The sequence below is a fragment of the Xyrauchen texanus genome, chromosome 47, assembly GCF_025860055.1.
Source record: "Xyrauchen texanus isolate HMW12.3.18 chromosome 47, RBS_HiC_50CHRs, whole genome shotgun sequence".
NCBI classification, from domain to species: domain Eukaryota; kingdom Metazoa; phylum Chordata; class Actinopteri; order Cypriniformes; family Catostomidae; genus Xyrauchen; species Xyrauchen texanus.
In genome coordinates, this window is record NC_068322.1 from 11,000,111 (window position 1) to 11,122,006 (window position 121,896).

At 38.9% G+C, this 121,896-nt stretch overlaps 8 protein-coding genes and 1 pseudogene across 9 annotated transcripts in view; 3 read left to right on the forward strand and 6 right to left on the reverse strand.

The window, feature by feature from the left end:
• The window catches only part of LOC127638737 (interferon gamma 1-like), a 1,924-nt gene extending 1,328 nt beyond the window's left edge, over positions 1-596 (reverse strand). Inside the window, exons 1-2 of the mRNA XM_052120434.1 lie at positions 468-596; positions 1-17 (exon numbers count right to left, since the gene is read on the reverse strand). The exon at positions 1-17 is cut by the window's left edge and continues 61 nt beyond it. Of these exons, the coding sequence (XP_051976394.1) occupies positions 1-17; positions 468-596 (146 nt within the window). The remainder of the gene's footprint in view (positions 18-467) is intronic.
• A 2,917-nt stretch (positions 597-3,513) lies between these two features.
• LOC127638740 (interferon gamma-related-like) lies at positions 3,514-4,885 on the reverse strand. Its single transcript, XM_052120436.1, has 4 exons — positions 4,745-4,885; positions 4,056-4,118; positions 3,758-3,967; positions 3,514-3,606 (listed from the first exon to the last, which is right to left on the reverse strand). The coding sequence occupies exons 1-4, from the start codon at positions 4,883-4,885 to the stop codon at positions 3,514-3,516; spliced, it is 507 nt and encodes a 168-aa protein (XP_051976396.1).
• Positions 4,886-7,488: 2,603 nt separating this feature from the next.
• Positions 7,489-8,706, reverse strand: LOC127638738 (interferon gamma-related-like). Its single transcript, XM_052120435.1, has 4 exons — positions 8,554-8,706; positions 8,026-8,088; positions 7,731-7,940; positions 7,489-7,557 (listed from the first exon to the last, which is right to left on the reverse strand). The coding sequence occupies exons 1-4, from the start codon at positions 8,704-8,706 to the stop codon at positions 7,489-7,491; spliced, it is 495 nt and encodes a 164-aa protein (XP_051976395.1).
• A 16,417-nt stretch (positions 8,707-25,123) lies between these two features.
• LOC127638852 (nuclear protein MDM1-like) lies at positions 25,124-47,794 on the reverse strand (annotated as a pseudogene).
• A 1,611-nt stretch (positions 47,795-49,405) lies between these two features.
• LOC127638935 (calumenin-A-like) lies at positions 49,406-55,497 on the forward strand. Its single transcript, XM_052120705.1, has 7 exons — positions 49,406-49,535; positions 51,124-51,359; positions 51,564-51,757; positions 53,410-53,576; positions 53,804-53,864; positions 53,968-54,167; positions 54,272-55,497. The coding sequence occupies exons 2-7, from the start codon at positions 51,133-51,135 to the stop codon at positions 54,374-54,376; spliced, it is 954 nt and encodes a 317-aa protein (XP_051976665.1). The 5' UTR covers positions 49,406-49,535; positions 51,124-51,132; the 3' UTR covers positions 54,377-55,497.
• Positions 55,498-56,476: 979 nt separating this feature from the next.
• Positions 56,477-59,278, reverse strand: opn1sw1 (opsin 1 (cone pigments), short-wave-sensitive 1). Its single transcript, XM_052121220.1, has 5 exons — positions 58,895-59,278; positions 58,615-58,783; positions 58,362-58,527; positions 57,792-58,031; positions 56,477-57,413 (listed from the first exon to the last, which is right to left on the reverse strand). Exons 1-5 carry the CDS (start codon positions 59,232-59,234, stop codon positions 57,318-57,320), a joined length of 1,011 nt encoding a protein of 336 aa, XP_051977180.1. The 5' UTR covers positions 59,235-59,278; the 3' UTR covers positions 56,477-57,317.
• A 21,381-nt stretch (positions 59,279-80,659) lies between these two features.
• Positions 80,660-99,029, forward strand: tnpo3 (transportin 3). The gene is made up of 23 exons (XM_052120637.1): positions 80,660-80,938; positions 83,777-83,977; positions 85,303-85,376; positions 85,494-85,650; positions 86,054-86,197; positions 86,280-86,455; positions 87,029-87,167; positions 88,552-88,698; positions 88,886-88,993; positions 89,162-89,253; positions 89,591-89,730; positions 89,832-90,023; positions 90,385-90,476; positions 90,565-90,641; positions 93,133-93,193; positions 93,301-93,441; positions 93,568-93,684; positions 95,500-95,594; positions 95,679-95,835; positions 95,978-96,145; positions 96,741-96,853; positions 97,525-97,617; positions 98,214-99,029. The coding sequence occupies exons 1-22, from the start codon at positions 80,819-80,821 to the stop codon at positions 97,583-97,585; spliced, it is 2,772 nt and encodes a 923-aa protein (XP_051976597.1). The 5' UTR covers positions 80,660-80,818; the 3' UTR covers positions 97,586-97,617; positions 98,214-99,029.
• A 1,422-nt stretch (positions 99,030-100,451) lies between these two features.
• On the reverse strand, positions 100,452-110,298 carry LOC127638902 (interferon regulatory factor 6-like). Of its 2 annotated transcripts, XM_052120638.1 has the most exons (10): positions 110,030-110,298; positions 107,501-107,635; positions 106,918-107,040; positions 105,678-105,864; positions 105,331-105,356; positions 105,199-105,226; positions 102,669-103,112; positions 102,001-102,390; positions 101,151-101,269; positions 100,452-100,978 (listed from the first exon to the last, which is right to left on the reverse strand). In XM_052120638.1, exons 2-10 carry the CDS (start codon positions 107,549-107,551, stop codon positions 100,790-100,792), a joined length of 1,557 nt encoding a protein of 518 aa, XP_051976598.1. In that variant the 5' UTR covers positions 107,552-107,635; positions 110,030-110,298; the 3' UTR covers positions 100,452-100,789. The 2 variants fall into 2 exon arrangements, with proteins under 2 accessions (XP_051976598.1, XP_051976599.1); XM_052120639.1 differs by lacking the exon at positions 110,030-110,298 and having other exon boundaries at positions 107,501-107,689.
• A 1,830-nt stretch (positions 110,299-112,128) lies between these two features.
• Positions 112,129-120,501, forward strand: ccdc87 (coiled-coil domain containing 87). Its single transcript, XM_052120591.1, has 18 exons — positions 112,129-112,718; positions 112,791-112,942; positions 113,086-113,336; positions 113,421-113,640; positions 113,715-113,897; positions 114,128-114,282; positions 114,714-114,837; positions 115,026-115,244; positions 115,397-115,510; positions 116,205-116,293; positions 116,451-116,580; positions 116,691-116,791; positions 117,506-117,629; positions 117,679-117,795; positions 119,398-119,547; positions 119,649-119,763; positions 120,016-120,158; positions 120,248-120,501. Exons 1-18 carry the CDS (start codon positions 112,544-112,546, stop codon positions 120,476-120,478), a joined length of 2,793 nt encoding a protein of 930 aa, XP_051976551.1. The 5' UTR covers positions 112,129-112,543; the 3' UTR covers positions 120,479-120,501.
• Positions 120,502-121,896: the final 1,395 nt, after the last annotated feature.

Here is a 121,896-nt window from a genome sequence, read left to right on the forward strand (position 1 = left end):
TCGCGGTCATCTTTAATCTGAAAGAAAATAATGTCAATGTTTACATGGGTTACTGGTTTAGATTTTAGGGACTGCCATTTTTAACACTTCCAGTTTGTAACTGTGTTTTGAACATTATTAGCCCATCTGAAACCTACAGAGGAGACTAGTCTGGAAACTCTTGTACCACTGTGCAAGAAGACCCACACACAGGGGTTTCAGTTTATATGAATGGTAGACAATTCTCTTTCCTGTAATATTTATAGGATTACATTAACTCTCAAATATACCCTATTTACAAATTGAACTAAAGGCAGACAAATCTGTAAATCTTGCTCTTTCCAAAAGATCTGGAGTGATTTGTGGCCTGGCATTAGGTATCTTGCAGGCCGTTCTCTTGTAGCAGTACACCTATACTGCCCCATTTGCTGTTGATTAACCTGTTGATTAGTCTGGTTCCTGATGGAAATTCAAGTTGGTATACTTACATAGTATGTTTTAAGCTCATCAATGCTCTTGTTTAAGTTTTCAGGGACGCTGGCCTCAATGTATGTCATCCATCCAGAAGTCAGCAAGCATACTCCCCAAAAAAAAGCCATCACTTTTTGCTCAATCATAGTCCTTCTTAGTTTATAATTTCTCGCCAAAGTTTGAAAGTATTCCTAACTTTCAAAGTCGAAGATTCTTTTTTTTTTGTACACTGTCTCGTAGATTCTCACTGTGCTCTTGTCTTGACGATGGACTGAATGCTTCGAACTGTTTGAGTGAATGGAGTTTTTATAGGTTTTTTTTTTTTTTTTTCATGAGAGTAAGCAAGCGAGCTATGATATAGGTGTGAACTTGTGTGGCTGAATTTCCTTTAAATCACAATGCACCATGATACAGCTCAGCACCTTCAGGAACCCAACGCATCTTCTGCCTGGAATCCCGTGATGCAGTTATGGGTTCAGGCCACATCGGCCTTGTCAGAATGAATGTAGACTTTTACTGATGCTTCTATGGCCACCTTCTTTGAAGCTCCAATGATGCTCAAGTGTCAATGGCTGCAAATAGAGAAGGAAATAGTGGTTTTTGTCTTGTCCTGGGGTTTTGAATAATGCCTTTTCATCAAAGGTAGCAGCTGTTGAACGTATACCCACTTGTGTTAGTGTTTATGATTATGTCTTTTAAGAATTCTGAATAACTTTAATGGGTTTTCAATTGGAGAAAGTAGTTGGAAAAAAATGACGCAAAGAGATTCAGAAGAATTACTTGAGAATCATACATATGATCCGGCACCCACTGGGCTAACAGATGGTAAAAAGAGATGATGAGGTTAAGTAGATAAAAACAGATGCAACCAGCCTTTGAGGTTTTAACACTTCATCAGCTCATCCTTTCACACACATAGAGAGAGAGAGAGAGAGAGAGAGAGAGAGAGACTCAGAAGTAATGCATATAGTGTGAGACAAATACTGTAGGTTTTAAAGATGGAAGCTATTTTTCCTCCCAGACCAGCAGAAGTGATGCTACATCCAGCGACTACATAAGAAAATACAGTGGCATGTGGTCCCAAAAATATTTGCACCCTTTTCAATCCTTAAATCACACTTAAAATGTATGAATGTCATTGCATTTGATACAAAATATCAAACCAAGTGGCATCTGCAAACAAATTATTATACAGCTTTTCTTAGAACTACTGTAACTTAACTTTTCTGAACCATTTTTGCATGTCTTTTAACTAACTGGTGTCAAGATCATTTTTAGTGGATTATAAAATAATTTCCCCTCAAGTTTACACAGGTATCCTTGCAGAGTATCCACAGATTTAGTGCACCACATTAAGTATTTTAAATGTTCTACTAACATTTGACAACCCTTAGATTGCTCACATTACTTTTTGTCTATATCAATGTTTTTTTGTTTGATTGTTTTTTTCAAACCTAACAAACTTTTACTTGATTAGATATCTTGTAATCTAATGAGATTTAGTGAGACTTAATGGCTTCATCTGACATCTCAAGGAAATGTAAGTGCAGCGTAGTTCTAGCGGGAAGACTAGCAGCTGTATATCATCGCACCATTAGCTGGGTAATTCCTAGCCAATCACATGTAAGCCATTGCTTTATAAGTCTGCTCACAATCTATCACATTGCTGTTTCAGTGTGTTAACACAGCAACCGCCACCACCCCACCACCACCAGTTGAATCCCGTCCTGCAGGGGGTAGGCTCCTCGCCCCTGCCTCCTATCTCCGGCAGGATATGACGGTTCCGAGTACAAGTTCTTTGGACCGCCAGACAGGGCCTATGCCAAAGAGAGACATTACTTTTTTGTTTTATAGTCATCAAATAAATGTCATCTTAAATTTCACTCAAGTCATCTTGATAGAACTGTTTTCACTTGGCTTTATTTTAGCCTAAGATGGATCAAAACATACAGGTTTATTTTCATTATAATCCTCCTATAGATTGTAAGTGAAAGCTCCCTTCTTTCGTAATTTAATATCCCACAAACCATTACATTACACTTACTAAGACATACATTTAAGGGTGAATGTTAGGAAATCCCATTTTTACATGTATGAATAATATGATGGAAAGATGTGACTTTGTTCTTCTTAGCTGTTAGCTGACACTTAGACTCTGGACCTAAATGTTGAAGGTATGTGTCATTTTCCAAAGTGTCGTAGAGTTAGTTGATTTTATTTTTTATGCACCTGTGGTTGCCCTTGTGTAGAAAGGCGTTTCCAAATTCTCCCTGAATACCTCATACAGACCACATGGAAACCCAAAAGCATATTCCTTCTACGCACTGCTTACTTGTCACTTTCACATGGTTTCATCATTAGCTGAAAATTAGTCAATCAGCTTGTTTGTGTGTCCATTTTGAAGACACATTTTGTCTATTATGTTTGCAGCCTAACAATTTTTACTCTAGTGTGCATATTTCAGTTATCTATTGAACAAGACAAGGCATACATTTTTGCTGAATTAATTTTATTGTACTTGACGTTACAGCCAGAGCTCACAAAATCTTTAAAGCAAATGTACAGTTAATTTTGATTAGCATGCACCAGTTCTGTTCACTGTAATAAATGCAAATACTGTAGTTGTGGTTGTGTAAAAATAAGTTTGATTTTTAGTTAAGTTCCATTGTCTTATGGTGTAGTAGATGAATGGTTTGCAACTGGTTTTGTTTCAAGTCCCCGAGTTTACATTGGAAATCAAATGGCGACCCAGCACAGTCCTAAAATCATGAATCATACGAAATTGTATTTTGATGGTTTCATACACTTGGGAGCCAATAATTTACTTGCTGTCCTAAATATGCATGATTATATAGCTGCAACTAATGGAACAGACCTGCAAACCATTTTTGGATCATGATTGACCAGCAGAGAACCATTGTAGTAGAGTACACAAAATGACAATAAATAATTTTTTGTTTCATATAATTTAAAAATAAATATTACAATAGCAAGGCACTAGAATACTACATGTATTGAGAAGACATGACTTATGTCAGGATTAAGTCTGATTTCTGGATCTTCTCATTGGCTCTTGTGATGTTTTTCTTTGTGGGCCTGTTTAATCACCATGAGAAAGTCATTGAGTGCTCCTCCGTGGATTGTACTATTCTTCACCTGAGTGAGAACAAATACACATATTGTAACAAACCTTTAGCTTTAGTTAAACAGTAATTCCTACAAAACAGCAGTACAACTACAGGAATTTTTGTCTAAAATGCCTTTTACAGCACAACCTTTGGACAACTTTTATTGTGTTTATTCTTACCTTGATTGAGTGAATGTCCTGAAGTTCCCTCCATACTTTCTGTTCTTCACTGTACTTATCCCTCAAGTCTTGTACCATCTTTCTTACAGATGCTAGAAGAGTTTTAACTTCTTTGTTCTCAGACTTGTTCCACATGTCTGTAAAGATTTCTTCGTTGATTTTCAGCATTCCATCGAGTAACACCGTCTGACAAGTGCAAGAGCCCCTGGACTAAGGGAAACAAATATCTTTAACATCCAATGCATTCATTTATGTGCATTTTCATATTTTAGCCTCTTACACAGATTGTAAGACTTACTTTCAGCTGGTCCAAATGGGAAGCAAAAACGGACTTTCCAACCCATTCTGTTCCGAGTGTGTTCTGAAGAAAATGGAAATGTTTCAAACCGAAATTACTTTCTTCCATTGAATACAAACAGAGAAGTTTGACTAACTTCTTGTCATAAAAGTCAATGGTGAATGAGACTGTCAATCCCTAATATCTTCTTTTGTTTTCCATAAAATATATAAAGTCATACAGGTTTGGAATGACATGAGGGTGAGTAAATGATAAGATATTTTTTTATTTTATTTTTTTGTGTGAATTATCCCTTTAATAATTTAAGGTCAGGCAGTGTCACCAAGTTGTCTGGCATGGGTAACAGGATGCATTTTGCCTATAAAACCTTCACCAGCCCTGTTATACCATAATACATTAATATCCGCTATAGTACAAGGCTGCGCATTTGTTTTTATATAGTTTGGTACATCAGTGTTTGACGAGTATTTATTGTTGAGTATATTCAGTGGATGTGACTAGCTGTTATTAAAACATTACATTTTAGAACAGTCTCTTGCTGTTATTAGGTGCAAGACCAAATTTAATCATTTCATTATCATAGCGATCTAAAATTATTCATACTGCTTTCACAGAGAGAGTTGCTTTTAAACCCACTGCAGAAGTACTTTGAAAGTACTTAAAAGTTCAGGTGTGTAGACATCACTTACATAGTGCTCTTGCAGATGGTGGATATTTGTCATCAGCTGTTGGTGCTCATTTTTGGACTGACGAAGTCTTGATCCATTGGTTCCCTGAAGAGTTACTATTAAGAGTCCACACATCAGTACTATGTTGAGCCAAGAATCCATTTTCTTTTTACTTTTCGGAATTTCGTGCTCTTGCACTATGAACCAAGCAGCTGATAACACAAGGTCCTGACCTGATACTACTCAGCAGGTGAGTGATGTTGATGGGAAAGGGGATGGGGGTTTATATAGATGTGCAAACTAAAAACTTTGAAGGCGTCAGTGGATGCGCTTGGGGTTTTGAGGCTTCTGTGGGTTACTTTTCTATGAAATCTTCTTTTAAATCAGAGATTTACTGCTATAAAGTGAGTGACATCACAATAAACCTATACAAGGGCTTACTTGAGAATTCATAAGGATTTATATGGCTGGAAGAATTGGCAATGAGAGCAGATTGCAATCCATTCTCTGACCTTCATGAAACTGGGTTGAGGGCCTGTTGAGATGAATGCATGATGAGTCAAACTGAAAATGGGGTCACAATCAGATATTGTATCATAAGTGAAAATGAAACCTTTTATCTGAGGTTATAAATTGGTTTTATACCCAACAACAAGATCGAATGATCATCTATTTCATGTGCTGCTGCAAATCAAAATCCCAGTAGTGTGTGTGTGTGTGTATGTGTGTGTGCACTCTTTAATGTCTGCATATGTGTAAATGTGTGACTGTGTAGATATAGATGCAGACATATAACATGCATGCACATTGTGATTGTTTGTATGCATGCCTGTACTTGCATGTGTTTGCATAGGTGTGCATATGCATTTTTGGCCGCAAGTTTGTTTCTATGTGTGAAAGGGCAAATGTATGCATACCACATACAATTTGTGTTTAAAGTGCTCAGTGACTGCAGCTGAAGACCTTGTTATTACTAAATTGCTAAAAATTAGAAATGAAAATATTCTGCATTGCTTGTACTTTACATACTGTACATTTCATTGCATTGGTGAGTGATATGTGGTGATGTTAATTTGCTTAAGTAAACTTTTTACAGCCTGTGGCCACATAGATTTTCAGTTGAATTCCCCTTTAGACCTACTGTGGTGTAGCAACAACCAACAGTTCTCTGAATCTGAACGTCAGAAATATTAATAAATTATAAATTAGTTTTTGTGAGAATTCACAAAACATATTTCCATTTAGGAGGGTTTTGAGCCATCGAAAAAGAGAGCATTAACATCTAAGGCCTAAATAAAAAATAAATTGTGCAGATCATTTTAATACAGGTCAACTCCGACATTATTGAAGACTTGGACACAACTGAGAAATTCACTGTTTACCTCAATTTATCCATGTATCTGTCCATGTTGTCAGTATTGCAGAGGTTGAGGAAAAATTAACTGGCACATGCACCAGCAAACTAAAATTGACTGTATTTTGGAAATAAGCCTCCTGACCATAAATTAAATAAAATCAGCCCTCGAGTGCCCATGTTTTGTGACTTAATGAAAAATCTATGCCTTTAGATTAATCAATGTGCACACGCTGCACTAGCCAAATACTTAAATGGACAGTGTTGTAATCAATCACTCTATAGGCCGCGGTCAAGGACCGCTGTTATATGCATTTAGTTACAGTTGAGGCAGTTCAAGATCTTACGTAGCATCAAATTATATAATATATAATAATATACTTATATTAATATTTTTTACTTTGGTATATCAAATGATGGGGTAGCAATGCTTTTTCTTTGCGTATCAGTTGCCACACAATGCCACCATTTCCCCTGTGTATCCAAGATACGTTTGAACGTAGCTTAATATTGTACAAGCTGTTAATTAGCTATTAGCACACATGCTCTTGACACATTGGAGCCTTGGTGCCAATGCATTTGATGAAGGTTTTAGTCCAATCTTTGATGTCCCGGTCCGATTCTGCCTCTTTTTCTTTAACTACTGTATATCCTGCCCCCCTGTTCGCTGCATTTCTCTAATAAAGAGTCCCCCTCCAAAGAAAAGCTAAAAATAAAACAATCTTGCAAGATGCCTTTGTTTATGCTTTGAATTTGACTAGGAATCCAGCAGGGGACTAAACTGCTGATCAATTGATAATGTCTTAAATTAAGCATCTTTTGCTGATTTTATCAGCTGAATAGTTAAGAGACCTTAATTATAGCCAACCAATTTTAAATTGATAAATGTGTTTGGCCCATTAAAATAAAGGCTTTTTACAGTTGGACACTGAGTGCCTTGAACATTTTTCATGGGTATCTTAACCTTATATCTTTGCAGCTTTTTTATTTGGCTGTTTTTGTTTGTTTGTTTGTTTGTTTGTTTGTTTGTCTCTACTTTCAGTGTCTGTGATTTACTTGTTTGAACACATTGTTGTATTTTAAAAATGAACATTCAATTCTATTAAAACAGACAAAATTTAAGCAGAATTTGTCATTTTAATAAAATCACAATTTGTCATTTTAATAAAATCACAATCACTTTGTTAGCCACTAGAAAGACAAACTACCCAAACATTACAGTAAAGATTACTGTATTAGAAAAATACAGTGCAACAACACGCAGGTAGAAGCATTAGTCTCTAAAATAATAGTATATACAGTAGTCAGGCTGGAGGTAGCGGAAACATTATAAATAATACAAATAAATAATTGACTATGCACAGCCAGAGAAGGTCATACGATGAGTCCCGTCTCATTAGTAGGTAAGTCATCAGTAGGCCAGATTGAACACCATGAGAAATTCATTTAGTGCTCCTTTCTGGATTGTAGCATTCTTCACCTGAAGGAAAAACAAACATATATAATACATTGTAATCAACTTCTTTAGTTAAAGAGTAATTCCTTTTATAGTAACAATCCAACAACTGAATATTATAATCTTTGCAAGCATCAGCAATTCTGCTATAAAGACAACACAGTCTTAAAGACAACATTTATTGTCTTTATCCTTACCTTTATTGAGTGAATTTCCTGAAGTTCTCTCCATACTTTCTGTTCTTCACTGTAATTTTTTCTAACATTTGTCACATTAGTCATTATGTTTGTTAGATTGGTTTTCACTTCTTTTTTCTCAGACTTGTTGCTCATGTCTCTAAATATTTCTTCGTAAATGTTCAACATTCCTTCGAGCAACACTGCCTGACAAGTGCAAGAGCCCCTAGACTAAGGGAAAAATTTATCATTACCATTCTGTGAAATCATTCTTGTGCTATTCTTCTCTTTCAAATTAAGAATGGTTGCAACTTACATTCAGCCGATCCAGCTGAGAAGCAAAAACTGACTTTCCAACCCATTCTGTTCCGAGTGTGTTCTGAAGAAATGAACAGTGTTAAGAATTAATTGTGCATTTCTCCCTTGCTGTGATGTCTATATTATACCAGAATAACCATAATTCTTCTTTAATAAAGACCGAACAATGTCACCAATTTTTCATGGATGAGTAACAGATGCTCTCTCAGTCTGTCTACACAACCTCCATGTGCTGTGGTACAATGTTTTTGCACAAGATGCCTTTGTTTACTTTTTTTTTTTTTTGTCATTTAAATATATAAGGTTAGAATGCCATACTGAGGCATAAACCTGTTGAAAGTAATTCATGCTGATTACATAGTCTGAGTTGCTTTGAAACCTGCTTCAGAAGTTCAGAAACCAAATTTAACAAGCCCATTAGGTTAAGAAGACCCTTATTGATGATAAAACCCTTACAATAATGCAAAGGGTTTTCTTAGTTTAACAGATTTTTGCAACTGGGAACAGGTCCATATATGTTACTTACATAATGCTTTTGCAGAGAAGGAATTATGTCTGTCAGTTTCTTCAGCGTTTCTTCCTTGTCACTTGTGGATTGAGGAAGACGGAATCCTTGGGTTCTCTGAAGAGACACTAAGAGAAGTCCAAACATGAGCACTATGTTAAGCCAAGAACCCATTTTTACTTCTTTTGGAGTCCCGTGGTCTTGTGCTTTGAACCAAGCAACTTTAAACGCAGCGACCTGACCTAATACCAGTCAGCAGTTGCGTGATGTTGTTGAGAAAGGTGCCGGGGCTCCTTATAAATGTGCACAACCCAAAAAGAGCAACGTATGAAGGCAGCAGGGGATGCCCATCTGGGTTTGGGGTTTCTGTGGGCAACCTTTCTATGAAATTTCCTTTATGTTGGAGATGTCCTGATTTTACCCAACCCTATACCCCAGGGGCAACTTGAGAATCATATTTATTGACATAAATCACAGTGGCTTCTAAGAATAGCCATGTTTTAAGGACATATCTGAAACCACCATCAAACTAAGTTAAGGGCCTATTGAGAGGAACTTCTCAGAATCAGAAGGAGCTTTATTGTCAACTGTGCTCATGTACACATGGAATTTGTTTTGGTGATAGGAGAAGCAAGTGTGCACAGAACATTACAGTGAGACACAGAGTATAAAACAATGTAAGAGTATAAACAGACATATAGTGGTGGATTTCTCCTGACGTCCACTAACATCTCCACTGTTTTGTGTGTTCAGTTCAAGGTTGTTGTGACCGCACTTTTCAACCTCCCATCTGTATGCAGACTTGTCACTGTCGTGGATGAGGCCAATGACTGTGATGTCTTCTGCAAACTTCAGGAGCTTTACAGATGGGTCATTTGCAGTGCAGTCATTCGTGTACAGGGAGAAGAGCAGTGGAGAGAGAACGCATCCCTGAGGAGCTCTAGAGCTAATAGTGAGGGTCCGGGATGTTATCTTCCCCAGTCTCACTAGCTGCTGCCTATCTTTTAGAAAGCTGTTGATCCACTGACAGATTGTGGTTGGCATGGAGAGCTGGGTCAGTAAGAGAAGATCAGGCATGATGGTATTTAAGGCTGAACTGAAGACCACAAATAGGATTCTTGCAAAAGTCCCAAGTCTGTCGGGATGTTGCAGGATATAATGCAGTCCATGTTGACAGCATCATCCACAGACCTGTTTGTTTTGTAAACAAACTGAAGGGGGTCTAGCAGGGGTCCAGTGATGTCCTTCAGGTAGGCCAAAACCAGTTTCTCAAATGACTACATGGCCACAGATGTGAGAGGCGTTTGAAGCAGCAGGGAACTTCACACTGCTCCAGTGATCTCTTGAAGATCTGTGTGAAGATGGAGGCCAGTTGGTCAGTGCAGAATTTCAGACAGGCAGGTGAGACATCGTCTGGGCCTGAAGTTTCCTAGTCTTTTTTTCTCTGGAAGACCCGGCACACATCCTCCTCACAGACCATAAGTACAGGTGAGAAGCAGGAGGGGGGAGGAGGGAGGTGTTGGTGTGTGTGTGAAGTGAAGTGAAGATCAGAGCAAGGGATGGGTGTGAGACTAGGCTTTTCAAATCTGCAGTAAAATACATTCAGTTCATCAGCCATTTGTTGATTCTCTACAGAGCGAGGGTTAGGTGTCTTATACTTGGTAAATTTGGTTAACTTGAAGCTGTCAGATATAATTTTTATCAAAGAATTTAGTATCTAAAAACTATAACTGTTGTAATTGGAGAGTGTGTTACGCACACATGCAACATGCAGGTATTTTGCAAGTGCTTAATTGTATGCATGCATTTATAAGTGTATGCCTGCACTTGTACAGTATGGCTGCAGATTCTTAATACTAATATGCAAATTGATTAATTTAAACTTAATGCATGTTTGTACTTTTGATCCCAAATGCATTTCCTTGCATCGGTGGTGGTGGATTCGTGGTGAGCTTAATTTGCTTCACTAACATTTTTACTGCCTGTGCAGTGGCCACATATTTTTTCAGTTGAATTCCCCTTCAGAGATACTGTGGTGTAGCAACAAACAACAGTTCTCTGAAGCTGAACCTCAGAAATCTTCTTAAATGAGAATTTCTCAGCAATTAAAGCCAAGCTTTATATGTCGATGTAGTTTTATATAGGTGTGCATTAGATTTCCTGTACTTTTAGCATAGTGTATGTACTAAATTTGCAGGTGTGTATAAATGCATTACCAGACATGCATCCGAGAATGTGGGCATTGTTCTTTCACCAGTATGTTCTTAGTCCAATGTTGCACTAACTAGTCATGAAAACAATTCACTCAGTTGTTGTTAAACAAGTACAATTGAACTACTTAAACACTTGAACTTACACTTAAAAAGAGCAGTTATCCTTTTTCTTCTTCTTCTTTAGGAAGGCTTCTCAGCTTGAGGTCAGCTTCTCAGTCCCACTGATGTTTAATTGAAACATGAGCACTCTTGGAAGGCTTCTTTTTGAACAAATTGCCCAAACCAGATTTCCATTGATGAACATGGTAGCATTAAACTAAAACATTACTGCTTTTATGACATAGTGACACTTAGTGAAGTTGTTACTTTTAAACAATGATCACTAAAGCCACCAGCCATATAGGCCACAATAGTTTTCACAGTGAATTACAAGGGGACATTTTGGTGACAATGACGCAGAATAGACGTCCAACCCCAACCTTTACCATCTGTATGTCAAGATAAAATGAAATTGTGTCACAGAGAGAATTTACCATGGCTAGTTTTAATGAATGGACATGGATCCTTTTTCATGTCTCTGTTCGTTTACAGTGAGGTGCAGAAGCAGTGTTTTAGTTTGCTTTTTTACTTATTTAATTACTGCAAATTGCAAATTACTCTATATTATCAGCATAACATATTGAGAGAAAAGTTTAATTGAGAAAATTGACATGTATTTGGTACTGTATGTACCCCTTTTGCTTTAATGACAGCATGCACGTGAGCTGATGGATTACAATTTTGGGCCAAACCTGTTGATACATGTTATCCCAGCATGCTTTAAAAATTTTGAGAAAGAGCACCTTGTGTGCTTCAATGAAAGCATGGAAATCTGATCTTTTGTACAACAGAGTAACATGATTATTGTCAAAAATGTGCTTATTTATTAGTGACTTAGAAATAGTGCAGAATCTTAAATATTTCCTATTAAAAAATAAATTACATTCTTTTTTAAATGTTTCAAAATGTATTTCCATATGCCTTTAAATCCCTGATTTTCAATGTGGTCTCAGACATTTGAAACCTACTATCTATTGCTAGAGGTAGAGTTAAATGCGATATATGACTCAAAAGTGTTCAGTCAAGGACTCTCCCATCTCCAGCCCTTATTGGAAAAAAAAAAGGGTGATTAAGCTGAATTGCAGGCTGAGTCACTGTCAATGACCTAACAGCTTCCTCCGCTGCCTCTCCTTCTGCATAGCAGCTTATCTGTGAGTTTCCAGTGTGCATGCTGTGGTCAGACATTCGCTCAGTGATGTTACTTCTCAGTATGGCAGTCAAAATTCACCTGACTTCTCATTTCATGCCTTTTCCTCTTCTGTCAGGAGGATTTGGGGTGGTAATTGACTCTAATTTCCAATAGTTTGTGAAAGTGGTTGACACAAATGTTGAAATAAGTTGATGAATGGTGAAAATGGTGGCGCTGAAATTACGGGGGAATTTCTAAATATATAAATATGTTTTATTTTAAAGGGATAGTTCACCCAAATATGAAAATGATGTCATAGTTTACTCACAAACATGTTGTTCCAAACCCAACTGACTTTCTGCTGTGGAACACAAAAGGAGATGGTAGACAGAATGACAGCCTCAATCGCCATTCACACTCATTGTATGAATGTATATATATATATAAATGCAGAGAAAGTGAATGGTGACTGAGAAAAATATTCTGCCTTAATATTCCTTTTGTGTTCCATGGAAGAAGAAAAACATTATATGGGTTTGGATAACCATGACGGTGAGTAAATTATGACAGAATTTTCACTTTTGGATGAACCATCCCGTATTACTTCTCATTGGCAAATGTAGCCTATTTAAAGGGTTAGTTCACCCAAAAATTTTAATTCTATCATCATTTACTCACCCTCATGCCATCCCAGATGTGTAAGACTTTCTTTCTTCTGCAGAACACAAACAAAGATTTTTAGAAGAATATCTCAGCTCTGCAGGTCCATACAATGTAAGTGAATGGTGATCAGCCCTTTAAAGCTCCAAAAATCACATAAAGGAAACATAGAAGTAATCCATAAGACTCCTCTTAGGTCTGATCACAATTCCCTTGCATTGTATGGAGATAGTTTTCTAAAAATCTTTGTTTGTGTTCTGCTGAAGAAAGAAAGTCATACACATCTGGGATGACATGAGGGAGAGTAAATGATGAAAGAATTTTCATTTTTGGGTGAACTATCCTTTTAACAATAGAAAAACTTGACTATTTATTGTTGTGGGTAGTTGAGTATCAATTTCAGAACCTGTGAAAGTGTGTGTGTGTGTGTGTGTGTGTGTGTGTGTGTGTGTGTGTGTGTGTGTGTGTGTGTGTGTGCCAGCGCCCTTTCGTTGCACCAGAACTGAGCACTGGTTGGGTTGTTTGGTGGTGACGCAAGAGAGACGTTTGTGGTCATGTTTCATGTTGCTTCGACTTCCAGGAACTGCAGCTGTATACAGTGACAGTTTTAATAGAGTTTGATGAAGGTTATTTGATTATTTGGCTGAGTTTGATGGGTTACATGTGTTCTAAAACTGAAAATGCATGTAATATCTGCCATCTTCTTTCTTCCAAAAACATTTTAAGCATGTAGTGTTGGTTTATAAGCTAAATTATTCACAAAACATATTGTTGACACTAAATGTGACACTTTCTTACATTTCTAATATTATGAAAGGAGTATGGATATGATAACATTTTGGATTTGATTATTAGGTAGCTAAAATGTGCATGCTTTTTGACTAGCTCACCATGGCTGCCAAGTGGTCCACGAAGTAGCAGAGACTGCAGTGTAAAAAATGAGCCACTAGAGGGAGTCAACGCGAAGAAATGGCACAGCACTGAAGCTACATCAGACCAGTTGCTCAGTTAGGGAATCATTTGTACCACTTCTGCATTAAATAATTAAGGATGCATTTTTAAACAGAAGTAGACTTTAATTTAGATTCCTCTGTGTTGTATTTCTCTCTCTTTATTAAACATTTTAAACCAACCTACATTATAGCTGCTCATAGCTATTTTAAGCTGGTCTCCCGGCCTCATCTGCTAAAAAGTTCCCAAAACACCTCTAAAATCATCGTGCAGACCAACCGGACTAGGTTAGGACACCAGCTAAGACCAGAAAACATCTTTGGCTGATTTTAGCTGTTTTTGAATCTTAATTTCAATCAGATTCATTATGTTATTCAGCTCCAAGACAATCGATTCATGTGAACATAATACGATATGATGAATCCATTTGAAGCATTTGTATTATTTAAATTACATATTAAATGAGCGAAGCAGCAACGCCCTAGTAAAATGCCTTGGCGTTGTCCTACCACACATGTGCTGGCCAGAATTTCAACACATTTGACCATCACCAGTCTTATGTGTAGAGTTAGCCATTTTGTTTGACAGTTTCCCAAGTAAAGTCAGAACTATCGCATTCCACTGCACACTGAACGGTAATGTAATGCAGCCTAACATGGTCAGTGGGGCTATATCAATGTTGCATCAAGATTAGGTATAATTTTATAGTCCAAGCCAGTGCTCTATTGAAACATGAGCATTTCAGAGTCGCTGAAGAGACGGGCACACTGGTAAACTCTCAGTCTGATATAAACTTTATTTAATCCAAAGGTTTACAGATAATCTTAAATTGGGTATCCGTAACATAACTAAATAAATATTACATTGTTTTTACAAAACATAATTCTTTAACATTTCTCTCAAAAATACTTGTAACGGCTTAATTGACCAAAACAAATGATGCAACATAAAAATAAATTATTGCTTAGAAAATTAAATTAAACAATTAATATGTATGTAATATGTATAAAAAAGTACTTCTACATTACATAACAGTGGTTTTCAACTGCTGTTCACAGGTTTGTTCTGACAGGATCACTGACAGCAGGAAGAAAAATCAATGCTAAATGCAAATAATAAAGTGCAACTAACTAAATTACCTTGCAAAGTTAGAACCGCAAAAAAAAATAGGCCTATTAACTTTTAAAAAGGTATAATGGTGCAAATCTGGTAGAAGTTAGTTGGGAGAAGCCAACATGGACAAGTTGGTGGACATCCAGTCATCCTCAAGAGCTATAAACAAAAATATGCAAGGTAATAAATAAGATCTAGACTACATTAAATACTGGTTACCTTTGGTACTATGTTGGGTCACCACTTGATCTACAATGTAAACCTGGGTCCTTAAGCCAAACCAGTTGACAACCACTGCTGTAACACATTTCCTTTAATAAGCATACCGGTTTTTGTTCATAAAGTCAAGTTAGCCAAATGTTGATGCTATAGGCAGTAACCAAGAAATGGCTTGTCTTACCAATGCATGTAAGCATTGGGGTTTCTTTGCTATTTGAAAAATGACGACCATAGCTTGCCAGAGGTCAACCAGATTCAACAAGAGTTCGGTTTGTTGTTCAGTGGAAGGTCACTCTCAGGATGTTGATGGCTGGTGTAATCTAGAAAGCAAATGACTTCTCTTTTGATGTGGTCTGTCAACCATCGATTTAGGAAGTGATGGTGTTTTCTGCCACTGCATTGCTATTCCACAAATTTAACCTGATTCCCCAACAGTAGCGTGTAAACAGATGGTTCGCATGTATGTGTGTGTCCTACTGCATCCTCAGCTAATTCTTCTCGGGTATCCTTTCTCTGTCCATGGCGAAACTGATCCAGGCCAGAACTTTGTGAAACTCACTCACTGCTTTGAAGAGATCTTGTCGCTGCAGCTGCCAAAGGAACACCAAAAGGGTTCTGGATCAGTCACAATGCTTTATAATGTACACCTAATTTTGTGAGACAGATCCATCTGTATATGCTGTGCAAATGTATGTGTGAATGAGAGATTGTTGTGTTCTTTTCCACGCTTTCCATGCACTCTCAGAAAAAAAAGGTACAGTTTAAGGTACAAAGCCAACACTGCAGTTGTTCCCCTTGTTTTGGGTACATATTAGTGCCCTTAATGAGAAAAATAAGGTAGTTTTTTGTTGTTGTTGTTGTTGTTGTTCCCAGAGGAACAAAACATATCAATGTAAAGGTACACAATAAGACCGTAGGGAACGGTTACATACCCATAATGTGTTATCATTTTTAACTAGGGGTACAAAAAAAGATCTCTTTGAGGGTATCACCCGAGTTACAGCACTTGTAGCTTTTTTCGGAGAGTGTTTAGAACATAAGTTAAGTAAGCGATAGATGCAGTAGATGCAGACATTATGGCTGAATGTATCTTACCATCTTAAATTTGCACTCCAGATTTTTAAGATACCTATTTGCACAAGAGGGATTTTTTGTTTGGCTTCTATTCACCTGTGCCAAGGAACAATAAAGATGAGAAAACACTTTATAAGAACAGATGTGCATGTGTGTACAATTTGGTGTACCATTTGCTTTTAGTTTTAATGAATGTAAAGTGTCATTGAGCTTGGAAAAACACAATATAAAGAAGTATTATTATTACTAGTCAACATTTAGATGAATATACTAAGGTGTAAGATGTTTATGGGGTCTTACACAGTGTTCCAAGTCATTCTTGAGCCTTGAGAAGTTGTCCATGAAGCTCTTTGGTATTTGTTGTATGGTGTTCTTCCACAGCTTTTGAAATACATGGTCCTCATAAATCTCCAGGAGCTTGTAGAGGTTATCAGTTGCTTTGATATGTTTCTGTTAGAATGAGTGTAGACCAATTCATTTTAGTTTGTCGAACAATTAGGCAATTAGGCAGATCAACTCCATCACCTCTAGCTCAATCTAAAAACTTGTCATGGCAAAAGTTGCATACAATATCAACCATTTATTACGTTTTTTGGCATCTTGTAGGGGTAAAAAAACATTTTAAACATTATTATAAAAGAAGTCATTTTTAACATTTACACCAAATTTGATAACTGATCAGATCTCTTTACATAATGTGATTAATTATTATCTTACCTTTGTGCATTTAGCAACTCTTCCCAAAATTTTCTTGGATTTTTCATTGTCCCTCTGGAGGAATAAAAGTGCATTAGTCATATTCTCAAAGACTTACTGTAATTTCGAATCAAAGTAAGTCTTTCCATACTTACAGGTAGAGATTTTAGAATGTGCAGTGAATTGTTTAGCAATCCTTTGATCACAGGTAAATGGATGTGCTGATTTAAGCACTCTTCCTGTTGGTTGCCTTGAGAGCAGTACAGGAGAGCAGCACAAAGGGCAAGCAAGGTTATAATCCGCATCCTACAGTACTTCGGTTTCAGAGGGTTGAATCATACTGTTTGTACAGTAGCTCAGTAAACTTTAAACAACCAGTAACATACCTTTTATAGCTTCATCCTTTCAGTCTTAAAAAGAAATTCCCACAGGGGTGATAGTATGGGCTGACATGTATCTCTAACCACAAATGCTTCTGGCTTACGTTTTTCCTTGTGGGTTAATTCACCTGTCATCTCATGTGGTTTTTAAGAGACCAAAGCACTGCTTATAGATTACTGGACGAATTAAATCTAGGTTGCGAGTGCGCAAAATTTGCTACCCGATGCATTCAAACCTACAGTGCATTTCCTTTGAAGTGAATAGAATGGTTTCTTGAAACTGTATAGCTGTTGGAAAAAAATATTGTCAAGTAAGAGTTTTGAGATGGGCTATAACATCAAAAATGATGAGATTGGTGTTGCAAAACCTTACCATCAATATTTATATCATTATAAAAATGTGTGTTTTCTCCACTACATTTTATTGCATATCAGTGTTATTATTAATATTCATAATTATTTATATTGTTATTGTTTTAATGATCATCATAATAATAAATAAGAAGATGACGACAAATTGGCATTAAAAATGCATAAATAAAAGAACAAGTATACAACACAATCTATAACTATTTACAATATACTTATCATGACATTATACATTTATGGTTTGGATGCTCCTAGACTACATGCATACAGTATCAGTATTATGCCCACAGTATCAGCCTTTACTTTTACAAGTAAAACAATTAAAAGAGATGCACATGCTAGGATTTATCTCATTCTGTTCAGTAATAGTGAATTCCAAAAATACGGTGAAGTTGGATGTATCCATGTATCGCTGTAAAAGCCTCAAGTCCCCGATGATGGGACGTAGGTTTCAAACTATTTATCTAACTGTTGCCATTTACCTAAATACATTTTTACTTTTAAAAAGTATTTCCTCTCTTGCAAATGGCTTAGCCATCTTCTCAAACCAGGTCAGCACCTTCAAGACTCAACAAAGAACTTAACCTGACCCAGAAAGTGTTCTCAAAAGCTGATTTGGGTTTGTGACATTATGAAAACGTAGAGCTTCCAAAGATGAAGTGTTGCAATGCTTATATGAGTCAGAGAGTGTGAGAGAATTGTACCTTGATAATAACTTGCATAATGTCCATGGTGGTAGCAGTTATTTTTTAGCCCAAAGAGATAACCACTTGTTTGATTGAGAAAGGCCAATTGAAATGCTCTATTTTAAGGAAGCATTCTGAAGATTAGAGTCATGATTCATTATGAATCAAGGGGAAGCAAAGCTTTCCAATATCATATATGGCACTAGTGGAACAGCGATTTCATAACCACAATATCTGATAACATCAGAGGTGAAAGCAAAAAAGAACAAAAACTCATGCTGTGAGAGATATTCTGTTGCTGTTTGGGGAAACTTTCCCTGTGTTTTGTGTGTGTTTAAATCCGTCAAACAAAAATTACAAGGAAATATGACTCTGTAAATTCCCATCCATTTCATCATCTTGTGCATTCCATCAAATCTCACGAGACATGCTTACACTCAGGACTGTTTACACTGCACAGGTGTCAAGGCAATGGTGTATTAAGACTTCATTGTGCCTCTGTAAAATAGCCACACAGCCACACAAGATTATTATTCTAACAAACTGTAGACTGCTGTCAAACTCACCTCCTCACATGCCCATAAAATAATGTCACATCTGAAGTAAAAACATTCTGTCAATAAACCGTATAATTCATACATTGGAAACAGGGTTGCAAGTATCTGAAAAATCACTGTGATACGATGTGTAGATCTGAGGTATCTTAATGTGATCTTCATGGGGCGTGATTGACATCTGAACAGCTGAATGTAAGTCACAATGCTTCTCTAGTCATTTTCGACATTTTTACAGTATGTTTCAAACTTTCGCATTACTTTTTTTATTAGACTTCATTTTACACAGTTTATTTTTACATTAAAGTTATTCCATGAAAGCAAATTTAAAACAACAATTTTTACATACACTGAAAGATATTTTTAATTTGTATGAAATAAATCAGTACAAAAACCTGGATTTTTAAATAAAACTAAATTGTATTATTTGGACATGTTATTCAGTGTACAAAAGGTAGTGGACAATTACATACAAATGTAAACTTCTTAATAAGAAGAACAACTAATAAGTGGTAACAGGCAATTTTAATGTTGGTTAAATTGTGTTTTTACCATTATTTGCAGTAGTTCTTAGAAATGTGCATCTGCTCAAACTTCCATGGGATTGTAGCGTCACATTTGGTTTGTGCATCTATGCCTATTTTTGTTTTTAGAATAGGCCTATTAATAACAAATCTCATTCATGCAGGGCTGGTAAACCCATTAGGCAACATAGGCGAACGCCTAGGGTAACATCGTTTGCGTAACCGGTCCTACTCGACCCGCTCTGAGCGGGATTCAAACCGGCATCTCTGGCATGGGAGGTAGGCGTGCTAACAAGGAGGCTAAAGGCTACAGTCCTTAACATCAATCGCTAGTGTATGCCAGGGAAGTGAGGTTTACACATACCACACAGCTATCACATACAAGCTGGCTCCCGTTACACTCACCCCCTAAACCTCACTCCATTCCGGGTCACGGCACCACTGTAACCGGTCCTGTTCGACCCACTCCGAACAGGACACGAACTACCAGTTAGCTACCGTTACACTAACCCTCCTAAACCTCACTCCTCTGGCTTCAAGAGGCGCACTAGCTACTGATGCCCATGCAGTGACGCCGGTTCGAGTCCCATTCTGAGCCGGTTGAGCAGGACTGGTTACAGTGGTGTCGTGACCCGGATGGGATTGAGGTTTATGGGGGTGAGTGTAATGTTAGCCAGCTGGTAGGTAGCTGTGCAGTGTATAAAATATATCTCCCCTGGCCTCAAGATGCACACTAGCAACTGATGCTAGATGCTGTAGCCTTAAGCCTCCTCGTTATTGCGCCCACCTCCCATGACGGAGATGCCGGTTTGTGTCCCGTTCGGAGTGGGTCGAACAGGTCTATTTACAGTTGGGGGGTGCTGATCTACCAAACCAATGTGTCAAATTTACATTTTACAGTTACATTTATGCATTTGGCAGACGCTTTTATCCAAAGCAACTTGCAGTTCACTTATTACAGGGACCCCATAGCAACCTGGAGTTAAGTGCCTTGCTCAAGGACACAATGGTGGTGGCTGTGGGGATCGAACCAGCGACCTTCTGATTAACAGTTATGTGCTTTAGACCACTACGCCACCACCACTCATATACACACAAATAAAATGCGCCCTGCGGCCCTGTGCGTTCAGATAACGTGTTGTGGCGCCCTCCATTGAACAAATAAACCATATACTAATGCCTTAGTACCATACTACTCTTACTGTTTCTGTTATATCTGTATTTGGCAAAAACAGTGAGGGAAGTATGGTGTAACTTGGATCTTGCAGGCCCCAGTGTACATAATCTGTTGGGCCCCCTCCTTGGTCATTTTTCATCATCCTGCGGTCATTTTTATGGTTTCTTTTGGTCAACATTGCGGGCCCCTTCTCACCCTGGGCCCTAAGGCGGCTGCCCACCCTGCCCTCCCTGTAGTTATGCCCCTATTAGTATGGCATTGTGAACACGGCCATAGACTCATGACTCACGACTTATACACAGATGGGACTTATCTGTGTTTTCCGTTTTTTCTCTCTCAAGGACACTATTTTGACCTGGTGTGACTTATAATCAGGTGTGACTTTATTTCCAGAAGCTCTTACCATTTTTGCTGCATTTGCATCATGCTTGCTGCCATGCGCTCTGTGGTTATTGAATGGGTATATTGTCTGAGACTAAGACTAACCATAGGCATCACTAATATTATAAATGTAACCATTTTAATATAAATAAAAAAAACATTAATTGCACTGAATTAATTGTGTTAATAATAGACCACTGAAAAACTAGCCTATTAGGAACACATGGCATGGTGTTTCTCTAAGAAACATGGTGTATTCAGTGTTTCTGAGTAAAAGCTCACAATTTTAAGCTCGTTCTATAAGTCAAGCATTGAATTATCACACACTTGTGGGCAAACTGAATAATACCCCTTTATATTTGTTTGCCTTTCAGTTTCTACCACTCTTGTTTTTGCAAGTGGCGCATAAAATTGTGTTTTGTGGCTCTTGAGCGTGGCCGCATGTGCAGAGGAATCATTTCCTCGACCCTGAAAACGCATCTATGACCAAGTTTGAGCAAAGTAGATATCAGACACATTTTACATTTTCTTTGTTGCAACGCTGTTAATTGCCGTCAGTCTAGGAGTTCCCACTGTTGCAAGTTCTTCCTGGTAATTTCACACACCTTTGTGTGAAATTGCCCTAGAGAATGGGGGATGTGCAATAAAGTCACGTGAGGTAAACTATTTTATGGGGTTGGGTTTGATAGTTCTGAGTAGTTCTAACTAACAGTATCTAATTAAACTGTGCAAGGTACTTTAATAAAAATATTCTTTGAAGTTATTTGCTGTAGTTCTTGTTGTGAAATAAGCAGAAACAAGTTTAAAATAAATAAAATTGTTTATTTATTTTTTAAATAGAACTTACATAGAACAAAAGAAATATTTATGCAGAAAAGTGTACATTTGTGTATATGTGTTTAATATGTTTAATCTAATAAAAAAGAAATTTCTTAAAAATGCTTTTACAATGCATTTACTTTGCAGTGGTCTAGCTTAGGATGTATAGCCCAAGTCAGTCACATTTAACAGCAGTCACAAGTGTGACCTTACAGCATATGGCATGAAAACACAGTTTTCAAGTCATTCACAAATGTTCTATAATTTAGTCACTATACTGTGTAGTATATACTGTAGTCACAACACAATAAATATGTTAAATAAATATGTCCATAATAAATAATAATAAAAAAAAAAAATGCTAAAGATTTAAACATTTCAAAAGGTTGGAAGTCTATTCCAACTGAAAATGAAACAAGAGTGTTTCAGTGCTTTCTTGGAATGCAGGATTTGTAGAGGTAGTTTAAGAGAATATCCGTCTCCCCTACTGCCTTGTTCCAAACTTTTGTTACGTTCTGCGGAATAAAACACAACAGGTATTAAAGACATGCAGATGCAAACAATAATGAAAATTATTAACCATTACAAAAAAAATTCACCATCAGAGACCCATGCATTAATAATGTATTTTCTTTTTTTCCCCACATTTAAAGTGTTTTTAGAATTACCCTGGCTATTAAAATCTAGATATTTTGTTTTGAGTGGTGTATATTGTGTGACTTTAGGCAATGGCCGTTTTTTTTTTCTTTTTCTTTTGTTTTGCCATTTAATGTGCAATTTTTATTTCCACCAAAACTGTTGTTGTGACAGACTGCAGTTCAGAGTGTCAGCTACTGTTATGTGTATTTTTATTTGAAGTTTTAATAAAAATAGGTAATATTGAATAGCTTTAATCCAGGTCTCTGACATTATCTCTTTTGTAAAAATCATATTTTGCACTTACCCCATATAGCGCTCTGGCCTTTTCATAGTTCCCCGTGAAATGCTTAAAGTGTTCGTGTTTTGCAAAGATAGTGTGTGGCTGTAAAAATCAAACGTTGTAATTACAAATCAGATAATGATCAGTGAGATATTTTGAATTATTTTCAAACAAATAAAAGTAGCACTTACACAGTGTGGTTTCAAATCACGTGCGACTCTTTGCAGATCAGATCTGACTGGAGAAATATGCTTGTTGCCATTGTTGTCAGTGTGCAGAATGTGGTTTAGATAGTAATTAAGGATCATAGCAAGGATGCAACAAGTATCTTCTTCCTGGAGAAAAAATTTAAAATAGTCAGAATAATATAAATCCAATAACATTATAAGATAATGTTGTTGAAAATATGAAACACATTTTTTGATAGATCCAATGAAACATACTTTAATCATATCGTCTGAGATGACTGGAATCAGACGCGTCTCGTGGTCTCTGTCTTCCCTTTGAGCCTGTGTGGGTAAATATGCATTAATATTATTACAAACCCTTGAGAATAAATGTTAGCCCTTTATAATAACTTTCGTACAGCTTTGTAATGCGTAGGCAAACACATACACACGATATTTGAAACGGCATAACATAATTCTAGAATACTGAAAATTATATTCAAACCTACAATTTTAACCATATCTTGCATGTTGGACCAGGTCTCCGCGCTGTCTAATGGCCCGGGGCGCGGACGCGCAAGGTGCGCCGCCTGGCCGCTCAAAAAGGACCAGCACATCACCGCTGCTATAGTTATGCACATCATCCTGGAAGCAGACGTATGAATTCTGTGATAAGTACTCTTGTAGAATCACTAAGGTAGACTTGTCTTGCTCGTAGATCAGATTTGGATATCATATCGAGAATCAAGAGAAGAAAGTTTTTATATTCTCCTGCGTTGTCCCATATTACGTCACTAATTGTAAAGCGTAATCCCCCAAACTCTGCACCTGAGATTATCAGGTCAAGCGGATCTCTTCATTTTCGCTGACTGTTCTGATTGCATCGGAAATTCGTAGTACTCTTTGTCAGAGAGAAATAGATAATGACTGCAATATTGGTGATGAATTCCGTAGTGTGAATTCCCCGCGCCTATTCAAATATTAATTAGTGCTCTGTCTTTATTGTTTGCAGTTCCTTCCTCAATTAGTCTATTGTTGCTAGGAAACTTTAAAAAAAAAAACCTTTCCCGATTAGCAGGTTCATTCAATTTTGTCGCTCTGGAAATTGTAAAGTCTACGACGTAAACAGAACAAATATTTTTGTATAAATGATAGGCGTGGTGTTGCTCAAAATTCTTTTCTCATGAGAGGTTTGAGGAAGTTTTCAGCGCGTCCCCTGTGACATAAGGACCATTGTAATAACAGACCAATTGTTTGTGTTCAGTTTTATCATGGACTTTTTCACAAGCGACCAAAGAAAGAGGAGATAGTCCCGTTATGTTGCAGTGACATGTTCAGATAAAAAATTATGGATTTACGAAATTGGAATGTGGAATTCTTTGACGTCAAATGCAAATCCCAAGAGCCTTATTATTCCCCCGCTCACATGTGCTGCATTCATGAATATAGTTTTTATATTATATATATATATATATATATATATATATATATATATATATATATATAAGGGACATTTTTACTTCCATTTTTTTTTGGGCATTCTTAGAAAAAAATAAATGTCTCCAAAAAATTATTATGTTAGTCTAATACTTACATTTTTACTGTAATTGATCATTTTTATTTATAAATATTTTTATGACTTATTATAATCAAATTTCTTTTTTTTTTTACTCCCATAGGCCGACATGAGCGTTTGATCAGAAATAAATTTGATCAGAGAAAATGGTTACAGATTACATTAGACAAACATATTTTATTAGGCTACCACTTTGCATTCTGAGTTACATTGTCTTATTAGAAAAACAATTGTTCTGACCACACAATATTGGTCTCATGCTATTAAAAGATTGTCAAATAGATCAAATAAATTACAAATTGAGTTGCTCAGCGAGTATTGACACTGACTACCACCCCTGGAGTCGTGAGTTCGAATGCAGGGTGTGCTGAGTGATTCAAGCCAGGTCTTCTAAGCTACCAAATTGGCCCGGTTGCTAGGGAGGGTAGAGTCACATTGGGCAACCTCCTCGTGGTCACTATAATGTGGTTCTCGCTCTCGCTGGGGCGCATGTTGAGTTGTGCATGGATGCCGCGGAGATTAGCGTGAAACCTCCACACGCACTATGTCTCCTTAGTAACGAAGTCAACAAGCCACGTGATAAGATGTGCAGATTGACGTCTCAGACGCGGGGGCAACTGAGGTTCGTCCTCTGCCACCCGGATTGAGTCACATTGAGCCACCGTGAGGATTTAGAGCACATTGGGAATTGGGCATTCCAAATTGGGGAGAAAAGGGGAGAAAATAAATAAATTACTAATTGATTTTCTCAATTTTAAATACAAATCAATATCAAATAATAAAATCTGCCACACAAAAACAACTGTGTGAAAGAGTAAATATGCATCCCGTGAAGTTAATGGCCAGAGTTCATGTTCAATTTCTGCACTGCGCTGCTTTGACAAATTAACTCTTTCCCCAGAATTCCACCTTCCTTCTCTGTGCACGGCCCAAGAGCTCAGATGCCATGGAGCAAGAGGCTGCTGATCTAGACGTGATCTGAGACATCGTATCATCTGCGTTTAACATGAGAGAGATAAAGTAGGTTCAATGAGAGTATTCTTTAGATGGAAAGAAAGATGCTTGTGCTTCATACATAATATTTCATTTCTTGACCAAGAAAAGAAAGGAGCGTGAACCCAAATTAGCAACAATGTAAATTGTCCCTTTTAAAAGAAGAAATGGCTAGTTCTAATCATAAAATGAATCAGTGGAGGAAAAACAATCCATAAATTAGTCACCAGTCAAAAAAGAAATGGTGACCAGTCACAGAACCTACAATATACATATTCCCTTATACATCCATACACATTTTAACCTTAATCGTAATGTTAATAATAAAAAATTAACTGCAACTACACAACTAAGTGCACCAACTACATTTACCTAACTGCACAACATCTCACATTAAAACTGGCTCACTCACTGAAAAAGATTTTGCTTTCACTTTACAAAAAACGTGTCCAAACTTAAATATCTTATATTACTACTTCCCTAAATGACTAGTAAAGGAAAACCTGCAGGTACAAAGCAGTACAGAAATCCAATCAGTGAAACCAGTAATTTGAAATGGATTAGATGTTTTTGATATATGAACCACATCAAAGAACACAAAGAACACAATTCCTGTTCATGCTAAATTCTGCCAGACAAACAGAACAGAATAAAGTAACTGTCAGTAACTGCCTTGGACTATTTGAAAGCAATACGTTTTGCACAATCTGCTTATATTAAGAAGACAACTTTACCATTGTCTAACATACTAGAGTCAGATTCAGGGAATGCAAACAAATCAGGCTGTAAAATTCCCAGGTTACCTACAGTACAGTACCAAAAGGATATTGTCATCACATAAGGGAGGATTACATAAATGAATTTACACCATAGCCATTGTAATTTAATCACGTAATTTCCACTTTCTATGTACTGCTGGTGTCTCTATAATACTACTGTATACAGTATGTAACACTGTAATAATGTTAATTACAAAAATCACAGACAGTCAGCATAAACGTCATCCATACTCTAACGGAGGTTGGAAGTTATGGGTGTCTCAAAGAGGAAAAATAGATATAACTCACTCAAGAAGGAGACACACGATTTCATCCTATATTTAATGAAATGTCCAAAAAAGATTGCTACCTCCTCCACATACATGAAGGCGAGTGAGGAAGCTCAGTCACACAAAATAAAAGGAAAACAAAAAGAAATACAAGTGGAGAGCAGTTATCTCCTCACATCCTTCATCTTACACATCCTTCTCTCTCCACTCTCTCTGTGCTCTCTCCCTGTGTTCTCACAGGTGTAGCTGTATCACTCCCCATAATTATCATAATCCCTGTAAGCGACCATACGACACCATACGACACCAGCTGTTAAATTAATGTCTTCTAAAGCGACACGATCATTTTTGTCCCAAAAAAATTATATTTAAGTACTTTTTTAACTATAAAACATGCTTCCGGTTGGCAGAAGTACGCGCGTGTGACATAATCACATTGGCATTTGAAATAGGCAAGAACTGAGGCAGGTGCGCTGTTTACATGTGAGAAGGAGGAACGCTGTTGAACATTGTAAGTTGATTTTGGTTTAGATCTGTTATTATCTGTTTCTTTACTCACAATAATGCATTTGTGTGCTAATCCTGGATGTCTCAACCGAGTGGAGAATGTGAGATTATATCTGTATCCATGGCAATGCGTTTATGACGTTTATGCTGGCTGGCTGTGATTTTGGAGCTCCAAAAGAGAAATCACCATTCACTTGCATTTTAAGGACTTACTGAGCTGTTTTCTTTTTTTCTTTGTGTTCTAGTGAAGAAAGGCAAACACACCTGGGATATCATGATGGTGAGTAAATAATGAGAGAATTTTCATTTTTGGGTGAAATATCCCTTTAACAATTTTAGTATTTGAATGCCTGAACAGGTTTCAAAAATATGTATTTTATTATGTTGTAACTTGTTTAAAAAATTTGGAAGAATTTATTACAATCGCTTTTTGAAGCATAAATGCAATTAGTGATTTATGATTAATGATGTTATTTAGAATCATCTGGACAAAATAGCTTTTGTGCCATAGTGAAATAAACTATTCCAAGGGGGAAAGGGAAACTTCGGCCTGGTGTCATGCGGACTCTAAGCCAATATGAATAAGTAGTACCAAGATAATTCATTGACGTTAGTGGAAAAAGAAAAAAAACTAAAAAAAGTAAGGCAGGTGACTGACCTAGATTATTCTCCCCCTATTACTGGCTTACCTTCCTCTACTCACTCTGCTGGTAAATGACTCAATGTCACATTTCAGTTGCGTGCTTTATTGTCTGCCTGTTGTTCATCCGTTGTATGGATCAATGATAACACCGATTGTGGTAGCACACACTAAAACTGTTCACTTCTGACAAGTCCTTACATGCCATTTCAGCTCGCTAATGCTTCTCGGAGCAATTCATAATAGCTGCAACTGGTAGGTCATTAATGTAATAATATAGCTACAAGAAATAAGTCCCATCATCTACATCAGTGGATGTTGATAAGTGCCGTATCATTATGCTGAAATTCCAGGTTTCTCATTCTGTTGGCAGGTGGAGGGAAACCAGGTTTGGTACGGTAGCTGTTCTCTTGTTTTTGTGGTGGCTTGACCTGTCTTGAATTGGTGAAGTATTCTGCCTCCTCCTCAAACCAAGCATCCTCACACAAGGGAAGTGGACCTACAGTAGTTAGTTGGTGAGGAGTGCGGCAAGCTTTCGTTATCAGCCTATGCGATACAACAGAGTTTGGAATTTGAGGAGCACTGAGCTACAATCTGGCATAATATTACATGCTTGACCCGTAATCATGTCTTGAGTACCTTGCTGCATGCCCACTTCAGAGAGCTATTTGTGATAAGCTTGTAAGGAGAGTGAGATTTGCCTAAAGGATGCTCACTCTTCCTAACAATCCTGGAGGAATTTTTGATCTTTGGAGGAGAGTCCAATAAAGCACCTCCAAACAAAATAATTAACAAACATTTCTAATATTATTAGAAAATATGTTTGATGAACATTCTTCATATTAGGGCTGTCAATCCCTTAAATATTTAAATCAAATTTTTTGTTGACGGTATATTACTTGCTGAGAAAATCCCTCAAATGAAGATGACATTATTGTGGCAGACAGGATAAGCACTGAATAGACATAAGTTTGGCAAGACACCTGTAGTTGCAGCTAAGGCTGCAGAATGTGCGAAAATATACTTTGCATTTAGGTAGTACTTCACGCTTGAATTGCTCCGATGGTAGGAAAATTCCTTATTACAGATTTACATATGGTTAGGGGGCATTAATTGTTAACATGCATTAAATTTGCATTGATTTTAATTTTTTTTTATTTTTAAATTGGCAGCCCTACTTTATATGGTATAAATGTGAAGGCTCTGGAGATAAGTGTTCTGACTACAAACCTTTCAATCATAGTGAAACTGTTGGGAGATGCTTGTCTCTAGGCCTAAGGTGTCAGACAGTTGTACCAGACAAACTTGTGACCCCAACTGTCTGTAAATACAAACAGTTAAATTTGAACTAAAAAATTTAACCGACAATTCTGCCTGTGTTTCTATAGAAGCAACTAAATGTTTTGTTTGTTTTGGTCAGTGACCATAAGTTTGGCCTGAACATTTGAGAAAGGAAAACTCTGGCATTAGTTACCAGATGCAGGAGTGGTCCGGTCATGATGAGTTCTTTGAACAGCCTGTATGGTCTTTAGTTTGGGTGTTGCTAATCTGCCCCATTAATAGATAGTCCAGAACCTTCCACCACTGATGATGACTCAGTTTCCAAAACCTGCAACCTAGATAAGATGTTCAACGTCAGAAAGGAAAACCACATTTGCAGTCTTGTTTTTGCACATATCTCATCTTTGGTTTATATTATAATAATCTGTATGACTTCTTGTTTGGCATACCCAAAGAATATCAATTTCTTTTTTGTTACCGTAGACAATGCCTCAGACAATAACACCTGCTGCTATTTTCATTTAATTGCAAACGTATGTACAATCAATAATCATGAAATCGCTTGATATCCTGGCTCAATTAATGTAGTTAATTATTTCTCACATGCATTATAAATAATTTTTTTATACCAAGCATTGTTAAAATTCTTGATAGTGATTGGTTGACAAACATTTCAAAATGTAGATTACTTTGTAGATGTAAAATTGTAGATTAACTGCAAATATATATACAGTGTGTGTATATATTTATAAACAATATCACATGAGCAAGAGTGCCATATGGCCCTACATCAGCACTGCTGTGATGAGGCCACAGGCCGAGTGCCGTAGGTAATTACAGCAGTGCTGATTTAGGGTTATATAGCATGATTACGAGTGTGATATTGCTTATATACAACAGTTCAATGAACAAGTCCATTTAAAAAAATTAGGAAAAACTGAGTACGGTCATAAAAACGCATTTGTGCATTGAACTACTTTATTACGCGGAATCAGAGTTATTGGATAAACAAGGATGTCCTTTCACGGTAGCCGGTGTGCAAGAGGTGATCACTATAGAAACTGCAATGTCCTCTGCCATTTTAAACAGCACCCATTGTGTAATTAATCTGTCTGTTGTGTCTCTCAGCTGTGATGAGCCGTAATGTTGAAGTTGTTTGTTTAAAGCTGTTTAAAGATATTTCCTAGCTTTAGTAGTAGTAATACAATCGATCACGAAGAGCTGTTGTATGTAAACACTAGCTGACACGGATTTACTTCACGTCACCTAACTGGCTCATATTACACACAAAAATTATGTTTTGCCACCACCTGCTGGCTAACATATGTAATGTAAAAAAAAAGACAAACAGTATCTCTTAACACATATGCACTGTTCATACCCTTTAGTTTAGAACGGCATGAACACAAGCGGAGTGATACACCCAGTGAAGAGTTGGAATGCTGATAGTTTCAGACCATCAGTGCCCATATAACGTCTCTCGTCCAATCAGATTCAAGGACTGGAACTAAATGTTGTGTATATATATATATATATGTATGTATATATCAGGGCTGTCAATCAATTACATTTTTTAATCGAATTATTTACACGGTGTCCCGATTAATGAATCGCGATTAATCGCATATACAAATATTTGCTGAGAAAGCCCCTCATATAACAATAATTCAATATATAATGATGAAATAATGATATATAGTTAAAAAATATATAAAATAAAAAATATCCAGATAATTAAAATGCATTACATTCTTGTAGCAGAAGAGTTAATCATTGACAAGACAATACAAAAAGTGGCTTTAGAATACAATGTATTGTTTATTACCATATTATTGATCATAAGTCAATCATTGGCATACAGTTCACAGCAATCCATTTCACAAGTGAATTTGTCAATCAGTTTGAGATTTATTATGAGGGCTTGTTTAAGGACCCGTCAATTTACATCTGCATCAGACATGCTTGTGTAGTGTCTCGGCTGCGTCACATCATACACATACATTTTTAGGTCACTGTGTCAAGTTAAATATAGTTTAATACTTGGAAAGCATCTTGAGATCCCTTAGTTCGGATTTGCACTCCATCAAGTGTTTTGAACGCAAGAACGTTATGCATGTTTGTGTTGTTCTGCTGCTCAATGGTGTTTTTCTTCACTGTATAAACTGCGCATTGCCATGCAGCTGAAGTTTCACTTACTGCCCTCTGGAGTAAACAGGTGGTACTACACGCTTGCATTTCTCAGGAATCTTCCATATTATGGTCCGGGGGAATTGCGATTAATGGCGTTAATTTTTTGAACGTGTTATTTTTTGTCAAATTAAACGCGTTAAATCGACAGCCCTAGTATATTTATATATATATATATATATTATAACTGTATATACTATATAAGTTATATATTGTATACATTGTTTTAATGTTACATAATAAAATGATTGTTTATAAATGTATTGCCATGTTTTTATAATTTCATGCAATTGTTATGAAAAAACGAAATTAAAAGAAATTAAGGATTAAATTCGGTGTTATAATTACAACCACATACCTCTCATTTCTTTACTTCGAGTTCCCATTCTCATTTGGTTTTTCATGCCCATCCTTTGAATCCCACATATTTTTTTAAATATACAGCTCCTCCCTCCTTTACATCTCAGCTTCATCCCTCTCTCCAGATCCCGTTTCTCCATCCCAGGGCAACTTTTTCCACACAGGGAGGGTTTGGCTTTCTGGAAGACCCACCTCTCCAGAAGAGCTTCTCCTGCTGGCAGCTACAAAAGCAGAATGCCCATGGTTAACACTTCTTCTGACACTGCCTGCCCTGGAGTTCGAACAAAGATTCAAGGCAAATAAAAAAAAACAAACAGGCTCATGCACTATTAAAAGCAAATTCTTTCTGAACAGTTTCAAAATTAGTTTCTAGAGACTTTAAAACAACTATACTGCCCTACAAAGCCAAAGTAACTACTTCAACAATGCAGCTGATGCCATGTCCACACTAATACTTTTAAGAATAAAAACTCATTTTCAGTTTGAGTAACGTCATTGTTTACCGAAAGCTTTTTCGAAAGTCTCATTGTCAGTGAGTAAAATGCCACTTATTTGCATTAAGAGGCGTAAACTTAGCAAACTCAATGTATTTTCAACTGAAAACTTACATAGTTGAGTCAAACCTGTCTGTCACAGGACAGATCATAGTCTAGGAGACCCGATTTCAATCATAACTCAGTTTTAACCGAATATGTAGTTACTGCCTTTGCATCTTCGTAGGATGAATAGGAGGTGCCACAGGAAGGCTCCCAAATCCAGTTATGCTCTGACAAGATCTGGTTCAGATATTCCCGTGAAAAATGTGTCCCCCAGGCCCTTTTCCTGTAGGCCTCTGCTTTCTCATGTAGCTCCTGCACTTGTGGAAGAACAGCCAAACTTTAGAACTGTTAACAATAATAAACCAATAGCAGTAAATAATAGGACCAGAATGCCTTTTTGACTCCAAGGCCACTCATTGTCTGATCAAATATTCAAAGCCAGATTTGCGGAATCATAAATATATTTCTTATAAAACTGTTTTTTTACATATATTTAATGAACATTAAAAAAAAATCATTTTATGACAGCTCTTATTTGTTTTCATTTTTTCAAAATCCTAAAACTTGTATTTCTGTTATGAGTCCCATATATTCATTGTGGTCTCAAATTTTTCGACCCAACTGTATAAGAAAGCATATACTTCTTAATGATTACAAAACACTCGGTAATGTAAGTGTAATTTTTAAATTACTCATTCGATTAATTAAATTAATAAATATAATATCTGGTTATGCCTGTATCTCATAAGACAGTGAGTCACAAGTCAATACAGGATTACCAGACAACTGAAAGCAAAAAAATAACCAACAAAACCACAGACACCTTTTAAGTTCCATGCACAGGGCTGATAAAATCTTGCTGACTAATCCATCACATGCACACACACACATTCATGTCTAGGTCCATATGAAATAATACCATAAATCAAATTTTGTGTGATGTCATATTCTTGAAGAGGTGGAACAGAACATGCACATTAAAGCAAATTAAGGTCTTTCATAATTCAGTAGCAACAGAGAGAGTATGGATGTATCAGACAGAATGGTTACCTCATTGAGCCACTAGTGATAACTTTCACCTGCTAGGTTAATCATACTGATTACATAGATTAGGTTTCTGTTTTCATCCACCACAGCTCATCAGCAGGTTCAATATTTTTTAATATTTAGGTGGTGGCGTAGTGGCTAAAGCACAGGGCTGTTAATCAGAAGGTCACAGGTTGTAACCCCACGGCCACCACCATTGTGTCCTTGAGCTTGGCACTTAACTCCAGGTTGTTCCGGGGGGATTGTCCCTGTAATAATTGCACTGTAAGTCGCTTTGGATAAAGCGTCTGCCAAATGCATAAATGTAAATGTAGTGTTAGCCAGAGGGGAACTGGCCCCCACAGTGAGTCTGGTTTCTCCCAAGGTTATTTTTCTCCATCAATCTACATCTTATGGAGTTTTGTGTTCCTTGCCACAATCGCCTACAGCTTGCTCACTGGGGTTATTAATACAATTATCATTTAATTATTTTTAAACACTATTAAAAATCGTATTTTATAAAAATTACACAATGATGATTAATCGACTTTATAGACATTACAGTTTTATCGTCTGTTAATGACTGATCTTCTGTAAAGCTGCTTTGAAACGATGTGTGTTGTGAAAGGCGCTATACAAATAAAATTGTCTTGACTTGAATGTCTCAAAAACCTTCATAAAAACTTCATGGCTAAAATACAATTGTTAGTAAACGATCAACTAGCTTTACAATTGTTATGACCAATTTATGCAGCAGACATCCATGATAAATCCAAGGGTTCACACACTGAAGTGTATATAGATAAATTCATCAATATCTATATATTTTATTTCAGTTTTATTATCATGTAATAAAACATGAATAAAAAATAGATGTAGGATGAGTGAAATAGTCCTTACGAGATTCTTCGATTTGTTTCAATCCTGTGTAAAAAAAAAAAGACAATTGTCACCTCATTGCACTCTTGATATTGTCGTCCCACTTCGATTAAAGAAAATGAAAGAAAAAGTCCTGCACCATGGTACAATGATTACACTCATGCACTCAAGAGAGCAGTTCGGAAAATGGAGCACATTTGGAAAAATACAAAATTAGAAGTATTTCGTGGTGCATGGAAGGATAGTGTCTGTAGCTACAGACAGACACTAAAAGCTGCCAGGTCAGCATATTTTAGCAAACTCATAGAAAATAACCACAACAATCCTAGGTGTTTATTCAGTACTTTGGCTAAATTGTTTAGGAATAAAGCTTCAACAGAACCAGATATTATGTTGCAGCACAAGAATAATGACTTAACAGATAAAATTGAAATAATCTGTTAATGACTGATCTGTTAATGACTGATCTTCTGTAAAGCTGCTTTGAAACGATGTGCGTTGTGAAAGGCGCTATACAAATAAAATTTACTTGACTTATAATTTTGGGTGAAAGGTCTCTCTAGGCACAGAGTGACCTCACTTCCTGCTGCTGGAACAGGGCTGTGGATGGTTCCCATTCACTTTGAGGCTTGACTTCCGACTGAATTGCCACTCTTTCTTTTTCTTCTTCTTACTCTGGTATGGTGGACATTTAGGCGAAAGCGCAAGCAGATGAGAAAATTATTTAAAAGGTGCAAATATTTTTGTAAATGTAATGGAAAACTTTTAATTTATATTATTAGCATAACAATATGAATGAAATGTGTCATTGAAAAATTAGCATGAATTTCTTAGCATTTGTGTGTAGCATGAGTGTTTTAGCATTTGGTATTTCCTACTTTTTATGAATGTTAATTTATGTCTGTAAATTATTTATTTATGTCTGTTTTTATGCCCTGACCTCTGTTCGGTCAGGAAAGGAGGAAGCTGGAAAAGCTGAGCAGTCAATATAAAGTTAATGATACAAATGAACTTACATCATAACGTAAAAGACACACACAATCATCACTCCGTGTGTCTCTGTCTCTCTCCCTTGCATCTCTGTCTCCCCTTTATCTCTTTCTTCCACTGATTAGGTGACTCAGCGCTAGCAGCGCACCCTCACGGCCCGGCCACGCCATCCTCCTTGTCACACAACTCCACCACCCGATTTAGGCCGGTGAAACCTCCAGTTTGACGTACTCACCTCCCTTCCCTTTCTAGAAGGGAGGTGTTGCCCTTCCAGCCATCCTCCTGCTAGCAGGTGTTTCCCGCATTTTTAGACCCTGGAAGAGATGAGGGGAGGGAGAGGGAAAGAGTGAGTGGGAGAGACAGAGAGAGAGGAGAGAGAGAGAGAAAATGTTGCTCACCGTTCCCCGGACACACTGTCACATGGTCCTCAGCCACTCCTCTGCCATATGGTGGACTCTTCCATCCCGTGGTGGACAGCAGCGGCTTGTCCACATCCTGGCAGATGGCAATACCTCCCCTCTAGGAGGGGAGGGGAGGGGAGTATGTCAAGTTGGAGGTTTCCCTGGCATGAATTGTGTAGTTGAGGAGTGTGACGAGGAGGAGGGTGTTGCTAAGCTGTGAGGATGCATGAATCGTCCTAATCATCCAGGAGGGGGATAAGGACGAGCCGGAGACGCCAGTTCGAGAGAGGGAGAGACGCACAAATCTGTGTGTCTGTTTTGTGTTCTGATGGAAAGCAGTTTTATGCTTTATTTATTTGTTTATTAAAAGTTTACTTTGACTCTGGCCAGGAGCCGGAGGAACCGTTGCCATGGCAGTGACTCCTCCGTCCCCTGGTGGATGGCAGCGACTCCTCCATCCCCTGGCATGCGGCGAGGACTCCATGACAGCGCATCCCTCCTCCTTCCTGAGTTTCGACACCAGGGTTATTAGTATCTTCAGATGGGCAAGGAGGAGGCGGGAACCGGCTGAGCAGTCAACATAAACTTTTAATAAACAAATGAACAAAACACAATATAAAACTGCGTTCCAGCAGAACACAAAACACACACACAGCTGTGTGTCTCTCTCTCTCTCTCTCTCTCTTATCCCCCTCCCAGCAGATTAGGATGATTCAGCGCTGGGCATGCCTCACGGCCCAACCACGCCCTCCTCCTCATCACAATGTCCTTTACTTTTTGTATTAATGAACCTGTTTGCATGCACACTGATAACTCCCAAAATTGGCTTTTTATAAAAATTAAAAAACAAAGCAATTTTTTTTTTATGTCAAATGAAGAGGCACGTGCAAAATGCCAGTAAAGGTGTTCATATTCAAAGGGAAATCAGGGTACTCATCAAAATTCTACCTGTTTCGATCAGTTTATTCTAAAGTTGTTTATGACTTCACCAATAAAGGAAAGTAATTTAATGCTTTTACATGTCCATATACATTGTCTGCTTATTAAAGGGGATCTATTATGCAAAATTCACTTTAATATAGTGTTTAAACATAAATGTGTAACCATCCTGTTATGATTAAAACCCACCCAGTACTTTTTTTTTATTATTCCCATGAATCGGAACGACTCGGTTACTAACGTAACCTCGGTTCCCTGAGAGGAGGGAACAAGTATTGCGTAAGTAGCTTACGCTATGGGAAAACTCAGTTTCTCGAGAAATATTGAAGTCTTTATGTAAACGCATTGCAGCTGCACAGCAGACAGCAATGAGCCGAGGCAGCTCGGTCATTGGCTGTGCTGCGGCAACTTGCTCGAACCAATGGCGGGCGACTCTGAACGCAGCGACCAATGGCGCGCGCACTTCAGCCAGCGCTCAGAGCCCGCCAAGATGGCCGTGGCTAGGGCTATATATTAGGCACCCCGTCATGAGAGTTCTTTAGGTTCAATCGACTGAAGCGAACTGACCAAGCACAAGCACGGCAGCTTACGCAATACTCGTTCCCTCCTCTCAGGGAACCGAGGTTACGTTAGTAACCGAGTCGTTCCCTCTCGAGAGGTCTCTCCTATTGCGTAAGTAGCTTACGCTATGGGAACACCCTGCAAAACGCAGTGCGTGCTGACTTCGCTCTATAAAGCCAGAGGCAGATGCCTGAGCCTTAAAGCAAAGTGATTATTCAACGAGCCGGCCAACGGCGAGCTATATAATGGGATAATACAGAGCGCCTTTGCCCCAAGGTGGCTCATGGTGGGGCGCTCATTGTAAAAACATAAGCACATATCTTATGTACTGATTTTTTTACTTACTGATATGCATAAAAAAACCCTCTAAGTCAGTCAGAGACGGACCTTATAAGGGAGGAGATAATGCTCAGCAAATACATACTCCAGTTCATACTACAGTCAGGCTGATAGAATGTTGGAATGCCATGAGGGGACCTGTAGGTTATAAAACCTGATAAATGTCGAAGGCGAGGCCCAGCCTGCCGCCGCACAAATATCTTCAATGGGTATCCCACTCGACCACTATGGGCTGAAATATGTGCCACCAGAAACTGAATTTGAACCATTTATATTTGAATTTGAATGGCTAAACTTGAATAATTGCATTGAAAAACTGAATTTGAATCACATAATTTGAAATTGTATTGTTTAATTAAAATTCAATTTATTCAAATACTGAATCTGAATTGTATCATTTGAAATTGAATTTATTCGTTTGGAACTGAAGTCCAATAAAATTTGATCCTCACTGAAAATTAAACTCTCTATATATCTTCACATTCACTTCTCACAATTCAGATTCAGTTCTCAAATTCAATTTCAAGTTACTGAGACAGACATCCGGGTAGTTGGAGGATGAAGGAAGAGCAATCGAGCGCAGATCGATAGATACCGTTCATTGGCGCACAGGACTCCTCTTGGGCCAATCAGCACCAATGTTTTGGAGCACAGTACGTTACCCGCCATGAAACTATGGAATTACGATTGTGTCAATAATAATGAATGTAACTTTATAAAACTGAACGTAACTTTTTCAGAAACTATCAAAAATATTCCATTACAAAAGAAGAAAAACACAATTAAAATGAAAAAATGAACTCAGTCGCATCGAATTTAACAGGCTCTTCAAATATGCTTCATTTTTTGTTAATGTTTTTCAAAGATTCGTTTTCGCAAATCGTGGATTCTGAATACATTGCCACAGATTTCGCTTACGCTTCGCAGTTTTTCGTTTGCTGTTTTGAGACAAACCTCTCGTGGGGGTGGGCTTAACAGTGATCTACTCTGATTGGATAGTGAGCTTTTGATGGACAGGTGCTCTCTGACCCGGATGTACAGACGTCACTCAGTGGCGCGCATATTGGAAAGCTCTCGCGGTGATTTGTAGTTATGCAATACGTCGTGCTTTGTTGTATTACTTACTAACAATATGTAAATAATATTTGACCTATAATTATATAATTTAATATTATATGAGACCTTTGATCGTCTAATAATCGTCTTCGATCAGTCTGTAAAGATGAGCTCTCAGGAGAGACACGGAGCGGCATCATCTTCCTCCTCCTCTTGTTTTTTATTTATTTTATTTTATTTTTTTTAAATGTATTATTTTGTATTATTTTTTTTTAATGCAAAGAACAGGAACATACAAAAGAGAAAGCATACGTACATCACATAATATCAACCAAAACAATAAAGAAGACAAAAATAAATAGAAAAAAAATAAAAATAATAATGTATATAACAATAAAAGAAGAGGTAGGGCCATTACATCACACAAAAATGTTCACATGAAGAGATCAAATGCAATGCAGATTCTAACAGTCCTTATGGCTTTCTTATTAGTAGATACTGAAATCAAATTTAGATAATTTTCTATTTCTTTTAAGAAGACAGAGAAGATAGGTTTACAGTTTAAAAATGTTCATTTGTGAATATAGAATTTGCTTAGAAAAATAATTAAATTAATAACAAAACAGACATTTTCGTTTGTGGGGTCTGAATCAAAATACCCAAATATAATGTTTCTCATATGTATTGAGAAGCCTGGCAAAATCTTACACTTGATAAAAACATCAATTTCATTCCAGAGCTTCTGAGTGTAATGACACGACCAAAATAAATGAACCACTGTTTCATCAGAATTCACACAAAAAGAGCATGTTAGCTCAATGTCAGTTTTAAATCTTTGTATAAATTTCTTAACAGGATAGAACCTGTGTATCAACTTAAAGGAAATTTCTTTCACTTTATTTGTGAGAATGAATTTCTGCTGTAAAGACCAGATTTTTTTCCAAACAAATTATTCCAAAAGGAAATAACAGGTGGAACAGAAATCAAATCCTTAAGAAATAAAGATCTTACTCAGAAAAACAGATTTGACCAACAGAAGTATCACAAGGTTTAGGAAAGGATGCAGTAGATACTGGGGTGAAGTAATTACGTTTTTTAAAAAGCATACATAAACCAGAGGGAATAGCACCCATTACTGTAGCAAATTCTTTTGGGGTTACTGGTATTTGGTATTCAGAAAGAAATTCTGAATATCTGAATAAAAGACCTTGCTTATTAAACAAATGCTCCACTCCTCCTCCTGTTGTCCTTCAAGGCAGCTTGAAGTAAGTTTGTGTTACTGAAGTAACCAATAACATCGATAAAAGTTTTATTCATGTAACGTTACAGTGTGCAACAGTTCTGGCTTTATTTTGCAAATTTATTGTTTAACCACTTCAGCTCTGCAGGATATTTTGAATTTTTTAGAGAATTAGGCATATCTGAATTTAAAAGAGCGTCCTGCCCACATACATTGGAGTAAATGGATAGAAATTGTCTAATTTTACAGAAAACACTCAAAATGTCAACACAGTGGTGGAATATTGCATATATTTTATTATATTTATTCACAATGTTTTGATAAACACATATAAAATATCATATTTTTATATATTTTTTAATAATTTTTTATTGTCATTCACAAGTTTGCAATGCACTGATGTCATGTCATGATGTTATGTAGTTTGATTGTTTGCTCTTTTGCACAGTTATTATATTCAAGGACGTGTCAATGTAGACAGTGCAGATATCAAACTGGTCTTTATTCTACAGCAAGGCAGAAATCTTGGTGCAGATGCTGCATCTGCAGCTGTACATAACAACCTTGAAATTCTTAACCAGTCGCTCGGGAATACCAGCACAAGGCAGGGTCAGCAGCAGTCCGTTCAGCAGTCGGGGCAGAGTCAAACAGTGGACCAAGATATGGCCAGGTTTCAGTTTTGCAGTCATGACAATGACAAAACAGCAACATTTTATTTAGCATGCATTTACAATACAACAATAAATTTGCAAAATAAAGCCAGAACTGTTGCACACTGTAACGTTACATGAATAAAACTTTTATCGATGTTATTGGTTACTTCAGTAAAACTAACTTACTTCAAGCTGCCTTGAAGGACAAGAGGAGGAGGAAGATGATCTTTACAGACTGATCGAAGACGATTATTAGACGATCAAAGGTCTCATATAATATTAAATTATATAATTATAGGTCAAATATTATTTACATATTGTTAGTAAGTAATACAACAAAGCACGACGTATTGCATAACTACAAATCACCGCGAGAGCTTTCCAATATGCGCGCCACTGAGTGACGTCTGTACATCCGGGTCAGAGAGCACCTGTCCATCAAAAGCTCACTATCCAATCAGAGTAGATCACTGTTAAGCCCACCCCACGAGAGGTTTGTCTCAAAACAGCAAACGAAAAACTGCGAAGCGTAAGCGAAATCTGTGGCAATGTATTCAGAATCCACGATTTGCGAAAACGAATCTTTGAAAAACATTAACAAAAAATGAAGCATATTTGAAGAGCCTGTTAAATTCGATGCGACTGAGTTCATTTTTTTCATTTTAATTGTGTTTTTCTTCTTTTGTAATGGAATATTTTTGATAGTTTCTGAAAAAGTTACGTTCAGTTTTATAAAGTTACATTCATTATTATTGACACAATCGTAATTCCATAGTTTCATGGCGGGTAACGTACTGTGCTCCAAAACATTGGTGCTGATTGGCCCAAGAGGAGTCCTGTGCGCCAATGAACGCTATCTATCGATCTGCGCTCGATTGCTCGTCCTTCATCCTCCAACTACCCGGATGTCTGTCTCAGTAACTTGAAATTGAATTTGAGAACTGAATCTGAATTGTGAGAAGTGAATGTGAAGATATATAGAGAGTTTAATTTTCAGTGAGGATCAAATTTTATTGGACTTCAGTTCCAAACGAATAAATTCAATTTCAAATGATACAATTCAGATTCAGTATTTGAATAAATTGAATTTTAATTAAACAATACAATTTCAAATTATGTGATTCAAATTCAGTTTTTCAATGCAATTATTCAAGTTTAGCCATTCAAATTCAAATATAAATGGTTCAAATTCAGTTTCTGGTGGCACATATTTCAGCCCATAGACCACGCCCACGAGGAGGCCATGCTCCTCGTAGAGTGAGCTCTGACGCCTAAGGGGCATCGAAGGCCCTTGGCTTCATAAGCCAGCGCTATAGCATCCACTATCCAGCGCGATATTCTTTGCTTTAAAACTGCGAGACCTTTAGTGCGTCCGCCAAAGCATACGAATAATTGTTCCGTCTGTCTGAACGGGGCAGAACGCTCCAAATATACTCTGAGCCCTGACCGGGCAGAGTAAATTAGCGTCGCTTTAGCCTGCTGGAGACGATAAGCTGCCAGAGATATAACCTGTACTCTGAAGGGTGTGGAGAGCACTTTAGGAATATACCCGTGCTTTGGCCTAAGGACAACTCTGCAGTCGTTAGGTCCAAATTCCAGGCAAGCAGCGCTTGATGACAGCGCATGCAGGTCGCCCACTCTCTTGACTGACGCGAGCGCCAGCAAGAGCGCAGTTTTGTGCGAGAGCTGTTTAAGGTGCACGGTTCGGAGAGGTTCGAACGGGGCACTCTTGAGTGCTACCAGGACCGTGGCCAGGTCACAGATCGGCACCGAGGGGGGGCGAGGAGGGTTCATCCTCCTAGCGCCTCTTAGGTAACGAATGATTAGGTCGTTTTTCCCTAATGAGCGTCCCTTGTCAGGATTGTGTGACGCTGCTATGGCAGCCACATAGACTTTGAGCGTGGAGGGTGTGCGGCCCGCCTCCAGCAGCTCTTGCAAGAATGCGAGTACACTTGGTATCTCGCATGATTTGGGGTTCAAGCTCTTGGTATCACACCAGTCACTGAACACTTTCCACTTTTGGGCATATAAGCGCCGCTTAGGGCGCCAGCCTCAGTGATGGTTCTCAACACTCCACTGGGGATGTTCTCGGAACCCGCTGAGGGGCCATGCATGAAGGGCCCACAGATCGGGGCCGGGATGAAGAATCATCCCGTTGGCCTGCCTGAGGAGGTCCAGCCTCAACGGAATCGGCCATGGGGCAGATTGCATCATCTGCATCAGTTCTGGAAACCACATCTGATTCTTCCAGAGTGGGGCTACCAGGAGCACTGCACATTTCACTTCCCTGATCCAACTGATGACCTGAGGTAGCATCGCGATTGGGGGAAAAGCATACAAGGGGCGGTTCGGCCAGACTTGGGCGAGCGCGTCCGTGCTTTTTGAGAAGAAAAGAGGGCAGTGCACATTTTCCCTGGAGGCAAAGAGGTCGACCTCTGCCTCGCCAAAGGTTTGCCATAACCACTGGGCCGTCAGGGGGTGGAGAGACCATTCCCCTGGGAGAACTTTGTCTCTGGACAGCATGTCCGCTCCCTGGTTCAGGACGCCTGGCACATGCGCTGCTCTCAGCGAGCGCAGGTTGTGCTGTGACCATAAGATGAGCTCCCTGGCCATAGAGTGCAGGGAGCTCGACCTGAGTCCACCCTGGCGATTTATATACGATGCTACCGTCATGTTGTCCGTTCAGACCAGGACGTGTTCGTTTTTCAGGTACGGAAGCAGGCACTTTTCCGGGTTTGACCAAAAGCCGGAGACAGGCCTGCCCTCGTAAAGGGCCCCCCATCCTATTTTGGAGGCATCTGTCATGATAATTTTTTTCCGTGTGTTCACGCCCAGACTCACGCCGGTTTGATACCAGTCGACGGCTTTCCAGGGCGTCAGGGCTTTTATACAGCCGTGATTCGCTCTGATTAAAAAGTGGCCCGAGCGCCACGCGTGAGTGGGGACACGGCTCTTGAGCCAGCGTTGGAGAGGACGCATGTGCAACAATCCTAGCTGGAGTACAGCTGATGCCGAGGCAATGAGACCGAGCATCCTTTGAAATCGCTTGACGGGCGCGCGCTACCGCTCTGAATGATGTTGCAATGCGCCGAATAGCGAGCGCGCGCTCTGATGAGAGGCGCGCCGTCATCTGCACTGAGTCTAGCACTATTCCCAGAAAAGAGATATTTTGGCTGGGGGATAGCACGCTCTTTGCAAAATTGATTCTCAGACCCAGGCATTCTAGATGGCTGATAATCCAAGATCTGTGCGTTGTTAATTGACTCTCTGATTGTGCTATGATTAGCCAATCATCGAGGTAATTCAGTATTCGCACTCCCCGCTGTCTCAGGGGGGAAAGTGCTGCGTCCATACATTTCGTGAATGTACGGGGGCCAATGATAGGCCGAATGGTAGTACTGTGTACTGGTATGACTGTCCCTCGAAAGCAAATCTCAGAAAAGGCCTGTGATGAGGCGCTATCGGGATGTGAAAGTAAGCATCTTTCAAATCCACTGATAGGAACCAATCCCGGGCTGAACTTGCGCGAGGATATGTTTGGTCGTTAACATTCTGAACGAGCTGAATCATTAAAGCTTTGTTCAGATGTCTGAGATCTAGAATGGGGCGGAGGCCACCGCCCTTTTCGGACGAGAAAATAGCGGCTGTAAAAACCCGCCTCGCTCATAGAGGGAGGGACAGTTTCTATAGCGCCCTTCTCTATCAGTTTGAGCACCTTGGTGCGTAGAACATGTGAAACATCTTTCCTCACGTTCATCTCGACCACCGCTGAAAAGCGGGGTGGTCTGCGAGCGAATTGAAGCGAGTAACCGTGTTTTATTATGTTCAAAACCCATTTTGGTATGTCGGGGATTTTTTCCCAGGCTTTTGCTCACACAGATATGGGCTGAATGCTGGCTGGGGGCGTGTCGCAGTGACGTATGGGCCCCACCGGCGAATCGCCTTGTGGTAACACTGAGCTTACAGCTCTCAGAAGCGCGGGCGCGCGCTGAGCAGCTTTGTTGAGTGCCGAGTGCAGGGGTGCGTGTGAGATTACAGGCACGTGTGCTATCTCCATAATGCTCGCAGCATGAGCTGGAGAAATGTTTGAAACTGTATCGACAGTGTTTATGGGTGGGGGTGCATACATTGTAATAGGCACGCGCGCCACTTTCATAAAGCTCCCCGCCTTAGCGGGAGTTTTGCTCGCTGCGTCGCATCTGTGATGCTCGCGGCATGAGCCAGAGAACTGTTTGAAACTGTATGGGCAGCTTATGGGTGGGGGTGCATATACTGTAGTAGGCACGCCGCCACTTTCATAAAGCCTCCGGCCATGGCGGGGGTTTCTGGCAATGCATACAGTGTTTGTGTATAGGGGTGCATGTATGACAGCAGGCACGCGTGCTACCTTTATAGTATTTCCCTCTTTTACTGGGGAAGTGTTTATAACTGTGGGAACAGTGCTTGTGTGTAGTGGTGCATACATGACAATAGGCACACGATCTACATTTATGGGGCGTCCAGCTGGAGCTGGGGAAGTATTCGGCACTGTTTGGACAGTATTGATATGTGGGAATGTGCACTTTAGTGTGGACACGTGACCCCTTAGTGACACAAGCAGAAAATGACTCTTTTTGTGTTTTTTGTGTGTCGCCGTTAAAACGGCGTTTGATTGCAGGTGAGCGAGTTCTGTGACTGGCCCATTGACTGCTGTACAGACATTTCCAGCCGCCTGTAAGGGGACTGGGTAATGTTTTACACGTTTTGGAGAGAGTGGTCCGGCTTTTGCGAGACACGCACTCTCTCTTTTTCTTCCTATGGCTAGGAAGACTTACGAGGCTCCGGGTTCAGCACGATCTTGGGCCGAGTTCCCCGTCGCTCAGGCGGCTGCTTTCGGTTAGCGGAATGCGAGCGGCGTCGAGCGTCTGTTTCAGGTCTGTTTTTTGGCTGGGAGATGGGAGGCGCCGCTCTGGATCGCTGCTGCTGCTGAGGCGGTCTCTTGCGGCTCTGTAACGAGCTGGAGCGCTTGGGCAGGAAGTGACGCATAGCCTGCGAATCCTTCCGAGCTTCAGTGAAGCGTTCCGCAAACTCTCTTACCGCCGGTCCGAACAGGCCGCTTGGAGTGATAGGCGCGTCGAGGAATGGCGCCATATCTGCGTCCTTCATCTCCGTTAGCGTCAGCCACAGATGGCGCTCAAGGACAGTCAGGTTAGCCATGGCCTGGCCGATGGATTGGGCGGTGGCCTTTGTGGCTCGCAGGGCTACATCAGTGGCGCTGCGCAGGTCCTTGAAAGCCTCAGGTTCAGGTCCAGACTCGTCCATGGTGCGGAGAAGTTTGGCCTGATAAACTTGCAGAACAGCCATGGAATGAAGCGCTGACACAACCGGCGAGAGCTGAGGTAGATTGGCAGGGCTTCGAGGGATGAGAAGCTTTGGCTTTCCATCCAGCGGTGGAGGGTGGGCACAGATGGTTGGCCACAGCCTCCTCGAGGGGCGGGGTTCCCTCATAGCCTTTTTCTCTCGCGCCGTCTACCGAGGAGAGCGAGGAAGAGAAAGAAGGCTTCAGGCAAGCAGAGTGCAGGGTTTTCCACGACTTTGTGAGTTCGTCGTGAACTTCGGGGAAGAAAGGGGAGGGTCTCTGTCGAGGGGCCTGCCGGCGCCCCTGTAGGAACCACTCGTCCAGCCGGCTGCGGGCGGGTTCTTCCGGAGAAGACCAGTCGAGCCCGAGGTCTTCCACAGCTTTAGATAGGATGCGGACGATCTCCGAGTCCATGCTGGTGCCCGTGCTCGCATCCGCTAATGTCGACGGCGTGGGTTCGAAGGCCGAGCCTGGCCAGTCGTCGGATGCAGCGTCAATGGAAAGGCTGTCATCCTTTTCACCGTCGTCCCCTGACGCGCCGAACGAGACGAGACCCACCGCTCTGTTTGAGGGGTGCTGGTCCGCCTGCGTGAAATGGACTGGCAGCGGGGAGTTCTCGGGTAGTGGTGAAGCACGCGGGGACCTGCCCGGCGTGACGTCACTGAAGTCCGCGTGCTCTGGCGGCCTCTGTGAGCGGTGCTTTTTGTTGCGCGGCTCGAACAGAGGGGACGGCAGCATGGTGGTAGCAGGCTCGTTCGCGGCGAAGGCGGTGAAGCGAGCGCGCAGCTCGGTGAGGCCCAGGGAGTCACATTCGGGGCATCCGCCTCGAGTGAGAGCAGCTTCTGCGTGGTCGGGTCCCAGGCAGCGAGTGCAGATAATGTGACGTCCCCGTCAGGAAGAAGGCGTCTGCACGAGGCGCAGGTGGAAGGCATTTGGAACAACGCCTCGAAATTGCTCTTTTACTAAAATACAAAAGCGTCGCAGAGGCGAACACTTGCAAAGTAGCTTAGCAAAGGATATCAGGGTGATGCGCACCGGATGGCACAGCAGAAGGCTTTGAAGGCGGCTGAAGGCGCCGGCGTCCTCGTAGCAGTCCTGCTGTAGGCTTGTTGACGGCGGGCGAAAAGACTCCAATAATCCGGAGGATCCAGCGAAGAGAAGGTCTTCGCTGAAGGAGATTAAATCTAAAGAACTCTCATGACGGGGCGCCTAATATATAGCCCTAGCCACGCCCATCTTGGCGGGCTCTGAGCGCTGAAGCGGCCGCGCTCCATTGGTCGCGCGTTTAGAGTCGCCCGCCATTGGTTCGAAAGCAAGTTGCCGCAGCACAGCCAATGACCGAAGCTGCCTCGGCTCATTGCTGTCTGCTGTGCAGCTGCAATGCGTTTTACATAAAGACTTCAATATTTCTCGAGAAACTGAGTTTTCCCATAGCGTAAGCTACTTACGCAATAGGAGAGACCTCTCGAGAGGGAACAAGCCGTTCGCAGATTCTGTAGTGACATCGCTTTGAACAGGCCCTGCCCACGACTGTTGACAGACATGTTTGTTTGTGTGTGTTGTTTCGTTATAGCACATAGCGAAAGTTGTAACAGTATTTGTGTGTGTGAGTTGCTCATCCATCATTGCAAAACTGCTGAAAAAACTCAAATGAATAAATGTATCAAATAACCATTCAGAAACTTCCTGGTTCATTCTAAACGTTGTTACATCTGACGGAGTCTCTCCCTCATCAGTGTCATATTGCTTATGATGTCTAGTTATCGGAAGCAGAGATGTCAAAACTCCGCCCTATTCTGGATACCAACAGGGGAGCACTAGCTCATTTGAATTTAAAGACACAAACACAAAAACAGCTCGCTTTTATTCCTGCCCAAAAATTGGCATTTTCAACATGGTATAATAAATTATCTGTAGGCTATTTTGAGCTGAAACTTCACAGACACATTCTGGGGACACCAAAGATTTAAATGACATCTTATGAAAAAGGGGCATAATAGGCACACTTTAAGCAAAATCGGTGCAAGAACGGGCATGTAAATGTGCTCAATAACAACATGCACTTGAGACAATTTTGCACAAAACTTGATGATCCATGTTATCCAGCATGATTTGAGAATATTCCAAAGAGCATCTTGTGTGCATCAATGGAAGCATGGAAATCTGACCTTTTGTACAAACGAGTTATCAAGGTCAGTGTCACAAATTTTCTTCCATTTGATTAGAGACATTAAAATAGTGCCGAATTTGAAATATCTATTTCTTCATTTACATTATGCATTTTAATTTTTTAACATTTGTCAAAACTTGTTTTTTTTCCAAGTTTAAATAACAACAACCCCTGATTTTCAATGTGGCCTCAGACATTTGGACCTCACAGGAATGTATGAATTTGTATCTACCTTCTCCAGAGTTCCTTTCCCAGTGTGAAGCTATGGGACCTCATATTGTTCAACGTCTTTCCTCAAGCGAGGTGGTCTGGGAGGAGGTGACCCTTTAAAACATCTCTTGTACTCACTCTCCATAATTACTGGGTTTGATTTGAAGGGCGGGATGGCTCTGTTGTCACTGTAAAACATCTAACAGGAGACAGACATGAATATGGCATGAAATACCTCAAATCACAACAAAGCTGACATTGTCAGTAGTGTATTGTGATGTTCTGATGGCTGATGATTATTGCTATCTAAAGGTAAATATCTTCATTTAAGAAATCATTTTCATAACTCTATACTGCCATCTCCTGACGTTTTTTGCAGGAAAGAAAATTCAAAGAAGTATTAATAATTTATTTATTAAAGGTACAGTGAGTCATTTTTTTTAGATGTTACTATACTTTAGGGCTGCAACTAACGATTATTTTGATAATCAATTAATCTAACAATTATTAGAACAATTTGTTGTGGTTAATCTAATGATTAACCACAACAAATGGTTATACTTCTGCGAGTGCAGTAAAGACAAAATATACTTATATTCAAGATCTATTCTCTAAAAGCAAGTCGAAATATCTTATATGCTACTTCTCAGGTGAATGCATCTTTTTTTAAAAGATTTTTAGATATTTTAAAATATTTGTATTATATTGTGTGTGTGTGTGTGTGTGTGCGTGTGTGTGTTTGTATATAGCCTATATATGTATATGTATAATCTAAATGCAGAACTTGACCAAATCTAGAAATCATCTTCTCTTCTACCAGGAATTAATAAGAAGCTCTCTGCAGCCACCTAGTGTTTATACATGGAATTGCATCTGGTTTTCATATATTTTTAAAAATGGACGCCACATTTTTATTCTTGAGACTTTAAGCTTTCAAACGGTATTTGATTTATGACGACTGGTTCAATATTTGAGAAAATAAATTATATAAATTAAATAAATGTTAAATATTTTTTGAGAAAATGTATTCATAAATAAATAAAAAAATTATGTCTAAATACCCAAAAACCCAATCAAAATGCACAACTCTTGTCAAAATACATGATTGAAATTAGAGTTGTTAAATTTCTTTCATAGCCATTTTTAAAATTATACTCTTAATGTTTCCGCTCACGTTTGACCGGCAATAACTGTAATGTGATCCAATAATGGCGTAAGGCATACGGGTTAATTACATTGGCATTGACTTTGTAGGCAATGAATTTGAAGATGCATTTCATCATATTGACCACCAGAGAGCAGTAAAGTAAATAGTGTAGAGCAGCATCAAGTAAAGAAACAAACTTCAATACATGTTGCTTTAAAAGCACAATTCATTACGATTCATAACTACTAGCTTGTTATCAGAACAGTTCTATTCTGTTGTATAGTGTTAACCGTAACTAATTAATGAAAGTTATGAGAAGGCTGATATCATCATGTTTCATACAAAATGCCATTATTTCTGCTCGCATTGTACAGTACATACTACAACATGCGTTTATGTAATGCAGCGGGATAGCACGACGAGGATTTGAGGCTCTCTCAAATTTTGGGGACGTGGCAAGATGTAGCCAATAAAACAATCCACTAGCTGCACGACGACTTCAAGAGGCGCATTAACCGCTTTTTGCTGGCGTTCGCGCTGATTGGTTTCTATATTTATCCTGGCCAATCAAAGAAGAGAGCGCTGATTCAGCGCTATATTAAACAACAGATTTCATGACATCCGGGGCTTGTAGTGCTGAAGTGGCCCAATCAATAGGCTGCAGTCCGCTGTTCGCACTGTGATTGGATTACGGCTCTGCTCCCGTCCGAAAAACGGTGTGGCACAGGGGTGTGTGGAATAAACCAAAGACGCTGTATTGTGTCTGGGATTCTCGGCCTCGTTGGAAATCTAGGTATGTCTGTATAAGCATATTGATAAACACTTTGTAAGATAGGAAAATGAATAGTGCATTGCATGCCCGTGTAATGTTTCTGTATGTGTACATTGTAATGTAAACAATGGTAACTTGTTGTGGTGCTTGAATTATCTGAAAATTTTAAACATATATATATATATATATATATATATATATATATATATATATATATATATATATTTACATATTGGTTGACTTGTAGTAAAACGGTTTAGGGTGTTGAAGTTGTAGAGTAGGCTAAATTGCATCTCCTATTGAAGCTGTATGTAAAGTTACCCTCTAATCTGGATATGTATTTTATTTTTGATGTGACTTATCTTTAGTTGAGTCTCGCATTATTTAAAAGAATGTAGGTTATTGTGAGGAAAAAAAAGAAAGAACATGGCATGCCACTGTTAAATTATAGAGTTGGTGACCCTAGTTTACTCAAGGTTATTGCAACAGCACATACTTAAAAGAGAGCTCTTTCAAGGTACCTCAAAAGCGCTCTGGGGCCCATAGTTTCTTTATAAAAACTGGATGTATGCTTAAACACTTGATTGCAATTAATCACAGTGTCTGTTGTGCGTATTTATTGTAATTGTGAAATATGTAGTCTAAATAATTATTTTGGCTTCAAATAGTATTGTACAGATAATATGCTACCTTGTCTTTGAAGACTTGCAGAGTTATTTTACACACTGTTGCCTTTATTATGTTGGCTTGGTAAAGCCGTTTTTATAAATTTGTTTAGGGGTTTTTTCTAAATCCCTGAACAAAGACCAAAGCTTCTGGCTGTAACTCCTCCTAGAGCTTTTAAATGAAAATTATCTCATAATTTTAAGTGATATAATAAGCATGGGTGAGAAACAGATCAATAGTAAAGTCCTTTTTTACAATAATTTCTCCTCTCTGCCCAGTAGAGAGGATGTGAAAAAAGAATGTGAAAGTGGAAATTTATAGTAAAAAATACGTAATTATTGATCTGTTTCTCACCCACACCAATCATATAGCTTCACCTATCTTATATATATATATATATATATATATGATGCTTTATCTGACTGTCTACGTAACAGTCTATCTATCCAGTCCGCTAGTTGTTTGTCATACTGTAATGTTTGTATAACCATTTAATTTTGTCCTAATGTGTGCTAATTCTTTTGGTGTGTCTTACACACTTGGCTGTACTATTAGGCTTTTCACCCTATTTTATCTCCCTTATTTATGGGTTTGTTCAATCTGGAAACACGTAAGCTTTTTTTCCCTCATGCACGCAGTGTTTCCTGTCACAAGTTAAGCCTGATGTTTTCCAGGCAGGATTCTTCTCTTTCCCCTCTTTTGGACTAAGAACAATAGTTCTGAATGCCATTTAGACATGCTTTCTTTCTCAAACATGGCCAGTGTTTACATTCACTGATTTAAGCAAACATTATTAAAATCCTGAGATTATTTGAGCATACTGCACAGTGCACTGTTTAAACATGGCCACACTAGTAGCTTGATTTCCTGTGGTCAGTAAATGTTTTGTCTGGGTTTAGAAGTATAGTATTTATGCTGATATATACACCCTCTCTTTCCACAGAATTGTTTGATGAAGATGGAAATTAGGCCTCTGTTGATGTGCTTTGCTCTGTGCGTGGTTTATGCCACCAGTAAACCTACAGAGAAGAAGGACCGTGTCCACCACGACACGCAACTGAGCAGCAAGGAGCACGATGATGGCGCAAACTTTGACTACGACCACGATGCCTTCCTTGGCGAGGAGGAAGCCAAGAGTTTTGATGACCTGACCCCAGAGGAAAGCAAGATGAGGCTTGGGTAATGATTGTACTTAGTGGTGGGCTATGTGTGGAATGGAATATAGTTTACTATTTACTACATACTGATCAACATAATCTGTATACCGCCTATTAATCATTAAAGCTGAAGTGTGTAATCCACACCTCTCTGCTTTCCACACCAACAACCATCATTATTTATTCTCTCTCTTTCTCTCTCTCGCGCTTTCTCACTCTCTTTCAGTAAAATAGTGGATAAAATTGATGCAGACAATGATGGCTTTGTCACAGAGGCTGAGCTGAAAGCATGGATAAAAAAGGCTCAAAAGAAATACATCTATGACAATGTGGAAAGGCAGTGGAAGGATTTCGACATGAATAACGATGGTATGATCTCCTGGGATGAATACAAGAATGTCACATATGGCACCTACCTCGGTAAGAAAACCCAAAATCTCTTTTTAATCCAAATTGTTTTTAAATGGAAAAACTAGTTTGTTGTTTTCTTCCTCAATTTACACGAAGCTTGTATCTTGCGTTCAGTGAGCAATATTATCTAACTATCAAATCTCAGTGTTGAGCATGAAGGGTCAAAAATTTGTCTCTTGACACTAGAGGTAGACTGATATATTGGTTTTACAGATTCATTTTATTATATTGGCTTTTTGGAACTATCGATTATCGGCAATATTCTAAACCGATAGTTGCCGATGTTTTTTGTTATTTTTAATTCCTCCGTGTTCCTCTGTGGTAGTGCTGGAGGATTCCACAGTTCGAATGTCTTGGTTATACAGTATAACAGCTGCCTCTAGAAGTTAAATAAAAACAATCACTGACACCCATATCTAAATCTGTCATCATTGACAATATTCATCCATATTTTTATCTTCACTTTAATGAATATTTGTGTTTTTGTTTTGAAAATCAAGTTTATAAGTAGAAGCAAGGGCATGCAAAGAAATGTGACTTCATAGAAATGTGCTCCATCAGCACATACATCATGCTTCCAATTCATATATTGTGAATAGTAAACCTTATTCCTCCAGTTGAGTCCAGTAAAATAAATAAACAAAACCCTTAAGTGTGTGTGTGCGTGTGATATAAAAAGCTTAATTTGGTAAAAAAATACTAAATTATAGAGCAGGGGTGCCCACATTTTTTTGTGTGATGATCTACTTTTAAATGACCAACTCAATAAGATCTACCAACTAAAAAAAACTGTTTAATTTAAAATAAGAAAATGCTTGTTGGGACTACTGCATGTATCCCATAATATATATCAATGTTGATATCATTCAGTTTTAACACTAAACCCAAAACACCTACAGCACAATAGATTACAATAGCCAGGGCATTTAACTTATTCTGATATCGAAATTGCGATGGTACTGCCCAGATTAGGCAAAACTGTTGCAATTTCGCGCTCCGTTCTCAGAAGTCCTTGGAATCCGCAAACCTAGTTGTCATGGCAACTGAATAAACAAAACCTCGCCTGGTCAATATTTACTCGTCAAGTGCAAGTCAGACAGAAACTAAAAGAAGGAAAGACATTAGATTTATTTTTATTAAAATTTAACGAAAGTACATTTAAATTTTGTGCGATCTACCAGCATTGCCTTTGCGATCGACTAGTAGATCGTGATCGACATATTGGGCAACCCTGCTATAGAGCATTGTAATGGAGCCAAGTATCTGTCATCTCAAAATACTGTAACAGTCACCTGTGTTTTGTGCTTTATTACAGTCCCAGACTAATAGTCCATGGGCTATGCACAAAATCATAATTTTTGTATGGTTGTTATTGTAATTTTGGATTTATTATAAACTGCTTCTGTGATTTTATTCATTTTAGACACTTATAGCCTCTATTTCTTTGCCAAAGTAAGGAAAGACAAATAATTGTTTTAACATTCTGTAAATCGATTTTAAAAACTGTCAGATGATTAATCGGTTATTGACCTTTTCCACCACCTAAGTTATCAGTATTGGCAAAATCCACTATCGTTCGACCTCTACTAGACACAAAAAATACAATATTTAAGCTTAGTAAGTGTTAATAAAGTGGATTTATATGGTCCATGATCATCTAGATGACCCTGAGCCTGATGATGGCTACAACTATAAGCAGATGATGGCCAGAGATGAGCGACGCTTCAAAATGGCTGATGAGAATAGAGACCACATTGCTGACAAAGAGGAGTTCACTGCCTTCCTCCACCCTGAGGAGTATGAACATATGAAGGGCATTGTTGTGTTGGTGAGTTTTGGAATGCTGGTTCAATCCTAGGTTAAAGTCAACATCATGTGTTTTCAACCCATTTTCCTTCCTAAATTACACAATAATACCAGGAATATGTAATAAAGTAAACATGGTCAGTGTTGATGTGATCTTAATAATGTTATTTTAGAAAAGGTTTTGTCAAGATTTTCTATAACCCATTTCACCTTTAACCCATTGTCTTGCTCCCTCAATTTAATCATCAGGAAACTATGGAGGATATTGATAAGAATGGTGATGGTTTTATCGATCTGGAGGAGTATATTGGTGAGTAATCTATTGTATTAGTTGTACAGTATTAGTTTTATAGTGTTTTTACATTTCTCAGTATAGTTAAACATGGCTGGGTGATATCTGTTTTGAATATCAGGTGACATGTATAACCATGAGGATGAAATGGATGAGCCAGAATGGGTGGCGACAGAGCGTGAGCAGTTTTCCGAGTTCAGAGACAAGAACAAGGATGGGAAGATGGACAAAGAGGAGACCATGGACTGGATTCTACCAGCTGACTACGACCATGCAGAGGCTGAAGCAAAGCATCTGGTATACGAGTCTGACTCAAACAAGGTGAGGCAACATCATATAGTACTAATAAACATATTATAAATAAATATTTGCACACCTACAATGGAATGAAATTATAATTGAAACTGTCACACACTGTCTTTCAGGATGGGAAACTAACCAAAGAAGAAATTGTCAACAAGTACGACTTGTTTGTGGGTAGCCAAGCAACTGACTTTGGGGAGGCATTAGTTCGACACGATGAGTTTTGATTCACTTTTCTAGTATTATAGATAATTACTTTTTAACTTGATTTGTTAAGGAATATAATTTATTTTGTATTGCTTCATCGTAATGCAACACTAAACCCTCAGATTTTGTTTACTTGGTGATGGATTGTTTTCCTTTTATTTGCACATGAAGATGCATTCATAATTGTTTTGTGTTATTCTGTAAAGTATATTCTTATCAGTGGTTGTTTTGCTCAGTCTTTGGAATCACTGTCAATGTACAGCATTGTCATTTCCTGATTATGCTCATTGTAATGAGGAGCGATTATAGGACCAGTCTTGGGGTTTTATACCAGAAGTATATCTATGTGGCTTTGCTAAGCCCTGACATCCGCTGCATTTCAGAGTAATGATCAGGTCCCCCTACTGTTCACAATCCTCTTGGGAAGTATAAAGAATGGCCTCTGAGGCTTTATTCAAACTAAAATATGTATTCAAGTATGTATATATGATTTCATACATATAGATAATGTCCAAATTTGTATCCTGTGTGTACTTGTTTTGGCACAAACACTAGAGGGTTTTTAGGCCCTAGATCATGAGGATCAGATATTTTTTTTTCTCTGTTTACAAGACAATATCCATGAGTTTTCCACTGATATTTTTACAGATTTCTTTCATGGCAATTTACTGGCATTCCGATATGGCTCTTCAGTAGGGACTAAGTTTAGAACCTCAATTTGTTTTTGGTTCCCATTGTCATAGTGTCCAATCAAAGATGTTTCTCAAGGTTACTGTTTTTAGCTTGATATTGATTGGGTTCTGTTGGCCCACTTAGAATTTGGCCAAGTTTTTTAATTTTCTTAAACACAAGTCAAAACTCATCTCTGGGGTTCAAGCAGTGCTGTTACAGTACCTACAGATTATTTTTCAAACACCAAATCGTCAATAAAATGTAATTATGAAAACTAAAAAATAGTTTATTAGTCGTTTATTGGGACAATTGCCTTGATTTCATCATTCACATTATTACATCTCATTGTCAGTTTTTAATAAGATCACAAAATAGCAGACAATAATTTTTTTAAATTCCTGTGGTATGTATTCATTCTGTATATTTTGTAATTATGTTGTAATGTACAGTATATTTCATATACATTATTAAAGTGATGGCCATGGTTACATTTACCGATTGGATAAGTTAAAATTTTGCATTTGGTTACTTACGAAAAACACTGTCACTTCTTTAAGACTTGAATTACCAAAATTGTGTTCCTTTTTTTTTTTTTATATCACCCTGTAAAGGGATCATGACATGTCTTTTTTATTAGTTCAATATGTTCCTTGAGATTCACTTATAACAGCAAGTTTTTGCATAAAAAAAAAAAATATATATATATATATATATATATATATATATATATATATATATATATATATATATATATAATAAACCTCATTCTGACCCCCCCCCCTGTCAGAAACGCTTTGTTTTGGTGCTGTTTCTCCTTTAAAATTGACAGAAAACGGTCACTGTTATGATTGGCTCTCTGCTCTTGACTGACCTGCTCACTCCTTGCCATCTCACAGCTCACCACTGCTGGGCTTCAGTAGTAATAAGTTACAATAGTCATTGTTGTGGAGGTGGTCAGATGCAAATATCTACCACAGTGTGACATCACAATGTGGAGTAAGTAGAGAACGAATCGTTTTAGTTGCTTGGTTTCAACAAATTCTCTTTCTGCAGTGATGAGGACGTTTTGAGTTCTAAAACTTAAAATTAAGTTTTTAATAGTATAAATGACATGTATGTAAAAAGATCAAGGGAAAATTTATTCCTCGTGTCATGACCCCTTTATAAACACTGAAACAATCTGTCTTGTATAAAACGTTGTCCCACTGTGACGGCTCACAGGAAGTCTCATTTCGTCTGTCATTGTACTCTCAACTTTTTGGCTCAAACTTTCACTTACTGAAGTTGACTAATGCCATTTATTAATACATAAAAAGCAACAGGGTAAAATGTTTATCATTTCTTGTGGAGATACTGAAAGAATTAGTCTTCACAGAGAGTAAGATAGAGGCCATTTCAGTTAATTTACAAAGAGAGACTCACAGGCAGAAGAAGAATGCATCAAACAATATAAATCTTTAATAATTCTAAAAACAGGGCACATGTACAAATTCATGTTCACTGTATCTCTAATTATAATAGAACATGTACAATGGTAGTATAGATACAGATATTAGAGGTCCGATGTGATGGTGCCAGTAATAGGACAAAAGCTGTCACTCATGATTTGTCATCGTTTTTAGCAAACTTCCAGTGAACGTTTCCTCGCGGATGGACATGGATAATTCCTTGTGATCTTATATATCTTGGATAAGCCAACCAGAAAGCTGGACTTTATTAAGTACTTTAAAGATTCCGTTGTGAGTAAAGCACTTAGAATCTACTCTACATCTGTGAATTCCAATGTGCATTGTTTAATATTCCTCAAAACAAGCACTTATTTTAGAATTGAATAGAATACAAATTGCCACTATTGAAAATGGATTGTGGCTAATGGGACAGCAGTAGGGTATTTTTAAAAACAAAATCAGGAATATCCTTTTCCAGAGTTGTTAGATTAAAAGCTTTGCAGGAGTCCATTAACATGAGAGGATGTCTCATTATTATAATTTTTTTTTTTTTTGATTTTCTTTTGCAGGTTGAAAATTAAATATTCTACTTCATCATCAATGCATAATGCATTGTTTTAACATGAAATAGCAGTGTTTAACATAAAAAAATAGCCGGTTATGCACAGAAAGGATGGTGGGATGTTGCACGCCAGTTGGCCATCCAGCGGACTGTGTCTTTGGGACAAGGGGCTTGTTGGCATCCCTTGGCCCTTGACAGAGTGTAAAGGTAGAGGATTTGAACAATCGGGGTGAATGGGAAAACAGGTCCAGATAATTTCTAAATGTGGTTTGGAAATATTTATGCAGCCACAGATGAGGTTTCGGTCTTGCTGGAAACCTCAGAGGACTCATCAATCTTTTTGCCAAATACAGTCTCCATGATGCAGGCATTGAACTGGAATGAAAAAACAAAGATGGTAGTGTTAATGTCTCTCAGTGTGCACAGCTTTTTTCATATTTTAAGGCTGTCAAGTTTAATGTGCTATTGGATATAATTTAAATATGTTTAAAGGGATTGCATTTCTCAGGGTGTTATCAAGTTTGAAGAAGGCACGTTGTAAAGGTTTCAAATGTCATATTCTGTGTATCTAAAACTAATTTGAGGTCATTTATATTTTATTTTACTTAGTGTCATTTCTGAGTCATAAAAATTTAATTTGATTTTAGTTTTTCAATTATTATAGTTTATATTTTTGTTTGAGTTAACAAAAATCTCATATTTTTATCAGTTTCAGTTAATGATAACACTGGTGTTTGCTGTGCATGCACCAACCTGTTTGTTCATGAAGGCGTAGATTAGAGGATTGTACACACAGGAGCTTTTTGAGAAGAAAGCAGGGATAGCGACCATACGGTAATCCTTGTTTGAATCATCAGCATTGGCGAACCACATGGCAGTGACGGCATATGGGGCATAGCAAAGCACAAAAGATCCCACCATCACAATGACCATCCTGGACACTTCCTTCTCTGCCTTCTGGGTGGAGGCTGACTCTGCCTGCTGAGCTGCAACCTACAAGAAAATTGATACAGTATTTGATCAGTTGCGAAATATCCATGTACAAAATCCAAAAATGTTTGTGCTGTATTGCATGGCCTTGAAGAGCATAAAAACATTTGTATGTAACTGATGTCAGATATAACAAATTTGTATTTGTGCATTTAAGAATGGACAGATATTTGGGACCAAATTAGAGGATTATTCATATGATACTCATAGAATTCTCCTAAATATACCAATAACATTAATATTGTCTGAATAGTCCAGACAACTATTTGCAACAAAAAAAAATGACTGCTAAGGTAAGTCGAGAATAAAGCCATAAAAGGTTTGGACACTTACGGCACGCAGGGCTCCCAGGAGCTGAGAGTAGGAGAAGATAATGATAGTCATTGGCATGAAGAAGCAGGTGACAATAAGGAAGTAGGTGTAGCTCTCTGAGTTGTACTCCACACTCTTTGTGTACCAGTCAGGTCCACAAGCAGTGCCAAGACCCTCTGGAATGTATCTGCGACATCAATGAAAACTGATTGTAAAAAAAAAAATCTTTGACGTAGTAATATAAATATGAAATTTAGCCTGGAAAACATTTCACCTGCTCCATCCAAAGAAGGGAGGAGTGGCGCAGCCAATGCCCATGAACCAGGTGAAGGCTACTGCTCCGAGAGCCTGTCCTTGTCCAAACTTGAAGCTGCCAAAAGGTTTGCAGATGACAACGTATCTCTCGAAAGCCAGAACAGCCAGGGACCATCCTGTCACAAGACCTGAAAGAGAAACCAAAGCCATCAGCACAGCGCATTCTGATCTGAATATTAAATCAATGCCATGTTTAGATGTTGAATTAATGCAGTAATGTAAGAAATTCTGTCTCTTACCTGCAATTGCTCCCATTGCTGCTTCCATCGCACACAACGTGTGCCCGAGAAAGTAATAACCTCGTAGAGCGCTCACAAATACTTGGCTGACCGAGAATGTGTCGAAAATAAAGCCTGCTACAGAGATATTCACCAGGATGTAGTTGAGAGGCTGCCTGAGCTTCTTGTACTTCATTGTTACGAAGAGGACGACTGCATTGAGAGGGGTGCCCACAAAAAATACAAAGCCCATGAATGCTGCCTGCAGGTAGAAAGCCCACTTGGGGGCCAAGTGGTACTGTGGGCCCTCAAAGGGGCTTACTTTGGAGAGATTCGCGAACTGAACGGCCCATGCATCCATGGTTGCGCAGCTAGAGGTCTTCTTCTAGCACTATGTACTTTTGGAGTCAATGAACAGCCTGACTGCCAGAACTCAGAATGAATGACCTTTTATAAAATCCTTAAAGTCTTCAACGGTGTTAAAAGTGGGGGATAGATGGGGATTAAAGGGAAGATCATCCTCTTGGTGATCTTCCGGACATGTTGCCGGGATAATCCGCCCTGTCCATGCTTATTCTACACCACACCCCCAGGATTCTTTAAGCACATGATTAGGCAACACATGCTGTTCTATAAATGAACCATAGTGTAATAACAATTGTTCTACTCTGCATTTTTAACCAAATTTTCACTGACAGATTCCTTCGTGCCACAGTAACTGATCTAGACAGTTTGGCATGGACAGTTAGTTGGTGTCACTGAGAGATTTTTATCTTAGCAATTAACTTGCATCCTCAACACAGTGAACTCACAGACTGGCTAAAGTGTAATTGTATTTTGGTTTTCAATGTCCTTACATCAAGTTGGTAGTTGGGGTGTAATGAATCAATGGAATCAAGATATTGTCATCATTGAGATAAGGTTGAGCAGGCTACTCAATGATGCCCATATATTATGGGTTTTTGATCGATATAATTGATAATAATTAATGTTATGTCAGCAGACTGTTGATCTGCAACCATTGTTTTTGGGTCATCTTGTTTGGCTGTTGTGATATAACCAGTGATATAACTAGTAAAACCAATGGAGGTAATTAAAATGGATTGGAATGCAGGACTGATCTGGAGGGAATTTAGCTGTTTGCTTTATAGCTGATTGATCCTCTATTGAATCTCATGTAGTATTATTGTATACTGTAAATATTAAAACGTTTTTGGGGTTCTTTAGAACCCTCTGCAGAACTTCTTGACACCTTTTAAACAAGTCTCAAATGTCCTATTTATGTACTCAAGGAACTTCAACAAATATTTCAAGTGCCTTGAAATGGGGTTACTGGAGGAACTACTGAGAGTCTTCAAAAATTGTGTAGGAACTATAGCCTAAGTTTCAGATAACTGAACTGAAAAGCTGGCAAACAGCAATGCCACTTCTACAAAATCATTCTACTCAGCCTATTAATGTGAGACCCAAGTTATTTCTCTACTTTCCCAATATTTACTGAACTCATAAGAAGTGTTGGGACAATAACCTGGAAATTAGCACAGATTGATGGACAAAGTCATTTTTGGTGATCATAGGTTGCATTAGCAACATCTAAATCTTGATTTCTGAAAATGGGATGTTGAAAATATTTTTTTTTAGTCAAAGTCTCTTTGACTATTAATGGCAAAGCGATAAAATAGCTTTGAGGATTCTTTAGTTTAATGATCTGATGGGAACATTTTGTGAATTATATTCTGAAGTGGTTCCTTTGAAAACATTGGGTTTTGCTTCAGAAGTTTTAAGCTTTTTAAATCTAGTACTAATTTCTTGCTACTACATTTTCTCTATTGACTGAGAACAGGTAACCCAGTCTGAACTAAGGCTAAATGACATTGAAGGTGATATAATAGGTAACTGAAAGTACTAGTAAAAGCTGGCCTAGTTTTTTTTTTGGCCAAACCAGCAATTGTCACATCTGAATTCATCCGGCTTGTTAAGTCTTGGCTTCCATTTCTTGAGCAGCAGGTGAAAGGCAAACCAAACTCTTAAGGTCTCCAAGCACTAGGATGATCCATAATCTGGAAACAAGATTTACCTAAACCAATCCCTAAAAATCCCCACAAACCATATTGATGTCACAGAGGGATTATGTCCAAACTGGCAGTTTATCTTGTTAGCTAAGACTTAGATTGTCGGTCAATTGTAACAATCTAGGGAGAGATAAAGAGGGTTAAACTGCAAATCCTATACATTCGGCCTCTTTTTATACAACGTACTTCAGTTCCTTCATTTCTCCTTGGAGGCTCTTCCCTTCCTCTCTCTCTCTCTCTATACTTGACTGTCTTTTCTCGGCTTTCAGCAGGTAAGTATAGTCTTCTAGGCTGGAAGTTTGTAAATGTTGTCATTTCTGTTTTTACCAATTAATTAGAATTCATGAAAGTTAGCAAATCATCATAACCTAAGAATTTATTTGTCTCAAAGCTTTGTTGCTAAGTCTTTAGTTTTGTTTTTTAGTTTGAGTTATTTTTCTACAAAGGATGTGATTATAATTGGTAATGTATAAATTGCAGATTTGTCAGCAGTTACATTTTACTTGTTATTGTTTATCAGCAGGTCTTTAATTTTTACTCTCTAAAAGAAATATGATTTTCTTTGTGTAAAAGTGAGTTTCTTAATGTTTCTATATAATGCATGTTTGGCCATTTGTTCCTATCCTATTTATATTGAAAAAATTATTTTTCCTTGATACCATGAGAAGTGCTATATTTTATAATGTAAAATGTATATATAAATTCTCTCATCATTTGCTCACCCTCATGCTATCCAAGAAAATACTTTTTTCTTTTCTTTTTTTTAAACTTTTTTTCTTATGCAGAACAGAAATTATGAATTCTAGAAGAATATTGCCGCTCTGTAGGTCCATCAACGCAAGTGAATGTGTGCCAAAAATGTGAATCGCATAAAGGCATCATGAAAATAATCCATATGACTCCCGTGTTTTAATCTATATTTTCAGAAGTGATATGATAGGTGTGGGTGAGAAACAAATCAATATTTAAGTCCTTTTTTGCTTGAAATACTTCTCCCTGCCCAGTAGGGGGTGATTTGCATGAAGTATGTGAATAACCAAAAACAATAAGAAGAATGTAAAAGTGACCTGTTTCTCACCCACACCTATCATATAGCTTCTGAAGATATAGATTTAACCACTGGAGTTGTATGGATTACTTTTAAGCTGATTTAAGTGATTTTTGGAGCATCCATTCACTTGCATTGCATGGACCAAAAGAGCTGAGAAGTTCTTCTAATAATCTTTATTTGAGTTTAGCAGATGAAAGAAAGTCACACATCTGGGATGGCATATGGATGAGTTAATCATGTGAGAATTTTCACTTTGGGTGAACTATTCGTTTAATGTTTTGTAATAATTTAAGTTTTGAATGATCCAATTCATGAAAGTCATTCTGATTATAAGAAGCCCTCCAGTGACACAGGTTGTATTGTAACCAAGCTATGTATCTGAGTTGCATGGGTATGATACGACCTGGGTTACAGGAAGGTGATGGACATCCTGGGAGTGACAAATATGAGAACCACTTTTATCAATAGCATTTGACTAAATATGGATTTGATCAAATATGTATGTGTGTAAATTAACTGGATGTAAATGTAAAAGATGTCAAGTAATGTGGAAGTCTCCTATTGTTAAAGATTTGAATGTCAGTTCTCTATTTTTTGAGTAGCCGAATAAAAAGTATCGAACTAATCAAGAATTAAACCATCTTTCTATAATTTTGTAGCTTGGACGATCTTCTTGTCTTCTTCTTGTCTGTTTTGACAATGTGCAAGAGACAGATTGTATGTGTGTGTGTGTGTATAAGAACTTGTAAGAAAAAGAAATGAGATGACAGAGACACGGAGAGAGAGGGAGGGAAAAATACACGACTCGCTGAAGAGGTTGAGTTTGTATGCAAAATATAAGAAAAACAGACTTCAGATATGTACAGAATAAGTCATGATGCATGCTTGTGAGAGAAAGAAAAACAGAATGCAATTACATCACACATTCTCCCCAAGGCATCATTAGTACACACACACATTCAGATTCATATTCATGTTATTGATTCTTTATTATAAATATGATGTGAAGACCTACTTTCTAAATATCTGTTTGTTTACTATGTTATTTTGGCATGAGTGTTGTACAGTAGCTAGCATGACCTGTAATGTCATTGTAATATCATGCTAAGGATAGCAGAAGAGAAAGTGGCTGTGAGAAAAAAGTAATGCAAAGTAACAATGCTTTACTTTCCATAAAAATGAGTTTTTCATTAATTAAGTTACTTTTTTAAGGAGTAACACAATATTCAAACAAGTTACTTTTAAAAGTAATGTTACCCAATGTAACACGTTGAATCACTCTAGTGTAGGACTCTAATTTAACTGATCAGGTTGAATGGGCACAGTAGCATTACAATATATATTTAACGTTTAGGTTCGTAAGGAGGATTTGAGACAGCAATTTCACTACAACTTGTGATATAACAAAAGTTACTGTATTGGTACCAGTTCAATATTTGTAATACAAATACATTAAACAAAAATACAATCAGGCCTGTTTGATAAATGAAACAAATGGTTCCCGAAACACAGTTCAGAAAGTCTTTTCCTTGTGTTGTCACTTGTCTTTTTTTTTTTATAAAGTCTGATCCTTCCAGAAAAGAAATATTGAAGTAAAAAAAAAATGGAAGCAGAGGTAGTCACGTGACAGAAGAAATTATTACTACCTGGGTAGTTTTAAACTCAATTTCACTCCAAGTATCCAAATTATATGGTGTGTGCTATTCTCTTATCTGTTTGAGGACAGATCAAGGATACTGAGCTTGCTCCAGAGGAAGACGTGTTGTGACATCAACTAGACACTGTTGGCTCGCCGTTCACTCGTCCACGACCAACTCAAGGAGTACACATCAACAGGGAACAACAAGAAGGGGAAAAAAAAACCCAACCTGCATAATGCAGAGAACTTGTCACTCATTCACATTCACTTCATCTGAATTGACAACAGATATAAATCACATGAAATTTCAGATCTTTCACTTTACTTTCTTCAACTGCATATTACTCATTAACTTGTTTTACAAAGAGAATCCTAGGAGAATACACTAAACAGAGCAATGTCGGATATATTATTATTGTATGACTCAAACACTACTGAACGTCATACATACATATTCATCAAATCACATACTCTGATTCTTTTACAATATATCCTCAGGGTTAATTAACAATATCAAATAATCATCAAATGACTCCGTTTACACAAAACAATGCACATTAATTTGTGTGTGATACAGTTGATTTTAACATCACATTGGATTTAAACTCCGATTGGTTTAATAATAAAACTACCTTTATCTCTTTGACACAACATGCATATTCCCATATTTACTCATCATCAGTTAGTTATCAATCATATTTCTTACCATAAAACATTAATTGAACACACATGACCGATTACAGAGCAACAACGGAGTAACAAAACACTTACCGGAGTTCCTCGAAATAAACATAAGAAAAGATGTTTCTTCCCCCCCGGATTTCACTAGAAAATAACTTAAAACTTTTTTTCCTCACACTCTATTACTCTCTTTTAAAATATTTACACTCTGAATCGTCTTTTTCTTTCTCTGCTCTTTCTCTCGTTTTTTTCCTATTATTTCTCTAGTCACGGAGAAAAAAACACCCCCCCTTGTGGAGAATAGTAGTTACTACCTTTTTCTTCAAATTAAGAGTCTGTTAACTACCTAAATTTAAAGGGGTTACATCCTCCCCCCCTAAATCTGCATGCGTCTCTGCATGTAGTCAATTTACACAATTTCATGAGGTAATAGGGAACTAACTCTAGGGCTCATGTCATAGTCAAAGGCTTGGGAGAATGCTTGGTCAAGTCCACTAAATAGAGATTGCATAATGAGGACTAAAGGATTCCCTAAAGTCGGGTAAGTCAGTTTGTGTGGTGGAACTCTTTGTCTAGTAGATCTTCTTTGTGTGAAATGTTCCTGCACCAGTTCATCACTTGATTGAGGTATTCCTTCAGTTTCAGAAGTATCAAACTCTTTAGAGACATCAGCTTTAACTTCATCTTCCTTCCCTTGGCCTTTGATCAATGCCTCTGGAACCGTCAAATCTGTTTCTGCACCAACTGACTGGGTGATCAATGCCTCTGGAACAGTCAAATCTTTTTCTGCACCAACTGACTGGGTGTCAGTCAATTCAGTCAACACTGATGTTGTCTGTGGATAGAATGGTTGAGCCTCCGGGCTTAAGGTTGACTCTGCATAATCCACCGGTTCAGATGTCCTAGTTCTTTCCGCAGACTGCACAGGACACATCTTTTCTAGTTCAGCAGTCTCTTCTTCTGAACTACATACTTCTCCCTCTGGTTCAACCACTTGCTGGCTTGGGAGCGGGAGGTCAATGGTTTCGATCCAAGACAGTGACTGGGGTGAGTAGTACTCTACTACATGATCCTCCGAAATGTGATCTGAAACATGATCCATCTTATCTGTGGGAGCATACTGGTGTACACTGAATCTCTCCATCCTCGTTTGAGATTCTGCACTTGTAGATCCATCTATACAAGTAGACAGAAAACCACAGGGTAAAAGTAAATCCCTGTGTAGGGTTCTCTCTGGACCTTCTGAGTCCACAGGTGCAACAACATAAACAGGTGAGTTGTCGATCTGCTTCACAATCCTATACACAATCTTACTCCATTTGTCAGCAATTTTATGCTTTCCACGAATTCCCACATTCCTTACGAGCACTTTGTCACCAGACTCTAGAATGGATTCCCTGATTTTTAGGTCATATCGCTGTTTGTTCCTTTGTGCAGTTCTGTCACTCTGTTCAATGGCTAGTCAGTAGCTCTCTTGAAGGCTCTCCTTCAATTTCTTTACATATTCTGAATGAGACACTTTACCAGGGTTCCTGGGAGTCAGGCCGAATGCAAGGTCAAGGGGAAGGCTCGGTTGTCGACCAAACATCAGTTGGTATGGGGAGAATCCTGTTGTGTCATTCTTGGTGCCATTATAAGAGTGCACCAAGGGTTGAACAAATTCCTTCCACCTCAACTTGTTTTATTCAGAGAGTGTCCCGAGCATCCCCAAAAGAGTCCTATTAAACCGTTCCACCGGATTGCCACGTGGATGGTACGGCATTGTCCTGGTTTTCTTTATACCTAGCAACTGACAGAGGTCTTTTATGACAGAGGACTCAAAGTCACGGCCCTGATCACTATGAAGTCTCTCTGGGAACCCATAATGAATAAAGAAGTGGTTCCATAAGGCTTTGGCGACTGTCTTCGCCTTTTGATCAGAGGTTGGAACAGCAACGGCATATTTCGTGAAGTGATCGGTGATTACGAGTATGTTCCTTGTGCCCTTTCCATCTGGTTCCAAGGATAAATAGTCCATACAGACCAATTCGAGGGGACGGCTTGTGTTTATGTTGACAAGAGGGGCACTTCGCTCTACCCTTGCTTTGCGTCTTACACACCTCTCACAAGACTTGATCTTCTCCTCTACATCCAATGCCATTCTGGGCCAATAAAACCTTTGACGCACAAGGTCTACCGTCCTTTCAATGCCCAGGTGGCCAATGGAATCATGCAATTCTGTAAGAGCTACTTGTCTGAAAGCTTTTGGAAGGACGAGCTGGAATAGAGGCTCCCCTCCAATGATGCGCTTCCGATACAAGATATCATTAATAAGAACAAACTGGTCTACAACTCTCAACATCACTTGGACTTCTCTATCTTCACGCAGCCTAGCACGGCTGGAAAAGTGCTTGTGTGACTTAACGATGTCAATCACTCGGTTCACAGCAGGGTCATTCCGTTGCTCACGAGCCCAATCCTGCAGGGACATACCTGGAAGCGTGCTGGATCCAAGGTAGGAATATGTGGATAAGAAATCAGGTGGAATAGCTTCTTCACTCATGGCCAGACACTCAACAATGGCTGGTTAACTATCTGCTCCATCTTCAGAGTCTGAACTGTCGTGCACGTTATGTCTCTGACACACTGCTTTCACAGCCCCCTTAGAGAATGCTGGTTCTGATCCTTCTCTCACAAACCGAGAAATGAAATGTTGAATCCGATCGTCCTCCTCCTTGGAACTATGATCATACTAGTTCTGCGTGTGTGGTCTTCGGGATAAACCGTCCGCATCTTGGTTCCTTATCCCGGCTCGGTACTCAATACTGAAATCAAAACTTGAGAGGGCAGCTAACCATCTGTGTCCTGCAGCATCGAGCTTGGCTGAAGTCAACACATAGGTTAAGAGGTTGTTGTCAGTCATGATGACAAATTTGGCCCCATAAAGGAAGTCAAAGAACTTGTTAGTCACTGCCCACTTGAGGGCAAGAAATTCAAGTTTATGAACAGGATACCGCCTTTCACAGTTGGACAGTCCGTGGCTTGCATAAGCGATGACTCTAAGTTGACCATCCTGTTCTTGATATAGTGCCGCTCCAAGTCCATGCAGACTGGCATCAGTGTGCAATATATAAGGCTTCCTCGGGTTCGCAAACCCCAAGACAGGTGCAGTTGTCAGCTTCTGTAATTAAGGTCTGGAAGGCCTCTTCACACTCTGAGGACCACTTTTCATTAAAAGGCCGTTTCCAGTCTGCAGGGGAAAACTGAGCTCTTTTCACACCAGACAACCTTGTAGGTGAAAGATATCCAGCAGTTAGACTGTTGAGAGGTCTGGCAATTTTTGAATAATCCTTCACAAACCTCCTATAATATCCCGTAAATCCAAGAAAGGATTTCAGCTCCTTGATGTTGTTGGGTCTAGGCCAGGATGTGAGTGCTGCAATCTTTCCTGGATCGGTTTCTACACCTTTCTCTGACACTACATGCCCAAGGTACTTGACAGAGTTTTGGAAGAAATGGCATTTCTGAGGGGACAACTTCAGACCATAGTCTTTGAGTCTGGCAAGAACACGCATGAGGCGATCTTCATGTTCCTCGAGAGTACTGGAAAACACAATGAGGTCATCAAGGAACACCAGGACTTCTTTTAAATTCATACTACCTACACACTTCTCCATTACACGTTGAAACGTGCTTGGCGCGTTAGTGACCCCTTGTGGCATGCGATTGAATTCCCAGAACCCTATTGGGGTCACAAATGCTGTCTTGAGTTTGTCTTTTTCCTCGACCTCGACTTGATAATAGCCAGATTTTAGATCCATGACTGAAAACCACTTGGATCCAGTCAAAGATGCAAAAGCCTCCTCAATGTTCGGTAGGGCGTACGCGTCCTTAATGGTCTGGCTATTCAATTTTCTATAATCAACACATAGTATTATGGCACCATTTTTCTTTTTCACTACCACAATGGGTGAAGCAAAAGGGCTCTCTGACTTGCGAATTATGTTAGCATCACGCAGCTCTTTAAGATGGAGTCTCACCACTTCAAGGTCTGATGGATGAATTGGCCTTGCTCGTTGTTTAAACGGAGTAGGATCAGAAAGGCGAATCCGATGTTTGACTTCAGTAGTATGGCCATAGTCCAGATCACTGAGAGCAAAGACTACTGGAATGGAATTAAATTTTTGCGTGATCCTAGATTTCCACTCTTCTGGCAAAGGAGATTCCCCAAAGTCAAGAGTGATGGAGCCTTTAGTGTTTGAGCACACTTCCGCACATGGCACTTCAAGTGGGGAATCTTTTGTTGCAGTTTGTGTAGGATTGGAAAGAGAAAGAGGCACTGAAAGCTCAGCTATGATCTTCTTTGATGGTACTGTAATGTCATGATCTGTGCAGTTTTGCACAAGAACAGGCACCCTGAACGAAGTCCTGGCTGGGCAAGTAAGAACATAATTACAGAACAGAAGCCCACTTGGTAAATTGGAATGGGAAAAGGGCTCAACAAGAATAGGTGTACCCAAAGGCAGAGAAACATTCCTGGCATATCCAGTCAATACCATCTTCTGACCGGCAGAAACTGTGTGTGCCACTTTGCCTTGGAGCTTCACATTCGCGACCCTCCCATTCCTCAGCTCAATTTTATGTCGGTTACTCAATTCCTTTACAAGAGCTGCATATACATGGCTCTGGGGACTTCCATGGTGACTCTCAAGACCTTTAGTACAAACTTTGTACAATGCATCCAGAGTATTTGTCCCAACTAAGGCTGGAATTTCACTGTTGGTTTTGCAGTCTGGAACCACCAGAGCTAATGTACGGACTTCTGCTGTCCTTCCAGCAATTTCTTCAGGGAACTCAATAATGAGATGAAGATATCCCAAATAGGGTACTACTTGCCCTCCAGCACCTTCAATTTCGAGTAAGTCATCAAGGGACAAGATTGAATGTGACTGCAAGTATGAGTTATAAAAAGATTCTGACACAGTAGTCACTTGTGAACCAGAATCGAGAAGGCATTCACAAGGGGTCCCATCAATAACAAGTAAAGCGGTACAACGGGGCCCCACCAATCCATTTAGGGGAACTTCTGGGAAAGACTAAATTGGTGTATGAGTTTCACTTTTAACTTTGCAAGATCTTTGATTCAAAGTGGGACGATGGATCAATGGATCATCTTGGGCCTCAATATGTCCCTCTATCGAGACCCTTTCTAGTTTAAATGTGGACCATACTTCAGTTTCCACTCATTTTGCTTAGCCTTCAACTCCTTGTATTTCTGATCCACAACATATTTGTTAGGGGGATTCACACACTGTCTGGCTATATGGCCATCACCACCGCATTTGAAGCAAAACCAAGCTTTTGGCTGGGGCTTCGACATTGTTTGATATGCCTGAACTTCTGCTTTCACTGTGTGCTCATTTCCCTTCTTGATCTTCTCGGAATCTGCTTTCTGCTCCTTCTTTGACTTTTTAGAATTCAGCTGCATTTTCAACTCCGCAACCTGTCTCCTCAGATCCTCAGTTTCAACCTGGTAAGCAGTGAGAATGGCTGTATTTGAATCATATGGTAGTGAAGCTTCATTTACCGTATGAACATTTAAGAAGGGTTTTGCCCTGGAACTACCCAAGTGACGCTGTAATCTTTCAAGCTTCGCAGCTCGTCGGTCTTCCTCAGTTCTAATCTGGAGCAAAAGATGAGAAAATTCAGGTTTGTCTGGTTTTGAATCTAGCTGTAACAGCAGAAGCAGTGACTGATCCCAACAGCCACGAGTAAACTGCTTGAGTAACTGTCGGTTGGAATCTGCTTTCTTCAACCCATTTCTTTTCACAGCAGAACTGAGGAGAATTTGCAATCTTTGGAGGAAATCTGAGGCTTTCTCACCTGAGTTCTGATAAGTGTTGAGGAACTTAGCGAATATCTCATCCCCATCCTCCACAAGACCATATGCAGAATCAAGAAGATCAACATATTCTTGTGGGGAAGCAGAAAGACCCAGCTGTTTGACAACATCTGATGCTGGTGGAAGGAGGCTTTCCAGAATTTTCCTGCGCTGTACATCAGTTGGCAGACGATCTTGAAACATCAACTGAACGTGTAAACACCATGTCTCAAAATCTGCCTCACCAGGTGGTCTTGGAATGCGACCTGAGAAAGATTTCAGCCATTTTGACCCTTGAATGGATGAAGCTACAGAAGTGTCATTCTTAATCACGTTCAACTACAATTCTTTGAATTTCAGATGGGTTCAACATATCAGAGGAGATACAAGTAACAGGCTTCTGTACAGGTGTGGAATTTGGCACTTTAGGTCGAACAACTGTTACAGAGGGGGTTCCTCGCACTGAGCCATGATTCTGACCTAATCTCTTTGTCTTTCTTTTAAGGAGAGGGGTTTGACTACCGTCAGAGTCAGAGCTATTTAAGTCTGTATCTGGACCTGGTTCATCAGGTGAAGCAAGATCTACTGTATTCACAGTCTGGTCGGTTTCCTTTGTCAAGACACTTACATTATCAACTAACCAGGTTACTGTAGCATCAGCTACACTTGGTACATAGCAAGGGAAATCTGGCTTTAAAGTACTTATAGGCTGATCAGAATCAAACTCGACAATTGCTTTGGTATTACCGGCTCTATCTGGTTTACCCACCCGTACGACCTTAGTTACATTTCCATAAGTAGCAAAGGATGCCACTAGGTCATCATTAGAATCAGTCCCAGAAAGGTTTAACACACAAAGGGACTTCTGCACATCTACTCCAAATGCACTTTCAAGGTCCATGTTTCTTTTCCTTTTTTTTTTCCCCAAAGAACTACAATTAATATGAAACAAAATACAAAACTTTGTTGGTTTCAAAGGATTTCAGAGCACTTGAATTTAAGCTTTGAATATCAAATAATAAGAATAGTCAAAATTAAAGCTGTCAATAAGAATCCTCCTGGCTGGGCTCGCCACTTTTAGATGTAACACGTTGAATCACTCTAGTGTAGGACTCTAATTTAACTGATCAGGTTGAATGGGCACAGTAGCATTACAATATATATTTAACGTTTAGGTTCGTAAGGAGGATTTGAGACAGCAATTTCACTACAACTTGTGATATAACAAAAGTTACTGTATTGGTACCAGTTCAATATTTGTAATACAAATACATTAAACAAAAATACAATCAGGCCTGTTTGATAAATGAAACAAATGGTTCCCGAAACACAGTTCAGAAAGTCTTTTCCTTGTGTTGTCACTTGTCTTTTTTTTTTTATAAAGTCTGATCCTTCCAGAAAAGAAATATTGAAGTAAAAAAAAAATGGAAGCAGAGGTAGTCACGTGACAGAAGAAATTATTACTACCTGGGTAGTTTTAAACTCAATTTCACTCCAAGTATCCAAAGTATATGGCGTGTGCTATTCTCTTATCTGTTTGAGGACAGATCAAGGATACTGAGCTTGCTCCAGAGGAAGACGTGTTGTGACATCAACTAGACACTGTTGGCTCGCCGTTCACTCGTCCACGATCAACTCAAGGAGTACACATCAACAGGGAACAACAAGAAGGGGGAAAAAAAACCAACCTGCATAGCAGAGAACTTGTCACTCATTCACATTCACTTCATCTGAATTGACAACAGATATAAATCACATGAAATTTCAGATCTTTCACTTTACTTTCTTCAACTGCATATTACTCATTAACTTGTTTTACAAAGAGAATCCTAGGAGAATACACTAAACAGAGCAATGTCGGATATATTATTATTGTATGACTCAAACACTACTGAATGTCATACATACATATTCATCAAATCACATACTCTGATTCTTTTACAATATATCCTCAGGGTTAATTAACAATATCAAATAATCATCAAATGACTCCGTTTACACAAAACAATGCACATTAATTTGTGTGTGATACAGTTGATTTTAACATCACATTGGATTTAAACTCCGATTGGTTTAATAATAAAACTACCTTTATCTCTTCGACACAACATGCATATTCCCATATTTACTCATCATCAGTTAGTTATCAATCATATTTCTTACCGCAAAACATTAATTGAACACACATGACCGATTACAGAGCAACAACGGAGTAACAAAACACTTACCGGAGTTCCTCGAAATAAACATAAGAAAAGATGTTTCTTCCCCCCCGGATTTCACTAGAAAATAACTTAAAACTTTTTTTCCTCACACTCTATTACTCTCTTTTAAAATATTTACACTCTGAATCGTCTTTTTCTTTCTCTGCTCTTTCTGTCGTTTTTTTCCTATTATTTCTCTAGTCACGGAGAAAAAAACACCCCCCCTTGTGGAGAATAGTAGTTACTACCTTTTTCTTCAAATTAAGAGTCTGTTAACTACCTAAATTTAAAGGGGTTACACCAACACTGGCCATTTCTATTTTTGACATGTTGTCTGCCCATTACTATTAGTATGCCACAGGGTGGCCATGTTGACTTTAAAGTAAATTTTTTCTTTATATGCATCAAACAGAGACTATTTAGCCTGAGATGGAGCACTTGTAGTAAAATTAATGGGTGAAATTGGAACATCCAATATGGCGGATGTAGAAACAGAAGTCCCGCATTAGAGGTAAAATACAATAGATACAGACATTGCCTGTCAATCAACTTCAGAACGGGCATGGACATTAGCTTGACCAGCCAAGAAAACAGCGTTTTTTTAAGCATGATCTGATGTAAAGAAGCACAATTTAGCATCCTGATTCCCCGCAGAGCTTCGGCAGGTGTTGTGTATCCTTACAAAGCAATTGTATATTATGTATTGTATATTGTGTTATATAAATATACAGTAAATATAGATTCATCTATATTTATATATCTAATAGAGTCACTTAGGTGTTCACGTCTTTTTAAAGATGTCGTTCCGTAAGTATTCCTTGTGCGAAAGGTACATCCCACCATCAGATCAGCATGAGAGCTGCGTTTACTGTCGGGGCTGAGCCCACGCAGAGTCAATTCTGAGGGATGATTCAGCCTCACATGCACTCCCACCAGCCTCTTCTGTGATATCCGAGGATTCACATAAGGGGCAACGTTGGGGCCGCAAGGCCGAGCAGGATGAATTTGAGGGGTTCTCATTCCAGCACACGCCTCGCGAACCCCTCAATCTCTACGAAGCACATGTTTTCCCATACACTATGTATGAGGAGAGCTCTGGCCCTCTAAAAGAGCGAGCGGCTTCGACTTATTCAGCGGTTCTGATGCTGGGGATAATAATGATGATGTCATGTCTCTCGCTGCATCAGTCGAGTGGTCAGTCGATGATGCTGCTGCCCCTCCCCCAACGAGGGCGAGGAGTGTGCACACGCCACTGACAGGGAGATACTCCGTATACTTACAAGGGTGATCGAAGAGCTTAACTTTGAGTGGTCTCCCCCAGAGGAACCTGAACAGTCTCGCCTCAATTAATGGTTCCTGCATTCTGGACGCAGTGGAGCGGCCATGTGCCGCAAATTTGCCCCATTCTTCCCCCAAGTTCATAACAATCTGTCTAAGTCCTGGCACGTGCCCTTCCTGGCATGCTCGCACAGTGACTCCATACTCTCTAATGTGGATCACAGGGAAGAAAATGGTTATGGCCAACTACCCCCTGTGGAGGAAGTGGTAGCGGCACACTTCTGCCCTTTTGTTGATTGTTTGGCTTGGAAGGATGTATGGGGCGTCCCATACATCCTTCCAAGCCAAACAATCAACAAAACAAACATCCGCACTGGCTGGAAAAGCTTACTCAGTGGCAGTGGCATGTAAATCATGCCGCATACATCCTTCCAAGCCAAACAAACAACAAAACAAACATCTGCACTGGCTGGAAAAGCTTACTCAGTGGCAGGACAAGGTGGATCAGCCAGCACTCCACGCAATGGCCGTGCTCCAGGTAATGGACGAGCAAGGCTATGATCCAGAGACATTCAAAAAGCTCTGCACCACTACAGACTACAAAAGTCACTGCAGAGGCCATCGGCAAGTCCATGAGCAACCTGGTAGAAGAGCATGGTCTCCCCCAGCCAACAAATCTCCTTTTTTGGGAATACGCCTCCACGAGCGGGCGCGTGCATCTCACGAGTGAGCGTTCAGGCCATTCTACAGTTTGTGTCTCAGTTCAAACTGGGGAGAACACTTCCACTGAAGCTGTTTTAAAAAGCATTGGGATTTATGGCGGTGGCATCCGCCATCATTAAATTAGGTCTCTTACCCATGAGACCTATTCAGTGCTGGCTCAAGCGCCATGTGTCACTATATCCCACCACTGTATTGCTGCTTTAGCTCCCTGGACAGTTCTTGCCTTTTACCAGCACAGTGTCACGCTGAGGTAGGTTACCAGGCAGAAAGTGGTGACTACGGATGCTTCTAACACAGGTTGGGAGGTGGCGTGCAACGGATGCCAGATTTTTGGCACCTGGACAGGTGTGAAGAAAGCATGGCACATCAACCACCTAGAGTTATCGGCTGTTTTCCTAGTCTTAAAGGATTTTTCAGTCAGAAATAGCAAACTGTTATGTCCTGGTTCACTCAGACAACATGACAGTTGTGGCATTTGTAAACCGCCACTGTTGAGCCTAACGCATCACCTCCTCCTATGGAGTGAGCGTCATCTCCTCTCCCTGAGAGCGACATATGTCCCAGTCTACCTGAATTATGGCGCAGACCTATTGTCACGCCAAGGGGTGATAACGGGTGAATGGAGACTTCATTCTCAAACTGTATAGAGGATTTGGGATATATTCGTCAAAGCTTAAATCAATCTATTTGCCTCAGTGGGAAATACCCACTGTCCCCTCTGGTACTCCTAAAGGTGCGTACACACTGCCAGCGACATCGCTGACAGCGACTCAATACCATTCATTTTCAATGCGAGCACAGCGACTTCCGGCGACACGAGCTGTCGCGACCGTTGGCGCTAGATGTGGGCGTGTCCAGCGATGCGACAAAGTTGAGAAAAGTTCAACTTTGGAGCGACTAACGGAAGCGACAGCCAATAGGAGAGACGACGGGAGAGCTCACGTGATCCTTCTCTCTCTCTCTCTCTCTCTCTCCTGCAGTAACGGAAAGATGGATGAAAGGCTAATTCTTGCTGTTAGAAATTTTCCAGTGCTCTATGATATGTCTCTTCCCACGTACAAGGACATTTTAAAGAAAAATACTGCGTGGAAAGGTGTATCTGAGATCGCGGGGATTTTATGGACCCAGACAGACCGACATTTGCATTTTCGCCGCAGATAAACAGCCACTCTGGCAAACAGCACGACTTGTTTCTCATTCATCTTTGATATAAAGCATTTTATGTACTGATTCCATTTATATTTAGTCTTTTCCCTCCAAAATGTTTGTTTTTAGTGGCAAGAAAAGAGATTCGCTGTCAACAGCAATGGAATGACATCCGTGAATGTCATTTATAAACGTTACTAGGCAACCAGTAGTGGGAACACCCACTAGCGACTTCACCGCCAGCCACTGGCGACCTGCAGCGATAAAGTCGCTGGCAGTGTGTACGCAGCTTAAGCCACCCTGGGAGCAGACACAATGGCACACAAATGGCTGGTGAAATGCAAATATGCATTTCCCCCGGTTTGCCTGATTCACTCTGTCATATGCAAAGTCCGAGAGGACAAGGAAATTATTCTATTTTTTGCGCCGTAATGGCCCAACCAGCCGTGGTTTCCGGAAATTATGTACAGCTCGCCATGGGAAATACCGCTGACAATGGCTCTCATCTCTCAGGTGCAAGGCACAATCTGGCATCCCCAACCCAAGCTGTGGAACCTGCATGTGTGGCCCCTGAATGGAGCACACTAAACATACCAGAACTGACACATTCAGATATGAACACCATTTACAGGCCAGATCGCCTTCCACGAGATGCTTCTACACGCTATAATGGAATGTGTTCACTGATTGGTGAGTCTCACATGGCAAAGACCCAGTAAACTGCCCCATACAAGAAAATCTCATAATTCTTCAAGAGCAATTAGACACAGGACTCACTCCGTCAATGCTCAGAGTGTATGTGGCGACTATATCTGTGTATCACACACATGAAGTCATAAAGGCTCTTGCAGGGCCCCCTTTCGAGCCTTTGGACTCCTGCAGGGCCCCCCTTTCGAGCCTTTGGACTGATTTGCTCTTGCAGGGCCCCCCTTTCGAGCCTTTGGACTGATTTGCGCATACTCTCTGTTAAGACCATACTACTACTGGGTCTGGCCTCAGTAAAATGTGTCGGTGACCTGGATGTAAATCAATTGACAATTCATGTCTGGAGTTTGGCTCTGGGCTTTCAAAAGCCACTGTCAAACCCAAAAAAAGGCTATGTGCCTAAGGTTCTAACCATGCCCTTAGTAGCCCTTAGCGCAGGTAGTTGCCTGATCAGCTCTTTATATGCTATGGAGGATGCAGGAAAGGAATGTCCATCTCCAAGCAAAGACTTTTTCACTGGATTGTCGATGCAATTGCCCTGGCTTATGAGATGGTTATGAATTGGTGTTAAAGCACAGCATGGGCATGGCCTCATCATGGGCATGGACGAATAGTGTGTCCTTACAAGACATATGTTTTGCAACATATTCGCAAGGTTTCACAACCTAGGCGTAACGTCTCTCTCTTCACAAGTCCTCTCTGTTTAGAGCGCTTGCTATTTATTGGCCAAATATATATACTTATGCTCCTCCCTTTAAGGCACTCCTTGTTCTCAGTCAGAAATACTGAAAAAATGGTATTTGTGCACCTGTTTTTATTGTGGACAGTTTCACGCTAAAACAGGCAGGGCTCAAACTAGTGTTTGCCATTTTAGTGACTTTGTCGCTAGATTTAGTGACTTTTTGACCCCCTTAGTGAGTAAAAGAGCCATCTAGCGACTTGCAACAATTTTAGCGACTTCTATAGTCTGCTTTAGCGACATTCTTCAACATCTGGTGACACAAAGAAAATCAGCACTACCGTGAATGTCAAATTTGTATCAATATTCTAGCACACCCCTGTAAAGAGATCAATGGAAAGGAGGAGGCGAGAATCAGCTTGACGATATAAATAATGGTTTAATGATAAACTTAAAAGACAACATAAACACACACATGACGGACATGTCCGTAAATGATCTCTCTCCCCCGCACGATCCTCTGCAGTCGACCTTTATCCCTCACGGTGGCTTAATTAGCCTAATACGGGACCGAGTGTGTAGAATCACGACCCGGCCCCGCCCTGCCACATTTCTCCCTCATTCTCTAAGGCTGGGGAGCCCCCGGCCTGACGTACACCCCCCCCCCCCCTTTCCCTGGGGGAGGGCGTGCTTTAAGTCTAGTCTGCCGGCAGGTCGTCCCCGTCTACCTGGACGAGGGAGGGGACAAGGGGAGGGAAACATAAATAATTCAAATGGGGGGGGGTACTTCCTGTAACAGTGTAGTACCCCCCCAAAAAACACTGTAAAATTTAAAAGAGGGAAAAGGTCAACGCAGAGCGACAGTGAGAGAGAAAGAGAGAGAGAGAGAGAGAGAGAGAGAGAGAGAGAGAGAGAGAGAAAAAAACGTGCCAGTTCTCCAATACGCCGCAGCTTGTTCCTCGGCCACTCCTCCACCATCTATCGGATGACAGCCGCAACTCTCCGGGCGGATCAGAGGCAGTCATCCAGCCCCTGGCGTACGGAATGCCCCACCACGTTCTCGGGGAACAGAAGGGGTCTCCCTCGCCCCTGGCAGCGGTTCTCCCGCTCCAGGCGGTCGCCAGTGAGCCCCTCCCCGCTCGCGGTCGGCGGTCTCAAACCCTGCCGCGTTTCAGCGGCCGGTAGGCGACTCCTGCGCCCCTGGCAGCGGCCCTGACCGCTCCAGGCGGTCGGTTAGGAGCCCCTTCTCCCCTCGAGGTCAGCGACCATCGCCCTCTTTCAGGCGGCTGGGCTCCTCGTCCCCCGGCAGATGGCCGCGGCTGCTCCGTTGGGGTGGATGGTAGTGGCGAGAACTCTACTACGGCATATCCCTCCTCCTTCCCGGGTTTCCGGCACCAGTGTAAAGGTATTCAATGGAAAGGCGAGAACCGGCTTGACTTAATGGTTTTTATGATAAATTAAAACAGACACAAACACACACATGACGGACATGTCCGGAAACGATCTCTCTCCCTCGCACGATCCTCTGTAGTCGACCTTTATCCCTCACGGTGGCTTAATTAGCCTAATACGGGACCGGGTGTGTAGGATCACGACCCGGCCCCACCCTCCGCTGTGCCACAACCCCTTAATTTCAAGTTATGATTGAACTTAATGCCATCAGGAGTTGGACCTACGTGCAAATGGATGTTCTACAAATCGAAAAACTGACAAGCTTTCAAGTTTCGAGTAACTGGCACAAGTAATACACACTGATTGTCCACCATCACACAACAGATGTAAAAAAAAAAAAAAGATATATTACATATTATCTCCAACACAGCTCCACGTGAGGTATTATAAGGCATTTAGCATTATAAGGCATATATGTTAAAAAGAAATAATAATAAAAAACATCCTCAACACTACACTGCTGCCTACCCCTGGTTGCTATTGCTAGGATTAGCGGTTAAGGCTCTGGGTTACTGACCAGAAGGTCAGGGGTTCAAGCCCCAACACCACCAAGACACCACTGTTGGGCCCTTGAGCAAGGCCCTTAAACCTATCTGCTCCAGGGGCGCTGTATCATGGCTCACCCTGCACTAATTATAATTATTTATTTCAAAATAAATAATTTCACCATGTATATGCAGAAATGTATGTATAATGTGTGACAATTGATCAATTAAATTAAAATAAAATATAAATAAATCGAAATCCCCCACTCTTAATGTTTGACAAGTTCAATTAGAGATAGCTAAATTATTAGTAATTAATGAGCAATAATAAGTTCAATAATAAATAAAAAAGTTCTACACCTTTAAAGAACTGCTATTGATCTTTAACGGCAATTAATTTACATATGTACCTTTGATGTCTTACATAATAAATGACATCATTATGTGATTTTATCTACTTTTAGCCACATTTCAGCAAGCCTTTGGCGACTTCACACAAGAAATATTTGGCAACGCTGGCTCAAACACCATAGCCAATATTAGAATATTGCCGTTATTGTAGAGAGGTTTCAACTAGGCCGTGTAACGCCCGTTTCACACATACTCCGTTTGCAGTGCATATGCGGTGCGTATTTTTTTCCGTACCCATGTTAACAGGTTAGAGCTTTTACACTGCATGCGGATGCAGTCCGTCGATCCATTCCAGTTGCGGTGCGTATACAGCAGTGCAGCGATGGTTTACGGACCGAGTCTATTTTTGCTGTGCTGCACCACACTGAATTAAAGTGGCAGCGCATTGTTCACATTAAAATAGACATAGATTGTCAAGAAACTGTAATAATTTTATCATATACGCATAATTACAGTTAATGTGTTCTACAGTTACTAAATTACAGGGTCAAGAAAAACAAAAAAGTATGAATATAGTCCCAAAAGTTGCAAAATGCCATCATATATTATTTTTTTACCCTAAAAAAATACAGAGTGAACCCAAATGCGTCTCCTTATTAGCAACAGATATAGCGCAATAGCTTTTCTTCTGTCAACAACTCGAACTACATGTAAAACAAAGAATCACAATGATTAAAATTAATTGTCATACTGTTTCAATGCCTTAAACAATCTCAAAGTTAACGTTTGGATTTAAAATCAAAATTCCTTACACATTTTTTATTTTGTGGCACACAGAATCTGCGGATCAGTAGCGCACTGCAAACACAGCATGTGTGAAAGCACTATAGCGCGTGCTGCTCCTGTACCGTATACGCACTGCATACGTACCGCATACGTACCGCACACGGAGTATGTGTGAAACGGGCGTAAGAAAGCACTCCATATGCGTTAATAAACGCAATGTCTCGTTCCCTTGTCACATGGAACCGATGTTATGTACGTAACCGAGACGTTTTGTGTTCCTGACCACCAGATGGAAGTAAAATTAATCGAGAACACTGAACAGACGCTTCCAGTTATGAATCCAATTTCACTATATTTGTAATTAAAATCTCCATTGATACAGAACGCTTAATTTTACCTTCACTTGTTTCTGTTACTTGAAATGTAGGTAATAAATAAATGTAGGAAAGTCGTGGGATAACACATGACACTCATGCGTATGAATGTAGCAGAGGGTGTGTTTCCAATGAATTTACTCACGTTTTTGTACCATAACTAGTGAAACAGAAATCAAAAACATTGAAATACATTTAAACATATGCAATCCCTCATTATACGTATTATAAAAATAACTCCGGCCCGGACTCTTTATAGTTCCCCTCTCTCGGTTTCCACACGGACTTGTTTGACGGACACACAGGAGGAGTGCCCTGTGTCTGCTCGAGATGGCGGCCAGAACGGAGAACGCGAGGGCCGAATAAACACCCAACCTGCGCGTCTGCAACCTTCCGAGAAGCGCAAACCCCGTCAGACACACTCACTTATCATCAACCATCACGGAACAGAAGCGCGCCATGGAAGGCGGGAAACCCTCCCTGCCGATGGTTTACCAGGCCGTACAGGCGCTGTATCACGACCCGGACCCTGCCGGCAAGGAGCGCGCCTCGGTCTGGCTAGGAGAGCTGCAGAGATCGGTGCGTATAAGAGCGACCCAGAGCGGGCCTGCTGCGCCATAGCACTCCTTACTCACGAATGAGCCTTTGCTATCTGCAATGCAGAATATAACGTGTCCGTTGTGGGAGGATTGAGGCGTTTTAAATCAGCAACAGCAGTTGTAAAGTAGACGAGGTGGTCACATGTGTTTGGACCGCTATGGGGTTCTGTTTTGCATCCGCTGCTAAATCCATCCAGACGGTCTGTGATTTTGGTTGACAAATCAAGTCCTGGGTGAATTCAGTCAGTTAGTTTAGCGGAAGTAGCCTTTATATACATAATAACACCGAGCAAGATTTGCCGCGTAGGCTCCATCATCATGGCTGTGTCTCAACCTAATGAGCTGCCAACCTAGACAGCATTTTGGGCAATACAGGTGCCCAAATGAGAGAGACTGAGTAATTCCTCTTAAACTACCAGAAGTTTACAGTTTCCGCATTTCTGCGTTGGGTTACTTGGTTCTCCATGTAGTTCCTCTTCAGCAGACTGTCAGATTGTTGATAAGGAAGGTGTTAGCATTACAAACCTCATGCATTGCAGTGGGTGAGATTGGTAAGGCATGTTTCTTCGCAGAAGTGTGTCTGTCGTACAGCATGGTGGTCTTTTAAAACTGAGAGTAACTATATTACATTTTAGCTGGTTTATATTAGCTGGCCAACTTGCCAGGCTAAGACTATCCAAATGACTTATCAGGTTAGCAGGTTATGAGGTCAATGTGTACAACTCACACTGGCTATTCTGCAGTGGACTATATGTCCTCATACACTGGTCAGGTAAGACAGTGTGTACCTTGAGGTTATGCATTATGGCACTGAACACATAAAGAGTTCTTGTTTGCTTTCAGTTTATTTGCATGATTAATGCTTGTCTTAATGTGACACGTCTATTGATATTGTGTTGCTTATTTTCCTTGTTTATGCAAAATACAACTGATCCAACCTGGTAGCCTACAGTAACTTACCACATCCTGCTTTAAATGGGTCACAACAAGAGGAATCAAAATATCCTTGATCTTTTGACAAATTAGGTCATTGTACTATAAAAAGTGTACTGTAAGTTTCAGAACTCAAAACTTCCTCCTCACTACAGAAAGAGCATTTGTTGAAACCGAGCTGCCGAGATGACTCATCCTCTACTTACTCCATGTGGTGATGTCTCACTGAGGTAGACATTTGCATTTGACTGCCTTTCCAATAACACATCAGTGCCTTCATTACCTTAGAGCATTTTTGTAGCCTGCTCCGCAGCAGTGAGTATGCGAGAAGAGAGCAGGTCAGTCACGTGCAAAGAGCCCAAACAGTGGGTGTTTATGTCAGGTCTTAAAGGAGAAGCAGCAACCAAACCTTTTTTGACAGAGGGTCAGAATGAGGGTGGGAATTGATAATGTTTTACAAATATGTGACTTTTTGTGCAAAATCTTTGCTAAAGTTATAGGTGAACCTCAAGGAACATAAATAATAAAACAATTCCTATGAGGAATAATAATGGCTACTGTATTGGTCGACCGATTATGGGCAATTCAGTGTCCAATGCTGATACTATAGTATAGAGGATAATTATAGAGTGGGTTGGCTGATATATGGAGGGACAAATATGTGATCTAGGTGAGTATGATTGGATTAAGCTAACTTTTGACACAATATTTACTCAATTCACATAAAAGACTTCAAAACAGAAATAGTGTATTATCCATTCACAGGGGTGACGGTAAACTTTGGAACCGGCCAATTGGCTGATAATGTTAAAATTACGAAATATCAGACGATTTAATGGCCTCGGCTATATATCAATTTATCACTAGTCTACTGTATAGATAGTATGCTTTTCTCCACCTGTAACTCAATTGCACTGAATAAAACAAAACATTTGTTGGCTCCACCATAAAGTATAAAAATAAATAAGCTTAATTTTGATTTGTAGATAACACAACATATCAACTTTAAGGTTAACTTAGAGTTGCATAAATTAAATAATTGTGATATCCTTGAGATTCTTTGGCTTACAAATCCATAAAATTAAAATTTTAAGTGCTACTAACTCAAACAAATACATAACTGAGGTTGTGGGCAATACAATAAGCCTTTGCGCTTAATTATTTTAGCATGTTTGATCAAAAGGAACTTATATGTGCATTTAATTAGTTATTAAGAATTCATGGAGATTATAATGTTTTTTATGATTATTTATGTTGTTTTATTGTGACTAGGCCAGCTGTTTCATGTAAAGTCACTATTAGGGTGATTTGTGTTCCATAAGTGGTCAACTTGGATCCTGTTCAGTCCATGTAATTGGTCCTTGTGCATGTGAATATGCATTGCCAAAGTGCAGCTTTCTGTGCTCTTCTTTGGGGAATCAAGTTTAATGCCTGACCTCAGTCATTATTTTCTTTAGTGAAAGTAAATTAAGTAGAAACAGTGATATAAATGTGAATTTGAAACCACTTGCTATTAGTTGCTCAATCTAATTCTTGTGACACATTAAATAAAGTTTTGATACATTTTGTGAGTATCTAAAAAAAGGTTTTCTGAAATAGTTGTGCTGAAATAAAATGACCATAAGTTGAATTTACTGGGTGCATAGCATTTCTTTCATCACACTTTAAGTAAATCCAAAATGTTTTGGTTTTTCTTAGTATTGTAGAGCGCGATGCTAGCAGCGACAAGATTGTGGTTTTGATTTCCAGGGAACACGCATACTGGCAAAATGTTTATCTTGATGCAAGTGGATGCCATAAATGTATACCTAATTAGAGCTTAATATGGAAAAACTGACAGAGGCATCTCCTTAGTGAATTTCTTCTCCTGTGTTGAACCCTGCAGATGTACGCATGGGAGATCTCGGATCAGCTCCTGCAGCTGAAGCAGGACGTAGAATCCTGTTACTTTGCAGCCCAGACCATGAAGATGAAGATCCAGACAGCATTCTACGAGCTTCCCCCTGAGACCCACAATGCACTGAGAGACTCACTCCTGTCACACATCCAGAACCTCAAAGACCTGTCTCCCATCATTGTCACACAGGTAACATCAGGCACGCACTCTCCGATTACAGAACTAGGGGTCTGGTCACTAATCTTAATCAGCATTCAAAATAGATTTGCTCAATTTCATTGTTATTAGTAGGGCTAGGTATTGAAACGGGTTTCATAATTCTATTCCGATTCAAAGCTTTCGATATCGATTCATATGGGTATATTTCTGTTACAATGTCCATTTTGCTTGCATATGAAAGAAATTCTCTCTAAGCTAATGCTCTTAATTATAACCTTCAATTCTTGGTGCATTTTGAAAACACTGGTCACAATTTAGGTAATGTGTCATTATTAGGGTACTGAATTGATAACTAGTTCTAATTTAGAATTGGTTTTATATATATATTAATATTTATTTTACTTTTGATTGATATTTTATTCTATTAAAATATTCAAATTCAGGTCCTGGCTAGCTCAGCGAGTAAAGACACTGACTACCACCCCTGGAGTCATGAGTTCAAATCCAGTGCATGCTGAGTGACTACAGCCGGGTCTCCTAAGCAAGCAAATTGGCCCAGTTGCTAGGGAGGGTAGAGTCACATGGGGTAACCTCCTTGTGGTCGCTATAATGTGGTTCTCGCTCTTGGTGGGGCACGTGGTGAGTTGTTCGTGGATGCCGCGGAGAATAGCGTGAACCCTCCACATGCACTATGTCTTCACGGTTACGTGCTCAACAAGCCACGTGATAAGATATGCGGAGGCAACTGACTACACCACCACGAGGACTTGGAGTGCATTGGGAATTGAGCATTCCAAATTGGGGAGAAATTAATAATAATAATAATAAAAATATTCAAATTCTTATTAACTCGTTCTTTTATATGAATCAGTCAAAAGACTTAACTCAGAAAATAGTTGGTTGCTCGTGATCAGTATCAGTATTACTGCTGACTAGTTGTTCTTAATGTATGTAGTTGAAGATTCACATTTGTAACAGTTTTATACTATAATAATAATAATAAGCATTAAAATATAATATTTTTAAATAATTGTTTTTGACTGGTTTGTGTGCTTCAAAAGTTAAATAGAATTGGAATCGGTACTATAATTTTTCAGTTCCTTGCAATTCTCAACCCTGCCTGTGATGCATGACTTACTTGAATTGGATTTGTGTTTTGTGTTTGCTAAATAAAAATGCAACACCGTGATGATGACCTCAAACAGCTGGCACTAATGACCGCATTTTGGACATGCTGTGTGAGGCATTGACAAGAAATGTCCACCTCGAACATGCGCCAATGCTACATTGTGAGAACAATTAAGAATGTGGCAGTGATGTTCTAGAAGTCATTGACACACTCTTTTCTCTCTCAGCTTGCGTTGGCAATCGCTGATCTGGCTCTTCAGATGGCCTCATGGAAAGGCTGTGTTCACACCCTGATAGAAAAGTAAGAGTCTTTTCAAGTACAAATACAATCCGTTGTACTTGCGTTATGTTCCTTCATTTACGTTTTGTAAATGTGTTCCTTTTGTCTAACTCTTCCTCTCTGCCTTGCTTCCTCCAGATACAGTAATGATATTTCCTCCATGCTTTTCCTGATTGAGATCCTCACCGTTCTGCCAGAGGAGGTGCACAGCCGTTCTTTGAGGATTGGAGCCAATCGACGGACAGAGATCATCGAGGATCTGGCCTACTATTCTACCACAGTGGTCACTCTTCTGGTATGGACTTCTGTTCTATATACTAAACAATTTATAGATTTTACAGTCAATTTTTACATTGCATTCTCAATAAAATGTATATTCAGTCTGTCATAACCATGGCTTAGTAGTTAGCACATACATTGTGCTCTAGACACATTGATCCTTGTTACTCATGGAGTAATTCCCCCCTTTTTTCACTATTATTTCATGTCATTTCTCCTTTTCTACTATCAATGATGGGAAAATAATGGTTATTTGATCTTTATGGCTTGCATGTGTTACAAAACACTTTTTTTGTTTATATTTGCGTCTATGCAAATCAGTATGAGGTATCTATATTTAGACTGTGCATAAATATTTAAATTAGTTTTTTATGATTTTAAAATAAGCTTGGCTATTGCTACTCTGTCTCCTTGACCAGGTGTCATGTGCGGAGAAGTCCGGGAACGATGAGAAGATGCTCATCAAGGTGTTCCGCTGTTTGGGAAGCTGGTTTAATTTGGGAGTGCTGGACAACAACTTCATGGCCAGCAATCAACTGCTGATGATACTCTTCCAAGTGCTGGTGAGATCCTAGGCATATGTGATCAGAGATTCTCATGTTCTCTTACTGTTTTATAAAATATTTATTCCCAACATCATTGTAGCAGAGAGATGAGACGTCCACAAACCTGCATGAGACTGCATCAGATTGCGTGTGTTCAGCACTATATGCGATAGAGAATGTGGCAACACACATGCCTCTGGCCATGCAACTCTTCCAAGGGGTCCTTACTTTAGAAACTGCCTACCATATGGCTGTAGCCCGAGAGGACCTTGACAAGTATGTAAAACACAGTTCATTTTAAAAGTATGAAGTTCATGTAGACGTCAAACACAACAGCTCTGGTCCAAAACCAAGTGAGTTGCCTTGGGATCTACTGCCTTCTAAGGTAGCATCCTTAATGAAATGGTACCTTATAAGTGACTGGTTAAAAAAGCTCTTTGTCTGAGACTTGACTTGCATTTAGTTTCAATAGAGTTCTGTTAGCATGTTGCTAAGCTAATGTCCCAATACTATAAGCATGAAAATACATTGCATACAAATAGTGGGTAAAATAGTCCATTTTTTTTATTTGGTTGAATTGTTTGTTTTCATTATTGAATGAATTCTGTTTACATTTATAAACATTTCTCTGTTCTTCATTTTTAATGTTCTTTAATGATCTCGTCGCAGTGCGTTGAAGGAAGGCAGCATAATCATGTAACAGGATCTGCCTTTCTATAGGGAGCATTCTTGTCTTAAAATTCTGTCTCTCTAGGTAGCTCACTTGGTTTTGAGAGAGAGCCATTATTTGTGCTTATGTATGTGGAGCATATTGTAAACTGCATTTCTTGCTTTCTGTCTTTACCACAGGGTGCTAAATTACTGCAGGATCTTTACTGAATTGTGCGAGACGTTTTTGGAGATGACCGTAAGGACTCCTGGGCAGGGCATGGGTGATCTGCGCACACTAGAACTGCTACTTATCTGTGCCGGACATCCCCAGTATGAGGTGAGTGTCATGCACACTCCCTCAAACATATGTGTTGAAGTATGATGTGTGCACTGTTAAAATAACAAAGTAATTGAAACAAATTAAATTTGTGTTTGATGGTTTTGACCAATTAAGTTGTATCTACAAGGAATTTGACTTAGTGGTTTGCTAAGAAAATCACTATTAATGCAAATCAGTAGTTTGATATATGATATTTCAAACAATTTATAATATAGATACATACAGTTTCCAATATATAAAGTTTTCAAAATATATTCCAGTATATCCAATAAAGAACCGAACGCACAGAGCCAGTCACATACTGGCCTAAGTGGCTTAAAGGGTTAGTCGTCTAAAAATTAAAATTCTCTCATAATTTATTCACTCTCATGCCATTCCACAAATAACTTAACACAAATTAAGATTTTTAGAAGAGAACTTGAGCTCTGAAGGTCCATACAATGCAAGTGAATGGGTGCCAACTTTGTGAAGGTCCAAAAGGCATATAAAGGCAGCATAGAAGTAATCCATACAACTCCAGTGGATTAATTCATGTCTTCTGAAACTAAATGCTTGGGGGGTGTGTGTGTAAGAAATAATCAATATTTAACTTTTTTTTTGCTAAAAATGTTCACTTCCGGCCAGCTCGTTGACAAGGGTGGAGTTCAAACTCACTCTTTCTGGCCTTGACATAGGTGCAAAAGCCTCCTCTGCATAGAAATTCAGACTTCGATACCTAATTAGCAGCTGTTCCTATGAACCGCTTGAATGTTTCCACACAAAAGCAGTTTATTCATCAGTCGGAGTAAGAAGTTTAGTCTGAGGCCTCTCCTCCATTCACTTGCATTCAAACCGATTTAAGATTGCGCCGCGGTTGACATAAACAAACAAACAAGCCAAATGAGGTGTCTATGTATGAATATCTATGGTCCTCTATTGTAAACAACATTGTACTTCTGTATTTTTTCACACATCAGTTCTCATGTGAACTTGCCAACGTGCTTGCTTCTTGTGAGAAGCAGCATGTACTCGACCCTTGTAAATTTGTAGTAAAAATAAATTAAATATTGATCTATTTCTTAAACACTCAGTGTTTCACTTTAGAAGACATTAATTCATCTTAAGAGTCTTTTATGATGGCTGTATGTGCTTTTTGGAGCTTCAAAATATTGGCACCCATTCACTTGTATTGTATGGACCTACAGAGCTGAAATATTCTTCAAAAAATCTTAATTTGTATTCATCAGAAGACAGTAAGACATATCTGATTGATTTTGGATTAAAATCGGACCAAGACATTTTCTTGACAGGTTTCAGGAGAATTGACCCAAAACAAGCCTGTTCTCTTTGTTAACCATTCGCTTGAGCTGGTATTTGTCTTGGTATCTCTGTCCTTCATCAGGTGGTTGAGATCTCATTCAACTTCTGGTACCGCCTGGGAGAGCATCTTTATAAAATGAACGATGCAGCGCTGCACAGAGTTTTCAGACCTTATATACAGAGACTCCTGCACAGTCTCGCCCGCCACTGCCAGCTCGACCCAGATCACGTGAGCATCCTTCCCCTCATTCAGATTATTTATTTGTTTCATTCATTGATTCATGTGTTGTTTTTCATGCCATACATGCTGTCCTGTTATTATAATAGTCCACTTCCCCAAAAGGTTTACTGCTTTTGTGGAATCCCTTTGTGCACAATAGAAAACTATTTTCTTCTCTTTAATACTGCTTGTACAGGAAGGAGTTCCAGAGGACACAGATGATTTTGGGGAATTCAGGATGAGAGTGTCTGATCTTGTGAAAGATGTAATCTTCCTTGTGGGCTCCATGGAGTGTTTCTCACAGGTAGACTGAAAGTGATTTGAGGAAAAAGCCCTGAGTAATGAAGTAATTGAGTAATCTAGGTCTGCAGAAATAAAACACCTTTAGCAGCTGGCCATGAAGTGAGACGGAACATTCTACCATGCCAATATAAGATCATCTTTATTTAAATGGTTTGCATTTTCTCGTCAGCTGTATTCGACTCTGAAGGAGGGAAATCCCCCATGGGAAGTAACTGAGGCTGTGCTGTTCATCATGGCTGCCATTGCAAAGAGTGTTGATCCGTGAGTATCACTTTCAGTCATGACTAAAACAGCTTCTTCATTCTAATATTCAAAACAAAACGCTTACTTTCACCAGTCAAATGTTACTTTTTGATTTCCTCCATAGGTTGTAGGTGAGAGTACAAATAGTTTTTGAATGGATATACTTTTCAGTATTTTCATGTCCATATGTTTGCTTTTTAAATGTTTCTCAAACTTATGGAATGTGTGGAACTCTCAACCAATTAGAACCTCTTGTTATTTTTCTCCAGTAGAACAGTTGTGCTTGCTGGGAATTCTATAATATATGAAGCTCATTGTTTGTAATGCTGAAACATCTCCCTCTGCTGGTTCACAGTGAGAATAATCCAACTCTGATGGAAGTGTTGGAGCAGATAGTGTTTCTTCCTGAGACAGTCCACATTGCTGTCCGCTACACCAGCATTGAGCTGGTCGGAGAGATGAGTGAAGTGATCGACCGGAACCCTTGCATGTTAGGTAATTTACTGATGGAGAAAAAAATAACAATTCCAGTTTATTACTGAAAGCCAGGCTTTTTTTCTTTGTGTGGATTAATGATATCTGCGTTTGGCTGGCAGATCCTGTTTTGAACTTCCTGATGAAGGGTTTGAGAGAGAAATCGTTGGCGTCTGCGGCAGCTAAAGCCATTCACAACATCTGCTCTGTGTGTCGAGACCACATGGCACAGCACTTCCAGGGCCTGCTGGACATTGCCCGTGCTCTGGACTCTTTCGCCCTGTCCACAGAAGCTGCTGTCGGCCTACTGAGAGGTTCTTTGTCCCTATACAACACACAAATCTATGTTAATTATGTTTTGCTTTTTGTTAATGGTGAAGTAATTTTTGCGCCAATAAACAAAGATTAATTTTCAACATACCTCCCAAACTCATGCCATTGGGTGAACCAATGTTGTGTCAAGCTGTTTGGAATGCTCAAACAGAGCAATGTTTTGATATCGCTAAAGAGAAAAAACATACGAATGGATTACTTTGTTGTCTCTGCGTATAAAGCTGGGATAGAAGTCTTTTTACATGGAAAAAAATTACACTTGAGCTTTGAGTAGTGTTCTACTTCTGCATGGCCTTATTGTAGGGCTGGTTGGTTTTAAGTGGTGTGATTGATTTATTTCAGGCACAGCGCTGGTGTTAGCCCGCCTCCCCTTGGAGAAGATTGCAGAGTGTTTGAATGATCTGTGTGCCATTCAGGTCATGGCACTGAAAAAGGTTAGATACATGTGATGGTCTGATCGGTATACTTTACTGTCTGTGCTGAACTTAAATAAGGCGGCATGTGTGTTGTGTCTGTGTACAGCTGCTGGCTCAGGACTCCAGTAGTGGAAAGTCATCAGACCCTACCGTGTGGTTGGACAGACTGGCTGTTATCTTCAGGTTTGACTCTCAACAGCCTCACCATGATAGATAATGTCTCCAGACCTCTACTTCCTTATGCAGACAGTTCAATCCACAAATATTAAGTGGTGCCATACACTTAGATTTATGGGAGGGATGAGAATATTATAGATAAACATATTATGTACACCGATCAGCCACAAAATTAAAACCACCTGTTTAATTTTGTGTAGGTCCCCCTCGTGCCACCAAAACAGCACCAACCTGCATCTCAGAATAGCATTCGGAGATGCTGTTCTTCTCACCAAAATTGTACAGAGCGGGTATCTGAGTTACCGTAGACTTAGTCTGTTCGAACCAGTCTGGCCATTCTCTGTTGACCTCTCTCATCAACAAGGTGTTTCTGTCCACAAGACTGCCGTTCACAGGAATTTTGTTTTGTTTTTGGCGCCTTTTGGAGTATCGAACTGACAAAGTCTACGATAAGTCAGATAACCGCTCTGTACAATTGTGGTGAGAAGAATAGGTTGGCGCTGTTTTGGCGTCATGAGTGGGATCTACACAATATTAGGCAGGTGGTTTTAATGTTGTGGCTGATTGGTGTATGAATAATGAACAACCCCAAACACGGTAGAAACTCCAATGCACTTACAGCTACTCAGAATACTGTAGCAACCGCATTGCAATGCCTTGGAAATCACTCATATCAGCCTAGAAGCTAGTTTTATGAACAAGCACAACTTCCTTTGTTTAAAATATCTAGTAAATATTTCCTCTTGGCTAAAGAAAAAAAAATATTTTAATAATCTTTCAAGAAATAAGTTCTTCTGCTGATATAACCAATGCACAACAGGCGTGTGTCATTTTTACTTTTTTAATATTATTCCCAACGATTTAATCAAATCATGATGAATAAAATGAAGCCACACTTAACATTGCATTATTCTCTTTCACTCAGAAGTGCTTCACATTAGGTAATTTGGAAGGAAGTTAAAGGGATAGTTCACCCAAACATTTAAATTCTCTCGTCATTTACTCACCCTCATGTCATCCCAGATGTGTGACATTCATTCTTTCTGCTGAACACAAAGATTTTAGAAAAATATCTCAGCTCTGTTTGTACATACAATGTAAGTGAATGGTGGCTAAAACGTTGAAGCTTCAAAAAGCATTAAAGTAATCCATATGACTCCAGTGTAGTGTTGTCAAAAATACCAGTGCTTTGGTACTAAGTCGATACTAAAATAAAAAAAATTAAGATACCAGTGTTTCTGAATTACAGGTAGTACAGAGCACCGACTCAATCCAGTAACTGAGCGCAGAATGACTGACACACAACCGCTTTAAAATGCTCATTTTGAGTGCGTACTCCATTACTTCTTACACTGAAATGGACATTTAAGCAAATTAAACTCATGACATGTCCTAGTGTTTTTATTAAACAGCTAAAGGCTGCAATCTTGGTGTGGAAGAGATGCATACTTTAATTAATGTACAAATCCGACCACTTAGACACTGGAAACTACACAGACATTGAGAATCATTCACGACATGTATCAGATGACAGAGCGGAGCACAAATTTTCTGTGAACCACTCGGCACATTAACTTTATAGTATATTTATATAATTAAATCACTTACATAGCATTTAAAGCAACACTAAAGTGCTTCACTGTAATAAAATTGAAAACAACATTTAAAAATGTCCACATACACGCAAACACCAGTAATCTAAGACACAAAATATACAAACACTCCAGTCCTGCATTTCATTTATCAGATTCAAAGGTCAGTGTAAAGAAATTCAATTTCAGACGTGACTTAAAAGTCTCTTTGTGGCAAACTGTTTACCGGAAAGTGAAGATTCAGGCAAAAAATACACATCATAATAAAAGCATGTTTCAAAATATAAGCTAGAGCCCTGAAATGTAAGAAATTGTGACAGAAATATATTACAACTATATTAAAATGTAATATTCAGTGTAATGAAAATAATAATAAATTATAAAAATGAAGCAATTTATCACAAGCAAGACTGCTGATGAATAAATGTTTGGCAAAAATGACAATGACTTGTTGAAAAGTTATATTTTCACTTGTTAAAAGTTTTAAGAATGAATTGATTAGTTCTGGAAAATAATAATTATCACAAAAAGGAAAACATGATTTGGTAATTAATAAAACAGATTTCAGTAGGGTGCTACTTAAAAACATATAAGCAATGCATTCTTGATTGAGAAACACTTTCTTTTAATTTATTGTTTACATTTGAAATGTAACTTTTTAAATAGGCTAAACGCTCAAGTTCTGGCCAACCATTCAGTTACTTGAATAGACCAACAGAGCTGAAGTATTTAGCTTAAAATCTTGTCTTGTTCAGCAGAAGATGTATCTGGCATGGCATGAGGGTGAGTAAAAGATGAGAGAATTTGCATATTTGGGTGAACTATTTCTGATTAAAACACAGCTGCTCTGCAAAATGTTTCTTTATTCATAAATTGTTAAATAATTTTTCTTTTTGCGCCATTAGACACACAAACCCCATTGTGGAGAACGGACAGACACACCCCTGCCAGAAAGTAATCCATGAGGTATGCTCATCTGCGTTCTGATTGACATAATACTTCGTGTCCTTTTTAAAATAGTTGATCATTTCTGTTCTCCCCTCATGATGTCTTTGTGTTTCTTTTTCGTTTAGATCTGGCCAGTGTTATCTGAAACATTAAATGCCCACCAGGGCGATAACCGGATCGTGGAGCGCTGCTGTCGCTGCCTGAGGTTTGCAGTGCGTTGTGTTGGAAAAGGCTCCGCCTCCCTGTTACAGCCACTTGTTACTCAGGTATGTGCGCACACAAGGTGTCTTGCCCATGGGTTTATGTCTTAAAGATGTACTCTTCCTAATCTGTGTGTGTTTTTGAAATATATATCTGGTGTAAGTCTCAAAGTGTGCATATTTGTGTTTCAGATGGTGGGTGTGTACCAGCTGTACCCTCATTCTTGTTTCCTGTACCTGGGCAGCATTCTAGTAGACGAGTATGGCATGGAGGAGGGATGCAGACAAGGACTGTTGGATATGCTACAGGTAACACACACACCAACACACCTCAGTCGACTTGATGGCACAAATTCTGGACCACATTGTGGCTTATTCTGGCCAAGAACTGCCCACTTTGGAATTGACAGTGTGATTGAAATGTAAAGTAACTAACCAGAGTTTCATTACGTTACATTTAGCTGTGAGAAAATCTGAATTTGGATATAACAGTGAGAACAAAGCAGAATGTATGCCCTAAATCTTTCAAATATTCAATCCAACAAACCTCGCAAACTAAGGTCTCCAAAATAAAGTACAAAAAATGACCATTGAGCCATTAGCACCTAAAATGAAACATCTAGGAGCCAACTGGCTGTTTTTAGTTCTCAAATTGCAGAATAGCTTGATTTAGATGTTCAGAAGCAAGATCCAAAACTGAAGAAATTAAAGATTGCTGATAACCAATTAATTTGAACATTGCTTTAAAAATTGAGACATAATAATATATAAATATAATTATAAAAAACTTAGTATTTCCCAGGGTTCCTGCGGATCCTTAAAATGTCTTAAATTCAGTTTTCCAAAATTTAAGGTCACACAGTTTTTAATAACTTAAATGTACAGCAAAAATCTTAAATTTAAAGAGGTCTTATATTTGGAGACAGAAAGACAGGAATCGTGATCTGACCTAATGTGATTATAACATTTCATAAGAATACAATTTAATTAAATAAATGCATGTGCTGCGTCCTTCAGCATGAAAACTTTGCACTTTTGTATTTTCTCCAAGCATGTTGGGACTTGTGAGTTTTTCGATCTGTTGCAGAGCAGTTCGCAATCATTAGGCCACATTGTAAATATATGACAAGCGATAACTAATGATCAACTCCTGATAATGATGTAGAGTTGCTGAAATATAACAATGTTTACTTTTAATTGTTTATACTGCAATGCGTTGTAGATTATTGTAGAGTGCATGTTATATTTCCCTTATCTGTTTGAATGAGCAGCTTCAGGCAGTGAAGTGCATACATTCACATTACAGTTCTGCACTATGAATCAAATCTTTTTATATTCTCTCTGATTATTGATATTTTGGTTTTACCATTCACTGCATTGGGAATTTAATTCAATTTGGACTCTTGTAGCCTCTGTCAGCCTTCACATCACAGGAAGGAAAGACTAGGAACATTTAATATAGGCTATGAATTTGTCAAACTATTGGTAGATTGATTTCCTGTCAGCACACTATCATATCAGCAAAATCCAATATCAGTAAATCTCTATATTTATTTATATGATGGTGCATAAACCAATTTTAATGTGATATACAAATATCCAAAAGTTTAGAATAAAAAATTACAAATTTCGCTCTTATGGATCGAAATTGGTACTTTTATTCACCAAAGTGGCATTCAACTGATCACAATGCATAGTCCGACTCAGGACATTAATAAGGTGAAAAATTACTATACAATAAAAAAAAAATTAAAAAACATTTCAGAACATCTTAAGATACTTCAAAAGTGTTCTCATAAAAAAATCATCCACGTGCAGCATTGACATTTTTGCTGATCCTTGGCATTCTAGCTGTCAGTTTGTCCAGATACTCGGATGACATTTCACCCCACACTTCCAGTGAGTTCAGCGAATTAATCAGTCAGGCTGAGAAAGTGACTCTGATTTAGACTGCTAACCTCAGTTCCTGAGCTTTTTCAGTCATTGTTTGGAGCCCTGTCAAATCAAGAGATTAGTTTATCCTCAGAAGCACTCATTGTATCAGCCTGGGACCTTGAAAACCCAAATTAGTTTCCCAGATATCAAATTTAATTGATAATGGTGCTATAACTCTCACCCTTGCAGGCCCTCTGTATGCCCACCTTCCAGCTGTTAGAGCAGCCAAATGGACTGCGGAATCACCCTGACACAGTGGATGACCTGTTTAGACTCGCCACCAGGTAGCTGTTAATGTTTTTAAGACTTTGAATTGAATCTGACTACCGAACTGTGCTGTGAATATAAACCATGTACTCTTTGTCCAGGTTTGTTCAGCGCAGTCCAGTCACTTTGCTAAGTAGCAGTATTATCGTCCACATCATCCAGTGTGCCATCGCTGCCACCACCCTGGATCATCGAGATGCCAACTGCAGTGTTATGAAATTCATCAGAGACCTTATTCACACTGGGGTTGCCAATGATGTGAGTGGCACTGTCAGTCATACTTGATCAACCATTTGAAAGACGCAATGTATGCTCTTTCTCTCCTGTGAGTTCTCAATTAGATCTTGCTGTTCAATCTCTCTGTGACAGATCAAGACGATTTTGTGTTTTTACCTTTTAGCATGAGGATGACTTTGAGGTGCGGAAGCGTCTGATTGGTCAGGCAATGGAGCAGCACGGCCAGCAGCTTGTCACTCAACTCATCAACACTTGCTGTTTCTGTCTGCCTCCTTACACTTTGCCAGATGTGGCCGAGGTGCTCTGGGAGATCATGGTCTTTGATCGGCCGGTGAGTAATTGCAGAACAAAATAGAGTATATAATACACAAGTTTCCTACGATGATGTAAAACCAGGAAATTTCAGGGAAGTTTAAAAATGGGGATTTCCATGCCTGGAAATGTCATGGAAATGTATATTGTGAATTGGCCTGTAATTATTATTAAATAATCATCTGATCATGGGTATTTGATCTAATGGTTATTTGAGAAACACAATTATTGTGCACTATAGCTGCACGTTTCTGGATGAATTGAGAATCATAGATGGAAATAAATTGGTCAAAATGTCTGGGAACACTTAATATAATATAATATATAAAAACGATATCAGTATTGTATAATTTAGGTGTTCTGTAGAATTTATGAACATGCATTTATTTAGTGGTCTTATATGCCATTTGTAAGATGCTAATCTTAGTTTAAGACTTTTATTGTTTTACAAATAGAGGTGCTAAGCAGGTTTTTCTTTTAGTTTTATTTATTTATTAAAAACTACTTGTTTTAGAGATTATAGACTATTATACATTTTAGAAACTTCATCTATGCCCCTTTTCTGTTTGTTTACATTTGTCACATTTTCTGCATGTATCTATTAATGTGTCTAGACGTTTTGTCGCTGGCTGGAGGCTGCACTCAAGGGTCTTCCAAAAGAAACAGCAGGAGGTGCTGTAACAGTCACACACAAACAGCTCACTGACTTCCATAAGCAGGTCACGAGGTGAGTTTGTCTGTTCCTGTCATTACCTGATCCTTCAAAGAAGCACTCAGAAATGTCAGTAACCACAAAGCTATTAGGATCACTTTATTGTAATTGGCACACAAAGAGAAATGTACCTGTTAAAAACACTGTGCTTTTGTCCTCATCAATACAAATAAATTTAGTATTTCCCTTTACAGATCACAAGCAGGGTTTGTCTTTTGAGGTATTACATGTTAGTACACATCCAGATTTCCCTGAGGTTAGCTTGGTGCAGCAAGCCTAAACAAGCACCCATAACCAGTCGTCCAAGAGGGTGAATTCTCATACTCTTCTGCGCCCAAGTAGATGCCTCAGCAAGTCTCAACCTGAGTAATGACAGCCTTTGACCCTCCCTTCATGGTGTCATGCTGGAACACCAAATATGTATATTCTTTATGACAAAGCGGCATGAGTCACAACTTTAAGTGGAAAATCAAAACCACGCCAGAACGACTGATATAAGGCCATTCTGTTACTCGCCCATGCTCTTGGCATATTTACAAATAGACTTTTGGCAATGATTAATAATAAGTCCACTCATTGTGGTTGGTCTTAGATTGCTGGCTAATGTCTTGGTGTACTCTTTCTCTATCTCTCTCTCTCTTCATCCATCTCCATCTATCAATCTATCTATTTCTCTCATGCCCCAGTGCAGAGGAATGTAAACAGGTTTGTTGGGCGATAAGAGAGTTCACCCGGCTGTACCGATAGCTGTCTTTTAACAGCTCATGCTGTAAGACCAGGTGAGAGAACATGAGAAACAAGTGATGTCATTGAGTGCACCATGGAAATAATTGTTTCCATTAATGAGAAGTTAAAGGAATAATTAATCAAAAAAATAAATGTAGGTAATTATTCACTGATAATCTTGTCTGTAGTGTGACATGACAAATGCGAGTAAATCAAGTGTGTGTGTGGGTAGTATATAATACAAATTATTTTATATTTGTGAGTTAATTTATATTATATTTATATATTTGTATATAAAATTAACTCACAAATATACCTATATCTTTATATTAATACAGGACTCCCATGTGATGGGAAAGACTGGCTGTATTCGGACATTTTTTAATTATGATTTCCAGGACTGAAAAAGTAATTTTTCTATAGGATATAATTTTTGAAGTACTTCTTAGCTTTAAAATATTTAATCACTTAAAATAGCACTCCCAATGAGCTAACTTTATAAAAATTATAAAAATAAAACAAATACTTATTCGGTGATCACAAATGTTGGGAAATGTAATATTGATTGATCAATCATATGTGGGAACTCAGCAAAATTTCTAAATAGTTTGTATCAGTATTAGTAACATCTCACTTGTTTTCTCTGCAGGTCAGATTTTTTGTTTTGCAAACATTCGGCGGTAGAGGCAAAGGGAGCCATGTTGACCACTGTTGAGAAACTAAAGGGAACTTTTGCATGAAGGATTTGTTGGGCTTGGCACCATGGGAAGCCAACCAATCGGTTTGGAGCTTTGGCGTGGCAGGGTTTCAGGAAAATGTTAATTGCCTTGTGGGTGTCAAAAGTCAGGAGCCCCAACCCCTCCCTTTACCCCTACAAGCACACTGATGCCAGCTGAAACAAGAGAGGGGTTTTGAAAGGGACTTTGTCTTGGGCGGGCCAAGTTTTGGATATTTAAAGCGTTTAAACCCATTTCAAAACATGGATAAACGTCTGCATCAGTTGGATTTTTGTGGGATCCATCGACAAAAACAAAAGGATGTGCCTGGTTGCAAATCATAATGCATTGTTAAAATGAGAGACTTGTACGTTTTTAAAAACAAATGGAGATTTATTTTCATGGACGTCTGTTTAGAGATCAAAACATGGCTTTGCTGCCAGTGCCATAAAAATGATAACCAAATGAAAGATTGTCATGAGCATTAGCCTGTGGGACTATTTAAGAAATGTCAAAGGGAGAATCTTGGGAGAGTTGGTGTCACCTTTGATCTTTTTAAAGTTGGCTGGAGTTTTATCTGTGCAGGTTATGCTGTAAAATATGAAGTGGACTGGCAGGTGCTTTTTTTTTTTTTCTTTTTTTTTTTTTGTTCGTTCTATCACCATCTCAGCACATGGCATCTTAGATATGCAGAGATGTTCGTCTTGAGCGTGTGCAGCCATTGTGCATACAATAAATCAAACATTGTGGGGAACAAACAAATCGTTGTCTTGAGTATCACTTTGTACACGTATGTGTGAATGAAGACAGATTTACACTTCTCCAACTCTCAGAACCTGTTTGACCAGGTTTCATTTTAAGAAGTTACATCAGCCCTTCAGGTCTTGTTTTCTGAGTCATAGAGTAAATTTAATCCTCTATTGTCTGGGTTTTTTCCCAAGGTTCTACAATCATGCGTTTCTCACAATTGCATGTGTAATCCCTTAGGTAAGTGCCCTTCACATCCCTCTCCTATTTGGTAATAGCACTTTTGGAACATTGACATTTTCAGTCAGAAATGTAGCTGTATTTGCTTAAGTCCAACAGTTACTGGCACAGTCCCTAAAGGATGAGGTCAGGTGATATTATCTTGCAGCTATGAAAATGGCCTACTCTTATAAAGTTTAAAAAGAGCTCAGATTTAAAATGAGTCACTCAAAGAAATGACAATCACCAATCTTTACGTGACACAGCTTTTTTTTTTTTTTTTTTTTTTAAGTATAACGGTGAGATTTGTGAACAATAATGGTGTGATGCCACATTCTAGTAGTTTCAGATTGATCTTGAAGACCCCAGGAAATGACCTATTGAAACTGAAGTTTGGGCAGGACATACCCCCCCATGCTCGGTCCTATTTTTTTAAAAATGTGTTTGTTACGTCACAACCAAGAAACATGAACTAGCAAGTCTGTTGTAGGTGGCATTATGGGGAGGGACATATACTAGAGAGTATTTGATTAGACAAATCTGTGCAGTGCAACATGAGTCATCATTATTTTTGTTCCTTTTTTCTAGTAAGAGAAAAAAGGTACATTTCAGTAACTTTTTGTTGGTGTAAATTTGGACTTAGTGACACCTAGTGGTGTGGATGCAGCATCATTCAAAATCAATCGATTTCAGTTACAAATGCCATTGTAGAAATTCACTTCACAATCAGCCATGATTAATTTAATCCAAGCGTGAAAGTGTCCAATCACAACTATTACTGAGGTTAGTCGAATAGTATTCGGCTGGTCATGTGATTCTAAAATGGCAGCCTCCATGAGGGAACCCCTGCCCTGTGTAGAATAAAACCGCTTTTATAAGGTTACTGATGTGACTGGAGTCCTCATGTGAGCGGTCATGATTTTATACATGTATCAAAATTACAATTAATTTCTTTAGTAGTAAAACCTTTTTTAACCGGTAAAACATTACTGGGTACACCTTTTAAATTTTAAATGTGCATAAATATATATATATATATATATATATATATATATATATCTGCTAAAAGAGTATTGTCAACTTTTAGGAGTATATGACCATAGATGGCATCAAAGTTAACACATGGACAAACACAAAACACTAATTTTGATTTCATAGGACTAAAAGACAAATTAATCATACAAGGCAACCGGAGATCATCCCTGTAACCATTTAAAATACTGCAATGGTATTTATTGAAATATAACATTTTAAAGACCAGTTTACAGAGAAAACAAAAATAAAGTTCATAAGGGAATAATCCATGAGATGAGGAAAAAAAATAGAAACATCAATGGGTCTTCGATGGAAATGTTTGTGGCTATGTTTTTATTAAGGCAGCAGTGAGGGTGTCTATATATTCCAACTGTCAGAGAAACCAAAGGACGTCTACTTTGAGCAGTCATTACACAGACAATTTCAGTGCTGTGTAATAAACAAGACTGTCATGAAAATAGCTGAAATGGTTTCAACTTTGAGTAATGGTGCCTGGGTTACGCCCCAGTTAGTGGATGTTCTGAGCCCATGTGGCATGAGCATTTTGGCTCTGCAACAGTCTCTGGAGTTCTTTGAACTGCTCCACCGTCTGGTCTTTCAAGTCTGGGTTAGAGATCTGGAGCCGAATGCTGTCTGTAGACCAGGAGAGCTCACCTGAAAACATCTCAGTCAGGATTCTTGCAACCACTGGAACGACCTAGATGGAGACAAAGAATGAAAGCATGAATGTAAGAGCATATGGTGACTGGAACTGTTGTTCTGCCTAACATTTACTTTTGTGTTCCATGGAAATAAAACGAGTCATATAGGCTTGAAACCCTGAAATGAGGGTTTATTTTGGGGTTTCAAGGTTAATCTCATCTCCACACCTGGACGACGATGAGCTTTTTCTCTTTGGGCTTTCTATCCGGCCAGTCCTCACCAAAGCAGAAGTAGATCTCAAAGGGAGGTGGAGTGGGTGCCTCCCCCTTCTGATACATGATGAGACCTGCCAAAAATACAGTCATTTCAGTACACGAGAATATTTCCTTATTATCATCATCAAATCTGAACCCTGATCACAATAACTGACTCACACACTCTCAATAAAAATACAGTCCGATCACTGAAATCAAGCGCTGTCAAGTCATGTTGGAATGAATGTATTTTTGAGATGAGCCCTGAATAGCATATCAAATAAAGAATCATGGCAGAGCTTTTTGATATTAATCAAGATAAATTGTAAGTGTGAATATGTAAGGTACACGGTAGTAACTTTATGAATAAGTGATTAGCTTTCCATAAAATATTAATTATTTAGCTGATTCATAGTCGTTCAAATAGAACACATTCTTGCACCAAAAAAAAAAAAAAAGAGCAAGATGCATCACAATGATTTGAACAAAGCAGGCAACAAGCCTGTGTGGCCACTTAGTTCCAAAAATAAATTTCCCATCATTCTATCTGGCAGCACAAGAAGGATAAAACACAGATCATTCACCAATTACACACCTCAAGATCATCTTTTTCTCTTCATATTTTTGCAATAGCTCTAAAAAAAAAAGTTCCCTGTCTTTTTTGGGATGTGAAAGACATAAAAAAAAAATATGAAATTGCCCAACACATTCTTTTTATTCTATATATCTCTTGAACGCACATCACGAGTCCTTATTACAATTTCCAAACTGTAGTAGGAACTTCCTTACAGGATCTGAATGCAAGAAAACAGATTTCACTCACCCTGGAGGAAGTTATTCAAACTGAACACCCAGATCTTCTTCTCCCGTTCCATTGGATTGGGCGGACCCTGCTCAAGCACACCTGGCCCAGACCAGAACACTTTACACTGGCACAGCCTGATGGCATAGATATCTTGTCCCCTGATCTCCAAAATCAACCCTCGATCCATCACGTCCAGCAGGTGATCAGTGTAGAACCTCTGCTTTTCGTTTTGGATCTCAGCAGTTCCGGGAAACAGCACCTGGTGCAGTGTGACTGGACCGAAAAGCTCCACCTGCTCAGGTGTGGGTGCCAGGTTACCATAATAAAGTCTACAACCCTGAGGGTTACTGACGGTCAAAGAACCAGCTGTCCGACCTCTGTATTGGAACTTGATATCAAGATCAGTTACTAGAGACGAGAAAAGAGAGGGGAAAATTTCATTTTTATTTTTCACATCAACACAGCTAAGGTGTGCATTGATAGCCAAGAGTGAGTAAAGGTTTATTTAAGGCTGGTTTTAATCTTTCTGTACACACCTCCTGGTCAATTAACATCAACATTACTGAAAATAGATGGGTGGGACTAGTTTGTTTATGAGATTTAAAGTATGTCTTCATCCCATTTAAATTGCACTGGTAATCCAGGACGGCAATAATCGCGATTGCAACAAGGGATTAGAGGCTTACAGGGCAACATGTGAGGACTGCTCAGCAATTCAGAGATGCAGGGATGGATCTGGTTTTCCACTTGGGCTGGCACCTCTTGCATTGGGCTGTCCACTATGGCTGTAGGCCCAACAGAATGAGAAACAACTTCTTGAAGGACAGGCGGCGGTATGACTCCAGTCCCCATTCCCAAACTATTTGGATGTCCTCCACAATGAACGGGATATGTCCCCTGCTCCACTTTGATTGGACCGTGACTGGTAAATTCATGAGGGGCAGTACCAGGCTGGGCAAGATGAGTGGTCATAGGAGCACCTCCATTTGTATTATTATGGACTACTTCTAATAGGTTCATTGGAGAGTTATGATGGATGGGATTAAAGCTGTCGGCAATAGGAGAGGTGAATGGAACATCAACTCTAGTAGGGTATGCAGGGTAGCTTCGAGGTTCAACAGCTCTCGGGTCTGTCAGGAAATAAGCACCCCACGTACAGCACAAAAAGAATATGTTAGACACCAAATCAAACTAAAACCAAAATATACATAATTTTTAACTACATATTAGCTGTTTAAAAGGAATATTCCAGGTTAAATACAAGTTAAACAGAAATGTGAAGCTTATAAAAGCACTTACATTAATTCTTCTGTTAAAAAAAAATGTATTATTTGAGCAGTAGAGTTGTTTAAATTGTAATTTTTACAGTCATTTTAGGGTTTGTAGACATAATATCATCATGGCAACAAAGTTAAGAGTAGTTAGTGATGTAATCACACTAAAATCATATTTACACATGTAAGACTGACTCCAAACTGTCTGCATTACTTCCGGGAAAGGCAAATTACTCTGCAAGAACCAACATCATAAAACTCTTACACAGATGAGCACCCTGCTAATTAAAGACCATAAAACACAAATCTCACATCTGACCTCTATCTAACCTCAGGCCAATTTAGGCCTGTCCTTGTAAAACTCACACACATCTGCCCCCCTCTACTCCTCTGTCCCTTTCAGCTCAGAATATCTGTATGTAACCAATTATCATATCTGACATATACAAATAATGTAACTAGGAATGTTTGGTATAATTTAAAATGTCTCAGTGCGACTGGTATAATGATCTCTTTCCCATGTTGATAAAAACTAATGGTAACAAAGTTATAAGGTCTTTGCCAAATGCTGTATAATTCTGGAGGTCTGTGCCCCTGCCTGTATGTTAATTAGGTATGACCCAAGGACTTCTAAACCTAATTACTCCCAAAATTCCCTTTGTTCATGGTTTGGATACTTAAGGAAAGCTGGCCCAGAGCTCATGGAATCTGCATTCAGATGTCCCGCACAGTTGATGTGTGTAATGATAAAGAAATCAGGGTCTCTGTAGTCAAATTATCCCAGACAGAAAATGTGTGTAGTTTTTCTATACCAGGTATTTGCAATTTGAATTTCTTATGTTTGGTAAATGTTTGAATGGAATGCAACTAATTATATTATTATGCTTGGTTCATTGATAGCTTTGAGATTCAATCTGAAGGACTGTTTTTTTTAGTAGATTTCTTATTTACTACAAATCTATGGTCAGAGTTTGCTTATCTAAGCTACTTCAGAAGTAACCCATTAGTTAAGTATGTACTAAAAGGCTAAACGAGAATCTATAAGGACTTAGCCAAGTAGAATTAAACGCGTACCAAGAGTAGGACAGAGAATCTGTAAAACAGAACTTAATTGACTGGGGCTAAACGGTGAGACAAGAATCTACAGGGACTTAGTCTAAAACTTACTAATAACTGAAACTGATGAGTTTTGTAGTTAAAAGACCTGTGTCGGCCAGACACAGGACCCAAATAACATTGAAATAACAAATGCAGACTAGAAGAGAGAATTACTAAAAATAATAAGATACATCCACAAGTTTTTTCATAATTGGAGTCAGATGAAATAAAGAAAAGAATAAATTATAAGATTAATAAAACATGGAACTCAAATAATCAAAGTATTATTTTATGTGCACGATAGAACAGAACACGCAGAGACCTTCATCCACGCTAATGGATGCTGACATTGGACTAATAGGTGGACTCTCCCTTACACACACACACATGTTGTTTATGTCTTGTGGCTGTACTTTTGAAACAGTGATTTTATTTATTTTTTTAAGAAAAGGAGGGGTAAATCAAAAAATATTTTGTGGTAATCAATATTATGCCACAAATGTGGTTGATTGAGCTTAACATACTGCACTTTAAAACCTTGTGAGTTGCATATATAGACAGCATATTAAGGCACATAGTGCTCCCAACATGAAGGCTGGTAGGTAAGGAGCATAAAAGCCTAATGATGCATTCAAGTCATGTCAAAATGATCAAATTTATGAGTTGAGCACACTTGAGTCATAATTATGAGTGGAAAACTCATTCAGTTTGGATGTTACCATAGAAGGTATCTTCCTATTTAGTCAGCTCACTAGGTTTTGGAACAGAGCTACTGAGTGCTAAAGCTAATAGATTCAGGAGTACCAAATCCAACCAAATGACCTACATTTTGAGGATATCTTACCAATGGAGAGGTTGACAAAGTTTGGCAGCTGAAATAAAATAAAAGTCAATCAATTAGTATATGAAGACAGTGTTGATTCATTAATTGCTTCTTTTTTGTTGACCTATATTGAATCAAGTTATTAACACTTACCTCCTCTTCTTCATCCTCTCCTGCATCTAAAATCAAGAAAAGAGTAAATTATTAGGTATGATCTCTCTTACCCCTGAGAGATGTGTTTGGTTAGTTGTAGTTTCTCCGCTCAATCAGATGAATAGTACTAATTTGTCCAATCAAATATGGCTTTCCACAAAAATATAAATGATTCTTTCCAAAATTTCCTTGCATGTCATTAGTAGTGTTATCACATGAAAATTGCTTTAATACAGTGAAATTAACACAAAACTGTATGTTTTCAAACATGAAGCTTTCATTTTACAGCCAATTTAGAGTATTTAGGCCATGTCACCGGCTGGAAGGTATGCATTCCTGGTCCATACCTCCATTGACTGACTGATCGCACACCTCATAGATCTTATAGGGCTGGACAGGGGTGTCCTTAGTGCCATCATAGTGGAGACTGAACTCTCTGCTTTTGTTTAGAGCACAGCGGAGGTTGGCCTTCCATTTGGCAGGATCTGGCTCGTCCACTCCCTCCTGATACTTGCCTGTCTCCAGAGCCCAAGCCTGCAGAGAGAAAAATCAATTAGAAGGACTGAAAAACATAACTGCCATTAGAGACTTTTTGACCATTTCTATATCCCAAAGCTACTGTGCCCAGCTTTAAGACCCCATGAATTAACTTGACAAGCACACGTTTTATTTCCTGTCTTGTTGAAATCTATTACAACAGGAAGTTTGGATGGGACACATTGAAGGGCTCATCTTTTTTTTTTTTATGAGTTATTTTACAATGTATTTTTTAATTAGTTAAAATCACAGCCATGAACCATGATTTGCTACTTGCTAGTTGGTTGCAGGTGTAATTACAGGTGGAGGGACATTCTCATTCTAGAAAGCACTTGATTGGATAAAAATATGGGTAGTGCAAGATGAGTCATCGACATGTCCGTTTTCCTGGATGACATATATATGATACATTTTAAAGCGCATCTCTTCCAAGTGAATTTTGCCAACGTTTAGGAGTACACTAGCATTTAGATGGCCTTAAATCTAACAAATATGGCCTAAACTCCACAAAACTCTAATTTTGATGTCATGGGGTCTTGAACCACACATCTCTAAATGATTCAGGACTTTCTCTTACTTATAACCTCACAGCAATGAAGTGGAATCAAAACTCGCTCCAGTTTTTGTTCTCCGAGTATGGTTGCAAAAGACATTTAACACAGTTTTCACACTATATTTAACAGGTCTTATGAGTACATGTGTGCACACCTAATCTCCCTAGCTCACTTTGTCAATCACTTTCTTTTAATGATAATAATAAATACTGAGAAGTGAAACTACTAGGTGTTTCAGTGCCTTCCAACTCCAAAAGGCGCTGATAATTCCCCCTAAATGACAGTGCAAATTTTAGAGGAGTCAAAAAATAGTCAAATATATATTCAGGGGGTTTTGACAGCCTGTAATGATTCAGGTCTGGTATTGGATCAAAGCACCCATATAAGAGGATAATATGAAATACCCTCAAAATGGTAACAAAAACAGCTTGGATGCAAAAATACACAAAAAAAAACACCTTAATAATAATATTATAGATATATATTTTATATTTGCCTTAAATATAGTGTTCTCCTCTTCCAGGGTTGGCATATGACGGGTGGCATGTCTCCAAGGAATCCGGAACAGCCTGTGCTCTTGATTGAGCCAATGCAATCCAGGGTATTTCCCACTGTTAATCTGTTGAGAAGTGTTTACTAATTTAGAACAAGCCCAGTGAGCAAATATTTCAAATGACCTTCCACTTAACAAGCCCAGTGAGCAAATATTTCAAATGACCTTCCACTTTAAATTTTTCCTCCATTTTAAGCCCTTTCACACCAAATGTGTATAGCATGAAGAAGATTTTGAATAGAAACAATGGATTAGATAAATTAGATTGAAGATTAGATTGCTGTTTTCTGGAAGTGCTGGATGGATGAAAGCAAGGCGGCATCTGAAAATAATTTAAGCGTTCTGACAAAAAAATTTAAATACACTTTATTTCCATTGTTTATGAGGACACTATTTTATTTACCATAGACAAATAAGGTTAAAAATATTCTATGGTCAATATTGTGAGCTTTTGTAACTCGAAACAATCATTTGGCTGCTGTTTTTTTTTATGTCGTCAATAAGATAATTTAAGAATCAAATTCACCTGTGCCAGCAGCCAAGGCTTCAGACGGATCCTCCGAGGTTGACCACTCATGGCACTGGAAAATGAGGGGGGTCGGAGGAGTTGGCGATGGTGAAGCCTGTTCTTTTGTTCGCCTGTTGATCTTAGAATGGTGAGCTATTTTTGGGGCAAAAAGAGGAACGGAAGTTGCATGTTGCAGTCTGGGAGATGGCAACTATTAGAGTGGAACATAAATACAAGCTGAATTAGCAAACATTTTGCAACCAAAGAGAGGTGTGGTGGTAGCAGAGCTGAAAAATAACATTCTGGACCAGTGACTTCCTACGTAGGGATACGTGTGCCCCAGGAGGTACTTGGATAGACAAACATTACAACTTTTTTTATTATAATAGGGTGATATTAGGGCTGTCAATAGATTAAAATAATTTATTGCAATGAATCTAAGATTTTTCATAATTAATTTCTTCAAATGAAAATTATCTAATCATTTACTCACCCTCGTGCCATCCCAGATGTGCATGAATTTTTTTTCTTCTGCAGAACACAAATGAAGATTTTTAGAAGACTATCTCAGCTCTGTAGGTCCATACAATGCAAGTCAACAGGGTCCAGAACTTTGAATCTCCAAAAGGCTTACAAAAGACATAAAATAATCCATAAAAACCAGTCATAATGATTACTTCTATGCTGCCTTTAAGTGCTTTCTGGAGATTCAAAGTTCTGGACCCTGTTGACTTGCATTGTATGGACCTACAGAGCTGAGATAGTCTTCTAAAAATATCAATTTGTGTTCTGCAGAAGAAAAAAAAAATTCATACACATCTGGGATGGCATGAGAGATTTTTCATTTTACGTTGAACTAACCCTTTAACACATTCAGTTCCTTTTTAAAGGAAAGAAAACTAAACATGCAAGTGTTGAGCGTGGTTGGCTCATGAGTGATATTTTTAAGCTTTGATTAAATTCGACCAAAAATACAGCAAAAGACATCTGGCCTTCATAAATATTGATTGTTTTATGTTAACTTAAGAGTATGTAAACATCTGACCCATTGGAATTGTGATATAGTCAATTAAATGTAAAGCAATCTGTCTGTAAACAATTGTTGGAAAAATTACTTGTATCATGCACAAAGTAGATGTCCTAAATGAAAGTTGAAACTTCAGACTTCAACTGTAAATGTGACAAGACATGGGCCTCCAGGCCTCTGCCAAGTCCTCAAATCACTGCTATCAAAGCAGGTGCTCGTGGGAAAACAGAAAGGATGCAGGTATTTAGTTTAAAAAGCTCAGCCGCAGAGGTCATGTTACCTCTGTAAATAAACGACAGCATGACTGAGCACAATGACAGCAAAACGTGAACACCATGTCTGTTCAGTGAAAAGGAGGGGGAAAAGCCATTTTCGTGACAGCGTTGCTGAATTTCACTTATGCAGAAATGAAAAATGGGCTAAGAAACTTTTAGGGACACATCTTCGTTTAAAGTCAGGACACAATATGACTACAGTCATGACATGAGACATGTGGTGTCTTGTCACTGCACTCCCAAATATGAAGTGTTAGGCTAAATACTAGCAAATTCATTCATTGTGTGTCTATAAGAGGAACAACTTTGACCAAATACTAAAATGTAATGCTTATGAGGAGTAAAGCTGGAGAAGTAGGTGGGGTTCCTAATAAATTAAACAATATGTTTAATTTGATAACCTCTAGTTCAGTTCCTTCCAAGTCTTAAATGAGTAATTTGCTGTACACCATAATTGTTTGGCACTCTTTTGGGTCCAGAGATTAAGACTAATATGCTGGGTTTTTATTATTATTATTATTAAAACCAAGTATTAAGAACAAAAGAAAAGAAAACGAAAAGATTAAAATACGGATGAAGCAGAGCAGAGTAAATACTTTGTTTTATTTATTATCTATTGCTGTTTTTACCTCGTTGCCTGTGATAATAGGGGCCGTTCACACAGAGGATATTTTTGCGTCCGTCCGCGCTGTTTTACAATACTTAATTCTGTCAACATGCGCCAGACGGACGTATTTGACCGTTGCGCCGAGTCTAGATGATTTTTTTTTTCCCCTGTGTTTTTTAGACGCCATGTAAGGGGCAGTTCAAACCGAGCATGTCCTTGCGCTGAAAAAACTAAACGCAAGACATTTAAAATAATTGGGGGTCTCGAGACACGCTTAAAAAGTTTACTGTCTTTTTACACGGCGTTTAAAAAACGCGTGGGGGGATAACACCCGGACGCGACGTAACGCTCAAACAAAAATGTTTTCGGTGTAAACGGCCCTTTAAGAGAACTTCAACCCTTAAATACGCGTCTCGAAACACCTGCAATCTGTCTGTTCCATTCGTTACGTTGCGTCTAGCTTCTCTTTCTCCCCCCCCAGGAACGTCTTCGGTCCTACAATTCCCACCAGCCCAAAAAATTACATGAATAACTCCAACTTTAACGAAATTAGACAAGCAAAAACACAAACATATACACAGAGGTGCAAACCTTGAAAATGTCGTGCTTTTTAGTTTATGCAAACCGAAAACACTTGCCTGCAATGAGTATGAGCCAAAGCCTTACTTCAGAGAATTTGTACCCGAGACTGGCTCCGTCAAAGCAGCGTACCTGACGCGCGCATAATTCCAGGTGAGAATACTGATCCGGGTCTTTATGTCCTCAACACGAGATAGAAATATTAAACACTCATGGACAGATTGATCACAGCGCTATTCTGGAAAACTTTCTCGTATCCATGTTGTTTTAATTGGACAGGCATGAGGCAACAGAAAGAATATTTGCAGAAGTTGAGCAGGTACCACCCTTCCGGATGACAGGGGCTAATGTAAACGGAAGTGGTGTGTTTCATTTTTCATACATGCACTGCGAACCATCCATACTCTGTCAGTGATTATAATGTGCAGCAATTGACCAAATTAAACTGTTACAATGTATAAGTTAAAAAAAATTGTGTGTGTGTGTGTGTGTGTGTGTGTTTTTTTTTGGGGGGCAATTAGCCTATGTAGTTACAAAGAATACATATTTGTTGATAAAGCGCGCAAAAGACTACTAGCTTATGAGTTAAAAGCTAAAACGTGATAACAAATGGTGAACATTTTAAATACTCCCAAACATTTATAGGTATACTTTCGTTTACACATTCATATACATTTTATCCTTAAATCTTAAAGGAATAGTTAACTCAAAAATTATGATTCTCCTGTCATTTACTCACCCTAATGCAATCCCAGATGAGTATAACTTTCTTAAGCTGAAGAACATCTCCACTCTGTTGGTTCATACAATGCAAATGAAAGGTGACTGGAACATTTAAAAAAGAAAAGTAATCCACACAACTCCAGTGGTTAAATCTATATCTGGAACATTTAAGGGCAGTGGTGGCCCAGCGGTTAAGGCTCTGGGTTACTGTCGAGAAGGTCAGGGGTTCAAGCCCCAACACCTGCTCCAGGGGTGCCATATCATGACTGACCCTGCACTGTAACCCCAGCTTAGCTGGGATATGTGAAAAATAAATAATTTCATCATGTATATGCAGAAATGTATGTATAATGTGTGACAATTGATCAATTTATTTATTATTATCTTCAGAAGCGATAGTGATAGGTGTGGGTGAGAAACAGATCACAATTTAAGTCCTTTTTACTATAAATTCTCCTCCCTGTCCAAAAAGTGGTGATATGCACAAATAAACGGAAAGAAGAAGAATGTGGAGGTGAAAGTTGAGTTTTATAGTTAAAATGAACATAAATATTGATCTGTTTCCCACCCATACCATTCATATCACTTCTGAAGAGATGGATTTAACCATGGGTGTCATATGGATTACTTGTATGCTGCCATTATGAGCTTTAGGAAGCTTCACAGTTCTGTCCACCATTCACTTGCATTATAGGCAAGGGTGTACACACTTTTGGGTGGGCCTCAAAAAAAATAAAGTTTTTGCCTAAATATCTTTACCAAATTGTCCTTAACAACAGAGAATAGGTGCAATCAAACAGTTCATTCACACTTTCAGAAATCATTGCAATTGCATCGTTTTTTTTTTTTTTTACTATTTTATAAATATATATTTTAACTTAAAGAATAACCTCTTATATTCTGGCTATGCCTGTGATTGTACATGTAGGACCTACAGAGCTGAGATATTCTTCTAAAAAAATCTTCGTTTGTGTTCTGCAGACGTAAGTAATACACATCCATGGTGGCATGAGGGTGAGTAAATGATGATATCTTTTAAATTTTTTGGTAAACTATTCCAAAAAAAATCCAAAACGACCCAAATTATTATGTCTCATATAAGGAAGTCTAAAAGTCAGCAAACAAACAGCTGGTATATTATCAAAACTTTGGAGACACCCATGTTGCTTAACATAGTTTATTATCGATAGAATAAATGTTTACAGTTTTTCATTAACTGACTTTAGAAGTAAATTCCAGGGTTGCGCAATGACGTCATGCGTGACCTACAGTGGTTTCCATGACAACGCCGCTTGTTTGGACTCCGGCATGCAGGAAGAGCGTTCTAATAGCCTACATTTGGCTCTGACATTTTTATAACGATCTTACCTTTGATCCTCAATTATTAGTAGATATTTTAAACACCCAACAAGTTGTAATTTGAGACTTAATTAAGTCGCATAATTGTGACACATAAATGTGCGATCACAGTCACTAAAGTGCCTGGAAGTTGATTTAAACCTAAAAATATTTGTATATTAGACTATGGTGCACGTTTCAGGAGGAGGAAAATGTTTTATTTTTGCACCTTAATTATTCCCGAGTGATTATTATTATTTTTAATTTCGATTTTTAAAATTTTGGTTATGTGAAACTCTGAAAGGTTTATTTAATTGTATTATTATTATTATTTGTTTGACTGCAACATTTTCTATTTGTTTTTAATTGCTTAAATATGTGATGTCAGATGTACCACCTTATTTAATACATGTTAAACTGTAATTTCTTTGTAGATATGTGAGACTTATTCAACATAGCAGACCTAAGCAGACTGCAGGACAAGATAATGTCCAAGCATCTCTAGTTAAAGAATGACAGGAGAAATAACAAGTGCACATAGATTTACTGCCCACTCAAAGCATTGGATGGAGCACACCAAATGTGAGGACCTCATCCAGACCATGATCCACAGTAAAGAAGTTCAGCAGCATTTCAAGAACATTCTGAGACCTCTCTCACTTCTCATTCACCCGGACAAGATGAAAGGTTTGTACTTTGTTCAGAAACTAACATGTTTTGACATCAAAGTGACATAAAATAAATCATAAGTTCTTTCAGACAGGGCCGAGGAGGTGAGATCCAGGTTTTCTGCTTATGAGAAGAATAAAACCACTCCTACATCTCTGGCAGAGCTTTGCAAACTGCTGGAGGAGAGAATCTCTCAGATATCACAGCTCCACTTCATCTACCATGAAGACCAACAGGCTCTGGTCAGTCTGAGATTAGACAGTAAGATGTGTTGTTCATGCAAGCAAACTCCAATTTAAAAACACTTTATATGTGGTTGAATTGATGGATTTTTTTATTTCTGAGTTAATTCATGTACTGTATATCTCTTCTGTTTTTGTTGTAGACAGCAGTGTTGATTTCTGAGCTGGGTCTGATCTGGCATGACCTGAAAATCCCACCTGTTGACATCACGCTGACTCGGGACGAGAACGTGCAGCTGCATAATCAGACATTCAGTGAGGTGCTGGACATCTGTGAGCAGCTTTTTCTGCACTACCTACACTTGATGGATACTTTAAGGAGGCGCGGCGTCTTCAGTGACTATGCCAACCGAAGCAGGCTGGCAGCTCAGCTGGCTTCAGACTGCACTAACCTGTGAGTATGTCCTCTCTTTTTACCTGCTTTGCATTACAATAGCCTTTCTTTTTCATAGAAGACTTTTGCTCTATCTGGTTGCAGCTTAAACGTTCGCTCCATAAAATCCAGGATTGTCCCTGGAATCAAAGCTACAAGGAGACCAAGTGCTGCAACACAGAGAGAACGACAGCAGGGGATGTTACTGACACACTCTCAGCCCTGCCCACGTAAACATGACCTGTTTTTTCATGCCAAACATCGCATGAAAAGGGTTATGATGTGTAGACCTCTGGAAAAGACTGTGGAGAATGAACTCAAGGAGGTCTGTGTGTTTATTTGTTTCAGAGAGTGAGAAATTGATTGAGAAGTCATTATAGTGAGTTCCTCTGTCTTTAGATTGAAGAGAAAATTGGGGAGCTGGATTTGCAACGTGTGTATGACCTCCTGCCCTACCACATGGAGCCAATCATGTGCAAGAAACACAACCAGAGAATGGCTTGTTCAGGTTCCACAGCCAGCGTGCCTAGTATACCGAAACAAGAAAAGGATCCCTATCAAAACAGAGTTGTTAGAATGAAGGTGACCAGGACATTTTATGACTATGTGAACAATATCTCAAATAGTTGTATTACAAGGCTTACTCTTATTGGATGGGGTGATGTGATTTTGCAGTAACAGATCTGAACTGATAACCAAAATGTTGTTGGTTCAAACTTCACAAAGGATTATCCATCCATTGGAGCTTTTCCAGCAGCTGCATGTTGAATCGATATTATTGTTTGTCTACATTTGTTCCTCTGCCATCTCAGGGATGTTGTTCCATGCCAGACCTACAGATGGAGACACTTCTGGAGGAGCTGGAGATTGGACTGCCCTGTCGGCCTCCATCCCCATTAGTCCTGCTGTCAACAGAACCAACATCCAGCCTGGAGAAACACATCACTCCTGCAGATGACCTGAGGAGGTTGGGCTGCTACAGACCATCTTTCACGGTTGTCAATAGCTGCGTTTCCAATGTTGGGACAAATGAGGACGAGCTAATGTGTGCCAGGGCCAGTTGCGTTCCCACTGTCACTTCCGGGGCTTTATCATGCCTCCTTGGGGCTTTCTCGAGGCCAAAGGCTTTTTCCGAAACTTTTGGCCCCGGCTGGCCAGTTGATGGCTGTTACAGTTCGGCTCGTAACTGCAACAAAAAAGGCGATTTCAAAATAGATACGGTTACAAAGTATGTATTTATTACAAAATTCTAGGGGGAAAACATAATGAAATGAACAAAAACAAGACAAGTTTTTGGAAAAGTGGCTAATGTCAATACATACATCACAGTGTCCATATATACAATTTTGACAATTTGATTGGTGCATGCAGGCATATGCTACTATATGTGTGTTTTAGATTGTTACAAGATTATGATGATGTCAACAATGTGAGTAACTGTGAGACAGACCTGCCCCCACTTATCAAAGCCCATACTGACTATGGATCCAGAAGACTACAAAAGCTCAAACTAAGGCTACAGGTACATGCAGAAACAGTCACACTGCTGATTAGGGCACTCCTCATGATATACGAGACAGTATGTTATAATGAAGTTACAGAGATACAGAGAGAATCATACTCACAGATACACCCCATACATACACCTTGACTCCTATATAACAGACTTTATTGTTATTTTACCGGTATGATATGGGGATTGCCTTCTAGGAAATGATGGAGGAAGAGGAGGAGAAGAAGAAGAAGAAGAAGAAGAAGAGTAAAATACTGTTTGAGAAGCCTCCACACCCACAGGGAGCAGTGGTCAGTGTGGCAATTTCGCCACAAATTATCGTGCAGACGGCAGCAGCCCGAGTGTCCGACAGGGTTTTTCCAGAAACCATCAAACTCAGCATGTACCCACCAGTCTACAATGACCTCATTAAAGAGGTGGTACATCTTTAGTTGATATCACACAGCTTTAGGGCAAAGACACAAATTGTTATAATTTTATTTACAGTATTTTCCATGTGCAACATCACTAACACAACATGAAATCTAGGATGCTTATTATTTTAATCATTATTCTAAATATTTAATAGATTGACTCAGCATCAGTTATGGATCGGAACTTTGTTGAAGAAAGTATGGAAATAAAGAAAATCTATGAAGAGTTATCCAAAACTATCCCAACAAAGTATTTCAACTTTGATGAGGCAAGTGATATTCTTTGCAATATTCTAAGGCTTGTTGACTAAATTTACTGTAAGATGTATGTTGAGGTTTTTAAAGAGGTCCAATTTTCCTTGATCTATTGACATATAAGTGGTTATTGTACCATAAACTATAAAAACTGTAAAAGCTTCAGAACTCAAAACTTCCCACCTACTTCCCCCACATCGTGATGTCACATTGTGGTAGACATTTGTATCCAACCACCTCCACAACAACACATCAACACCTACTTTACCTTATTACTTCCGTTGCCTCGCCCAGTAGTGGTGAGATGGCAGGTCAGTCAAGATCAGAGAGCCAATCATAAAAGGGGTGTTTACTGTTAAGTCTTAAAGGAAAAGCAGCACCAAAACAGAGTGTTTCTGACAGAGGGGCAGAATGAGGGTGGAAAATGATCATTTTACAAATATATGGAAAAAAAAGTTGTGCGCAAAAAACATTAATAATATTATACGTGAACCTCAAGAAACATATTAAAATAATAAAAAGGGCATGTCAAAATTGTCTTAACTTTTTTGTGACAATATTGAATTATATTTGTATGGTGTCTGTGTACAGCAAGAAACTTATTATATAGGATTTGTTTATTTTGTTTATAAATGTAGTTGTTTTTAGCAGAAAGTGACCTCACTTCATGTAGTGGGGTCAATATAATTGCCTTTTTGTCTTGAAAAGGACCCAAGGATTGAACCCATACTGTCTAATGCCATGTGCTGCCTGAAAAGAAGGATTAATGAAAAACTGATGAACCCATTACTAAGGAGGTCAAATCCATTCTGCAATATCCCACAGGTGTCCTCTTTTCATATAATCTGTATCCCTTTGCTTCTTATCCTCCACCACCGGTATACTTACTGTGATATAGTTCAATTTGTGAATGTTTGATACAAAAATATGAGTGAAATCTCTAATTATCGACAGAGAGAGAACAGAGAGGGCTGCAAACAGAAAGAGGCCTGTGGATGTGACCACACGAGCATACAGAGCCTGGTTTCAGTGGTGGAAGTGTCAGCTATCACTGGATGATTATCTCAACTACATTTCCAACCAGGTTAGTTGTTAATAAGATGTTAATTTGTGTACTGCCTAAATACATTTCTGATACAGGGCTTTCATCTGGTTTGAACAGTTCTTTCTGTTATTTGTTCTCTGGTTTTGAAGGACTCTGATTACCTGTCAGTGTTGTTTCATCTGTATGACAGTGATGATGAGGAAGAAGAGAGACACAAACTGGCTCAGATGCAGAAGGAAGAGAGGAGAAGGTCTGTAAACAGCAGGCATTCATTCGGTCAAGGCCATGATTATTAGACTTCTCTTGCACTTGGTACTCTATAATAGAGCATTTTCTTTCTCAGAAGTGAGTCATCATCAATCAACAATAACGCCATGCTCCCTTTGAGACATTACAAATATTATATAGATAGATGACAGATCTGCTTAACTTCTAATACTGAGAATGTCAGTGCTAAGGTCAGCAAGTGACCAAACAAAACAATATGCCCACTCCAACACACACACAAAAAATTGTCTGTTTGTTTGTTTTATTTGTTTTGGAATTTGGAATTCCCAATGCGCTTTAAGTCCTCGTGTTGGCTTAGTGGCTCACTTAGTGGCGGAGGAAGAATCTCAGTTGCCTCTGTGTCTGAGACCTTCAATCCGTGTATCTTATCAAGTGGCTTGTTGAATGCGTTACCACGGAGACATAGCGCACAGCTCCACACACAACTCACCACGTGCCCCACCGAGAGCGAGAACCACATTATAGCAACCACAAGGAGGTTACCCCATGTGACTCTACCCTCCCTTACAGCCGGGCCAATTTGGTTGCTTAGGAGACCTGGCTGGAGTCACTCAGCATGTCCTGGATTCAAACTTGCGACTCCAGGGGTGGTAGTCAGCATCAATACTCACTGAGCTACCCAGGCCCTATTGTTTAGTTTAATATCTGTCTGCTTGCCTTACTGTGTGTTTTCCAGAAGGCATCAGGAAAGGATCAATTCAATGAGGAGACAGAAGGAGGAATTTCTTCCTGGTTTCTGGAATGTCAACACCATAGAAATGGGAGGACTTGGGAAGGAACCTAAACTGGATGGCATGTTATATTTTACATCCATTAACAATTTTCTACTATAAAGCTATATCTCTGTAGTATACTGGTACATGTAGGAAAATGCATTCTCATTTAGTGCCCAACAAGTATGAATGGGTAATGATATGTCTGCTATGTGTTTCAGAGAAAAATCCCAATGAGAACATTCAGGATGTGGTAAGTGCATACTCTTTTCCTCATAATATGACACTTTGCACTTCTGTTTTTCACTGTTTTTGTAGCTCTTGTTTTTAGTGTAGGCTTCTGTTTAGCAAAAATAATTTCAAAGCAAATCCTAGCTCTTACTTTCTTACACCGTGTCATAACAAGTTGCAATGCAATGCAGCAACAAGAAATACTATCATAGTTTTTACTTAAAAGAGGGACAAGCCATTTTGTTGATCATCTGGTGTCTATAGAAAGCAACAGTTTGGTTCCAGAAGTGAAAAACACATTTTTTTTTCCATAGGGTAATTGATTATTAATGACAACTTACAAATCAACTAACAAAGATCACCAAAAGAGCTCTCAAACTCTTATATATTTGCATATAAAGGAACATTTTGCAATAAAATAAATTGTTTCTGTAATAATAAACAATGATTCTAAATCAGTAGTTTTATATTTTTCCATCATTTTATTTCAATTATGTAATTCGCAATGATTCATAGGATTGTAGTTCATTTCCTCATGAAAGATGTTAAGTGCACAGTCTTGTACCTTTGTCTTTCTGATTTTCAAATACTTTTTACTTCAAATCAAAGTTTGTAATGTTGTGATTCACCTTGCAGCTGGTTGATTTGGTTCATGAGTTTAGAATGGTTCATGTCTTAGAAATACATGGGAAAAACACTTTCAGAACCAGGACGGCTATGAAAATGTGTGGGCACTGTTATGCTCTGTTTTTGTGGCATTGTGCTGAGTAGCCCCGCCCACTGCAGAATCTCATTGGTCCAAAATTCCAATCCTCATAACTGTACTATACATGAAAACAGCTCATGATTGCCTGTTATTGTTTCACATTGCGCAGCATTTTCACCTTCAATGTGGACAAAAAAATGTTTGACACCAGATTATTTACTCCAGTTGAATAATTTGCTTTTCTTCAAACTGAAAGGAATAGTCCGGTTTAATACAAGTTGAGCTGAATTGATCACATTTGTGGCATAATGTTGATTACCACAAAAATTAATTTCAAATCGTCCCTCCTTTTCTTTAAAAAAAGCAAAAATCGAGGTTACAGTGAGACGTCTTACAATGGAAGTGAATGGGGCCAATTTTTAAGGGTTTAAATGCAGAAATGTGAAGCTTATAATTCTATGAAAGCACTAAAATTATTTTTTTCTGTTAAAACTCATCTATTATTTGAGCTGTAAAGTTGTTTAAAATTAAATGTTATGTCATTTTAGGGTTTTAGAGTTTGATGACATTAAATCATTATGGAAAAGACTTAAGTAAAAGAGTAAAATTTTCTATATCTTTACATTGAAATGGTTAGTGTACATGCATATTATTTACATCTTGTGGCTAAACGTTTGAAAAAGTAAGTACTTTAACGTTCAAAAATTGGCCACATTCATTTCCATTTTAAGTTCCTCACTGTCACCTTGATTTTTGAATTTTGTTTTTAAGAAAAGTATTTCAAAATACATTTTTGTCATAATCAATATTATGCCACAAATGCTGTCGATTGAGCTTAACTTGTATTGAATCCGGAATATTCCTTTAAATTAACCCTTATTATGAAATGTTCTGAAGTCTGTTTTTCCTGGAGAGCAGGGTGAAGGCCCAGCTGCTGGACTGCTGGATGTAGACCAGATGCAGACCAGGCTCGAGAAAGTCTGGAATGCCCTCTATCTGCCTGAAGGACAGCGGATAGACATGGCCATCAAATACAGCTCTCCGGGGTACAGAGACCATCTGCAGGAGGTAGAAATAACGAAGACTAACCACTTCTGACTTTCCATCATGCTGATCACCTGCTTGATGCAACTGGCTGTGCAAGGGTTTGTGTGTGTTTGTGCTTTCAGGCAATTTCTGCATGGGAACAGGCTGCTCAGCTGATCCAGCAGAGGGAGTTATTGCTGTTTAAGTTGGAGGACTTTGAGAGAGTGGCATCTAATCCCAACAGGTTTTTTCAACAAGGTATAATATCTTGCCTCTATCTGCAACCATTCATAATGTGTCTGGTAGTTTTTTGCATGGCTTTGATAGATATTTAAAAGATATTTAAAGATGCTAAATACAAGATTCTAGCATAAAATATTTTATATTAAACAATATTTGCTTGTGAAATTTTCTTGACAAATCCAGGATTGTCGTAAGGTTTAAGACATATTATCGCTCATTTTCTGAAGTCATACTATATATATGTTCTTCTCTTGGATGTAAACACAGGTTATCATGGTTCATCTATGGCTAGAATGGAGGAAGCAAGACAGAGAGAGAAGCTCAACTCTCAGATTTCAGCTGTAGACAAAGAGATATTCGAGATAATTGGCCACATCACAACCCATTTTAATGGCATTGTCACATATAAGGTGAGTGCTCCACAGCTTGCTAGCCCTCTGTCAGTCACCTGCCTCCAGAAACGCAGATTATTGTCAGTACTGTTTTGATTGTGTCACAGGGTCGGCCATACTGTGAGAAAATACGCTGGGACCGTATTGAGATGCTGTACTGGCTACAGCAGGAGAGACGGGTTCAGTCCCTAGAGATGTTCGTAGAGGGACGGATGGCTCTGCCTGTAAGGCTGCCTCCTCTGAATGACAGCCAGGATTTTTACGCAACAACGATCTCACAACAATGTCTGTCTGACTGTGAGAGAAACAGCCAATTGCAGCAACACCCCGAACCCTAAATCAAATACTCATGTCTTAAAAATACCAGAAAATAAATTAAAACAATTGTCAGTTTTATAGACCTTTGTGTTTTCCATTTGCTTATTTCTGGACTAGCGACTGCAGAAGTTTCATACTCTCAAAGAGAGTTCACTTAATACATAGTCAAGACATGGCACAAGTCAAGTGCATTCCATTTCATAAATTCTCTTTGATATATATACATACATATATCAGCAATAACATTAAAACCACCTGCCTAATATTGTGTTAAGTCCCCCTCGTGCCGCCAAAACAGTGCCAACCTGCATCTCAGAATAACATTCTGAGATGATATTCTTCTCACCACAATTGAACAGAGCGGTTATCTGAGTTACCGTAGACTTTGTCAGTTTGAGACATTCTGGCCATTCTCTGTTGACCTCTCTCATCAACAAGGCATTTCCATCCACAGAGCTGCCCCTTACTGGATGTTTTTTGTTTCTGGCACCATTTGGAGTAAATTCTATAGACTGTTGTGTATGAAAATCCAGGAGATCAGCAGTTACAGAAATACTCAAACCAACCCATCTGGCACCAACAATAATCCATGCAATTTTCTAATCAGCCAACTGTGTGGCAGCAGTACAGTGCATAAAATCATACAGAGATGGGTTAGGAGCTTAAGTTAATGCTCACATCAACCATCAGAATGGGGAAAAAATGTATCTCAGTGATTTTGACCATGGCATGATTGTTGGTGCCAGATGGATAACTGCTCTGTACAATTGTGGTGAAAAGAATGTCATCTCAGAATGCTATTCTGAGATGCAGGTTGACCCTGTTTTGACGGCACGATGATAATGTTGTGGCTGATCGGTGTGTGTGTATATATATATATATATACACACACACACTGCCGGCCAAAAGTTTGGAAAAATGTACAGATTTTGCTGTTTTGGAAGGAAATTTGTACTTTAATTCACCAAAGTGGCATTCAGCTGATCAGAAATATAGTCAGGACATTACTGATTTTAAAAAAAACAGCACAATAAATATTTGAAAAAAGCAATTTTTTTATAAATCTAGACAGGCCCCATTTCCAGCATCCATCACTCCAACACCTTATCCTTGAGTAATCATGCTAAATTGCTAATTTGGTACTAGAAAATAATTTGCCATTATATGAAAAACAGTTGAAAGTTATTTGATCCATTAAATGAAGCTTAACATTGTCGATGTGTTTGTTTTTGAGTTGCCACAGTATGCAATAGACTGGCATGTCTTAAGGTCAATATTAGGTAAAAAATGGCAAAAAAGAAACAGCTTTCTCAAGAAACTCGTCAGTCAATCATTATTTTGAGGAATGAAGGCCATACAAGAAATTGCAATTGCCAAAAAACTAAAGATTTCATATAAAAGTGTACATTAAAGTCTTCCAAGACAAAGGACAACAGGC

Excerpts from the sequence above, each read along its gene's own strand:
- tnpo3 (XM_052120637.1), top strand. The coding sequence starts at position 80,819 with ATGGAAGGCGGGAAACCCTCCCTGCCGATGGTTTACCAGGCCGTACAG. Across the intron at positions 93,194-93,300 it reads GCCAGAAAGTAATCCATGAG|ATCTGGCCAGTGTTATCTGA; the intron begins GTATGCTCATCT and ends TTTTTCGTTTAG. Across the intron at positions 93,442-93,567 it reads TACAGCCACTTGTTACTCAG|ATGGTGGGTGTGTACCAGCT; the intron begins GTATGTGCGCAC and ends TTTGTGTTTCAG.
- LOC127638902 (XM_052120638.1), bottom strand. The coding sequence starts at position 107,551 with ATGAGTGGTCAACCTCGGAGGATCCGTCTGAAGCCTTGGCTGCTGGCA. Across the intron at positions 107,041-107,500 it reads AGCCTTGGCTGCTGGCACAG|ATTAACAGTGGGAAATACCC; the intron begins GTGAATTTGATT and ends ACTTCTCAACAG. Across the intron at positions 100,979-101,150 it reads AAAAGCTCATCGTCGTCCAG|GTCGTTCCAGTGGTTGCAAG; the intron begins GTGTGGAGATGA and ends GTCTCCATCTAG.
- opn1sw1 (XM_052121220.1), bottom strand. The coding sequence starts at position 59,234 with ATGGATGCATGGGCCGTTCAGTTCGCGAATCTCTCCAAAGTAAGCCCC. Across the intron at positions 58,784-58,894 it reads AGCAATGGGAGCAATTGCAG|GTCTTGTGACAGGATGGTCC; the intron begins GTAAGAGACAGA and ends TTTCTCTTTCAG. Across the intron at positions 58,032-58,361 it reads TCCTGGGAGCCCTGCGTGCC|GTTGCAGCTCAGCAGGCAGA; the intron begins GTAAGTGTCCAA and ends ATTTTCTTGTAG.
- LOC127638935 (XM_052120705.1), top strand. The coding sequence starts at position 51,133 with ATGAAGATGGAAATTAGGCCTCTGTTGATGTGCTTTGCTCTGTGCGTG. Across the intron at positions 53,577-53,803 it reads TGAAGGGCATTGTTGTGTTG|GAAACTATGGAGGATATTGA; the intron begins GTGAGTTTTGGA and ends TTTAATCATCAG. Across the intron at positions 53,865-53,967 it reads CGATCTGGAGGAGTATATTG|GTGACATGTATAACCATGAG; the intron begins GTGAGTAATCTA and ends TTTGAATATCAG.
- LOC127638740 (XM_052120436.1), bottom strand. The coding sequence starts at position 4,885 with ATGGATTCTTGGCTCAACATAGTACTGATGTGTGGACTCTTAATAGTA. Across the intron at positions 4,119-4,744 it reads ACCATCTGCAAGAGCACTAT|AACACACTCGGAACAGAATG; the intron begins GTAAGTGATGTC and ends CATTTTCTTCAG. Across the intron at positions 3,607-3,757 it reads AGGACATTCACTCAATCAAG|GTGAAGAATAGTACAATCCA; the intron begins GTAAGAATAAAC and ends GTTCTCACTCAG.
- ccdc87 (XM_052120591.1), top strand. The coding sequence starts at position 112,544 with ATGACAGGAGAAATAACAAGTGCACATAGATTTACTGCCCACTCAAAG. Across the intron at positions 116,294-116,450 it reads ATGAACCCATTACTAAGGAG|AGAGAGAACAGAGAGGGCTG; the intron begins GTCAAATCCATT and ends AATTATCGACAG. Across the intron at positions 119,548-119,648 it reads ACAGAGACCATCTGCAGGAG|GCAATTTCTGCATGGGAACA; the intron begins GTAGAAATAACG and ends TTGTGCTTTCAG.
- LOC127638738 (XM_052120435.1), bottom strand. The coding sequence starts at position 8,706 with ATGGGTTCTTGGCTTAACATAGTGCTCATGTTTGGACTTCTCTTAGTG. Across the intron at positions 8,089-8,553 it reads CTTCTCTGCAAAAGCATTAT|AACACACTCGGAACAGAATG; the intron begins GTAAGTAACATA and ends TCATTTCTTCAG. Across the intron at positions 7,941-8,025 it reads CTCAGCTGGATCGGCTGAAT|TCTAGGGGCTCTTGCACTTG; the intron begins GTAAGTTGCAAC and ends TTTTTCCCTTAG.